This window comes from Pteronotus mesoamericanus, unplaced genomic scaffold (assembly GCF_021234165.1).
Source record: "Pteronotus mesoamericanus isolate MK-2021 breed Mesoamerican mustached bat unplaced genomic scaffold, CSHL_Meso_final scaffold_167, whole genome shotgun sequence".
NCBI classification, from domain to species: Eukaryota; Metazoa; Chordata; class Mammalia; order Chiroptera; family Mormoopidae; genus Pteronotus; species Pteronotus mesoamericanus.
The window spans coordinates 14,748,688-14,875,979 of NW_026555308.1; the positions used below are offsets into that span (position 1 = coordinate 14,748,688).

The window sequence follows — 127,292 nt, forward strand, 5'->3', positions numbered from 1 at the left end:
TGGGAAGGTCTTTATCTGCCTTCTGATTCTAAATGATGTCTTTGCTGGGTTGAGCAATCTTGGCTGTTGGTCCCGGCTTTTCATGACTTTGAATATTTCTTGCCAATCCCTTCTACTCTACAAAGTTTCTTTTGAGAAATCAGCTGACAGTCTTATGGGAACTCCCCTATAGGTAACTAAATGCTTTTATCTTGCCGTTTTAAGCTTCTCTCTTTAATCTTTGGCATTTCAATTATGATGTGTCACTGCCTCCATCTTGTTTGAGACTCTCAGTGCTTCTTGGACTTGCTTGTCTATTTCCTTCATCAAATTAGAGATTTTTTCATTATTTTTTCAAATATATTTCCAAATTCTTGCTCTTTCTCTTCTCCTTCTGACACCCCTGTGATGCAAATGTTGTACCCCTTGAAGTTGTCCCAGAGGCTGATTACACTATCCTTGTTTTCTTGGATTCTTTTTTCTTCTTGTTGTTCTGATGGGTTTTTTGCTTCCTTATCTTCCAAATCATTTATTTGATTCTCAGCCTCATTCACCCTACTGTTGTTTCCCTGTAAATTGTTCTTTATTTCAGTTAGTGTAACCTTTGTTTCTGACTGGATCTTTTTTATGCTGTTGAGGTCCTCATTAAATTCCTTGAGCATCCTAATAACCAGTGTTTTGAACTCTGCATCTGATAGATTGATCATCTCTATTTTGTTTAGTTATTTTTCTGAAATTTTGATCTGTTCTTTCGTTTGGGCCACGTTTCTTTGTTTCCTCATTTTGGCAGCCTCCCTGTGTTTTTTTCTATGTATTAGAGCTTCTATGACTCCCTGTCTTGGTAGCGTGGCCTAATATAGTACGTATTCTTTAGGGTCCAGTGGGCACAGACTCCCCTATCACACAAGCTGGGTACCCTCGGGTACCCTTCTATGCCCTTCTATGCCCTTCATGTGGGCTAAGTGCATCCTCCTCTTGTAGTTGAGCCTTGATTGCTGTTGGCAGGCCAATGGGAGGGATTTATCCAGGCCAGTCAGCTGCAAAACATGTTGTAACCACTGACCACCTATCGCCGCCCTTTGTTGAGGATCAGCTGGGCAGTGGCAGTGTGGCGGTGCTCCAACGTAGTCTGTAGTTGTCCGCTAGGTGTGCAGGCTCTGGGGTTTCTTGTGTGGTTCAGGCCAAGATCAACATGCACCTCTGTTTTGGCCGGGGCCACCTTGTCTGAGCTATAAAGCAATCTGAGATGGCTGCTACTTGTGTTTGGCTAGGAGATCCCCAGGTGAAGCCACACTGTGAACCTAGACTGGCTGCTGCTAGTGCCAGCCCTGGGGCTCACTGTGGCCACCTGTTGCTTGTTTGATAGGATTTAAGAAGCTGTGAAGCATAAGCCAAGACCAGCCATTCATATGGAAAAGCAGCTTGGGTGGGCCTATAAGCTGGGTGGGGTGGCGTCTCTGGATATCTCTGGGTGGGGGGCAAATAGTGTTAGCCAGGTTGATGGAGTCTCAGATGTGGCACCAGCCTGCCAGCTTTGTGGTCCTGTGGGGAGAGAGATCACAAAAGGGACAATGGCCCACCTCTCTGTCTGGGAGAAGGCTGTCTCCCAGCTCTTGCCTTGATGCCAGTCACTTCACTTTCTCCCTGCGTGCCACTGGTGCCTTTCAGCTGCTATCCCAGTGCTAGAGCTCAGAAGGAGTGAGTCTGATTAAGTCTGTGCATGGGTGCTTTAAAAGGAACTTCTTGGGACTCCAGGAGTTTCTTCTGCTGACTCAATATCTGGTGATTTTTGCAGCTAGAAGTTATGGGGAGTTATCTTCCTGGCACTGGAACCCTGGACTGGGGGACCTGGTGTGGGGCTGGGACTCTTTGCTCCTGAGATATTCCTCCTGAGTATTTACCCACCACATGTGGTTGTGGGACCAGCCCATTTCGTGTCTCTGCCCTCCTACCAGTCTGGATGGATATGGTTTCTTTATCTAATTCTGTAGTTGTCAGATTTCCATTCATCTTGATTTTTGATGGTTCTGAGTGATGGTTGTTCTATATTTTAGTTGTAATTTTTATGTGCTTGTGCAAGGAGGTGAGCTGTGCTAACCTGTGCCACCATCTTGACTAGAAGTCCACAGGTTATTTTATACATTAGACTCAAGGGAGGAGGAGTAAGTGGGGTTGCCTGAAATCCATTTGTGGTAGGTTGAGGGGGTGAAAGAAAACTAAGCCAGAAAATCTCTGGGATTGGTAAAAAGTAAAGCAGAGGACATGCTTCTTTTATATTGGTGGGTATAAGATAATTAATAATTAACATTTGCAGAATGTAGAGACGGTTTTTGGGGAACAAGATAACAATGAGGGTGTGCCTTGTGGGGTCTAGAAAAGGAGATTACTCCGGCATTTCAAAGTTACGTTATCCAAGGTGCAGAAAGACAATAGGTACGCTCAGTTAAGGTAAAGATTGATTGACCTTTGTCAAGGAAGCTTCAGGCCTTGCATATGACTACACACCATGATTCACTTTGAGTTAAAAAGTTTTAATTTCAGATCATCCCATGTGGTTACTTTCAGTCTGTGAGTTTGTAAGGCCATCCATCCAGGTCTCTTCATGCGCTTGTCAGGTTACTACGTGGCCCTTTTTTGCCCACAGTACCTGACTGCTGGGGGAGGGGTCACAAGAATTTGATGAGTTAATTCACCTTTTGAGTGACCTCTGATGTAGTGTGAGAGTTCAGTCAACATCATTATTATCAGTCACTCTGGGAACAGCTATGGGAACAGCAAGCTGAAATAGTCCCTTCTAGAGGCCTTGACCAGAGTAAGTCCCAGCTCCAGGGCAAGCCCTTTCCACCTAGGCTGATGTCAGAATTCTAAATTGGAAGTCCACATCCTGCCATTGTCCCTAACACCACGGCCTCAAGGCAGGGAGATGATGTCATGGGAACTGATGCTTTTGTCCTGAAAGGATGGGCGAGGATGGGTAGGGAGGGGCCTTAAAAGTCCTTTTCTCTGACTCCTGTTTGTACCAGAAGCTCTAGGGTTGTCCTAGAAAATAAACATCTTTATTTCTTTCTCATATGCTTCTGCATGATTTGAACATTTTACAGTGAGCATATATTACTTGTTCAATCACAAATGAACAAGAAAGCTATTTTCATTTTGAAAAACAGAGCCAGGGCCAGCTTGCACACTTCTAGATTCCCAGGGTCAGTTTCTGACCTATCTGGGTCACTTACTCCTTGGCATGGCTCTCTGTGAAAATAATAGAATGGGGAGCCTCTGGTTCCTTCAGCTGCAGGCTACTCTGACTCTAAAGTGAAAATAAGAACACTTGCTACCTCCTAGGCCCAAACGAGCCACAGACTTTTTAGCAGGGTGCCAAGCACATAATGAGCACTCAATACATGGAACCTTTATTGTTATACATGAGGGTTCACTATGTCCTGGGCCAAATACCTTGCATGCTTTATTTTATTTAATTCACACAAGAACTCAAGATTCAGGTTCCCATTTTACAGATGAGGAAACTGAGACCCAGAGAGGAGAAAGGACTTCCCCAAAGCTATGAAGTCAAACCACATTGTATCCTTTGCCTGGCACACCCTTTCCCCAAGTCTGAATTTAGCCTGATGTCACTTCCCTGAGGGGCCCCTCTGTGAGTCAATCCTCTCTGACCTTGCTTTGGGCTCTTTGACCCTGCCTTCACATTTAAATTGTCTGAGAAGCTTTCAAAAATCCTGTTGCCCAGCTGCACCCAAATGAATCATAGTGTCTGGAGGTGGAACACAGGCACAGGTATTTTAAAAATCTTCCCGGGTGACTATAGTGACAGGCAGGGGCTAAAGATGGCTGTGATAGACAATCACCCAATGAAGGTGGACATTTCTTCTCTACATCTTATGTGTCTTTCTGGCATCCCTGGTATCTGACTCACAAGGTTTGGGGAGCATCTCTGTTCTGCCTGCTCTTGATGGCCACTAAGAAAAACCAATACTGAAGCAACCAGTATGTAGTTCAGTAGGTGAATGGATAAATCAACCATAGTACTTCCGGATGATAGAATATTATTCAGCACTAAAAAGAAATGAGCTATCAAGCTATGAAAAGATATGGCGGAAACTTAAATGCATATGACTAAGTGAAAGAAGCCAGTCTGAAAAGGCTACATACTATATGATTCCAACTATATGACATTCCAGAAAAGGTAAAACTATGGAGACACTAAAAGGATCGGGGTTGTGGAGGGGACGAATAGTTGGAACACAGAGGATTCTTGGGGCAGTGACATCACTCTGTATCAGAGCATAATGATGGGTACATGTCATTACACAGTTTTTCAAATCCATAGACTGTACAAGCCAAGAGTGAACCCTAATGTAAGCTATGAACTTTGGGTGATTATGATGTGTCAACGTAGATTTATCAGTTGTAACAAATGTACCACTCTGGTGGGTGATACGGATAATGAGGGGGGCTGTGCAGGTGTGGGGGCGGGGGGCGGGGGTATGGAACATCTCTTTCTCTTCCTCTCAGTTTTGCTGTGAACCTAAAACTGATCTTAAAAGAATAATTGTTTTTAGTTTTTAAATTCACTGTTGGACAAGCACTTCCAATTCCTTCATTCATTCACTGGGCCTGGCCCAGCTGAATCCTGGGAGGCTGGTGTGCACTGCCAGCTCAATGGCTTCTGGTGGGTAACGCTGGGCAATGTACTTAGCTTTTCCGTGCCTTATTGAGTTTCTCCACATCCAACATCAATGAGGTGCCTGGGTTTCCAGCCCTATGGCCATTACAAGTCATGCTGGGGATTCAGGGTCCCGAGCCTATGCGTCTCTCTGTGGTAAAGGAAGATTGCACAATGGTAGGAAGACACCAGGGTTTTCTGGCACCAAGAGAACACCTTGTGCAAAAGGGAGGAGGGAAAGGTCTCCTGAGTCCCTGAAGGAAATTACTGTGGTCAGTGGAGAGGGAGGAAACAGTATATGCGTATGTGTATTCATGTACTCAGATATATGTGATCATGTATGTAAGCCTGGCAGGAGTGTCTCTGAGGGTGTGAATGCCAGGAGTCTATGCGTGTGTGCATAGTGGAGTGTGTATATGTGAATGCTTATGTGCAAATATGAATGCATGTATATGTAAATTGGCATGAGGATTTGGTATTTACATGAGGATATAAACATGTGACTATGTAAGTATATATGTGTATGTAAATCATGGATGTGTATGTGATGGATGGATGTATAATGTGTGACTATGTAAGCGTGTGCATATTTGTGTGTGCATGAGGGCGTGTGTGTTACTAGCTGGATGTTGGTTGGCAAGTTGTTAAACCTTTCTGTGCCTCCATTTCTTTATGTCTAAAATGAAGGTAAGCACTTATCAAAGTAGATTAAAGGAGACCACAAATTCTTTGCCACTCCCACCACTCATTGACAGGTTGCGGGAGCATCCATGTCAGTTCCCCTTGAACCTGGGCTGGACTTGTGACTTGTTCTGACCAGCAGAATCTGGGCCTTGAAAGATCACAGTGCTGCATTAGCACACACAGAACACTGCCTCTCAGAGCCCAGTGCCTGAGCTGCGAGAATCTAGAGCCCAAAGGTGAGGCCATGTGGAGGGACATTTAAGCATGATGGTCGTTAATGCCAGCTGAGCTCACAACCCACAGCAGCCCCAACTGCCCACCATGGGAGCAGGCCCTCTTGGGCAGGATAATTCATCTCAGTTGATCTTCAGAAGACTGTGGTCCAAGCTGACATTAGGAGCAAAACTGTCAGCAGATCTCAGTTAACACATAGAATTATGGGAGGATGGTGATGATTGTTTTTAAGCCATTATGTTTTAGCATGGTTAGTTATGTAGCAAATTGTCAACAAAAGGTCACTGCCACGAATCCAGTGCCAACAAGAGTTCCCAGTCTGGAGTGCAATAAAAGGACAGACTTTCTTCAAGTTAACAGTATGCATCCAGCCAGGTAGCTCAGTTGGCTAAAGCATCATCCTGATATGCCAAGGTTGTGGGTTTGATTTCCGGTCAGGGCACATACAAGAATCAACCAATGAATGCACAAGTAAGTGGAACAACAAACTGATGTTTCTCTCTCTCCCTTCCTCTTTCTCTCTGAAATCAATAAATTTTTTAAAAAGTTTGAAAACTAGGTAAGCAGAAGAAATCAAAAGTGCATTCCTCCAGACAAAGAGGAAGCCTACTTATATAGAGAAAGGGCCAGTTCTGGTCCCTGATTGGTACATTTTTATGCAAATGGAGGCTCTAAATTTGCACAGTTTGATTGGTCCAAACTGCACTGTCTAGATTGGTTGGAACAGTGTGTCCTGACTGGTCAGTCATTATTGCGCCATTCTGGTCAGCAAAGATGCAAATGAGGATGTTGCTGTGCAGCTCCTATTTGATGGGGCTGGTCTCAGTCCATTGGTTGAAATATGATATCAGGAACTCCATTATAAGGGTCTGCATAGCTGGCAGGAATACAGAGCAAGAGGCTTGGCAGCCCAGTCTGTGGCTTTTCCCTGAAATGCAGCTGCATGAGAGGTCCCCTGTAAACAACTGCTGCTAGACTGATTATAAATTTGGGACCAGTTAACCGCAGGAGTCATTTTTGACAGGTATATTCCTCCTCAGAGCCAACAAAATAGATAACTGATACTCTGTAGAGCTTTTAAGCACTTAGAGCAGGAGTAGACAAACTTCCTGAAAAGAGCTGCGTAGTAAATACTTCACATTTTGCCTCTGCTGTTGTAGTGCAGAAGCAGCCACAGATAATGACTAGTGATGTCAGTGGAAATCAGGCTCTTCCACGGGATTGCAAGGAAAGCATTCCAAGGACCCATGCACTGGAGACTGTGATGCAGCAAGATGATTTACTTGTGATGCAAGATCAAAAGAGTGCCCCTGGGTTTCCAATGTCCCATCTCTGTCTGTCCCTCCATGGAAAAAGTCCAACCATGTCTTCAGCAAGGCTAAAACAAAGGTCGATGTCAAGAGTTTCTGTTTCATATTAAAGCTTAGTCCTTTGGAGCCCATGCAGTTTGATGTGGGCCCTGGAAGCTGCTAGATCCACATGGTCGCATGCTCCCAAGCAAAAGAGAATGTGCAAACACATGGGATGAGTGCTGGTCTCTGAGAGAGAGAGAGAGAGAGAGAGCGCGCGCGCAAGAGAGAGAGAATACTTCTTTTGTTCCCCTGGGATTATATTAGCCTGGATTTGGGACAAACCACATGCTTTTTCAAAATGACCAATCAACTACCCAAGCTTTCATGAGCTTTTGATAGTTCCACCCCCTAGTTAGACTTAGAGGCCCCTATGGCCAAGCACCTCCTCCAGAACCTCCAACAATCTGGTACTGGAAGGGGGAAGGGAGGAATGTTAATCCCCTTGGTGGAGCAATGCCGTGATGCCCTGGAGTATGAAGCTGTAGCTTCCTGGTGAAGCAAACAGGCTCCTGCTCACCAGTTTATTAAACTCAATGTCTAATTCCCTTTGCTCCCTTTATTAATAATTAGCTAACTACTTACAGTAACACTGTTATTGGGGAGACCCAAGTTAGGGATCTCCCCCTCCTTGGTTCTTGCCTTGCTCACAAGAGAAGAATTCAAGTGAGAGACAACACATATAGTGGAAATAAGATAGCAAGTTTACCTATGAAATACACTTGAGCTGTAAGTAGGCACTCAGGTCATCTGAGTGCCTCATATAGACTGGAAAATAAAGCTGCAAGTTTGTGTATACACTTGAGCAAAAGGCTGCAAGTGGGCACCCAGCTAATATTGGTGTCCAGACTATTGGGACTCTGGGAGTTATATACTTTAGCCAGCTTCTAGGTACCCCTCTGTCTCCCCCTTCTAGATCTTGGGATGAATGTATAGTTACAAAATCTTTCTTTCTCAGCTAGTAAAGGCTCTCATTCTTAGCTAGTGAAATTGCCTCAGAGGCCTCCTTTCCCAGCACACTTTAAGGACTGCCCTCCTCCTGTGCTATCATAGTTTTGCTCATGATGTTCGCAATGCCCCTCAATCTTATCGGACCAGGCAAGATTGCTGAATCAACAGTGAGACATGTTTCCCTCCCCTTCCTGTCTTGGTTTACTGTCTTTCCTGCCTAACCACAATAGGATTGTTGCCATGATCAACTGAGGATGGTTTGTGTCAACAAATATGCACGGCTATGCTCCAATAAAACTTTGTTTACACAAACAGGTGGCAGGCTAGATTTGGCCCAAGGGCAGTTGCTTGCCTAGACCTAGAAAACTGCCTGAAATACATTAAGTGCTATAACAGTGTTAGCTATTAGTGTATATGTGCGAGTTCATGGCTGTCTATACATGCATATATGTACACATGTCTGCATGGGAAGCATATGTCTGAATGAGTTTAAATGTGTCAATGTGCCTGATCTGTTTAGTCCTGTGAAAACAAAACAATAAGCTTGAACCAGTCAATATGTCAAGGTAGTTATCTCTGGCCTTCCTGCTTCTGTTCTGGGGAGAAAGGGAAACATCTTATAAAGCCGAGAGAAGAAAGAGCTGGTATGTCCCTGTCCATCTGGATTAAGTTTGGAGGGAAGCCATCGTTGGTGTCCAGACTACTGTAGGGCCAGCATCCCACGCCTTGTCTTCTACGAAAAGGAGAATGATGTCAACACTTTGCAGGGAGAAGGAGGAGACACAGTGAAACTGAAAAAGGAACCCTGGAGCTTTTAAGGAAGGGCTTGGTGGTTGGAAAGAAAGCCATCCCTCCTCTTGGTTGGGTGGCTCCTCCAGACAACTTGTAAACATATGCCTGCTCGTTTCATTTTGATCTCCCACTGTGGGACTCATGAGGGGCTACTTCCTGCATGACTACCCTCTGTGGCTGGGTCTGTGAGGACCAGAAGTGTTGCAAGTGTTCCTTTAGGAAGCAGCCGATGTAGATTCAAATCCCTGTCTGCATTTACTTTGCTAAGTGTCCTTGGGGCATGTGGCCTCATTTTGCTTAGACTCAGCTTCCTCACCTATAAAATGGAGATGAGATTAGTACCATTTCCTAGGATGACTGCAATGATCAACTGAGGACGGTATGTGTTGTGCATCTGGCAGGGAGCTTTGCATGCAGTAAATGCTCTGCAAGGTGACACCCTGAGACAGACCTGCATGGATTAATGCACTGGGCTTTAAGATTTCAGGGAAGCCTATCCTAATCCCTTGGGGCTTCAGTAAGGTCCCTTTTGATTTACAGTGTCATAGAAACCTGTTTTTTTCCTTCAAAGCATTCACCTCTGTTATTCAGCACTAATTGGCGTGCTTATTTGACAAGCATCTGTCTCCTCCAGCAGACTGGCGTCTGTTTTCCTAACCACTCTATCCTGGGTGCCAGCACAGGGTCTGGCACATAGAGGGCACTCTATGATTAGTTACTGAATGAGTAAATGGAGATGGAGCACTTCATCATTTGTAATTCCCTGTACCCTAGAGAAGAGCATTTTCTCCCCATTTTAAATCAGCACATCGATTTGAGGGGTTTCAATTGGGTGTTCCAGAAAGAGGTTATGATATGAACCTTCTTCAGCATCCGGTTGCATTAGTTAGGTCAGGTGGGGCTATGCTGCAGTATCAAAGAACCCCAATGTTTATTTTCAGAGGCATAACATCACAAATATTTCTTTCTCACTCATGTAAAGTTCAGCATGAATCAGGGGATTGTCAAGGGCAGCTGTTTTCTTCACAGTGACTCAGTTCCATCTTGGGATGCTGTCATCTGCATACTTGGCCTTTATTGCCTCTGCAGGATCACACACAAGTCCCTTCTGCTCCCTGCTCATTGGTCAGAACCAGTCACTTGGCCCTCCTAACTGCAGGGGGGCTGGAATGTAGTAGGTTCCTCAAGGATTTTAAGCAAGCAGAAGTGTCTGTGCCACCTGTGGGAAGCACTCACATGTTTTGGCTGGTCTCATGGGGCTGGGCTTAGTAAAATGATACCCAAATACATTTGGAAGACTTGGAAAGTGAAGATTCCTACTAATTCTAATTCAGCTGCTTTTGAAAACCAGGTATTTATCAGAGGAAAAATAATCAATCATCACAAATCCTTTGCTTACTATATGGAGCAGTGTTTTCAGTGCAGTTTCTTGTCATGCAAGACCCTGAGGGTTCCGCATCTCCAAATGCCACACCATTTTTCTACATGGTTGAAATATATTTTAATGGTTTCATCTTGATAATGATTGACAGTTGCCCATCAAAGGCATATCTCCTAATTTGAGGAGACCAATAATTAAATAAACCATGAAGAAAAAAATTTTTGATGAGATTAGGCCCTTAAAAGGTTTTAGTTTGAGTTTGGCACACAGTAGGACACCTTCTGTGTCTTAATGGACTTTAATTTTGTTTTAAGTGCTAGCTCAAAGTCTCTGCACCTAAAGACGGTGGGAGCAGAGGGGAAGGAGACTGAGATAGAGTGTGGGCAAAACCATTGAATATTTATGAAAAGAGCCAGCACTTTGTGAAGACAGGCTGTATCTGATATATATTTTCTCCAGGATAGGCTAAAAGAATGAGGTTACTGTCCCTTCAAATATAGAGACTTCTCTTTGCTGAGAAATATCAGGATGACTCCAATGGCTTTTTTTTTTCAAAATATTTTTCATTGTTTCCATCTCCCTGGGGTTGAAGAAAAGGGGAACTGCCAATAGGCTTAAATCCTGTGTCTACTTAACAATGAGCTTTTGCCTTGTATCTCTCAGCTAGAGTTCCATCCTCGGATTTTTCCACCCCTCCCCTCTTCAGCTGTCTGTCTCTACCACAAACCAACTTCACACCCACCACTTGGTGGTTTCCAAAACACCTGGTGTGTAAATCACAGGTTCTCTACTGAAAAGTTCCAGAAGGGCCATCTTACCTACATTAGTGGTTCACAACCTTGGCTGCATTCTAGAATTATCCATGGAGCTATAAAAAGCACCCATGCCTGGGCTGTAACCCCTGAGTCCCTGACCTCATTTGGCCAGAGTGGAGTCATGAGCATGGATAATCTTACAAATCCCCTTGTATAGTATCATAGGTCCAGGATTGAGAACCACTAGCTTGAACTTTCTTCCAGGACTCAAGCAATGCAAATCAAATTTCATATGAGAAATGAAATGGGGAGAAAACTTATAAGGAGACAAGATTTAAAAGAAAGAAAGAGATATGGGGGTGATCCTCCCTTCTGGGAACATGTACAACAAATATTCACAACTGCAGTCCTGTGGGAAGGGAAGTTTCATGATGGGGAGGCACTGGGCAGACTGCCCAAGGGTAATCCTCTTGAAAAATGGATTCCGGAGCAGGGCTCAGCTGGTTAGAGCGTTGTCTCAATATGCTAAGGTTTTGGGTTCAATCTCCAGTAAGGGCACATGCAGGAAGCAACCAATGAATGCATAAATAATGGAATAAAAAATCTCTTTCTCTCTCTCTCAAATCAATAAAACCTATAAAAGGAAGTACTATCACCCTCATTTTTGCAGATCAGAAAACTGATGTCTAGATAAGTTAACTAACTTGCCCAAAAGATTATGGCCAATGAATGGTTGAGCAGATACTTCAATCCTAACATTTATGGAGAATTTACTATATGGTAGAATTTAGGCAAGTATAAATTATGTAATTATGGTACTATAAATTCTCTAATTACTTCTCACTTCTTTGACATAATCTGCTATTTATTTCTTGCATTTACGTGGCAGAATCTTATTTACCCACAAATACCCACTCTTCCTGCATATTTTGCTCAGGGCCGCTGTATGACAGGTGCCAGGCACTCATTCCCAGCTTCCCTTGCTGCTAAGTGTAACCATGTGACACCATTCTGGCCAATGAGACGTAAGAGGAAGTCTATGGTGTTCCCTAATCCATTTTCTCCTCTCCACGCCTGTAGTAGCCACAGTGGGATTTTTACATGACAAGCATAAGGCTAAAAATGAAAAGAAGGATAAAATGAAAATGGCAGAGCAAAACAATGCCCCGATTCATCCCTACACTGCTGGCTGCCTACCACCAGGCCTCTGGCTGACAAGGAAATATAAGCCTCCGTTTGTCACAATAGGTTAGGTTTTTGTAAGTTGTGGCCAAATGTATTCCTAAGTGATACCACTTCCTAAATGGCCTTCATCACTGTTGTTCTGTTACTTTAAAGGTGAACACACCGACCACCAGCTTAACACCAGCTAGCAGCTTCCTAAAGCTGAAGCTTAGCCACGTTAGGGATACTGAATCAGTGTCTTAATTGTATTACCCTTGAGACCTGTGGCACTTCGTCACCTGAATCAGCACTTTAGTTTTTGCAGCTTCTATTTGCTTTTACAAGATAAGGGCAAATACAGGAACATGGTCCAACAGCTGTGTAAACACACTGCTCAAAGATGGCGATACTGCCACCACCAACCATCAGATGGGAGGCCAACACCCCACTGCGCTTCAGCTGAGAAGGGAAACCTGGGTTCACTGTGGGGAAGGTGGTCCACTGTCAGTCAAGTGCTTGTATCAAAGTCTGGCTGTTTGAAAGTCAAATGCTCAGAAACGAAGGACAGCCTGTATTTACTCCAGTGGCAGCCCTAGCCTGCCAGGTTTTTTTTAAAGCTTCCAAATCAGTTAGCTGTTGCTGAGCAAGAAACTACTACTAACTCAATGGCTTAAAACAATGTCTATTACTGCTATGGTACAGCTGAGTGGTTCTGCTGACCTGGGCCAAGTTTAGCTGGTCTTAGATGGGCTCACACAAGTGTTTCAGTCTGTTGACATGTTCAGCTGTGGGGGAGAAAGGGACAGTGGGGCTGGTCTGGGATGGCCTCACTCACCTGTCTGACAGGTGGCTGGCTATCAGCTCTGGTGAAAGGGCTGGCTGGGTCATGTGGTCTCTCATCTTCACATGGTGATAGCAGGCTTCCAGGAGAACAGTCAGGAACAGGCGAGGTGTCTTGAGGTCTAGGCCAGGAACCAGCACAATGTCTATTGTGGTATTATATTGATTTATATTACCGTATTTTGCTGCATATAATGAGCAGTTTTTTCCCCAAATTTCTGAGTGAAAAATAAGGATGCACATTATACATGGATATAATGATTACACAACATGGGTATAATAATCCCGTGTATGATGTGCACAAAAACATGGGTGTACATTATGCACAGGAATGCATTATACATGGCAAAATATAGTATATTATGCTACAACAGAATGTGTGCCACTGCTTCCATTGATTAAAGAAAGACACAAAGCCATTCCAGTTTCAAGAGGTAGGCAAAGGTCCTCCTCCCATCCCCCCTTTTTGATGGGAGAGACTGCAAAGTCATTTTGCAAAGGGTTGGGGTATAGGAAGGGTTGGAGAACAGGGACTATTTTTGTAATCAGTCCACCATAGTACCCAGACTGAGAGCTTTTCATAGAGGGGAACACCATAGGCATCAAGGAAAGAGATGAACAAATCTGGGTAACAGAGATGGCTGGGTGGACAAACTAGAAATAATCCCACAGTGGAAAATGAATGAGTAGCAAAGGGAACAGAGGAAGAGGCTGCAGACACAGACTAAATGACAATTTCATTCTGATAATTCCTTCTATACTGACTTGTACTGGGTGCTTAATATGAGTATGTGTCAAGCACTTTGTATGCACGAGCTCACTTAATCGCAAATTACTCGTATGAGAAACGTTCTATTATGAACCCCATTTACAGAGGAGGGACTTGAGATTCAGAGAGCATTAGGTAACTTGCAAAGAGGCACACAGATGAGAAGTCTCGACATTAAAGTGCTGGCCCTAACTGTGGCACTGCTCTTTATCTGGGGAACTGGTCCCTCTGTCCCTACTTCAGACCCCCTCACCCGGCCCCACTCGGGCCTGGCTCACTGAAGCATCCGATGACTTCCAGTTTGATTACTTCCAGCCAACCTTTTCTGTAGAGAGCCAGAGAGTCAATATTTTCAGTGCTGTGTCCTAATTACTCAACTCTGCCGACATAAGGTAAGAGCAACCAGAGACGGTATGTAACTGAATGGGCGTGACTGTGTTCCCATAAAACTTTATATACAAAAAATGTAAATAAATAAAATATGTAAAAATAAATCTTTCGCCAATCCTGCTTAATGCCACTCTCCATCTTGCAGCCTGAGTGAGCTAAACTCCAATGTTAACCCCACCATTCCTTGCCCATCTGGTATCTTCTGAATCAGTCCAAACTTGCAGTGTGGTTTACAGCCTTGCAACCTGAGCATGGCCCCTGGACCACCGCCATCGCCATCACCTGGAAGCTTGTTAGAATGCAGAGTCTTTGGACCTGGAGAACAATTATGCTAAGTGAAATAAGCCAGTCAGAGAAAGACAAATACCATGTGACTTCACTCATATGTGGAATCTAATGAACAAACCGAACTAACAAGCAAAACAGAGACAAACTCATAGATGAAGAGCAGATGGCAGCTAGTGCTGGGGGTGGGAAGGTGGAGGGACCGAACAAAAAGGAAAAGGGACGACTCACGGACCTGGACAACAGTGTGGTGATCGCTGGGGGGAGTGGAGTATAAGGGGACTAAATGGTAATGGAAAAATACAATAAGGATTAAATTTAGAAAAAAAAAAGAAAGAAAGAAAGAAACGCAGAGTCTCAGGTCAAGCCCAGAACTGCTGAATCTAAACTTGCATTCTCAACCAATGAATGCATAAGTGGAACAACAAATCAATCTGTTTCTCTTGCTTCCTCTCTCTCTCAAAATCAATCAATCAATAAAAATAAATAATTGAAGAACTTGCATTCTAGCGGGACTCCCAGGAGATTTGCACACTGCAGTTTGAGAAGCTCTAGCTTCAAGACGTCTCGTGTCCTGGTACCTTCTTACCTCTCCCACCTCATCCTTGGCCACTGAAGCCTCCTCCCACCCCATATCCCCTTTCTAGCCAAATTGAAATGTTCCTTGCACTTCTGTGCATGGTACATTTTTCTCCAGCCCAACTCCCTTCACTCAGCAAATCCCTACCTATGTTTGGATCTCGACTTAGACGTCACTTGTTCTAAGCAGCTCTCCCTGAGCTGCAGGAGGTGCCCCTCTTCCACGTTTCCATAGCGCTCCCCCCACCCAACCCCCACCACGCCGTATGAGGACCGCCTCTTTGCCTCTCACAACGGTTTGTGTGCTCCCCAGAGAGAGGCCACATCTGTCTTGGTCATCACTCCGTGTGTCCTCAATGCCCAAGAACAGTAGCCACTGAACAACTACTTGTTAAAAAACAAAAGGCAACACACCCCACCCCGCTTTCCCCTGGGCAAAAGTCCTACACAACTACTGTTTAATCAACCTGTGGGTACAAGTTTCCCTAAACTTCCACCTGGCTCCAAGTCTTTGAAGAGTCCTACATAGCCTCCAATACTCCATTTCTCACTAAGCTTGGTGGTTTTTCATATTAGCAAATGTTTACCATCTGGAGGGGGCCCGAGGGCCTAAGAGATTTCTGGGTGAAATTTTTGAACTATAAACTTGAGCTATAAATTAGCCACAGGCCAAGACTTGAATTGTATTTATGAATGTGTGTGTGTAGGGAGGGTGCAGTGGACAGAAGAAGGGCACGGGTAGAAGATTCTAGGTGAGGAAAAAAAAAGACTTGAAGGCAGGACCCCAGGCTGTGAGCCTGCAGAGCTATGAACTGGCATCCCTTCCCACCTGAGTACGGAGCCAGTTCTGTACAAGCAATGATCCCGGCTTTGCTGTGTGGGAAAAGACTCCCATATATCCAGACACTGAGATCAGGTGAGGCTTCCATAAGGAATAGTAAGTTAGGACAGCCACAGGCTGCCCTCCAAGAAAATGAGATCCCTCCCAAAATCTCACATCCAGTCCAGAGGTTTCTACAGGTTCCTTTATTAACAAAGCAAAGTATAAAAGAACAAGGTCCCCAAATGACCCATATGATTAAAAGTGCAAATTTACTCCAACCTGAAATAGAAAACAAATGGCAGGCCTCAACTATTTGGGCCTTGGAAATTTGGTGTGATTAAAATGCCTTCTAATCACACAACTGTAGCAGCTGAACCATATTTGATTAACTCTTTGGTCTCTGTTATTGGAAAAAAACATATGCTGTAACTGCAGTTGAGATACTACATCATAATACACAGTTTGGGGTCAAAACGCACATTTTAAAAAATCACAATAAAATAAGAGGAATGTTTTAAAGTCAAGTGACTAAATGAAGGCACTTTTTAAAAAGCAAAAGGTGCTAAAATATTCCTGAATATCTGATACTTCAAAAATCAGGTTATATGTAATTTAGCTGCATGTTTTAGTCTATTCTCTCTGTATAGATGATCACATATACCTTCACCCGCTCCCAGTTTATACTTGCTTTATCCCCACCAAATCATGTGCTATGTAGGTATAAAAAAAATAAACAGTAGGTCTAAGTAACAGACATGTGATTTTTAAAAAATTAACAAAAGCCACATGATAACACTGAACTTCTTTCCCTCACAGGGGACACTGGAAATGTTAATGAGATTCATTTTTTCCACTACCAGGGAGGGAAGTAATAGCCTTCCTCTCTTTATGGGTGGGAATAAGTCTTCGGTATCAAGGTCAAAAGCCACATTTTACAGAAAAAGTGATTTACTCCATGAGGATAAAAGAGACACTTTGGAAGCAGGCAGGTTAATTCCTTCAGAAAGCTAGGATGTCAATTTTGGCGGGAGCCACAGAGTCAGAAAGGGATAGACACATCTGATCAGAACAGTGTTCTTGGCAATGGAAACAGTGACAAGCCTACGGAGACTGGCCGGAGGGCCCAGCACTGTTTTTCTGGTGTTCAAGGCCACCAGCTATCATTGCTAAGGCTCAGGCAAGACACTACTAAAAATAATTTTTATTATTAATTTTAAAATAAGAATAAAATGCAGATAAAAAAGAAACAAGTTATTCTGCAATCCTTCCTGATGACTCATCTTCAAACTCCGACATAGCCTAGGAGTTTAGCCTGACTCACCAGGAAGGAAATGCCAAGAACCAGCCCCCAGTGGCTTTTGCTGAAAGATCTGACTGCAAAGAACAACTCCAGGATAGAGGGTCCTTCTGGGAACTGTGAGTTAAGCGTTATCTGTGGCCGTGTTAATTTTTTTTGGTTTGTTTCTACAATAAAGCTTAGCTCTGAGATATAAAAAAAGACCTAAATATCACTCCCCCAACTATGTATAACAACATCATATCCATAACAATAAATATAACCTTATACATACTTGGGGGATTAGCTGTGTAAGGCAAGGGTCAGAAACTGGTGGCCTGCAGGCTCAGCCAAATGTTTTTATTTGGCCCACATGGTGTTTTGGACATTTTTAAAGCATTTTGTTTAAAAATCAGAAAGCTTCACTTTTAAAAAATCCAGATTTCCAGTCCCTCGGTACCCACTTTCCCTGCTTGGAGCCGAGTAATGGCCCTTGAGACAAGCAGTCCCCGCTGCCCACCCCCCTTTCTTGACCTTGTTTCTGCAGGCTACTGAGTTTGCGACCTCTGATTTTGAAATAGCACATACCTAAAAATGTGTTTCCTAACCCAAACCTCTTTACCACCCACATATGATTTCCACCCTGTATCTCCTTCCTTTCATTTCCATCGTAAGTCTTCTTTCCAGAGTCCTTCCTATTTCTCTTGGTTCACTCGCACTCTCCCTTCTTTCACTTCAGTTTCATTTTGCAAAAAAACCAAACAAACGAACAAAAAACCCACCTCCTACTCTCAGCCCACGAGCATTCTAGGACGGCTCCCAGGACTGGTCAGCGGGAGTTACTGAAGGATGTCTCGTGGCAAAATGGCTGAGTCATTTTCCCCAAACATTTTCTCTGGGCACTGGCTATGGATAATTAACCTTTTTTTTTTTTTTTTTTTTTTAAGAGCAATTCTGAGCCTTCCTGTATAAGAATATTTGCAAATATGAATCTCCAGTACCAAGTATACACCAAAAATGTGTACTTTTCTGATCAAGGTCATGATGGAGCCCTAATAAAATACAGAACTGAGCTTAAGTGCCTCAGGCAACCATCACACCTGGCTAATATGCCATATTATTTCATTTGTACACAGTACATGTTTGGGATTACTAAACATTGATCAAAATTGATCGAAAACTCTTAAGTTTTGGTTACCATGTACAGAGAACAATTGCTCAGCATGGCATTTAAATAAAATATTAATATTAAAAAATTCACAAACACAATGCCCCATTAATTTAAAAAAATAATAAAATTTTAAAATCTTGAGGATGGATGAGGCTTTGGGTAATTAACCTGAAGAAAAAAATAACAAAAGCAGTATGTTATCAAATTTAAACTTCAAAACACTATTAAGATAAAAAAGAAACATATCAAGTCAGCTAGAAATATTTGGAAAATTCAGCTTTTAAAGCTTTAAAATCCTGCCCAGAGCCTCGCTGTCCCCGGTTCCAGTAGCCTTAATGACTACAGAGGAAGTTGTGGCTGACTAGGAAACAATATAAGATCTAATTCCTGTCGGCATTTAGAGAGCAATTTTTTTAAAACACTGTGCAGTTTATATCTTTGCAGGAAGTTGGTAGACTGATCCTTTGCTAAATGCAGTACCTTATAACCTAACACTGACCTCAAAAGCTAGAAATAATCTTTGTGGTATCAAGGGGAACTCTCCCCAAAACAACCTCAAAGAGAAAGTACACTTGCAACTCTCACAGTCCAAGGTTGCAAAGTATGTAGGAAGTCTCTGCAGTTGTGATGAGGATTTCCTATAAATTATTTATTCAAAATGATTTTCTTCAGTGGCTGAGCAGATCCCCTAAAGAAAGTTTAAAGAGTTCCCTTAAAATAACTCAGAAGTTAAACAATGGCCCTATTCAGGTGGCTACTTCTGTCTTCCAGGTTTTACCTTTAAGAGTCTAATGGAGCACACGTCTTGGTTTAAAACAAACAAACAAACAAAAAAAAACAGCAGAGTATAACACAGGGACTGGCTGCAGCTTCTATTAGGCGAGTATATAATGGACTATTCTAAACCTGGAATTGTGGGCTGTTAGAAATTTGGGAGGACAAGGAGGGATTTCATAATGGGCTCCTCCAGGCTGCAAAATACAACCAACCTGGTGATATCTGTCCAAAGGCAAAAAGGAGCTGACTGTTGACATGGGCTATTTCCCTCTACCTCCACCCATCTCCTCCTGCTCTCCTCTACTGCATGTCTCCTCTGCTGACTAATCAGGGACTCATTTGTCTTCAAGTACAGAGTCCAAGATACTGAACTATATATACGTAAGTGGAATTCTTTGTAAGACCTGTGCTGAATCAACCATCCCTCCAAGTTGCCTTAGGACCACTTATAGGCAGCTTGGGCAATGGGAGAAAAACTTTCCAACCACTAACCATTACTGAGCACTGAGAGTGCTAACTACATGCTAGGCAATGCAGTGGGCATTTCCTCTTCATTATCTCATTAAACTCAGAAAGAAATCTCATGCAAAGGAGTTTGCTTAAAAGCCTTAAAGCAAAAATGTTTCCAGCTCCAGCCAGCAGCAAGTCCCAGTGAGACTCCTTGATAAGCAAAGACTAAAGTACATCTTTCTCGAGACCCAACAACTTTTTGGCCCTCACCACTGTTGTCTGAAACGTGTACTTTGATGCTACTTTGCATTGTTTCTGGCTTCCAGTATGCACTCCATGAATGGGCGTTGACTGGTACACATTCTGGCATGTGTCTGGAGAGATGTAAAGCAACCTTTTCAAGACTGCACATCTCTTAATAGTAAATGTAGTTAGCCTCCCTTTCAGATGCAACACTTGGCACTAGCAATTACCACAAAAACAAAAGAATTGATAAAAATAAAGTGCTATTTGCTCTGGGAGCTTCCCTAACCAACTCGTGACTGCCTCTCAACCTGTGTGACTGACCTCTTCACAATCCCATCAAACACCCATGATAGTACCATTTAAAAAATACATTACTGTTAACGTGAAGAGTGGAAACAATGTTCCTCAGAACAGTAGCCCCTAGAAAAGACCTTCAATTCCAGTTGTAGATACTCATATTTTAGAAGAAGACAATCAGGAACCCAGCAAGTTGTTATGCCAAAAAACATTAACTTCTTTAAATGTGAGGGTCAGAGAGATCTGCATCTCAAAAACCAACAGAGGGAATTTTCCCTCCTGCTAGTTCTTGCTTCCTTAACTGGACTTCCCTAAAATCTGCGGATCCTTTCACACAAGCATTCCACACAAACCAACATTTAGACCAACTCTTAGCTGTTGCTGTTGGATGTTTTTCCAAAGCCTGACCAGGACACTCTGGTGGATGTGAAAAGATGCCATAACTATACTGGATTGTTGGCCCAAGAGTGGCATTTAAGCCACCAAATGTTATCCTCCAAATTTTCCACCACCTTCTGCAGCTCATCTTCCTGGAGTTGAACTGGTTTCATTGCCATCCCCTACCTCCACCTGGTGGAAGAGGCTTTAGGAGCATTAGGCCCGGTAGGGCTACTGTAAGGATTTATGGTTCATCTTTCGGGAACCCCTGGGTGTGCTGACTCCGCGGTGGGAGGCATCTGGTAATGTAGCGGGGACCCCCATAGGCCCGGAGAAGCTGGGGAAGCCTTCGCCACGTGGACAGCAACCGCGCGGCCGCTAGTTCGCGGGCGTGATCATCGAAAGCAGCCAGGAGGTCTACTGGCGCGGCTTCACGCAGTACCTTGGGCAGTGGGCCCACTTCAGCTGCCGCCCCACCAGGGCCCAGGACGCAGTGGAAGAGTGTCTGGCGTCGCAGCAGGCAGTCCCTAAGAAACCGCACCAACTGTTCCAAGCGCTTGCCCAGGTGCGCCTCATCCCAGCCTTGCTCCGGAGCCCTCTCACGAAGCAGCACTGCAAGCAGCACCGTCTTGAGCACGTATGAGGACAGGATGCGTCCCCACTGGGCGGCGGCCGCCGGGTCCAGCCCGTGGGCGCCCAGGTCTCTCAGAGCTTTGAACAACTGCAGGCACTTGAGGTAGCAGGCACCTGGAGGGGCCCGTTCCTGCAGCCAACCCAGCAGCTTCTGCTCCTGGCGCGCTGTGTTCACGCCCCACAGTGCATCGGCACGCAGTCCTCCGGGGAGCTCAGACAGGGGCCCGAGGGGCGAGGACGGCGGTGGTGGAGCCACAAGGAAGACACCGTCGCCCACATGGACAGCGGGAATGAGACGCACGGCCATGGAAAGGCGGCAGCAGCCATAATCAGTGCGGCAGGGCAGGATGTGCAGGGTGGGAGGCTGCTCCAACCCGCCTGGGGTTAGGCTGACCCGGCAGCGCTCCTCAAGGCTGTAGCGCACGGTGGCCAGGGAGCGCTGCAGATGTGACTGGAACCAGCGCAGCACCAGGGTGGCCGAGAGGTGGCGCCGCCCGCGCACGTCCACACAGAAGCCGTCGGCGAAGGGTTTGCAGTCCCGGAGCCAGTGGTTCCCGGAGGCCCCCGGCGGCGCCTTGAGTGCGCACACAAAGCAGCCGTGGAAGGCTGGGGCCAAACCGGGCTGGGTGCCCAAGCTCCGGGGCTCCAGCGCCACCAGTGGCGGCAGGCGCAATGGCACCAGTACGTCGAACGCGTCGGGCCGGCGGATTTTATGCTGCTCGTAGGCGCTGCCCACCTGGATGAAGTCTCCACGGAAGGCCAAGGCCAGTGTTCCTCCGGGAATGGGGCCCGGGGACCCCCGGGCGCGGCCAGCCCGGACCAGCTCGCCCACGATCCGGCTCACGTGTGCCTTACTGTGGCCCAGCACGTGCGGCGAGAGGCGCACATCGTGCTCATAGTAACTCTCCAGCAAGATGCCAAGGCTCGGCTCTCGGAAGTGTCTTGGAGAGAAGGCGGAGTGACCTCCCAGGCGGGGAGTTGCGGGCAGGAAGCGCTGCCGGACAGCGTGGCGACAGCGTAAGAGGATGTAGCCGAGAAGGAGCAAGACAGACACCTTAAGAAGAGGGAAGCCTCCGTCCGCATCGTCCGCGCCGTCCGGGGGATCGGCCCGGGCGCCCCCACTCCCTCGTAGGACATGGTAGAGGCACACGATGGCAGTGATCAGGCCGGTCACCAGGGGCCAGAAGACGCGCAGGTTGAGGGTGTAGTGCACCGACATGCCGGGCGCCTGGGCAGACCAGGGCGCGAGCCCCGGCGGCGCCCCCGGCCCAGCATGCGCGCAACGCCCCAGCAGACCCGCTGTCCCGGTCTCCTTCGTCTCCGCGGCGGCTCCCCCCTCGCAGGGACGGGGGAAGCCGCCCTCCGGCTCGGCCTCCTCTCCCAGCTCAAGTTCTCTTTCCAGCTGCGGCCCGCCCTGGACTCCCAGGCCCTGGGCCGCGCCCTATGCCGGTTGTGAGCTGCCTCCGGCCCGGCGGACCTCCCCACCCGGCGCTCCGGGGTGCTGTCCTCGGCCAGCTTCTGGCCCTGCCCGGCCCACCTCCTACCCTGGGCGGCCCTCCTGACGCCGGGCCCCCAGCCGCTCTCCTCCGCGCTCGTTCCCGTTACTTGGGTTGCGGGAGTTTCCTCTTCCGAGGGGAGGTGAGGCCGCGCCAGCTGGCGGGGAGGAAATGCCGAAGTCTGGAGCCGCGCTCCGAGCCGGCGGGCGGGGTCGGCCCCCTCCCAGGCCTCCGCCTTAAAGCGACGCGGGACGGCGGGAGGGACTTCAGGGCGCGCTTGGAACTGGTCTCCTGCGGGCCACCCCCATTCTCCCTCCCCTAAGGCATAACTGGAAAGGCCCTGATTCCGGGGCGGTGGCCTTGTCCAGGGAGCTTCTGGAGTTGTGCTCACAAGAAGTTAGTTACACTGGGAAGTTAGAAGGAGGAGAAAAGAGTTCACAACGAGACTGTCCCTTCTCCATCCCGAGCAAGTCGTGGTGGCTTGGTATTGGTGGTGTGGCAGGCCCCCAACGAAAGAGGCCCTGCCAGAACACCGCTGTCCTTCTTTATACAAACCAATATTTACTGAGCACCTACTATGTGCTAAGTAGGAGGCTAGGTGCTGTGGAAATAGCAGTTAACAAAATAGACAAGTTTTCTGACCTTCATAAAGCTTGCAGCTTTTTTGAAAAAGGAAACCAAAAGAGAAGGGATCCCACAGCAGCAAATGCTTTGAATGAAACAAATTTGTATGAGGGAGTGAAAAGTTGGGGTTGCCCCATGGGAGCTGGCGATGGGTCACAGAGGTGAGTTGACATTTGCTCTGAGATCTCAATGAGGAGGTGCCCACCTTAGGAATAATAGCCTTTAATGTGTATCAGTGCTGGGCTAATCACTTTACACACCTTCATTCTTCACATTAATCCTATGAAGTGGGTGGGTGCTACCCCATTTTTCAGATGAGGAAGCAAGGGTACAGGCAGATTCAGCTGCTTGTCCAAGGCCTCCCAGCTTTAGCAGAGCTGTGCCTTAGCCACAGGTACCTGGGCTCCAGAGAACAGCCCAGGTCAGGGCTGTTCCAGAGAACAGGGGTCAGGACTCAGGGAGGGGACTAGAAATTACCCCTCCTCAGCTCCTGGGAATTTATCTGTGTTCTTCGTCAGGACCTACATTGGGACCTCAGTCCAAGGAAGCTTTGTCTTGTTGCATAACTATGGACTACTCCTCGAAATAATCTGCATTTAAATAATTATCTTATTTACACTCATTGCACACCTTGCTCCCACCATCAATTAAAGAGCAAGGTTAAAGGCAAAAAAACAAACAAACAAAAAAATTGTTCAGAACCCAGCTGCTACCTGGAAATCAGGACCAAGGATGGTTTCTGGGTTAAGCACTGAGATTACTCCCAGGAAATCGTGGGCTGAGCCTCTTAGAGCTAAGTAAACCTACTTTCAGATCCCATCTCCACTGTATTAGCTATGAGACAGTACTCTCTATCTGCAGTAGGGGATCCTACTTCAGTAATGCTGGATCTAGTTACTCTCCATAGGCTTCCTAGCTCTGCTTTCTTTCAAGTTGGCTCTGTCCTCTGCCACATCCTCTCCATATGCCCCTTGCTGCTCTAGCTTCACATTACCCTCAGTGCAACATGAGCTTTTCTCGCCTGAAAAGTTGCAGCAAATGCCATGCCTAAGGACAACCTTGGGTCATGCGCTCAAAGTGACCAAGTTAGAGAATGCACTGATTAGCCTGGCCTGTGATAGTGCTATAGGCTAAATTGTCTCCCCTCAAAAATTCATAGGTTAAAGTCCAAATCCCCAGTGTAGCGGTATTTGGAAACAGGGCCTTTAGGGGGTAGTTCAGGAAAAATGAGGTCATCAAAATGAGCCCTAATCCAACAGGACCAGTATCCTTATAAGAAGAGTTAGAGAGAGAGATCATTCCTTGTGCACACTCCCAAAGAAAGGCCTTGTAAGGACACATGGAGAAGGTGACTGTCTGCAGGCCAGGAGGAGAGCCTTCACCAGAAGCCTGACTTTGCTGGACTTCCAGCCTCTAGAACTGTGAGAAAATAAATTTCTGTTTTATAAACCACCTAGTCTGTGGTATCTGTTATATATCCAGCCCCAGCTGACTAAGACAGTGGATACCCAACCCTGGAACCAGGAGGTGAGGTGTGCCCTGTCCAAACCATGGGGACCGTGGGTGAGGTGTCCCCCAAGGAAAGGGTGTTGTGCTGGAGAAGGGGGAGGGGATGTTTCAGCAGGGGAAAGCAACAGGTGGCCACCATATTTGGATTAATCCCTTAATCTCACTTTATTTTAGTTTTCCCATCCATAAAATGGGGGTAATACTAACAGGGTGACTTATTTTTTCACTAGCAGATATGGCAGTGTACTATCATCAACTATACAAAAAAAGCAATGTTTAATCAGAGGTCAGCAAACATGTTGTGTAAATATTTTAGGCTTGTGGGCCACACGATCTCTGTTATAACCACCAGTGCTGGCTGTTGTAGTTCCAAAGGAGCTACATTCCTTTTCTGGGGCTGCTGTAACAAAGTACGACATACCAAGTGGCTTAGAACACAGCTCTTGATGGCGAGAGGGCTGTACTTCCTCTGAAGCCTTTGGGGGAGAATCCTTCCTTGCCTCGTCTAGCGTCTAGTGACTCCTGGTGTTCCTTGGCTTGTGGCTGCATCACCTTAACCTCTGCCTTCAAGTTCACATGCCTTCTCTGTGTCTATCTTTTTCTTTTCTTTCTCTTATAAGGACACTTGTCATTGGACTTAGGGCCCACCTGGGGAATCCCAATGATCTCATCTAGAGATCCTAAGTTAATTATGTTTCTAAAGACCCTTTTTCCAACTAAGGTCACATTAACAGGTTTCAAGGTTTAGGGTGCGAACATATCTTTTGGGGGGATATACTGGGAAAAAGCTCAGTTTTCCTTCCTGTGTCCCCTTTACCGCCTACACAGAACACTTCACTTCTGACCCTTTAATCATCAGATGTTTTTTTCCCTCCCACAACAAGCAATTCTCTGTAATACCAGCTCAGTGTCCTGTAATTTAACTCGATTCTGACATAAGTCACAAGACTGCTCCCACCTCACTTAATACCAATCGCCGAGTAGTAGGCCCCCAGGTTACCCATGACTTCTGTCTGACTGGGCTACAAATCAGAGGCTCCCATACCCCCTTTCTCAGGTTTGATTAATTTTCTAGAGCGGCACTCACAGAACTTAGGGAAACACTTAATGTTTACCAGTGTATTAAAGGACACGATAAAGGATACAGATCAACAGGCAGTAGGAGAGGTACAGAGGGTGACGTCTGGGAAGGTCCCGAGCACAGGAGTCTCTGTCTCTGCGGAGTTGGGGTGTGCCACCCTTTTGGCATGTGGTTGTGTTCACCCACCTGGGAGCTCCCTGAACCCCTACTGCTGGGATTTGGTGCAGGCTTCCTCACAGAGGCACGCTCGCTTATGAACTCCATTTCTCCCTTGAGAAGTGTGAGGAGGTGGAGCTAGAAATCCCAAGCTTCTATCATTGCTTGGTCTTTCTGGTGAGTTGCCACCCAGGAGCCCAACCAGAGTCACCTCCTTAGAACAAAGGATGCTCCTAGTGCTCTTATCATTTAGGAAGTTACAAAGATTTTAGGAGGTCTGGGCCAGGAATTGGGGGGTAGAGACCAATCTATATTTTTTTATCTCACACGGGCCACTGTTCACCCCACTGCACTGAGTAAATGACGTGTTACTGTTACTGTTTTTCCTGTTTGTAATTGGTTTCCTTAGCTCACTTCTTCCAAAGAGTTCAAGGTACAGGCCTCATAACTTTGCACCTGGAAAATCTGTATGTGTCAGAGCAAATACAAATGTACTTATTCATTAGTTTACTACCCTCCTTTTGTGGGGTTTTTTTTCAAGTGTATTTTATTGATTCTGCTATTACAGTTGTTCCTGTTTTTTCCCCCTTTATCCCTCTCCACCCTGTCTGTACCTCCCCTCCCATCAGCATTCCCCACCCCTGAGTTCATGTTCATGGATCATACATATTAGTTCCTTGGCTTCTCCATTTCCTATACTATTCTTAACCTCCTCCTGTCTATTTTGTATCTGCTATTGATGTTTCTTATTCCCTGGACCTTTTCCCTCATTCTTCCCCCACCCCCTCCCTGCTGATAACCCTCTGTGTGATCTCCATCTCTGTGATTCTGTTCCTGTTCTAGTTGTTTGTTTACTTTGATTTGTTTTTCAGGTTCAGTTGTTGATAGTTATGAGCTTCTTATCATTTTATTGTTCAAAGTTTTGATCTTCATCATTTTCTTAAATAAATACCTTTATCATTCCATATAATAAGGGCTTGGTGATGATGAACTCCTTTAACTTGACCTTATCTGGGAAGCACTTTATCTGCCCTTCCATTATAAATGGTAGCTTTGCTGCATAGAGTAATCTTGGATGTAGGTCCTTGCTTTTCATGACTTTGAATACTTCTTTCCAGCCCCTTCTTGCCTGCAAAGTTTCTTTGGAGAAATCAGCTGATAGTCTTATGGGCCACTCCTTTGTAGGTAACTGTCTCCTTTTCTCTTGCTGCTTTTAAGATTCTCTCCTGATCTTTAATCTTGGGTAATGTAATTATGATGTGCCTTGGTGTGTTCCTCCTTGGGTCCAATTTCTTTGGGACTCTCTGGGCTTTGTGGACTTCCTGGAAATCTATTTCCTTGGCCAGATTGGTGAAGTTCTCCTTCATTATTTTTTCAAATAAGTTTTCAATTTTTTGGTCTTCCTCTTCTTCTGGTACCCCTATGATTCAAACATTAGAATGTTTAATATTACACTGGAGGTTCCTAATCCTCTCATTTTTTAAAATTGTTTCTTCATTCTGTTCTGGTTGAATGTTTATTTCTTCCTTCTGTTATAAATCATTGATGCGAGTCCCGGTTTCCTTCACTTCACTCTTTGTTCCCTGTATATTTTGCTTTATTTCACTTTTCATAGCCTTCACTTTTTCCTCTATTTTGCGCCCCTACTCCACCATTTCTGTGAGCATCCTGATTACCCATGTTCTGAACTGTGTATCTGATAGGTTGGCTGTCTCCTTGTGGCTTAGTTCTATTTTTGGAGTTTTGATCTGTACTTTCATTTGGGCCATATTTCTTTGTCTTGGAGCACCTTTTACATTGTAAGAGGCAGAGCCTTAGGTATTTGCGAGGGTGGGACAACCCCCTCCACTGCATTGTGGTGCTGTATGTGGGGGAGGGGTTAGAGAGGAAACAATGCCACTTGCTCAGCTGTCACCCCACTTTTAGTCACTTCCCCTAGTACCCACAAGCAAATTGGGCCCTTTTGGTGCTGATTCCTGGGTGCGTGGGTTGTGTACATTCAAGGACCCTGTGGGACCCTCTAACAAACTCTCATGTGAGGTTGGGAGTTTCTCCTGCTGCCGCATCCCCCACAGATTTTTACAGCCAGAAGTTTTGAGGCTTTAGTTTCCTGTTCTGGAACCCTGGGTTGCCCTGTCTGCCTCGCTCCCCAGGTGTTCCTTCCGGCTTATCCGCACGCGAATGTGAGACTGCCCGGACACCAGCTCCTGCCTCACCTGCCCAGTCTTCCCCTTTGCTGCATCTTCTCTGCCCCACTGCCCATCTCCACCCCTCCTCCTGGTCTGGATGAATGTTTCTTCTTTAACTCCTTGGTTGTCGACTTCCATACCGTTAGATTTCCTGGCATTTCTGGTTGTTTTTTGTTTTTAAATTTGTTGCTGTCCATCTTCGGTTGTGTGAGGAAGCAAAGCGTATCTACCTAAGCCTCCATCTTGTATTTCTATTTCCTTTTGTGGGTTCTTAATGTGATGCATTCAGAAAACTTCCACTGTTTCATAGGCTTTTTTAAAAATCCTCACCTGCGGATATGTTTATTAATTTGAGAGAGAGAGAAAGGGCGGGAGGGAGAGAGAGAGAAACAAAAACATCAGTGTGAGAGAGAACCTACCTGGGATCGAACCTGCAACCAAGGTATGTGCCCTGACTGGAAATCAAACCTGCAAACTTTTTGGTGTGTGGATTAATGTTCCAACCAACTGAGCCACCCCCGCCAGGGTGTTTTGTAGACTTTTGATAATTATTTCATTAAAAATTTCCTTTAATGTTTAATACCTGACAAAGGCCACTCCTATTTTTGTTTAACAGCTTAGCAAATACATACACCCAGCCCTCCCAACATTTCTGATATCCCAGAGGTGCGTCCCACAGAGGGAGAATGGCAATGCAACGCTGATGAGAGGAAAAGAGAAAGAGGAGGTGACTCATTTCCCACGGAGGCCTGGGGAAGGCTCACAGGAGGGGCCATATGCCTAGGCATTGAAGGGTGGGAAAAGACAATATTGTATATCATATATATCATGTGCTTTCTGGGCACAGCCCTTCCCACGCAGTATCTCCTGAAATGCTCAGAACAAGCCCAGTGAGACAGGTGCTATTATCAATGCTCTTTCAAATAGGGGAAAGGTGAGGCTGAGAGAGGATGAGTAACATAGTCAAAGTCACATGGCTAGCAAGGCTACTGGAGAGCTGAGCTCTTATCCCTGGTGTTTCTTTCCCTTTCACATTGTAAGACGTTTTATTGCACAGAAAGAGAGCATTGCGGGAAGCAGATTAGTTTACGTTTGTATCTGTCTCCCTAAGCAGCTGATGAGGTTCTTGGAAGCAGGGACTTTGCCACAGTCATCTTGGTATCAGAGGCATTGAACACCTTGCCTGGAACTTTATAGGGGTTTGTTGAATGAATGAATGAATACTATTTTTACCAGCAGAAACTCAGGGAGGCCATTCGAGGTAATGGAAACAAAATATGCAAATGCACAGAGGTCCAGGAGCATGTGACAGCTGTGAGCGAAGGTGGGATTGTTGCAGAAGTCTGTAGTTTATGAGCGGATACTGTGGCATTCCCTGGTCATCCATTCCAGCCCTCTTCCAGCAACTCTTTTTCTGCAGCTGGGGCTAGACAGCAAGCACGTTCCCACATTCCCTAGCACAGGGACGGGAGCTGCCCAAGACACCTCCTTTGCTAGCGCAGCTGGCAGCAGAGGCAGGTGGTTTTGAAACCCACAGCTGGGCCCTGATTCCACAGGCAGTTCCCTGGCAGGGCAGAGGCAGCAGCTCCCTTGGTGGCCCAGTCTGCTGTATAACTTAGGAATCCTTTCCTGCAGCTTCTCAAAGTACCTGTAATAAAGAATCTGTTGCTGTTTCTTAAAAATTTCCTGTTGGTTCTACTCTGCATGACATTACACACCACATGTCACATGCTACTCAGAACACCCACATGGTGTGTCCTCAATTCAGACAGATGATCTCATCAATCACACTTCTGTGGATGTCACAACAATGTTAAGTTGATGCAGATGTCTCTAAACACTTACTGTAAAATGACTGGAGCAGAGTAGCCAGTAACACAGGGGTCTGACACACAACTCTGCCAACATTGCCACCCAATACCGGGTGGTGACCAAGTGACCCAAGCCCATCTAAGCAAGAGCGAGAGCAGAGGGGAAGTGAGGCAGGGAAGGAGGAGGGTGCATACACTGCGGTGCCTTATGAAGCTGGCCACAGCTCTGCAGCAGACATAGCTGGCTCCCCTGTCTGAATGGGACACAGAAGCTGTGAGGAAGCAGAACTCAAAATTAAGTCAAAGGCAAGGCATGGGCAAAGGCTCTGAGAAAAGAGAAACCATAGCAGGTTAGGAGAGGGTAGGAAGAAGCAAGAGCAAGCTGCTAATCCAACAATGGTGAGTATCAGAGTTGAGGTCGGGGTGCAAGGGCTGCTGTGTGCCTGGGTGACAGCCTAGATTTCTTTCCCTTCCAAGTGAGCAACTGCTGCCTCAGTTCCCTGAGGATCCTTATAATAATCCCTGAGAAATTTAGGAGTGGCGGTGGCATGAGATGGGGGGCATTTTAGCCTGGTTTCCCAGAAAACAGAACCTAAGGGGGTGGCTTGCATACGGATGTGTTCTGGGGTGTACAAAGCCAATAAAGCCAGAGTGCGGACAGAGGGGAAGTGAGGCAGGAAGGAAGGAGGATGCACACAATGTGGTGCATTACTAAGCTGGCCACAGCCCGGCAGCAAACATAACTGGCTCCCAGTCACCAAAAAATCTCCAAAGTTGCTACACAGAGACCCTTTATCTCTAAACAGCCATGGAAAAAAAAGGACAGCCAATGCAATGAGTGATTCCTTCCCAGCTCCTGTCCCTTACTTGTCAAAGTGTGCTCACTGCACATTAAATGTCTGAACTCCCTGGCTGTGTCTTCAGGGTGATGGAAAAGCCAGAGTCTCTGCAGGCCTAGCTTGGTCTGGGCACATGCAGGCAGTCTCTTCTTCCTAGGTGGCTCCATATAAAGGAAGTCCTTGGTTGGTGCCAGTGATGTCAGCTGGCTCTTTCCAACTGTGAACATGGAGTGAGTTATCCCTACACTCAGAGGGCTGCTCTGAGAAAGAAGCAAGGAGAGTAGAAAAGGCCAAGTTGTTTGGGGCGGCCCATAAACTGGGTCTGGTCGAGAATGCTCCCTCAGGGGAAGGTGTCTGCTGAATTGATTCTGTCAAATGAATGGACCATTGCCAGACAAAGGGGCTAGAGAAGGGCAAACATGCAGAAGTCCCCTCATGTATGGAATCCTGGACAAATAAAAGAGCATGGTTTGGATTTCAGTAGGTCTTAAGTTTGAATCTGAAGGGAGACACGTTGAAATGAGACTAGAGGTCTGGTGACAACTTGCATACCATGCTCTTTGATTAGAAGGTTCTTGGTTACTAGGAACACGAGACCCCACAAAATGGAAGTCCGGAGGTAAAGTGGCTCCAGGCTTGCTTAATTCAATGGCTCACCACATCATAAGGTTCCTTCTGTTTTTCTGCTCTATCATCTACAGACTAGCTCGCTTCCTGGTCACAAAATAGCTGCCACGGTTCTAAGCATCACATCCAGACACACAAACATCCAACAGAAGATGGACCCAGCACCATGCTGGTACTTTGTAGAGGTGGCTGTCTCCCGTAGTTCTGTGTTTTAAAGCAAGGAAATATTTCACAAAAATTCCCCAGCAAAACTTTCTACATGGTTCATGACCTAGATTCATATCATATCCAGACCCAAACCAGTCACTGGCAAGAGGAATGGAGTTGCCCTGATTGGCTTATGTTAATGAGGATTTACTTCTCAGCTAGGGCTATAGTCACTTTTGTTAAGAGTTGACGCCTGGCACTTCCAGCCAAGGTGAAGGCATAGGTAGATACATTTTGCCTCCTTGCACAATCAAAAGAACGACAACAACAAATTTAAAAACAAACAAAAAAAATAACCAGACTGCAAGGAAATCAAACTGTATGGAAACCTGACAACCAAGGAGCTAAAGAAGAAACATTCACCCAGATGGGTAGGAGGGGCAGAGTCGGGCAGCCAGGGCAGAGAGGACATGTGGCAAGGCGGTGGCTGGAGGACCAGGCTGGCAAGGCAGTGGCTGGGAGTCCAGGCAGTCCCACATTTGAGTGTGGATAAACCAAGAGGAAGAGCTGGGGAGTGAGACATACAGTGTAATCCAGGGTTCCAGTATGTGGAAAGAAAGCCTCAAAACCTCTGGTTATAAAAACCTGTGTGGGTTGCGGCAGAGGGATAAACTCCCAGCCTCACAGGAGAGTTTGTTGGAGAGGCCCACAGGGTCCTAGAATGTACACAACCCACCCACCCAGGAATCAGCACCAGAAGGGCCCAATTTGCTTGTGGGTAGCAGGGGAAGGGACTGAAAGCTGGCAGGAGCCAAGCAAGAGGTATCACAATGCAGCAAAGTGGATTGCCTCACCCTGGTGAATACCTAAGGCTCTGCCCCTTACAACGTAACAGGCATGCTGAGACAAAGAAATATGACCAAAATGAAAGAACAGATCAAAGCTCCAAAAACAGAACTAAGAAATGAAGAGATAGCCAACCTATCAGATGCACAGTTCAGAACACTGGTCATCAGGATGCTCACAGAATTGGCTGAGTAGGGTCACAAGATGGAGGAAAAAGTGGAGGCTATGCAAAGTGAAATAAAGCAAAATTAACAGGAAACCAACAGTGAAGGGGAGGAAACCAGGACTCAAATCAACGATTGGGAACAGAAGGAAGAGATAAACATTCAACCAGAACAGAATGAAGAAACAAGAATTCAAAAAAATGAGAAGAGGCTTAGGAATCTCCAGGGCAACTTTAAACATGCCAACATCCAAATCATAGGGGTGCCAGAAGGAGAAGAGGAAGACCAAGAAATTGAAAACTTATTTGAAAAAATAATGAAGGAGGACTTCACCAGTCTGGCCAAGGAAATAGACTTCCAGGAGATCCAGGAAGCTCAGAGAGTCCAAAGAAATTGGACCCAAGGAGGAACACACCAAGGCACATCATAATTATATTACCCAAGATTAAAGATCAGGAGAGAATCTTAAAAGTAGCAAGAGAAAAGAAGAGAGCTACCTACAAAGGAGTTCTCGTAAGACTATCAGCTATTTCTCCAAAGAAACTTTGCAGGCAGGAAGGGGTTGGAAAGAAGTATTCAAAGTCATGAAAAGCAAGGATCTACATCCAAGATTACTCTATCCAGCAAAGCTACCATTTATAATGGAAGGGCAGATAAAGTGCTTCCCAGATAAGGTCAAGTTAAAGGAGTTCATCATCACCAAGCCCTTATTATATGGAATGATAAAGGGACTTATCTAAGAAAAAGATGAGGATCAAAAACTATGAACAGTAAAATGATAACAAACTCACAACTATAAAGAACTGAACCTAAAAACAAAAGCAAAAACAAAGTAAACAAACAACTAGAACAGGAATAGAATCACAGAAATGAAGATCAGAGGGGAGGAGGAGGGGGAAAATAAGGGTAAAAGTTCAGGGAATAAGAAGCATCAATAGCAGGCACAAAATAGACAGGGGGAGATTAAGAATAGTATAGGAAATGGAGAAGCCAAAGAACTTATATGTATGACCCATGGACATGAACTAAGGGTGGGGGATGCTGATGGGATGGGGGGTACAAGGAGGAGGGGAATAAAAGGGAGAAAAAAATGGGACAATTGTAATAGCATAATCAATAAGATATATATTTTAAGAAAAGAGATGATACCTGACCCTATCTGGGTAGCTCAACTGATTAGAGCATTGTTCCAATATGCCAAGGTCGTAGGTTCAGTCCCCAGTCAGGGTATATACAAGAATCAACCAATGAATGTATAAATAAGTGGAACAAATCAATGTTTCTCTCTCTCTCCCCCCGCTCTCTCTTCTTCCCTCCCTCGCCCTTCTTCTCTCTAAAATCAATAAATAAAAATAAAATAAAGAGTTGACACCTGAATAAATCCAGGGTTCTCTTAATAAGGAAGGAGTAATAGATCAATGGATGTATTAATTAAAGTATAAATGCTGCTGTTGTTACGGAAACACTTTCTCTCTCATGAACAGTCAGTGTCAGGAACTCAGCCTCCTTCCATCTCCTTGTTCCGCCATGCCTAGGTGCTGCCCTGACACCCATAGTGCAAGATGGCATTCCAGCCCATGCGAGGGAGTAAAAGGACAAAGAGGGGCAGGCCATGGAAGAGCACGTTCCACATCTGCCCATTACATTGGCCGGAACTTAGTCACATGGTGTGACCTTTAATAAGAAACATAGATCTGATCTTTGTCCCCATTTCTGGCACAGAAGTCCTAAAACCCTTGGGATTTCAGGAGAGTATCAAGGTGTCTTCCGTTATGTTAATAAGGGGACCTTTTCCACCAGCACCTGAGGATGGGTGCTAGTTGCCAGGAGAACTAAGCATGTGATTAGAAGATTGAAACTTTCAGTCTTTCCCATACCCCCAAACTCCAATCTCCAGGGGAGAGAAAAGAGATGGAGATTGAGCTCAAATGCAAATGGCCAATCATTTAATCAATCAATAATTAAGTTACCATAAAACCCCAAAAGGATGGGTCTGGAGAACTTCTGGGTTGGTGAACACATGAAGACGTGGGAAGAATGGTTTGCCTGGAGATGGCATGGAAGCTCCATGCCCCTTCCCCTATGCATTCCCCCTTCTATCTGCTGTTCCTGAGTTATATGCTTTCATAATAAACTGGTGATCTAGTAAGTAAAATGGTTCTGAGTTCTGTGAGTCACTCTAGCAAATCCAAGGGGAAGGTATTGGGGGTTTGGGGGGCATTTCTTGTCAGAAGCATAGGGGACAACTTGGACTTGCAATTGGCATCTGAAATGGTATCAAGGTACAGTCTTGTGGGGCTGAGACCTTAATCTATTGGATCTGACACTATATCTAGGTACATAGTGTCAAAATTGAGTTGAGTTGTAGGGCACCTAGCTGGTGTCCAAGAATTGCTTGGTGGCATGGGAAATTGCCCTTCCACACATTGGAATTGGTCTCAGAAATGTACATGGCCACATGTAGTGCAAAGGAGGCTGAGAAATGTAGTTATTATCCTGCAGCATGTATCCTGCTAAAAATGAGTTTAATTACTATGGAAAAGAAAGAGAATAAATATTATGGGACAATCACCAGCCTTTGCCATAGTAGGCAACCTACAGTATCTACTCCATGGGCTGTGTTGGATCAGTTCTATCCTAATTGTGATTCATTATTTGTATGATTACTAATTAAATGTTTGTATTTCAAAATATACTGTAAGCTTTCCTTGTGAACAAGGACCATTATCTGTCCTGTACACAGTTACTGATTGCTGAATGACTGACTGACTGAAAGAACAAATGAACGATTCTTATTTCAAAAGTTCAGCAAAGCAGCCCTATGTTGATAAAGAACTTTTCACTAGAGAATGTTCTTGCCTGGTCTGCATTTCCAAAGCCACTGTTTATATGAAAGTCATGAATAATGAAACCAACATCAGTCAAAGGGAAGCTTTGGTCTGGCAGAGATGAGGAGCCAAGAGAGAGCTAATGAGTCTATAATGCAATTTCTTTGCAATAAAATGGTACAATATTAAACTCACAGCCATGAGATTTACACTATAAATCCGAGACAATTAGAGAGTAAGAACCTAATTCCCCACCTGCTCCAGTTCTTCTAGTTTGAGTCATTTTATGGACATAGACTTCCCACTGGCATTGTCTGGTGATGTCATGATGAGAATTTTGACAGTCATTTAATTTCTAGTTGGAGGGCCAATGGGGCTAAAAGAGAGTCAGCACTGAGTGGAACATAAAACCACTGAGTTCAGAAAGCCACTGTCTGCAAAATTGATGAGTCAGATATGAGGTCCCTTCTTCCCTGCCTCCTTCTGTGAGTGTGGAGGTAAGAGTCGGCATATCCTGAATGTTTACTGTTCTACAGGCCATGTTCTAATTAAATACTTTACATGGTTTTCACTCATTCAGCCCTCACCACACAAAACAACCTTACAAGGTGGGTTCTGTTTTTATCTGCCTTTTGTAGATGGGGAAACTGAGGCATAGGCAGGCCACATACTTTGCCCCAGGTCAAATAGCCAGTAAGTGGCAGAGCTGAGATGCAGACCCACGCCTCTCTTGCTGATACCTTTAACAACCCTACACAATGCCTTCAGTCAGTTGTTTCCAATTAGGTATCAGATAATTTTCCAGGGCCTGGGGAGGGGGGGAGATCAAAGTAAGACATATGAAGGGAATTTTTCATAAAGCCCAATTTACAGTGGAGTCTCCTCTTATAGGGTAGGGACATTTCAAAGTCAGCATGTAGCAAAATAAAATTGTTTTTAGTTCAAACTGCTCTTGACAGATTGGCACAGGGGTGTGGATTACACATTTGTCAAAACATCGAATGGTCCTCTTCTTACACATTTCACTGTATCTAAATTTTATCTCAAAAAAATCATAAACACATATTGGATTCTAGTGGGTAAAATGCATGCTGAAGTGTTTATGGGTGAAGTGAGCTAGCCTCAGCAATTGCCTTTGAAATATATCAGAAAATCAGAGGGATTGATGGGTGGAGAGAGGGATGGGTAAGTGGAGAGACATATCATACAGCCAGTGAAATTTCATGTTAATGGTAGAACCTCAATTGTTGATATATGAGTGTTCTCTGTACAATTCTTTTGCTTTCTCTGTTTGCTTCAAAAAAAATGTTAATATAATGCTGAGAGGAAAAAAAAAAACATTTGAAAAGCTGTTAAGAAGTTGCTAGTTTGGAGACTGGTATTTTGTCTCTCATTGGCTATGACAGATTTTTCTCCAGCACTAAAATCAAAGTTTCATCAGCTGAGTACCCCATGAAAGACTTGGTTTGAGTTTACAGACAAGTTATATGAATAATACATATCTTTAAGCACTCAACATGGTGAGTGAGCCTTTGTAAGACTTGGACAATGGGAGACAACGAGATCAGCTCTTTAAGAACAGTCTTTTAAGTAAACCAACATTGTCCACATGATTTAAAGTGCTCTCTCCCACACCCCAAAGCATTTTTGCTTATGTAGCCAAATCCCAACGATTTAAATTTGCATATGATTTGGTTCTAACACAGTCATTTAAAAAACCCTTTAAGAGTATGCCCTTCTACTCTGTTGAATGTTAAAATAACCATTCTCTTCTAAGGAGAAATCAATAGTAATGATAATCACGGGAAGTTGGTTTCTCTCCTTCAGTACTCTCTTAGCAAAATGAAAAGTCGGCGATCCTGGGTCAGTCTCCCAAATCACTTCATCTGCCACTCGCAGGTGGGCAGGGTTTTGTCTGCCTGCTTTGTGACCCGTTACCTCCTCAGTGCCTGGCACAAGTGTCACTCGATAAATAAATATTTGTTGAATTCATGTTACCGGCCTGTGAAGTCTAAAGGGCTGGGGAGGAGAAAAAAGCCTGCACCTGGATGCAAGAAGTCATTACTAAGCCCACAGACTGATAGACAGATGGGCCTGCTCTAGGGCCTGGCCCGCACAGACGTCCCGTGATCCTCTGTCTAAGGACACAGGCAGCAAGACGTTCCAACCAGCAAGAACAGCACCGCAGCCTGGCCAGGATCCCCAGTGTAACTCATACTCCACACATTTCACTTGGGAAAACTTCCACCGAGGAGGGGAAGCAACCCTCTTTCCTGTGCCTAAAAAGCCAAGAAGACTCTTGTGTTTTGACACCAAGAAAGAATCACTTGGGATTTGCATCCTTGAGAGGGAACAGAGCAGAAAGGAGCCCCAGAACCCCCACTGGGGAGCATATTTCCTTGCATTCTGGGTGGGCACAGTGGGAAATTCTGCCACTTACTCATGAAGACCTGGCTTCTTGACACCTGGATGCATCTACAAACTCACAACTGTTCACGTTCCTGAGCCCCTGAAATGTGCCAAGCACTGTGCTTTCCATATGTGTTACCATTAATGCTCATAGCCAACTTTTATATAACAGGTAGGTATTAATATCATCTCCCACTTTACAGATGAGAAAACTAAAATTCAGAGGGATTACAAAACATGTGCAAGGTCATCCAGCCAAGAGCAGATAAAACCCATACTTAAAACTCAACTCCATCCGATTCCTACCCCAATGCTCTTGCCCTTACACCATGACAGCTCTTTGAATGAAATGTCAAAGAGGCAGTGTTATCCTTAGGACTATGCTGCAAATGAGAACTAGGATTGAGGCCATTAATGCAAGCTCCCCTAGATTACCAGTACGGGTTAGAACTCTCTAGTAAGTATCTCTTGTGTCTGCTTCCTTGGCATCCATCTGGTAATAGCACCCTGATTTTTCTTGGGAACTTCCCCTCCCTCAGCTCTTTGATTGATTTTGGTGGCAGTTGCCACAACCCTCAGTTCCCAGAGTAGACACATAACCTAGGCCAGTGCATCGAGAGTACAGTATTCCCTTACTCACTATGTGATTCAGGGTGAGAAGATGCCCCAAGTTGATCCGTAAGTATCAGTTAGTTTTTGCTACATAACAAACATCCCAAACCTTAAAGGCTTAAATAACAAACGTTTATTATTTTTCACAATTCTGTGGGTAGGTAGGGTGGTTCTTCTCTTCTAGGCCAGCTTGGTCTAGATCTCAGTGGTCTCTTGGTGGCTTGCCTGGAGCTGCATGGTCTAGGATGGACTACTCAATGCCCAGTGGTTGGTAGGCTGGTTTGCCTAGGGACATGTGGGACAGCATGTTCCTGATCCATGTAATTTCTCATCCTCTGGTAGGCTATTCCAGGCTTGTTGCTGTGGCTGTAGCATTCAAAGAAATCCAGAGCAAAGACTGAAAAGCAGATTAAGACTTAGGCTTGGAACTCATACATTGTCACTTTTACTACATTCTATTGGTCAACGTAAGCTACAAATCCAGCCCAGACTTAGGGAATGGTATAATAAATTTCACCTCTTGGGGGAAGGAGCTGCAAAGAATTTGAGGCCATTTGCAATTTATTCCAGAGTCAACGTGGGACTTTCACTGGAAATTGAGAAAGAGAAGTCCTTTCTCTATCAGAGTTGCTGGTCCATTAGGCTGTAAGTCTGGAGAGGCCAGCAGGCATTTTGCCAACCCAAGGGAAAGTCTTGTTGGAGAGGAAAGGACTACCAAGACTAGGGACAGAAATTACTGATGGTTTCATTTGAGCTCCTGGATCCAGCCATGACTACATTTAGGTTGGTTTGAGTCTCTCCTCTAAGAGATTCGAAGTAGGGGAAAAGAGGGCTTCCTTCCTTCCAAATACCTTCCTCAGACTCTCAAAGCATTCAAAGCCCATCTCTTAAATGGTGTCAACAGCTGTCCTCCATAATTGGAAGCTGCCTTAGTTTGAGCTGCTCTAACAGAATATCACAGACTGGGTGGCTTATAAACATCAAAAATTCATCTTTCACAGTTGTGGAGCCTGGGAAGTGCGAGATCAAGACACCAGCAGATTTGGTGTCTGATAAGAGCCCACTTCCAGGTTCACAGCCAGCCATGTTTTCGCTGTGTGCTCACATAGCAGAGGGGCACGGGAGCTTTCTGGGGTCCCTTCTATAAGAAAACTAATCCATTTGTGAGGGCTCCACCTTCATGATTTTATCACCTCTCAAAGGCTCCATCTCCTAATACCATCACATCGTGGGTCCGATTTCAACATATAAATGTGGGGGTACACAAACATTCATTTCAATATATAAATTTGGGAGTGTACACAGACATTCTGCCTTGAATTCCACTTGAGCTTCTGGCCTATCTTTTGTTATCCTTCTACTGAAATAAATGATTTCCATAGAGATGGGAGCGAGGGACAGGTTGGTAAAGAAGATATGCATGGTAGGTTTTACGTAAGTGTTTGCTTTGATTTCAGCAGGCACAGGTTGAGGCTGCAAGGATTTTTCAGAACAGATGCCAGGAATACATCAACATACTAATTTAATGATGAGCAGGCACCTGACAAGGGTGACTGGTTTTGAAAATTGGTCACTTGTTTGGTCGTATCTGAATCTCTCCATGGCATCCGAATCTCTACTATTTATAGTTTTTCTGTTAGGGTCGAACAGAGAAGCCCCACCCCCTGTAATTTATGTGAATTCGACCATAGCATGTGGCAGCAAGAGGCAGGAAGAAAAACAAAGAGAGAAAGAGAATGTCAACGTTGCAGGGGACCAACCCATCTACCATTGAGTCTATCGAGCACATGCCTTTACTGGGGTGTAAGATGGAAGCTGTGTATATGCTGTTGTCCCCTTACTCCAACTCAGTTCCCACCTGCTGGGGGCAATTAGTATTTAAAAATGGCCATTTCCCTTCAGCATGGTCCTACGAAACAACTGCTAATAGAGCTCAACCAGAGAAAGGCAGTGATGGGTTCCAGATCAGGAAAAAAATCAGCTAGGTGTATGGAGTTTCTGGGAGACAACATAATGCTGTATTTTCTAGGGAGTTTAAGAAATGATTTCATAGGAAGGTATCTTTGACTACTCATGACTTTCACCATCTTACTGACTTTGGAATGTTCCCTATCCCGTCCCCTGGGACTGGGAGAAACGGGGAACAGGAACAAGTAACTCACATTCTCTGAAACTTGCCAACGGCTCTCATCCCTTGTAATGTCTTTGTCAATTGCAGCTTTGAAAATTCTCACTGGAGGATGTGACACCCTTCAGTGGGCCACTTGAGCCCATCATAAATGTAGATGTGATTTCTAAGGCTCCTAAAGCCAGCATCTCCAATAACTCAGACTCCTGGCTCTGAAGCTTCTTAGCAGCCTTCCCAAACTGCCACCCTGGCCCCAGCCTGGAGGTGCTGGAGTGTAACGTGAAAGGATGCTCTTCTACCGACTGCCACACGGCCGGGTTCTCCAGGCCCTATCGGGCTGCCCAGAACCTAAGCAGCACCTTATACAGATAAATGCCTCAGTGCTCTGGCCATCAGCTTGGCAAAATGCTGAGTTGCCTCTGTGTGCCTTTCACTTGGGTATAGAAGCCCTTCACGTTTCCTCCTTTGTTAACGGCACACTGTGAGGAAAGAAGTGAATACAGCTCTTTTTATAGCCCCTGTCAAAGGTCAGGCTTTCTTCTGCTGCTGGAAGTGGCCCATGGCACTCTGTGTGCACACAAGGGACAGATTGTCAACCTTGCCTTTACATCAGGGCTGTGCTGAGCATATAATCCACCTCCCCTTTCTTCAGCAAAGCCACCTGGAGCTCAATTTGATGCATATTATTTCTGACCCTGCGTGAGGGATCTCCCACAGCGCACCCATCCTGTAGGAGGCCTTAACCATAGTCACTTCCTTCACCTGGGATGACCAACGTGGACCATCCTGGTATAAAGCAGGTGCTCGATTTGCGTAAGTTAAAACACAAGACCCACAAACTAGGCACAGCTTGCTGTAACCACAGACAGGGACCAAGAGCCAGGCATCCATGTGTGCTCAGAGTTAATTTAATCCTTATCTCACTGTGTGGCTTTTGTTCACCTGACAGGTACCCATGTGGATTACCAATAACTCATTCAACATTCATTGATTCAACACATACTTATGTGCCATGTTGTTCTAGGTGCTTGGAATATACTCTGAACAAAACAAAGATCTCAGCCCTCACTGAGTTGACACTGAAAGCCTTATTAGTGATAGTAGGTGCCATAGAATTTATTGTCCAGACTCAGACAATCTTGAGAGGGAAACGGACTGCCATGGATAGTAAGTTGGACAACAGGCACAGACCAGAACCATCCTGGGCAAACCACAGTGGAGGTGTGCAGCAGACCAAGAATCCGCCTGGCAGCAGACACAGCTTAGTAATTAGAAAGAGCAAGTGCTTTGGAGGTAAACAGTGCTGGGTTTGTGTCTCAGATCAGTGACTTACTGAGTGGCACCAACTATTTATCCCTTTTTGATTTTCAAGTTTCCTGGCAGTATAGGCTATGTGGAGTAACACACAGAAAGATCCAGTCCACACCTGGCACATACGTCCTGACTTAACAACGCCAATAGATTCTGCAGCTTTTAGTGAAATGACATATAATGAAACAATTTTACCATAGGCTAATTGATATAAACAAGAGTTAAGTTTCTAGAGCATTTTATCAGTTATAACCAAATGATGTTGAACAAAATGACATTATTCAAAGACCTGCTGTAAAGGCTTAACAACCATTGGTTTCTCATCCCACAACTCAATGCCAACATCCCCCCCGCCCCCCCCCACACACACATTTACTAGGTTTGGAAGCTACTCTTTAGTATCTAAAGCAATCTACCTGGATTTGCAAGAAACTTAAATTGGTCAGATTGCTACAGGAAAATTTCTACTAGAGGATAAGCAGAATAAAACCACTGAGAAAATCATAATCACTATTGCATTTATTGAGTTTACTATAAATGCTAGTTTTTTCTGTTGTTTCTTAATCCTTACAATCTCTATGAAGCAAGTTGTGTTTTTTAACCCATTTTAAAAGATTTTATTTATTTACTTATAGAAAGAGGGGAAGAGAGGGAGAAAGAGAAGGAGAGAAACATCAATGTGGGAGGGAAACATGAATCGGGTTGCCTCTTGCAGGCACCCCGACTGGGGACCAAACCCGCAACCCAGGCATGTGTCCTGACCAGAAATCGAACAGGTGACCTTTTGCTTTGCAGGACAATGCACAACCCACTGAGCCATGCCAGTCAGAGCTCAACCCACTTTAAGAATAATGAGAGTAATGCCTACATCAGGGAGTCCAGCAAATGTTTTCTGTAAGGGCCAGTAGTAAATATTTTAAGTTTTGCAGGCCATAGACATTCTGTCCCAACTATTCAAGTCTGCCAATGTAGCATGTAGCAGGAAAGAAGCCACAGATATGTAAAATAAAGGTGTATTCCAATAAAACTTTATTTATAACAACAATTAGATTTGGCTCCAGAACCAGTCTGCTGACTCCTGACCTAGAAATTTAAGAGTTCAAGCTCATCAGGCTACTGAAGTGGTTTAGCTGGGGTTTGTGCTATACCTATACACATTGTTCTGTGTCTTGGTTCACTGCCACTAGTCAGTGTTGGAGATTTTTCCATATCTCAACAGAGATACTTCATTTTTCTTCATCACTACAGAGTAATCTCTGTTATGGCTGAATCATAATTTGTTTAACTGGTCCCCTTCTGGCAGGTACTGAGATCAGTTACAATCATTTGCTATTACAAATAATGCTGCAGCAAATACCTCGGACAGAAGTCATTTTGCACATGTTGAACTGTATTGTACCTTCAGAATGGATTTAGGAGTTCCAGCCATGATATCCATATCCCAGGCTGGATGCAACATTTGGGGAAAGGACAAGAAGAGCAGGTCACAGCTGTCTGTCCCATTCCTGAGAAGCTTTCCTGAAAATCCCACCTAAGAACGTACATTTATGTATCACTGACCCAAACACAGTCCCACGGGCATGCTCAGTTGCTGTGTGGAGGGAGGCAGCGTGAGGGCTTCCCCTGGCTTCTCGTGGACATGGGCAGATAAGTACCATGTGCCACATTACTCCAAGGAGGTGGGAGTGGTCCAAGCTGTCATTTTTTGCTGTGGCTTTCTTAAGATTCCCTTCCCTCAGATGCGGATAAAGTATGAAGTATGGAGTGACCCGCAGGAGGCCAGACTCAGCCTTAGCCGTCACCCAGAATGGGTGTCCTTTTCTCCCGACCTGGAGGTGCCCTCTCTCCCCCTCCCCTCTTTCTTTACTCTAGTCCATTTTGACTAATGGCATTTCATAGAATACTGCAGATTTTTACGTGGACACTCTCTCTCCCCCCAATAAACACTTAACATTGTTAGCAACACCCTTTTTTATCACCTTAATATAGAAATGGGAAATATACTTTATGACCATATACTTTGATCAATACCAGTGACTTTCCATTTACTGATTTCACATACAAAACTCTTCACCTGAAACACCTCAAATAGGTCCATGCTTCTCGCGAACCCTAAGTGAAATCATTACAAAACATCTAAAAGGATAGAAGATGGTGATTCCAATGAAAGCCTTCTCTATCTGCCAATGAAATGGATTTGAGAGCAATTCAAGGAGCAAAACTGCAGATCTTAAAATTAATTTAATTTGGTAGGTGAGGCTGAAGGATCAGAAGGCTGGATGTTGGCCTCTAGTTTACACAGCCAGGTAGGTCTTTCTTTCTTTTAAAAAAGATTTTATTTACTTATTTTTAGAGAGGGGAAGGGAGAGAGAATAAGAGGGAAACTTCAATATATGGTTGCCTTTTGAGCGTCCCCTACTGGGGACCTGGTCCGCAACCCAGGCATGTGCCCTGACTGGGAATCAAACCAGCTACCCTTTGGTTCACAGGTCAGTGCTCAGTCCACTGAGCCACACCAGCCAGGGCCTACATCTTTCAATCCCCGGTGGCTGGCACTTTATCTGGCACAGGGCAGATGCTTAATTAATGCTTTGTGAGTGGGGGGAAAAACCCCAAAAAACCCTCTTCTTCCAAAACCAGTCAGTTCCGTTGGTATGACTTCCTTATTTTTAGCCTCTATTTTGATCATTTTCCTAATTATTCAGCCTTAAGCTCACCATTGACTCATCTCTCCTTTAGGTCCAGTATTAGGGTTCCTGAGAAAAACAGAACCAACAGGGTGTATACACATATAGGGAGAAAGGAGACTTGTAAGGAATTGGCTCACGTGATTACAGAAGCTGACAAGTCTCAAGATCTGCAAGTAGGCAAGCTGGAGACTCAGGAGAGCCGACAGTGGAGTTCCAGTCTGAAAGCTGGCAACTCCAGACCCAAGAAGAGCCAATGTTTCAGTTCAAGTCTGAAGGCAGAAAAAGACCCATGTCTCAGCTCAGCAGTCAGGCCGGAGGAATTCCTTTACTTTTGGGAGGGTCAGCTTTTTTGTTCTGTTCAGGCCCTTGACTGATTGGCTGAGGCCCATCCACATTAGGGAGGGCAATCTCCTTTACTCGGTTTACTAAGTGTTAATCTCAACCAAAAACACCCTCACAGAAAAACCCAGAATAATGTTTGAGTAAATGGGCACCCATAATCCATTCAAGTGGACACATAACATTGACCATTACTAGTCAATGTTAAGTGTCCACCTGACTGATTAGCCGAGTCCTGCTTTTCTTCTGGAGAGGTGCTTTCTAAGCAGTCAGGGTCCAGGAAGAAAAGAGAGGCACTCAAATAGGGGTAACTGAGTGGAGTTTAATGAGGAGACTGCTCAGAAAGGTGAGGGCAGGATGAAGTAAACTTAAGCTTGAGGGATGGTGAAGCCTCCAAGGTCCTACGACAGCTGGCAGCTGCTGTGACCTCCAGGTCTGATGGGGCAGGGAGGATGTGGCAGGCACCGTTCAAAGCACTTGACACACATGACCTTTTTAAAAAATTTTTACTGAGATGTAATTCACCTATCACACAACTCGCTGATTTAAGGCGTATAATTCAATGGTTTTCAGTATATTCACAGAACTGTGCAACCATTACCTCTGTCAATTTTAGAACATTATCCTGAAAAGAAACCCCGAACTCCTTAGCTATCAGCCTCCAACACCCCCATTCCCCCGGCCCTAGCCGACCCCAAATCTACTTCCTGTCTGTACGGGTTTACCTAGCCTGGACATTCATGTAAATGGAATCATAACATGTGGTCCTTTGTGATTGGCTTCTTCCACTTAGCATAATGTTTTCAGGGTCATTCATGACAACCCTCGTGCAATCATTTTACGCAAGGGAAAATTAAGGCTCAGAGAGGTTAGGTAATACCCGGTAAATGGCAGAACAAGAATTCACACCCAGGTGTTCAAGGCCATGAAGCTACGCTGCTTCTCTTCACCATAAAGACACTCACCCAGGTCCTCATCCACTGTTGAGGTGAGCACTATAGTAACGTGTGTGTGTCCCCCCACCGCCCGCCTTCTCATCTTCCCTGACCCAGTCCATGAACCCACTGCCCCATTTATATCCACTCAAGTTCTGTCTCCATCACGACCTCCTGGGCTCAGGGGACGTCAGGCCTTTTCACTTGCCCACCATCTGTTCTCTCTTCTCCTGGTGAGGGAACTCAGGCTTCCTTTGTGGAACCACCCCTGTCCCACTCTGGGCCCCTGTGGCTTGCGTGGAGTGTTTCCCCTCCACCAGTTTCAAAGCGACTATGTGACCAGGCCTGGCCAATGAGAGCCGTACAATTCCCCAGGCCACAGTTATTGGTCAGGAGCCAGGAATGTGACCTGATTAGAGAAAAAATGAGACAAGAGGTAGGAGAGGAGCATGTGCTGTGGATTCTGGGATATCAAGTTTTCTCTATCTTCTGCAGAATCTAGAGGAAGAGGCCCTCACCCTTTTTGCAGATGGAGGGGTATTAGGAGGTGATAGATGGAAGTGCTGCGGCAATTCTGCCACCACATGAGGAGGGCCACTGGGAGCCCAGTTTCAACACTGTGAAAAGCAGAGATGAGAGAGAGAAAAAGCAGCCAGGTATTTGGTTTGAGCTCCTGGATCAAACCATGCCTGAAAAAAATGACCTCCGTGTTTTTCATTTGGCAGAGCTAATACTTATGAGAAACAAAGGTGAGATATTTTGTGTCTCTTCTAAATAATATAAGGGAGAATTTCATGTTCTAAAATTCTTCTATTGCACAGCACTTAACATAATATGCTCCCTTAAAGCAGCCAAATAAGTAACTGAGATAATTAATCTTTTAATGCCCATGTTGACTTACACACACACACATACACAGAGCATCAGCAAGTGAGTGCAACAGGTGGCATCTCCGTGTAATTCTTGTTTCAATAAAGCCACGTGGAAGTTAGGCGTGGAAAACACCACACAAAGGCCGCCCCCACCCGCCCTCGCTCCGTCGCCTCATTAGAGCAGGGAGCGCTGCTGTCACCATTGTTTCCACCTGATGAAGACAACCTGGTCTGGGACATGTTTCCAGCTGTCTTGGCACCAAGTGGGCTGGAGAAAATCGGAACATGAAGCCACAACTTAGGAGAAAACAAGGCAAGGAAAGTGGGACATAATGAAAATCCTGAATCAGCCCAGAAAGCAAGACATAAAGCAGGGAAAAGCATCAATTTGGGGGTAGATTTAAAAGAAAACCCTTGTGGAATTAAACCACTAATTCTCATCAAGCCCTTGTGTGAGTTTTTAAATTATATCCATCCGTTAGACCAGCCCTATATTGCCTGCTTAAGTGGAACTGGAGGAAGCAGGAGGACCAGTAAATTTTTTTTTAATCTCAAAAGTTTAGTTTGATGTTCACGCCTAAGCAAGAATTCCAAAATTAAACATTACAAAATTCTGTATAACTGGAAATATAATTTGGATTTTTTAAAAAGAAAAGAAATATCATAAAGAGAAATTCTAAAGAAAACCCCACAACACAGCAGCTATAAATAAAAAACATTTTGAAGGAGAAGAGTTGAGACATGGTTACCGGTGAAATGTTTGTCAGATTTATGCTGGGGAGGACCGGACACTCACAACTTTGACCCTCCTTCTCCACTTCGAAATACGAAATTTCATCCAGAAGTTTCTAGGTGTATTCATATTGAGAGCAGGTAGGTGACTGTCATTATGTTTCAATTCATTTTGTTCCATTCTATGAGCCTGCATGATTTGTTTTTAGCTTTGATTTACTTATCAAATGTTGACCAAGGAACTGCTACACTCCACGCACTGGGGACAGCCCTTGACTCTGAGCTCACTGCCAGGTTGGAGAAATGGTAGGAAAGCAGGTAACAACCATGTAACACCAACGCAGGAGGCCAGAATATGCAGGGATAGGACAGAGGGTGTGTAATGATTTCGCCTAAGAGACACAGGGTTGAAAGGGCAAACAAGCTTCAGCAGAAGGGCAGAGCATATGGATCAGAAGGAGGCAGTGAGCAAGGTGAGTGCAGGAAGCAGTGCCAGCTAATGAATATGCAGTCAGCGCAGCAAGAAAATGCCTCCTCCCTCATAAGGACGCTCAAGTCAGTGGCCCAGAGTAGAACAGCCAGTTGAGCAAGCCCTCCACATCTTGCAATGTGCAAATGTAACATTCCACTCTCATCTAACAGCAAAGATCAGGGGGTGGGATTATTATGACCAGATTATCACAACGCATAGCAATTGCCTGTCCACACTCCCCAGGGCTGTCCCTACGACATTCTGGAAACGACTAGCAGCAGGGTTGGCAGTATTTTCGACTCAGGACTCTTAGGTGAGGGCGCCCTCTGGTGGCCACAGATGTCGGGAAGCCCTAGATTTAGACCTTCCTTGCCCTTGGCGTGCCCAGTAGCAATTTTTTCGTGAACCGCGATCAAAGGACCTGTCGTGTTCAGTCACAGCTCAGCAGGGCTGCCATTTCGGGAAGAAGAGGGAGGAAGCACGTCCCCCAAGGCAAGAGGGGCCCTTTAAACCTTTGAAAACATATTCAATAGGAAAGTGCTTTGTGCTCTGGCAGGGCCAGAAAGAGGTGGTTTTGAGGAAAGGTTTTTTTTGTTCCTCTCAGCTGGGAAAGGTCATGTTTTCTTCTTGGCAAATCACCTGAAACCAGGGGTCTTAAGGAGGATTTTTAGGAGTTTACGGGGTAAAAGTCCAATTTTTATCTTACTCTCCAGGAGGTATGGGATCTCCAAAAGGGTGAAGAACACCAAGGGGGTCCCTCCTCCTAAAATTCTATAGAAACTATGTTCAAATGTGGTCCCCAAAGTCTGTTATTAATAACCCAAATGTTCACTGAGAGGCGAAGAGAGGAATAAGAGGCTGGATGGCCTAGTGATAAAGTTCAAGCCTCTCCAGGACCTAGAATACTGCAAATGGCGGGGGGGGGGGGGGGACACGGGGACTGAGAGAGTTCATGTTTTACAAGGTGGTCCTGAGAGTTCAGGGGGTAAAGCAGTTAAAACAGTACTTCTTCAGTGAGGGGAAGGAGCTGGCACGGTACAGTGGCTCAGCTGTACACAGAACTGCAGCCAATTAAATGAGTGAGGCGGATCTACAGGCATCAGCTTGGACGGATGGCCAAGTAGGTCACTGAAAGAAAAAGGCAAACTGCAGGTCAAGATGCACAGTATCATTCCATTTGGGGAACAATACAAACCCAAATGCGTACATATACGGATAAAAAGTTTTTTTTAAAGTCTAGAAATGTACAAAATGAATTCTTATAATGGTTTTACTTCTAGGAAATAAGTTTGGAAGGGGTGCTTTCTTTTCTATTTTACTTATGTGCAGTTCGTATTGTTTTGATTTTGTGGCAAACATTACTTTTGGAAGGGATAAGAAGAAAAAAAAACATACTGTCTTACGTGGCAGATTGCTAATAGGTAATCACAAAGTAAGGCAGCTGGTCAGTTTCCTGTTCATCAACAAGCGGTCTGCAGGGAGATTCACTGGTCACTGCTAATACACTTTAGCATGTTGGAGTATTTTACAAATGTGCATACATGATTACAAAGAAAAATTTTATTTTTTGAAACAGGGCAACTTAATTTTGCATTTAATCTAAGAAAAATTTGCAGAGCATCAGACACTGTATTAAGCTCTGAAGATACACAAAAAAACTAAGTTGGTCTCTGCCTTCCAGTTCATGGCCTAGTTCAGTGCTTCTCAAATTTTACTGTGCCCCAAATCATGTGCAAGTGTTGTATATTGGTTATCTATTGCTTTATAGCATATCAGTCCAAAACTTGGCAGCTGAAAATAAACATTTATTATCTAGCATAGTTGCTGAGAGTGAGGAATTCAGGACTGACTTAGCTGGGTGATTCTGGCTCTGGGTCTCTCATGAGGTCACCTGAAGGCTTGACTGGGGCTGATGGAGTCACTTCCAAGATGTTGCAGAGACACAGCTATAGGCAGGAGGCCTCAGTTCTTGGCCATGTGACCCTCTCCACAGAGTAAGTGCCTAAGTGTCCTCATCACATGGCGGCTGGCTCCCCCCAGAGTGAGTGATCCTGGAGAGAAGGGTAAAAACGGCCATGTCTTTTATGACCTACCAGCCTTGAAGTATACTCCATCATTTCCACTATATTGTCTGTTAGAAACAAGTCATTAAGGACAGCCCACACTCGAAACAAGGAGAATCAGGTTCCACTAAACAGAGGAGTATTGAGGAATTTGTGGACATACTTTTAAACCACGACATCTTGTTAAAATGCACATTCTGAATTAGTAGGTCTGGGGAGGAGCCAAAAGTTCTGCATTTCCCACATGCTCACAATTGATGCCTCTGTTGGTCCATGGACCACACTTTGAGTAGAGGGGGAATCATACATGCAAAGAACGACAGCTCAGATCATTTGGAACCATACTGCCTGTAAGAATAATATCCTTTGTCATGCTGGCATCATCTTTGGATCGTGTCCAATTTTTAAATCACATTTCCCCTGAAAGGTCAGAGCAGTAAAGTAAGGAAAAGGAAAGATTACCTTGTTAATACGCTAGGACAAGCTGTAATGAAATCAAATACAATCAAAAGGGGATTCAAAAAATCTGTTCTTGTTTTGGAAGCTCTCAGAAGCATAAAACACCAGCCATCAATTCTGAAGGGGACAAGCAGCAACAAACCTGGCCTTTTAATAAGGATTGTACAAAGTGCCTTTATTTGCCTCAGATTCCTGACTGCAGTACAATTCGCTTTGATTCCAGAGGGCAACAGATACCACCAGCATCTCATAGATCGAGGCTTCTATATGCACCACAGGCTTGAAGGATGGTACATTAAAGAAAGTTTCCCCATTTAAAAGCCTGGATCAAAACTGCTTTCAGATACCACGTAAAACTATAAATCCTGTATTGTTTTATTGCTGTGATTCACATGCCATAAAATTCACTTTAAAGTGTATGATTCAGTGGTTTTTAGTGGTCACAAGGTTGTACAACTATCACCACCATCTAATTCTAGAACATTCGTGACCCCCCCAAGAAACTCTGTATCCATTAGCAGTTACTCCCCAAATCCTTGCAGCCCTAGCCAACCATGTCTATTTTTGTTCTCTTTGGATTTGCCTATTCTGGACATTTCATATAAACGGGATCATACAATATGTGGCCTTTTTGTGTCTGGCTTCTTTCACTTAGTGTAATTTTTAAATTATTATTTGTGGTAAAATATACATTATAAAATTTACCATTTTAACCATTATGTGTAGAGTTCAATGGCATTAAGGACAATAATGGCATTATTGTGTCCTTATCCATATCCAGAACTATTTTTATCTTTCCATAGTGAAACTTTGTATTCAAGCATCATATTTTTAAGGTCCATCAATGTTATAGCATGTATCAGTACTTCATTCCTTTTTATGACTAAATAACATTCCATTGTACTCCACATTTTGGCTATCCATTCATCAGATGATAGATGTTTGGGTTGTTTCCACTTTTTGGCTATTATGAATAATGTTGCTATGAATATTGATGTACAAATATTTGTTTGAACATGTTTTCATTCCTTTTGGGTTTAGGGAGAGGGGTTACTGTATCATACAGTTAATTCCATGTTTAACTGAGGAACTGTAAGGCTGTCTTCCAAAGAGGCTGCAACATTTTATATTCTTTGTACCAACAGTGTACAAAGATTCTAATTTCTCACAGCCTCAGCAATGCTTATTTTCATTTTGATTTATTGTCCTTTTGATTATAGCTATTATAGTGGTGCAGTTTTCTCTGATGACTAATGATGTTGAGCATCTTTTTAACTGTTTATTGACCATTTGTACATCTTCTCTGGAGACCTGTCTATTCAAACCCTTTGCCTGTTTTTAATTGGGCTATTTGTCTTACTGTTGAATTGTAAGAATTCTTTTTTTAAAAAAAGATTTTATTTATTTTGAGAGAGAAGGGAGGGGAAAAAAGGGAGAGAAACATCATTCAGTTGCTCCTCACGGGCACTCCAACAAGGAACTGCCCCGCAACCCAGGCATGTTCCCTGACTGGGAATCGAGCCAGGAGCCTTTCTCTTTGCAGGATGACATCCAGCCAACTCAGCCACACCAGTCAGGGCTAAATTGTAAGAATTCTTCACATAGTTTAGATACAAATCCCTTATAAGACATATGACTTGCAAATATTCTCTCCTACTGTGGGTATCTTTCCACTTTCTTGACGGTGTTCTTCAAAGCACAAAAGTTTTTATTTTGATGAAGGTCAATTTACCTATTTTTACAATTTTGCTGCATGTGCTTTTGGAGTCATATCTAAGAAACTGCTGCATAATCCTAGGTCACGTAGAGATTTACTCCTATGTTTTCTCCTAAGAGCTAAACTTTTAGCATTAATATTTAGATTTTTGGTTTGAGTTAATTTTTGTATATGTTATGACATAAGGAGTCTAAACTCATTCTTTTATATGTGGATATCCAGCCTGTTAATTTTTGTTTTGTTTTTAATCATCAGCAAGAAGCATACAGAATGGCCTTCCTTTGGTTTTCTGGTAGCATCTCTTCCCTTTTTTTCTTCCCTTCATCCATACCCCCTCCACTTCTGCCAAGCTGAAAGATTTTGAGTTTTACAGCAAAAGAATTTATACAGACCAGGGGCCCAGGGGCCCAGGGGCTCAGCCCAGACAGGTAGCATCCTTTCAATTAAATTTCCACGGAAGACTACCAGGGGTAGTCTTCAACTATGTGAAAATGACTTCTAATATGGGAGTGTGATTTCTTTATTCATTCCCATCAAGAACTATTTATTGAGTACCTATTACGGCTCAGTGATTAAAACAAGGATTCTTGCCCTCAAGAGCTTACGTTCTTGCAAGAAAAAACAGACAAGAAACATAACAAGTACATTATGTAATATGCTAGATGGTGTAAGTGCCATGGCAGGCGAAGGGCGCGGAGCAGGGCAGCAGTGCATGCCGTGGGGTAAAGTTCGAAATTTTGAAAAAGGTGGTCCTTTTAAAAGGTAACATTTAAGCCAAACCTTAGGAGTTGATGAGAAATTTGACCATATGGATATCTAGGAAAGAGCATTCCAGGCAGAGGGACAGCGATTGCAAAGACCACATGGCAGGAGCATGTCTGGCATTTCTGAGGAACTGCAAGGAGGCCCGTGTGGCTGGAGCAGAGAGCAGAAGGGGGAAGAGATCACAGAGGGCCAGACCATGTAGGGTCTTGTAAACCACTTTAGGGACTTTGACTTTTATCCTGAGGGAATGAGGGAATGCCAAGGGCGGGCGGTGTGGAGAGGGGGGCGGTTCTGAGCTTAGCAGTACCGTGGTCTGGCTGATGGTTCAAAGGATCACTTACCTGCAGGTTGAGAATGATTTCTGGGAGGACAAGGGTAAGGTGGGAGAAATCATTAGGAGGCTTCTACAACAACCTGGGTGAGAGATGAGGGTTGCGGGGCTCTGAGTAGAAGTACTAAAGGCAACGAAAAGGACTTGGCAGAGCCCACAGGATGGCCTGATCAATTAGATGGGACTATAATAAAGGTGAGTGTCAAAGGTGACTCCAGAAGGTTTTGGCCTGAGAACCAGAAAGATTGAGTTGCCATCAACTGTGATGGGGAAGCAGGACTCGGGGGAGGAGGGGCCGAGTTCAGCTTGGGACAGGTGGAGCCTAAGATTCTCTTCAACTTCCAAGTGGAGGGGTCAGGTAGGAAGCGGGCTATTTGAAAATGAGAAATCTGGGGTAGAGATACATATGTGAAGGAAGCAGCCACAAGGTGGGATGAGATACCAAAAGGTGATAAGCAGGCAGGGCCAAAAACCTCGGCCTGGGACCCCTGGCATCAAGAGCGCCTGAGGAGCAGCCTACGAGGCCGCTTTCATAGCAGTTTTGCAGCTGCTTAAGAACGTCTTGATCATTTCCTCACTTTCTCTTTTCCTTTTTCCTTCTTTCATTCCTTCTTGTTTCCCTCTAAATGGGCACCTACAACGTATCAAGGACTGGAAAAGACTGTCCTCAAGAAACTCATGGTCTTATATAGGAAAGACATAAAATGAACATTTATAAAATAATGTAGACATGAGGCAGTCACTGTAGGAACTAGGCTTTCCAGTTGTTAACCAACTGCACTAAATAAACTACACTACAGGTGTCTGACTGTCACCTAGCACTAAAGAGCTGGGGATCTCAAATTGTCTTTGACCCTTCTCTCCCATGTTTAATTTATTGCAAATGATTATCAGAGGATTAATCTACTTAATTACATAAAACTAAACTCACTCTTGGGTTAGGAAAAGAGCAGCTGACTAATCCACAGTATGCAGGTGTCCACTGTCCTTCGAAACCGGACCCCGGGAGACACGTCATGCCCGTCATGCAGTGCTGAATGAACCCAGGATGCCGGTGGAAGGCAATGTTTTAGTAATTCTGGTGATGTAATTCTTCATCACAAAAGTTTAGAGTCTAGGCCAGGGGTCCCCAGTCTGGACTCACACTAGAATTACCTGGAAGCTTTGGAAACTATTCACATCCTGGGCCCCACTCTAATTTAGAATTTTTGGTTTACCATCGAAAATTTTAAAAAGCCCCTCAGGACATTCTAAGGTGCAACCAGAGAGGAGAATCACTAAGCTAGGTTTTTTATAAATTACTTAAAAACTTGCAAATCATAAAAGATCTCAACACAGTATGAAAAGTTCAATCTTTTGGTAAGAGACCTAAAGAAAATTATTATAATGAAACTTCACAAACAATCCACAACTTAGTATATTCTCTAATGGAGGGAGCCCACCTTCAATCCACAATTCAAAATAGAAACAACTCACAGTCTTTCTCTCACCTGATGAACTTGAGTCTTTCTTTGTCAAACTCAAACACCCTTGTATTTTCAATTTCCTTTTTTTACCAGTAACCTCAAATTTTTTCTTTAGATTTCTGTCACTTTTGTAATGATTTATTTTTGCTGTTGAAGGAAAAAAATAGCTATAGACCAAACAATGACCACCTTTGCTGTAATCTGAATGCACCTGGTGAACTGTCAGCCTTACAGCAGACACAGGAAAAAAAGAAAACAACACTGGAGAGTTTTATTAATTTAAAACAAAAAACAAAAAAACTCTTACAGTTATTAATGAAATTCATGTAACAATAATGTAACTGTGAAACTAGCATAAACTGGCCTGTTCTGTTCCTAATGAGATACTAAGTTGTTTTTCATGGACAGCAGAATAATGCTGCACAATGTACTCAGACAGTGGGATAAGTGCACTAGAGAAAGAATTTACCCCTGAATAATCTTTCAAAGCCACTAGGTCAAAGTCCACTGTGGACAACATATAAACTCCCAACACCAAATTCAGACATTCGATGTATGAAAAGCTGTGATTCCCAAGCACCTGCGCACAAGGCTCTCATTATGTTGAATCAATGTTAACTATAAATATATACAACTTCCCCCACTTCTTCTTTTAAATGTAGCCCAAAATCCCTCAGTAGGGAGAGATTTGAGCCTTGCCTCCTGTCTCACTGCTAGTGGACCTTGCAATTAAAGCCTTGTCTTTTTCAAAAGACAATGTCATAGTATTACCTTCCATGCGTGTGGGGCAGTAAGCTCTTGCACAGTAATAACTGCTACATTCCCTTTTCTGCCCATATCACTTGTTAAATTACTATCATCTTTATACACAAGGTAGAGTAGACATACCTTAAAATCTTTCTGATAAATATATTGCCACACTGCATCCAGCCTGGATAACCCTCTTCAAAACAGCATATGCTGGAGCCTGTTAAAGACAACGATAAACAAGCAAAAGAAATATGTTCTATGTTCACTTTTAGTGGTGAGATACAGGCATGGCAGGTTTGAGATATCTTTGGATAAGAAATAAGACCTAAGAAACAAGTCATTTTAATTTGAAAAATAAAAATCCCTATTCAAAGAATAGAATGCTTCTGCTATTGCCAAAGCGTGGAGTCATCTGGTTTCTCACTGGAAAGGGAAAAGGAGCTGATAGGGAAAAAGGTTAAGGGCGGAAAGCAAGGACCAAGACTCCCAGTTGGAAGCTTGCTCTTTGTCAAGGCGGTGTGCTGGTTTTCTTTCTTTGGCGGTGACTGTGAAATCTATTTTCTGGGAACAGAAACCTTCCCACCCCTCAGCCTTTACACAGGTGCCCAAAGCACCACATGCAGACAGTAAAGGTAAGGTCCTCACCAGTTCTGCGTCATGTTCAAGGCCGATGTCATGGTGCTCAAGCTCTTCATCCCTAAATTTCTTTATCACCTGGTTAAAAAAAAGAAGAAATTGAAACAAGTCAGCATTCTAACTCTCCCGGTGTTCTGTCTTATTCCAAAGGGTAAAGACCCGTATTATTACCTAAGACAAGGGTAGGTAAACTTGTCCTATGAAGAGAAAGAGTCAATACTTTAAGCGTTGTACAGTCCCTATCACAGCTACTCAACTCTGACCTCGTAGAGGGGACAGCAGCCAAACACATGTAAACAAATGGGTATAGCTGAATTCCAATAAAACTTTATTTACAGAAGCAGGTGATTGGTCACAGGCCATAGTTTATCAAACTGATTTAGGCTTTTAAAAAAGCCTGGCCTGTATCTGTTCCCTTATCTGCTATAGAAAATTACCTGAGGGCATCTTTCAGTTCATTTACCTGAAAGGTTCCCGCTAGCTGCATTTGCTCAGGATCTACCACAAATCTGGAAAGGGAGAGAATACAGGCCCTGGCTCAGAAGACAAATGTTTCTGACCTCTGCCTAGTCACGTGACCAGGGCACGCAGCTTCAGCTCTGTGCCTTAGTTTCCATGCCTTTGAACTGAGGCGCTGACCTAGATTTCTAAGGTCCCATCATTCCCTAACATTCTTTTTTTGGTCTTCTCACCAAACTGCATGTCCGCCCCTTTCCCCCTTATCAGCCCCTTTTCAGAGTACAGTCAAATACCTGCAGCAGCTCATTGTATTTTTCAGGATCCTCCTCCATCAATGTCCTGATCTGGTTGTTGTAGTGATGCGCTATGGACTCTTCCACAGCCACAGTGCAGGCCATCGCCCCCTCCTTCCCAAGCAGGGCAGTTCCCGCACCTGGAATTGTCAAATGCAGAGCAGTCTCAGGTTTAAAACCTTTGTCAGGAGATATTATCTGGCAGCAACTGAAGTAGCCTAGCTGTGTTTGTTGTATCTATTTTTACTGTGTCTTTTATTTATAAAACTACTGATTTTAAGAGTCTGTCTTAAATAAGTTTAAGCAAAGAAAAGTCAGCCAATTTAACTTTAGAAAAATACTAAGTGAATAAAAAAAAGGATGCAGGAGGACACAGCAAAACTTGTGAAGCGGTACTTAAGGGATATGACCATCCTAGACCTCTCAGCTCCCATAAGCCCTCCGGACAGACACACACCCAGTGCAAACCCCACCACATTCCAAAAGGGCATCAGAATCGTCGGCCGGACCCTGAATGCAACCATCAATTCATTGAACTTTTTCAAGTGGTCCTTTTCTTGATCCCACATTTTCTGCAAGAAATGTAACAATAAAGACATGTAAGCATTCTATACACGCCACTGCCCACTGAATCCCAAAGAAGCTACATGCCCTGTCTGTGAGCCATGATTCTGACAGAAGCACCTCAGACCTACAAAATGCCTATTAAAGGAAGAGGGTCCACACTCATGAGAAATATGATATTTAGCTCATTTCAAAATTAGGAGGGCAGAATATTAGCTATCATGTACTTTCCTTCCAGGTTGCTAGCATGTAAGTATCATTTACATCAAAGGAGAAGGGGGGAATCACAATAACAGCTAACACCAGCACTTCCCAAGTGCCGGGCGCTGTCAAATAGTTTTACACAGGCAACTCTCTTAAGCTGCACAACTGCTTTGTGAAGGACAAACCGTGTTCCCCATGATACAGATAAAGTGAGGCACAGAGAGGCTAAGTAACTTGCCTGAGCACTCAGAAAAGGCAACTTAACTTGTGCTGAGTGTCTGTTACAGGCCAGGCATGGTCTCAGCTGCTGTGTACCAGCCCCCTTATTCCTCCCCAAAACCCAGTGAGATAGCTGTTATCAGCCCATTTTGCAGATGTGGAAATGAAGACCCAGAGATTATGTCCCTTCTCCAAGGTCACAGAAGTAGGAGGTGGGAGAGTTGGAATGTGAAACTGGGTCTGTGTGATTATAAAGCCCAGGTCTGTTCCTTTGCTTCTCAGCATAAAATATCTCCACTGGACTCCACTGAGGGCAGGAGGCAAGCTCTCGGCAACTGACACTTTTACCCAATGTAATTCCCAACCCCATTTTCACTATCAACCACCCTCACATGAAAAGTTAATACTATAGATATACCATATATCTGCCCGTCTGTATTCTACACATAAAAAGAATAGTATACTTTTCACTCATCCCTCCCCAGTATCCAACTTCACTTGTTTGGGGACAAAGCGTACATCCCCTGAGAATGCATGAATTAATGTGATTTATTACTTGAAGGTCTTTGGGTCCCCACCCCTGTAAGCCCTGTTCAGTAGACCAGGCTGAAAGAGATAAAGCTGCACCCACCTGAATGACTGGCCCGACACTTGTGCGACCCAGGACGGCCATCTGTCCTGCATAGATGCGGTTTGCTCCATATTCACCTGCGTGATCCACCCGGATAATTCGATCCACTGTTGCCCGATTGATACTGTCTAAAGTCATCCCTGAGCTGCAAAATCTGACACTGATTCTTCTTCCATAAGCTGCAATGCAAGTGTTTAGTCTTCATTACTCTTAAGGAAAACTGAGATGTTTCCTTTTACAGACAAAAAAAAGGGGCACCTTAGAACAAATGAGTTCCCCGCAGGCTGACATGCCCTTAAGTATATTGTTTATCCTGTAGTGTTTTGGTTTTTTTTTTTAAATTAGTTACCTACACTTGAAACAGAAGATTTTAGCTAAATACTGTATCTGGATTTCTGTGTTAAGGGTATGAAGATCTGGAAATTCTGGGCCCTTCTTCTCCCTAGGTAGTTCACGCAGCAGCTGGCTCTAGATCTAGGCACGGTTCTCCCACTCACCGTCCCTCCTGGCCTGCTTCGTTCCCAATCCCGGCTACACAGAACCTTCTAGGGAGCTTTCAAAACCATAAATTCTCCTCCCCAGTCGATTTCTGGGAGAGGGGCATGGATATTTTTTAAACGCTCTGTGCACGAATAATCTCTGCAGCCAAGGTTGAGAACCATAGATTTAAGTTCTCTTAAAACACCCGCATGCATGGGTATCTTATTTTGAAAAGTAAGCCTTAGAACTTATCTTTCATCGCATTATGGTACATAACCAATTCAACTGAATTATTCTTGTCTTCAAAATGCAATTTCTTCAGGACAGATTAGATTTTGTTTTTCTCCTAATTAGCAAAATTTGCGAGTGGTAACACCTGGATTGTATTCTCTGAGCCTTGTTTGAAGGCATGCAAAAAGTTTTTTTCATTAAGAAAAGGGTTTTGTAATGTGTTTAGGTGTGTACACTGTTTTACACCATTTTGCAGATATGGAAATAGAGACCTGCAGAGACTATTTCGTTTGTAACATGAACTTTGATATTATCATGAGATGTGTTCCAAGGATTACGTATGACAATCATGTCTTTAATAGACACTTTTCACTTAGGCTAACCTCAACACCAGAAAATGTGTGGAAATTTTCATTTTGGGTACATCTGTAGTTTTTCATTAAAAAGGCTTGAGTGCTGCTAAATGAAGTCAGTCAGTAGATGAAAGAAAAATATCCTATGATCTCACTTATAAGAGGTATCTAATGAACAAAATTTACTAATGAGCAAAACAGAACCAGAGGCACGGAATCATGGAACAGACTGACAGCTGTAAGGGGGGAGGGGAGAGGCGGGGACTGACTGAAAGAAGGTGAAGGAATTAGTCAAAGGACATACATGAAGGACCCATGGACATGGACAAAGGTGTGGGGATTGACTACGGAAGCAGGGGGCGGGCTGTGCAGAGGGGGAAAAGGGGAAAAAATAGGACATCTCTAATAGCACAACCAATAAAACATCAAAAATGGAAAAAAAAAAAAAAAGCCTTGCATGCTTTGGACACAAGGTGATGGGGGTAGGCCTACTGGCATTTGGGGTTGTTCTACATTGGAACTTATCGGTCAAGTGGAGTTTAAAATGCCTCACTCTGCACAAAGGACTGTGGACACGGAGGTGTGAAGTGTGGTGATCCAGCTTTGATCGTACAACACGCTCCATCTCACTCAGCATATCTGACTCACGAAACTGGATTCCAGTTCCTGGACTCCAAATTCTACCAAGTATAATGTACCATTCAGTTCTGTGCCTTCAGACAATGGGTCACTGTCATCCATGGCCATGTTTTTACGTGGAGAACAATCTGAGACATTGACAAAGTCAAGGTAGCCTCTTGCAAGTTTTGCCTCCTAGTTCAAGGACTAGCGCTTCCATCAATCTCACGTCCTTACAGAAAGGTGGGGCCCAAGAATTGAAAGGGAAAATGATGAGCTGGCACTATTTCTTTAAATAATCTTGTTTGCTTGTTCTTTTGTTTGTTACTCTCAACCCAAAACATGTCAATGGGAAAGAATGTTAAAGACAACATAGCACTCATTAAAAAAAAAACACAAACCTTTAGTGAAAAATACAAGGGGCTGAGTACACAGGATGAGTTCAAACACACACGACTTTTGATGGGCAGGATTATATTTATAGTAAAAACATACGAGACTGTTCTCTAGCACTATACCACCTTTCCAGATTCGGGCACCTAATAAATGATTTGGGGTGCGGGGTAATGTAGAGTTTTGAGTATCACATTTGCCACTTCTATTTTTTCACAATTTCTTATGGAGGGACCACAGAAAAGGCACAGAGTGGGAGTCAGAAAATGTGCCTTATCTCAAAAGCTAACTTTGGACAAATCAGAATTGCCATTCCTTACATAAAAAATTGGTAGTAACCAGGCTATTTCCTTTTTAAAGGAAAACATAGAATAATAAAACCTTTCTTACTGAGTTATCACAAAGATAAATGATATAGAGAGCAAAGTAACTTTATAAATGAAAAAGAAATGATTCTTATTCTGTTATACTCACTGACTTAACAAAGCATTAAAATTCACGTTCAACAATCCTGTGAGTTTTGCCTATACTGTGACATACTTTAACAAATAAACTTGAGGGCCAATGCTAGCAGCTCTCAAATGTCTCATTGTATATTTGTATTTTCCAAAGTGTGAAACATATAACAATGATGTCACCTACAAGATTTTAAGTGGTATACAAGGATATCTTAAGTGGTTTATGAACATACATTGAATAACACCCATGTAGTAAGAGTTATTCTCTTTCATTCCTTTTGATTTAATCAATGAGGCTGACTGGTATGTTTAGAGCTGACAGATTTTGAACACCTTCCTAACACTTGTTAATTTCTTTTTTTTTTTCTTCTTACCAGAAAAAGAAAAGATGGTCTTGGCTCAAGCCTTGATAGGCAACAATATCTTACAATTTAATAACTTTTTGTTTTCAGTGTATTGATTTTTGATGATTACTCTATTTAGGGTAGGCAATGCTGGTCTTCTGTTTACCGTAAAGATTTAGTTTCCCTTAAGTTGTTTAACTTAAAAATGGAACACGGTTAGGGGAAAAACATTTAATAATCAAAAGCATATACAAGTGGTATTGCTGTAAGGCAAAATCCTGAAAGTGGTACATAAACGAATTGAGAAAATGACGTCACAATTTCCTGAGGCACCTCAGATGAACCGAGCAAAGGAGCAGCAGCCAGGACCCAAACCCAAGTTTCCCTACTCAAAACGCGATGTTCCCTCCACTACCGTGGTGTTTTTCAAAATTTCTAATGTATACAACTCATTCCAAGGGCTTGTTAAAATACTAAAGGCAGACACAGAGACCCAGTAGATCAGTGGAGGACCTGACAACCTGCATTTCTAACAAGCTCGGGGGTGGAGATTGGGGAACGCAGATACTGTTCGCGTGACTACCGTGCCTGCCAAGACCCTCAGCGAAGGCAACGATGACACCCCCGAGGCACTCAACTTTCAAAGGCGTCAACTGTCCTCAGCCGGGAACTCCGACCATATATGCAGTGACGTGAAGGCATGAGTGTGCAACTCCCAACGCATCAACCCCGAGTGGCTACCCCAGAGAATCTTGCATAAAACCATCCCAGCCTCGCCCCGCAATCCCGCGGCGTTCAGCTGGGCCAACCTAGCCGCGAGTGCCCCAGCGTTTCAAGTCTCGCAGTCGCACGCGGTCGCAGCCCTGTGACGTACGTAAACGCCTTCCCCGTGACCTCTCCGTCCCAAACCCCAGGGGAAAATACCCTGGCTTGCCCGGCCAGCGCAGTACCACGGCCGCGCTCCCCTTTTACCTGGGAGGTGCCGCGGGGCGCCCGTGCGTAGCCGCCCCAGGAAGCAAGACGCCATCAACCCGGCACAGCTCATTGCCGCGACAACAAAGTACTCCTTTGGGCGACGTTGAGCCAAACCTGCCCTTGGCTCATACTGATGACGCAAGGCAGACGTAAGGACGACACAGCCCGTATTCGTAGTTGTGGAAATGCCCCTGTTTCCATTCTATTGGTTGAAAATCGCAAATGAAAAGATTCTATTGGATGCGGTCACTATTAATCACTTAGGATTTCCACAGCGGAGAGCCTTGGGTTGCTTTCGAAGTGAGGCTACTAAATTGCTCTTTCAAAATTCCCGACAGTGTAAAGTTTTTTAAAAAAATTGCAGTTTTTATTTTAAATTATAGTCGACATAATATATTAGTTTCAGGGGTACAACCCCGTAATTAGACATTTATGTAACTTATGAAGTGATCACCCAGATAAATCTAGGACCCACGTGACATCGTATGGATTTATTACAATATTATTATTAACCGTATTCCTCATGCTATACTTTACATCCCCCACGGCTATTCTGTAACTACCAACTTGTACTTCTAAATCCCTTCACCTTTTACACCCGCCCTCCAACTCCTCTCCCATCTCCCAACAGGATAAAGATCCGTGGGAAACAGGATCATGAATGAATGCATTTATTGGTATAACGATCGTACTTTCTGCTTTACCAACATGGAAAAAGATTTTTCTCCTTCTATCCTACAACCACTTCAAAACAGGAGAAATTACATACTGAAATTAAATTCAACACATGGCCAGTAGTGTTATCTCTAGGTATTGGGACTGACAGACTACTTAAAACTTCTTCCTAGTCCTTTTCTCAATTTTAGATGTTCTGCAGAGAACATGTATTTTTTGTGTCCACTTTACTGTTGGTTGCACTTATATCGGTGCACTTTGGTTTCTTGGGGGTTGGGGTAGGGAGAGGAGATTTAGTTATCATATATCATACTTTCAAAAGTGAGTATCCAAGGTGTCAATGTAGATTCATCAGTTGTAACAAATATACCACTCTGGTAGGAGATGTTGATAAATGGGGAGCTATGCATGTGAGGGGTAGGGGGTATACGGGAAAATCTTTATACCTTCCTCTCACAGTTTTGCTGTGAATCTAAAACTGCTCTAAGAAATGAAGTCATTAGAAAAAAATTGTTGAAAATGTTTTTAAAATCTTTAAAAAAAATAAAAATAAGGCAACATGTAATTAACCAAACAGTTTATATATAAGAAATAGCTAAGGCTCCCTTCAGGGAGACAGAGCTTCCAATGTGAATCTCCTGTCTCCTTTACTCGCTGCAAGTAAAACTACCTTGTGATAACCACACCTTGTTCTTTAAAAAAAAAAAATTCATTGATTTTAGAGAGAGAGGAAAGTAGAAAGAGAAATACTGATTTGTTATTCCATTTATCTATGCATTTGTTGGTTGTTTCTTTTATGTGCCCGGACTGGGGGTCGAACCCAGAGCCTTGGAGTATTAGGCTGACACTCTAACCAACTAGCTACTCATCCAAGGCCACATCCTGTTCTTGAATAAAACACCCCAAGCAGTGACCTCCTTGAGTTTTGTAACACATTGATATAATGGAATGGTATGAAGCTATTAAAAAGAATGTGATGACTATTTACATGGAAGGATTTTCAAGATGTTATGAGAAAAAAGGGAGAAGCTCAGAAATATATATTTTATACATTCACATAAATATATCTCTTTGAATATGGGTTATAATTCGGGGGGAGCAAAAACATCATCAGCAGTGGTTCCGTCTGTGGGTGTGGGATGGGGGAGTGCTTGAAATAATTCTACGTCTTTTAAGTTTAAAACACACACGCACTGGCTCGGCTTCAGCAGAGCCAAGGAGCCTTAAAAACACTCATCTGATGATTTCCTATAATTACACACTTCTCTCTGATTCTAGGAAAAGGCAAAGAACAACTTTACAAACAAAATTTTCCATGATTGTAACACGGGGACCCCTTCGGTTGGGAAGCACAGAGGGCTGTGCATGAGCTGCAGCCTCCGCCTCAGTGCGGCTGTGGGAATCAGTGCGTATTGTACCGACAACTGGGGCAACATGGCCTGACTCAGCAGAAGGAAGCTGTAGGGCGTGTGTGTTGGACTAGGGGCGGGGTGGTGATTGGATGGAGGGACATACACACCTATCTACTGTCATACAGGTGATTCTGCAGGTCATCTTTAAAAAGTGGAAAGCATGGAGATGCTGCACTCTTTGCTTTCCCCTCCCCTCCCTGATCCAGTCAGTTGCCAGAGTCTTGAGTTCCTGGGCTGGTGGGCCTTGAAGGCTGCGTGGCCAGGCAGTAACCCTGCACCCCTGGGTTGCATGGGAACCCACAGCTGTGCTGGCGATTCAAGTGAATACTGTGCGGGCCTGCCTGACCAGGAGCATAGCTGCATTGGCAAGACAATGCTGAAGAGACAGGGAGCAAGTGCTGGACTGGCGGGCAGAAGCCAAGGAAGGAGCAGCATGCCACAACTGGGACTTCAGCCAGTGTGCACAGACTCCAAAAGATGCCTGGAACAGACCATGACCAGAAGCATGCTGCAGCACCTGCGTTTTCCCAAGGACGATGTTTTTAAATGGGAAAAGGAATTCCAGGTGCAGCCTAGGACTGATCTGGCCTGGCAGAGGGTGGCAGTGTTATTTTTCTTTGGATATTTTAGAAGGAATGGGCTTTGAGGCAGAAACCTGCCTTTATTTCAAATTGTGTGGTTACTAAATAAAAGATTCCTTTTGCTTTCCAGTGAACTCTATCTCCAGAGTTTTGTTTGTGAGCAAGTGATAGGACCTCCACTGGGTGGTTTGGTAACATAATCAGTTGATTATTGACAAGAAACCTTCATGAATTCAAATATATGCAACCACACTGAAAAACCTTCAAAACTACTTAATCAGTTTTTCATGCACATTTGTTATTGAGAGCTGCACTTGAGCAATTACATAGACATCACCTAAAGTTATTAAACTTATCAAAATAGATATAAACACTCAAGAGGTATGCAAATTAGCAGCATTTAACTAAAAACGAATATATTAGTATATTTCAGCATCATTTTTATAATAAGAAAACAGCTTCCATCTCTCTCTCTCTCACACACACACACACACACACACACACACACACAGACATACAAATAGAAAACTTGACTATCCTCCGAAGCATGATGAAGGCAAGAACACAATATACATAAATACACTAGGCAGAAATGCCCCAAATTGGAATTTTTTAAAAGTGTGGGAGGAATGAACTTTTGTTTACTCAAAATTCCATGAGCCTAGTCATTAGACTTAGGGAGACATAAAACTTAAGAGAGAAAAAGCTTGAAAAGCTCATTTGTCTCACAGGTACAAAAAATCCCATGTTAATGCTAACTTTGTGGAAGGAAAGTAAATGGCTTGGCAAAGGGACAAATATACAGCAATGTATAAGCTGTAGTAAGCATGGTTTGCTTCTCAGAGCAGAGTCATTTTTTTCTAATGAAGGGTGGAAGGGGTGAAAAATATTCCTAACAGCAGCAGCGTTCAAAACCTGCACCAAACGCTAAATTCCAGGCTACCCCTAGGAAAGATTCAGAGTCTGAAAGGAAGGCAGCCAAAATGGTCCATTATAAAGCTAAAGTACTTTGAAAATGATCTGAAGATATAAAAATCAAACATTATTACATTAAACAATAACTTAGGCTTGTGTTTAAAAGTTCAGGCCTATCAATTTCAGAAAGCTCATGATGAGGTATTTATTGCATACAGTTTTTATTGTAATGGAAATCTTAAGAGGTACTCTGCATGTTTTGTGACATAAAGGCACTTGTGTTTAAAATTTTAACCCCTAACAGTTTGGGTATGTGTTTCTAAGAAACCAATATTCAGTCTAATTTGGTACAATTGCACAGATTGGTGTGATTAATGGGCAGAGCTGCAACTCACATTCCCAAACCACTTATGCATGTAAACAGACAACTCAAATAGATACTCAACAGCCTGTTCCAGACTGGCTCTGAAATGTGTAGTGTCCTTAAAAAATAGAGACCTCAGCACAGGAAGGGAAATGGTATTTGGAAGACAAACTGTCTGCCTTTTGATTTCATGTCACTGGTCCTCTGCCAAGTCCCTGAACTCAGGACTGGAAGGGTACTGAAGGCTTGTGGTTATTTAGCTCCTTAAAGGCAGCCTTCCCCTTTGTAATAAGGATGCAGCTAAGAAATCAACACTGCCATCCTGCAGCAATATGCCTCAGAAAGTGTAATCTAGGACATTCAGAGGTTATCTAACTCACACAGCAGGAATGGCTTTTCTCTTATTACTACCATGTTGCTGAAATTACATAGCCATCCTCTCCATGTTTCCACCATCTGGTCCAAAAACCATGATTCAAGGTACTTTCTTAATTTACAACAACAGGGTTCATTTAAGTCTACAGAACCATATAAAAGGGTCACCACTTCCTAAGGAACACTTCTCAGCCTGAACTTAAAAGAACTACCCCAGCCTCACGCACAGACAACCGCTACAGTTAACTTTAAAAGACAAAACAAATAAGCTCTTAAAAGTATATAAGGTCTGGTCTCTCCTGCTCCATTTTTTGGTGTAAAAGCTTAAATGGCTTTATAAGTCAGTTTTTTGGTTTCTAATCACTGAGTAGCTGGTCAACAGGCAAAGACTCGGGTTTGAACCTGCTTTTCTAAATCACTACAGCCCTAGGTAGGAGCTGGGTCAAGTAAACATGGCCACTGCAGCTGCACATATGGAGTCATCCTCAGGAAAGGCCTAAATTCCAAAACAATATATTTTTTTAAATTTCACTCAAAATCCAGGTGGACTTTGTAGGCTCGGCAGGTCACTAAGTCAGCTTATAAGCAACATGTAGCAACATCTTCACCATTAGTCTAGTTAGTTCCTCATATCCTTCTGGGCTTCTGTTAGTTTCTGGATGAGATAACGCTTGTCACGACTTTCCTAAAACAAAAGAAATAGGTTCAAGAGTACATTCAATATAGTTGGAAACAAATATCATTATTTCAATCTAATAAATTACTCATGAGACATGAGGCTGAGGATACTAAACATTGGGCGATTGTAATAGTCTCCAGACTCATCTGTCTCTTTCACTCTTGACCCCTCCACAGCCCCTTCTTCACAGAGTGGCCAATAACCTTTTCAAAATGTACATCAGATTTCTACTTCACACGCTCCAATGGCTTCCTGTCACTCTCAGAATGACACCCAAACTTCTGACCAGAGCCATCTGGCTATGTCGGGACCCTGGCTGCAATTCCAGCATCATCTTGCCCCTCCAGCCACACCACCCTCCCTCGCAGCCCCCAGGAGTGCGTGGCTCCTTCCCTCACTGTACTTTGCCTATTATTCTCATCCCCAAGCCTCCCATAATCAGCTCCTTCTCATCATTCAAGTCTTAACCGCAATGTCAGCCACCTCCTCAACAGATCTTCAGTGGCCACCACCTATCAGCAGCAAATGGCCCACTTGTGTCTCTACCTTGTTTGTATTATCTTCACAGTAGTTATTGTTATCAGAATTTATCTTTTTTTTTAACTTATCTATCCTGTCTCCCTTTTTCACCACTGTATCCCCACACAATATGACACACAGATAGTGCTTATTTTGGGTTAGCCAAAAAGTTCATTTAATTTTTTCCACATGATGGCTCTACTAGTGTTTACTTGTCTTTAACTTCATTCAAAACAATTTTTTTGATTGTATTGTGACAGCTGTCACATCAGTATGCATTTAAAAAAACACCAGAATTGGTGAATTCTTATGTAGCCATTTTAATATTGAAGATAGAAGAATATATGTAACATTTTTTAATGCAACACGCTTTACTATTTCAAGAAAGGTAAAAATGCAACTGGAACACAAACAAAACATTTGTTCAGTGTATGGAGAAGGTGTTGTGACTGATCAAATGTGTCAAAAGTGGTTTCCGAAGTTTATTGACATTTTGGCCAAATAATTCTTTGCTGTGGGTCTGTCTTATGCATTGGAGGATGTTTAGTAGCACCCCTGGCCTCTATCCACAAGAAGCCAATAGCAGAAGATATCCGACATACTCAAAATATCCAAATCAATAAAATTATTGGTGAAAGTGAAAAATGTGTCTTTTATTTTATGGGAAAACCTAGTGGACTTTTTGGCCAACCCAATATATGTTGAAGGAATTAATTAGTCACTGAATGAATGAAGTTGGAGGAGGCCTGGCCTGAAAGCATAGGTGGCGGAGGGGCCATAGCATCCCTGGGGAAAGTGTCATTTACCGTTAGGTGTCCTGGGTAAACGTCCCCAGCCACAACCCTCTAGACCTGCATACTTCCTTACCAGGGATAGCTGCTCTCGGAGCTGGGCGACCACTCGCTTGTGCGCTCCGGCCAGGGCAATGAAATAAAACATGACGAGGCTGCAACACAAGGTGCAGTGGTCACTAGGGAGTTTGTACCACTTGAAGGCCACAAGAACAACAACCCAACAGCTTTCACCTGTAGCAGTTCTACTGGTTAGAAAAAGAAAACCCACACCTCTCTCAAGCAGAGGGCATCAGGAAGAGATAAAGCGATGAATGATCACTGTGGAATCTCTCTGGCCTCATTTTTTCATCTGTAAAATGGGGGAAATACAGTAAAACCCAGTGGTATCAAGCCTGGGATAATACAATTTTTAATAAAAAGCAATTGGTCATTGGCTCCTGTTTTCTGTGCAGCCCTAAATCTCAAATGGAGAGTGACTGAAGATATTATTTTTGATGAGGGGAGCAAGTGGAGTGGAGGAGAACAGCAGGCAAGCTCATTGCATGAAGGAGAGGTGGTTCCTGTGCAGCCTCCCCAGACAGGGCTGGGGAAAAGAGGACCACTGGAATCACTGATATCAACGCTATTCTTCTGGAAGTCCTCATGGCCAAGGACAAGAATGGTCCCCAAGGATGATGAAGCCAGATCAGGTAACCAGCACCAGATGGTGCCAGCCAAACTACAGCTGGGGTGAATTCAGCTGGAGTAGCTGAATTCCAGGGTCCTTGGAATTCCAGGTTGGTTGACTGCACAGTTCTCCGAGGTCATTTTATCTCATCAAAGGGATCCTGCCCTTAACAAATGTATTTTTTTACCCACTTCTTGCATTATGGTGGTGTTTCACTGTAACATTGTCTATCTACATCATAGGGTAATTGTGGTGATTTCATGAGTTAATACATGTAAGCTACAGTCAACTCCAGTTATTTGTGGCAGTTATATTCTATAGAGTCTCCAGGGACACTGAATTCGTGGATTTTGAACCAATGTCCTTAGGGGAAATACAGGCTTAGTTTCCTATAAGCGGTCACAACATGTTTGTCAACTGATCAATAAGTTGTCTTATGTTTCTTGTTTTTTGAGAAAAGTTATCAACACATAATCTTGTTTCTGTTTAAAGACACCTTATTTAATATTCATTAACATTGAACTTAACATCCAACAGCACTGTAACTCATGACTGAATGAAGCTCATCTAATGTGCATATCTTCTCTGTAAATACATCACAGCCTTCTTGCACTTAGGAACACCAGACAGTATTTCAGCACTACATCTGGGGCCATTTCAAACAGTTAAGTCACCAACTAAAAGCATAAAATACAAGAACCATGACACCAAATAGACTGCAAAAAAAGGACTCTTGCTTATGGCATGAGAACTGAAACAAGACAGCGGTATAGTCACGGCCTTGTTCAACCTCAGTCTGAATACTTGTGGCCCCTCTAAATTCACATGTTCGAATGCTAATACCCTATGTGACAGTGTTAGAAGGAGGGGTCTTTGGGAGGTGATTATGTCATGAGGGTGGAGCCTTGGTATCTGGATTAGTGCCCTGATAAAAGGGACTCTAGAGGGCTCCTGGTCCCCTTCTGTCTTGCGAGGACACAATAAGAAGTTTGTAAGCTGCAGGAGGGGCATGCAGTCATCTGGCACCCTGATCTTGGACTTCCAGGCTCCAGAACTGTGAGAAATAAGTTTCTGTTGTTTATAAACCACCTAGTCCATGACATTGGAGAGAGAGGAAAGGAAAGAGAGAGAGAAACATCGATAGGTTAACTCTCGCATGCACCCTGACCTGGATCAAACCTGCAACCTAGGTATGTGCCCTGACCAGGAATTGAACCCACAGCCTTTCGGTGAACAGGATGACACTCCAACCAACTGAACCACTGGGCCAGGGGCAATCAGTTTATTTTTCAAAAAGCAAGTGATTTTTTGAATAATCAGTAATAATAATAGGTAACATTTTTGGGGTTTTTATAAGTCAGGCATTGAGCTAAGTGCCTTGTATGTGGGATCTTACTGAATTGGCTCAATGATCCTCTGAAAGAATTGCTATTATTATGGCCATTTTAGAGATGAAAAATGAGGCTCGGAGAGGCTCAGTAACACCTAAAGTGTAGCAGGTAAGCTCCCATTTCCCAGTGGAGAGAAGCCCACGGGCTTCAGTAGGGAATACTCACAGAGGTCCAGGTGGTTCTCACTCACCAGATGATGATGAAGAAAGGTACTGCAAAGGCCTCCGACGTGATGCCGTGGACCAGGGACTGCAGAGAGCTGGGGAAGGTGCCCACTGTCTTGGGAACCACCTCCCAGCTGGTGTTGAAGTTGGTGAATGGCCCACAAGCTTTTGAGGAAGGGATGCTGCCAGGATACACAGGACAAGGAGCTCAGGTGAGATGTGCTTCAAGACTGAGCATTCCTCCTCTACATGCCCAGAAGGCTTTGTTAACAGTAACCTGTGAGAAACTGCCTGACCTCGTGGCCTTCTGGAATATTATGGTCATAAACACTTACCCTGAAATTTCATCAAATCTCTAGACGTGACTTCCAATTTACAGGAATTTCAGACTGAACAAAGTTAAATGACACCATGAGAAAATAACTGGACAAATCCAGAATGGGGGGATTCTATTTTCCAGTCTCTTATTTAGAAATGAGGAAACTGGCCTGGACTCTTCAAAACATCAAAGATTAAAAGAGACTAAAAACACATAACCAAGAGCAATGGGTAAAACTTGAAAGATTTTCATTTTAAAATAAAGCTATGAAAGACTATTTGGGGACAATTGAAGAAATTTGAAAATGGCAGGAATATGATGTTAGCATTAATTTTCTTAGGTATGACAGTGTTACTGTGTCCTTACTTTTAGGAGCTGCATGCTCAGATATTTAGGGATGAATGTCATGATGCCTACAACTCAGTTTCAAAGGGTTAATCAAATGTAGCAAAATGGGACAGTTGAAGGGTATTTGAGTTTTCACTGTGGCTATTTCTCCAACTCTTCCATAGATTTGAAATTTTTCAAAGTACAAAGTAGAGAAAAAATAAAATTATGATGGAAAAAATTAACTTGAGCCCTACAAAGAATTGCCTACATTCATATTACAAAGATCTATGTAGAAGGTTTCCCACTGAAACCCTATTTTTACAGATAAAAATAAATTCCTGAAAACAATCTAAGTGTTGTTTAAAGAAATGGGTGAACAATTTATGATTCGTTCATACAACAGAATACTAAAGATCCACTGAGACAGAGACACACATAGAAATGGCTGTCTCCTCGAGAGAAACTAAGTACATAGTTGGGAAATAGGATTGGAAAATGAATTTCCACAATATATTCTTTTATACTTTATGGATTTTGTGTCATGTGAATATATTTATTATATTTTAAAAATCAAAGCTAAAAGATATTTCAAAAGAATAAGAGTTTTACATGCATTAGCATGGATAATGGCACAATATAAAATAAAGAAAAAAAATAAGCCCAAACAGGATTATATAGTTATTCAATATGTATTTTTAAAAATAAGTACATTGTTCATAATGAATTTCCAGCAGTATTCATAAAATGCTAACAGTGGTTACCTTTGCAGAGAGTGGGACTAAGAAGTGAAGATAAAGAGTATTTTTTTCTCTTTAATTTACACTCTTCTGTACTATTTGAATTTTTATATATAATATATAGTACTATAAAAATATATAGTCAAGTTAGTTAAAAAATAAAATGTGAGAAACAGATTCAAAATTTAAGGATTTTAATTTAAAGATAAAGAAGAGAAATTCCATGGCAGTGTAAGTCATCAGACTACAGTCCACGAGCCAAATCTGGCCCACCTCCTGTTTTTTATAAATAAAGTTTTATTGGAACACAGACATGTTCACTAGTTTATATATTGTCTACAGCTGCTTATAGACACCATACGGCCCACAAAGCCTAAATTATTTCTCTCTTTCCCTTTACAGAAAAGGTTTGCTGGCCTCTGGTATAAGTGATAATACGCCTAGGGAGTGGCACCACTGGGGATTGAAACCCCAACTTCGGACCCTTAGCCCTGAGCACTTCTGCTCTTTCCGAATTCCACACCAGACCCTACATTTCTATGCCGTATATTAAGTGTCTTTATATCCCTAGCTAGCGCACTGCTTGGCTCAGAGAAGGTGCTAAATAAATGTTCACTAAGGGCAAACCCTTAATGAAAGTTGTCAGGAACATGGGTGACTTCCTGCTTCTTTATTTTTTTCCCTATACTCCCAAGTTTTCTACAATGACTGTGTATTATCTTCATAATCAGAAACAATCCATAATGGGACTAGAAGAGAAGTCTCAGGAAAAGGGAGCTGGATGGGACAGACCCAACTGGCACTCTTAAAAATAATGGCCACCCAGCAAGCCCAAGCTCTGAAAGTTGACCGTGACATTCCAGCAACCAGAGGGAGCTTCCCAAACAGGGTGGGCCTGGCTAACTTAGGGGCAACTTACTGACCGGACAACCAAGGGTAGTGCACTGTGAGGAAAACCCGTAGAAAATGCACTGGACCCTTTAACATAAAAGAGGCCCATGTCAGGAAGCACTGAAATGTTCTAGAAAACAAAGTGGTACTTACTGTGCCACGCTGATTGTCAATGGTATTATTGCCAAACACAGGCCAATTAACAACACCAACAAGAAGAAGAAATTAGAATTGGATGCTCTGAACTGCCTTGGGGAGGGTCTGCAGGTATAAAGAAGACTGATCTAAGGGGAGAGAAAGAAAGGAAAAGTTAAGAGTACAGCTTCCTTGAGGATAAATGAGCACAGCACATTGAAGCATTATAGTAGGAATGTAAATTGGTCTAAGCTTTCTAGAGGCAGTTAGCAAATAGATCAAAGTGAAAAATATTTAATCCAGACCCCAACATTGGGCCAAAATACATGTATGCAGATGTTGACTGCTACTGGTGTCAATAACAGGGAATAACTGAACTGGAGGCAACAAAAATAGCTATGGAGAAGCAGATCTTAAAGGTTAAATCACACCACCCATACAATAGAAAACCATGTAGCCCCTAGAAAAGACAAGAAAGCAAGATTTACATCTTATGTAGCGCTGTGAAATGAAAGACATCAGCATTCTGTCCTGTATGATCTCATTTAAGTTTTTTTAAAAAGTATTCTTTAGAGTACATACAGGTGGCACAGAGACATTAGAAAAAAATGCTCAACATCACTCATCATCAGAGAGATGCAAATTAAAACCACAATGATATATCACCTCACACCTACCGGAATGGCTACCATCAATAAATCAACAAACAATAAGTGCCGGTGAGGATGTGGAGAAAAGGGAACCCTGGTGCACTGTTGGTGGGAATGCAGACTGGTGCAGCCACTGTGGAAAACAGTTTGGAATTTCCTCAAAAAGCTAAAAATGGAACTGCCTTTTGACCCAGAGATTCCACTTCTGGGAATATATTCTAAGAATCCCAAAACACCAATTCAAAAGAATATATATATCCCTATGTTCATAGCAGTGTTATTTACAGTAGCTAAGTTCTGGAAACAGTCTAAGTGCCCATCAGTAGAGGAATGGATAAAACAGCTGTGGTAGAATTACACAATGGAATACTATGCAGCAGTAAAAAAGGGGAACTTTTACCTTTTGGGACAGCATGGATGGACCTGGAGATTATTATGCTAAATGAAATAAGCCAGTCAGAAAAAGACAAATAAATACCATATGATCTCACTTATATGTGGAATCTAATGAACAAAATAAACTAAAGAACAAAAGAGAAACAGAGGCATAGAATCATGGAACAGACTGACAGCTGTCGAAAGGGAGGAGTGAGGGGGAACTGTATGAAAGGTGAAGGGATTAGCCAAAGAACATGCATGCATGACCCAGGGACTCGGACAACGGTGTGGGGATGGCCTGGGGATGGGGGCTGGGTAGAGGCGGGCAAAGATGGGAAAAGTGGAGACAAGTGTAATATTATAACAATAAAATATAATATTTAAAAAGTATTCTTTATAGGGGTTTAAATATATGTTAAATGAATCCACAATAATCTATAAGAGTAAGAGATATTTTACTTGAAGTTTTATAAGCATATTTATTTTTCCTATATTTAAGAATAAATATTTCCATTGAGGGAAAAGCGACTTGAAGGAAATTTCAAGTGGGGAGGGGGAGAGAGGTATAGTAATAGGCATAATATTTCTCCTTAATATTTTTAAATGCTATATTACTGGGAGTAGACATCAAGCTCTTCTGACTTTAGTAGTAGCCAGAACATCTTGTGAGCAGAGGGCACTGAGGACTAAGGACATTTGGTGTCCTGTCTGGGGCAGCCGGTCAGTCAGGACTGGAATGGGTGTCAGAACTTGGCCCGGGGCCCAGCACCCAGCCCATTATTCCCACACTATTTTTACTGTGCTGCACACTGGGAAACCACTGGCCAACCAATATTTTCTGGAAAGGGAAAAAGTTCCCACGAGCTTTTTCTTCTCCATTTCTCCTTTGGTGCCTTCAGCCAATTGACGTTTCCAAATAAAGCATCAGGACATTCTTCAAAGGCCAAAACATCCAGGATGAAAGTTTGGTCCAATGCAAGGCCCTGCTTATCAGGTTAAGTGGCTCTTGAACGAGATAAACCTGGATTCAAATCCCAGGAGTCACGTATAAGCTATGTGACCTTGGACCCATTATTTAACCTCTCTGAACTTCACATTCCTCAGCGTTCAGCAGAGTGGGGGCACATGGTATTATTATCATTTGCTATTATTATTGTCATTATTATTAATACTATTATTATTTCCATTTCTGAATCCTCGGGCCTTAGCATAAGAGATAATCAATAAAGTTGGGCTTGTTAGCAGAGGGTACCTCTGGAAGAAGGAATGAGAGTTATTGTATACACATCTGTATTGTTTAAATGTTTAATATTAAGGATATACTGCCTCTTATAATAAAGAAAAAAGAAATTTGGTTAATAAGCCCAGATGCATTAGTCATCTGCAGGGCCACTTCACCCACTGAGCCCTTAGTTCAGACACAATGCCTGGGGCCTGGGAGCTGTTCAAGGACCTACACAGACAATTGAAACTTGGAAATAAATGCACTGGCTCCAAAATCCAAACAAAAAATTACAAAATTTAAATTAATAAACATTTGTTAAACATTACCAAAATGTACCACTGTCAACTGATCGATCAACTGCAACTCGACTCAACAGTTACATATAAAAACGACATTTAAATCACGGGAGCAAAACAATGCTTACCAAAACTCAAAATTATAAAGATGAGAAAATCTTTTTTCCAGAATAAAACTATATATCAGATAAGGGGTGTAATTTTGATATACCTGACAGAATGCGGGTGAGCTCCAAACATGCACGCTGAACACCGTACAAGGTCAAGAGTGGTGCAGGGCATCAGCCCACCATCCCCGCCTCTCCTTACCTCTTTCACATAAAAGATGATGATGAATTTCAAGGTTGCAATGGCAGGGAGAAGGGGTGAGAAAAAGGCTCCGATCCAGCAAATGGTTTGCCCATAAACGATTCCCAGAACATTATCAGGAATGGCAAATTCCTGCTGCCCCCAGCACTGTATCAGCTTCCAAGAGGAACAGTAGGTCACCAGGAGCCTGGAAACAAATGGGACAATTTCTCACTTGGACCACCAGTGTCTGCCAAGGCCACAGAACCATGTCCACAAAATCAAGGCTCTTACCACACAGATCTCTCATGGAAACTGGTTAGTCACAAGTCTGGAAGATTCAAAAGATAGTGAATTCTGAAATCCTTAAGACTAGGGTCTGAGTCTCAGATCTACAACTGACCAGCCAAATAAATTTAGATGGGGTTTATTTTTCTCACCTGGAATATGGGGGGATTATAACACAATTTAGTTCACCGGGTTGAGGTGACAATAAACAACATGCACTTTATGTGTGCTCTGGCTTGCCACTCAGGCCCATGAAGTCATGTACATCCACACAGGAAATGGTTTAGGAGGACCCACCACCCAGCATGCTGGAATCCCACAAGCTTCCTACAGACTCCCTAGGACCAAGGGCCTGAGATAAACACACACTATTCTTCACTATAGCATCTTCATGTATTAGCAAAAATACTGGAAGCAACCTAAACGCTCATAAATAGGGGCTGGCTCAACAAATTATAAGCCACGGATACAGTGGAATATTATACAGTCCTTAAATGAGGAAATTCAAGTGTCCTCCCATCGAAAGTTCATGATATTTTGTTTGTATGGGAGATAAAAAGCAAGCTGCAGACCAATATAGATGCACCGTGATCCCATTTAAGGAGCAGAAATGCACACTGCTAGTAAGATTGTCTGTCTATCTACATATGTATTCATGCAAATGAGTGCTTCTGTTTTTAAGGACTGGGGGATCTTTCCAAAGTACCAATCATGGCCATCTCTGGGGCCTGGGGTGGGATTGAGGAGTAAAGGGGAAAGGTAACAAACAAGAACTCTCACTATTCACTAGACGTCTGTATTTATTTACATTCTAAATATTTTAAAATTTTCACTATGCATTTATTCATGTCATATTTATATAATTTTTAAAGGGAAGTTTCTTTTTTAATGTTTATTTTTAAGGGCACACTGGACTTCTGACATGCTTACAGAACGTGTACATCTGGGTAAAAAAGTCATTAAGTGAACAGTGTTTCACTTAAGGCTCAAGGAAATGCTGAGAATAATTTTTAAAATGACAGCATAGTAATAATAATGATAAGAGTGACAGTTAATGTTTTGCTGAGTTTTGAAGCATGGAGTGTTCTTTGTACTTTGTTCTTTGTACTTTGTTCTTTGTATTTGCGTTTTCTCATTTAATCCTCACAATGGTGCTGTGATGTGGGTACTGTTACTGTCCCCATTTCACAGGTGGAAAAGTAAACACAGACCTTAAATTAGCTGTCCAAGATCACGTGACTATCAAGCGGTAGTGCTGCAGCTTGACCCCAGATCAGGAAATGTGGTATCCACTGAGGCCTGTGCTAATGGCAGGAAGTCATCTCCATGGAAACCTCATGGAAAGCAGTACCATTTCCACTCCTCACACTTCCTTTTGGGGGCACCTATGGGGTTGATGGCCTGGAGCTGTTTGAAGGTCACCAGATGGTTGTCAGTGGTTCCCAGGACTGTGGAATCAGCCAGAGCTTTTTGGAGAGCAGCTGTGAGAGGATCCTCCAGTTGGGGCAGGGGTGGGAGGAGTAGGGGAGGAAAGGGGGGGTACCCCTCGAACTTACTTTCTAGGAAAATCCACAAAGAGTGTCACAGCCAAGATAATGATGAGGTCAAATATCATCAGCTTGTACATTTCCTGCCCAACTTGGGTCTCCCAGCACTGAAACCAAAGACACGGAGAGGCAATGAGACCCAACTCAGGGCAGAGAAAGCCGGGTTCTCAGGCTCCCCGCAGTGTCCATCCAGTGTCCTGATCCTGCTGCCTCCGGAGGCCATCAGCCAATGCTCCTCTGAGCTCCAGCACAAATTTTCGTTTTCAAGCTTTTACAAGTGTCTGGCATGCCAGACTCTGCTACACAGTAAGAAAGCAGATCAACTGAGATATAAACTCATGGCTTCAAGGCTGTTCTCTCCACCTTGAGCCCATTACTCCAAAATGACCCGCTCAACAGGATGCTCCCATTCCCCCAGCCTCACCGGGTAGAGTTTCTGGTTGTAGCCACAGAGGTCACACGAGTAGTTATCACAGGATGTAATCTTGGAACCGAGGGTGAACACCAGCACACAGATGGTGGCCAGCCGCATGAAGACACACCTGCAGGAAGACAGGGAGGAGCGAGGAAGAGGAGAGGAGGCCCTGCGGCAGGCTGGGCCCTTGGAACTAAGGCTGGGGGCAGAGAAGCTGCCTTTCTTAAAAGCGAACTCACAAATGGGTAGAGTTTCTGTTTGGGATGATGAGCACGTTCTGGAAATGGGCGGTGGTGATGGTGGCTCAACATTGGGAACATACTTAATGCCACTGAGTTAGTTGTACAGTTAAAAACAGCAAATTTTTGCCTTTATGGTACCTCATTCTCTTAAATGGCAGGAAAGAAAAAAAGATAAGAAAGCTGGGAATTCCAGGATCTATATTATAACTACTTTACAGAACATTACAGAACATTACATTTTACAGAACATTACATTTCTGAAAAGAATTGAATCTTATAAGTATCAGTTTTGAGAGATGTCCGATATATTGAGAAGTGAACAAAGCACACTGCAGAGTCTCATACAGACAGGAATCTATTTTTAAAAGAAAACGTGTGGGTGTTGGCATGAGCCGCATGAACCGTGCAGATAAGTGCTGCCTGGGGAAGTTGGATCCAAGACAGGAGGGCCGAGAGTGCTATTTTTTTTAAAGAGATGCTTTTGCCCTGGCTGGTGTAGCTCAGTGGATTGAGTCCCCCCCGCCTGCAAACCACAGGGTTGCCAGTTCAATTCCCAGTCAGGGTACATGCGGGGGGTGGGGGGGTGGGGGGGTGGGGGGGGTGGGGGGTGGGGGGTGGGGGGGGTGGGGGGGTGGGGGGTGGGGGGGTGGCAGGTGCCCAGTAGGGGGCATGTGAGAGGTAACCACATATTACATTGATGTTTCTTTCCCTCTTTTTCTCCCTCCCTTCCTCTCTCTCTAAAAATAAATAAAATCTTTTTTAAAAAAATAAAATAAAAAATGATGTAATCTCAGGCACTTGAGAAGCAGCAAAAATGCTCATTTCACACAGTCCCTGCCTGGTGTTCTTTAACTCATTTGTGTTAACTCCCTGCATCCTGCTTTATACCTGTCATTTTTTGAAATGGAACTGAATATTTATATAAAATGAGAAACGATATTACAACTTATAAACGTCTATTGTAGCACACACTGTGGGTGACCTGGCCACATTTTCTCAGCGCTCACTGTTCCAACAAGTGACTCAGGTTCCTCCTGCAAGGACTTGTCACTCTCCACCCAAGGCCCACGCATGCAGGTAGTGAGGGGTGGAAGTGTGGGGAATTAATGTCTCTGGGAGCCACTCGCCCTTAGGCAGTAGAGGCAAAATATGTGATCTCATGGGAAAGAGCTAAGGCATCTGTCCCACAAACTCCCAGAGTTACCCAGTACCACTGAGCCCGAGTTGTCAGCAGAAGCAGCTTGCCCAATAACGTACCCCTTATCAGCTGCCTTTCCTTCTCTCTTGCTTCCTCACTTCCCTTGTCATTTTTAACATCTTCAAAGGAACACCTCCTCCTAAGTCCCTACCCTTCACCCTCAGATGTCGATGTGCTAATACATGAACCAAAAATATAATACTAATGATTACGCTCTTAAATCAAAGAGATTACACGGCCTGTGCAAACTCTGATTCATTCATGTTGAATGTTGATTCTTTCTGAATGTTGAAGAAGATTCTTGGCTTAGCAGGGAAATGCGTCACAAGTGATTAGCAATGTCTACAATAGGCAAGACAGTGTGCAAGCAGTGATCTGCTTGGCATGTCTAGACATTACCTAAGGATTGTCAGCCGGATCTCAAAGCCTGGGGAATAATCCTCATAGTGGATAATTTTGGCAAAGATCACTGGGGTGATAAAATTGGCCAGTGTGATCACAATAGAAGGCAGGTACAATATCAAGAGGTTCTCTCCAAAAACCATCTTGTCAATTTCCTATGAAGACAACAAAACTGGTCAGAAGTATAATAAGGAAAATTGCATCACAAGTAAGTTCATCTTAAAAGAACTCAACTACACATATTAGGCTGTATACTTTCAACTTACACAGTGCTATATGTTAATTATATTTCAATAAAACTGGAAAAAACCCTCAACTATACATGTTTATTAGCAAACAAACAAAACAGAACATACATGTCATTTCCAAGGACCTTAAACATAAACCGGCTCTTTCCCTGGGTGTTCAAATGGAGGAAACATGATCTAGCACCATACTAGAAGAAAAATGAGCTCTACTGGATTTACTTAGGTGAGGTATAAAAAAAATCCATGTTTCTGTGTCACTGGGCAATGTATTTTTCAAGGCTGTAATAATGACTTAGAATAGCCATTCTCTCTTTCTTTAATAACAGACATGCATATGGCTATCCAGGATAAAGCTAAATTTCCCAGCCTCCTTTGTAACTAGGTACAGCCATCTGACTAAAGTCTCGCCAAACAGATGTAAGTAGAACTTTTAAGTGCAACTTCCAGGTGGTGACCTTGAAGGGAAGGGGTGTGTGCTCCCCCTCTCCTTTGCATTGGCTATATGGTGAGCTTTCAAGTACCATAGAGAAGAGGGCCACACCCTAAGCATGGCAGAGCCACAGAATGGAAGAAATCTGGGCCCCTGATGATTGACTTCATGAAGCAGAGCCACTAGACCAACTTGAGTTTTTAAAACCACTGCTATTTTAGGTAAATTGAGGCCCCTAGTAGTAAGTAGAGGAGCTGGGGGTTAAATCAGGTCATCCAGCTACATTTCAATATTGTGAATTCCGGGGACAGTGGGCACCCCAAATAGCATCTATCTTGGATGCTTTTTATTTCTATCAAAAGTGGAAATTGATTGCCTCTGATTTCTGGTTCTGTCATGTCAGCCAAATTTATATCCCCATATGTAAAACAGAAATGATGCTGGTATCTGCCTCAGAGGTTTAGAAGGCCATTAGCATAATGCCCAACCAGGGTAAGAGTTAAAATGACTTGGACGGAACCCTTACTTTTTTCATGTGTTCTTGTGAGAATATAGTTGCTCTATAGATTGCATAAAAGCATGCTGCTAAAACGGCCAGAACAATACAGTTCAAAAACAGCCTCAAAGAGTAAATCCTTATTGTTTCTTCAGAGGTCCTTTCTGCTATTTTCTGTCGTATTCTTTCTTCTTCCAGATCTGCCTGAGGAACAAAGAAAATTCATTTGTGAGCAAGGGGGTGAAGGGAAGCCCAACTAGTTTTCATGTCTACTAAAGGCCAAAGTCAGGGCAGAACCTCCTATTTAAGATTGCAATTAGACTTTGCGATAAATGTGAAAACAGAATTATTTACCTATTTGTGGTAAATAAATTTGTGACATTACCGTATTTTACCATGTATAATGCACACTTTTTCACCCAAATTTTTGAGGGGAAAATAAGAGTGAGCATTATACATGGGTAGTACTAATTCTGCATCTATATAAGTGTTTTTAATTATTTTATTTATGCTTATGCATTAAAAGTGTAACTCTAGAAAGCAATAACGATATTCATATGCAAAATAATACCCTGGAATAGATAACTGGTTTTGTTTCTAGATATAAATAAATAATCGAATTAAAAAATTTAAAAAAAATTAAAACGAAAGATTTTTTTTCCTGAAATTTTGGGCTAAAAACATAGGTGTGCATTATATATGGCAAAATACGGTATATGTTACATGTGTTATTTCTTGAAACAGTATATAAAGTGGGTGGTCTTTTTTTTAACTCAATCTCATCTCTGCTTTTAATAGGAGGATTCAATCTGTTCATATTAAGTGTAACAAATAATACATTTTATTTGACTTCTTCCATCTTATTTTATTAATCTTTGATGTAATTGTCCTCTCTTCCTTTTTGGGGGGTAGGTTTGATCATGACACTATTTATTCCTCCTTCTCTCCTTAGTAATTTATAAATTCTCTTCTATTTTTTCATAGTCACACCACACCACTTTATCATCATAGCTTCCCACCCTTAGTCCTATTTCTCCACGTGTAAACGATGTTTATGACGGGTTCTCACAAAGTGGAGGAATAAAGGTGGCAGGGGCGAGGGGTAGACACTATCTCCTCCCACTCACTGTTATATCCCCTTTTGACTTCCCAGCCCAAGTTCACCAGATCCATGCTTGGGTTTAAGGCAATCAACCCCAGGAAGCTGTTCTCTGAGAAAAGATCTTGAAAACTACAAAAGGTAACCTTGCTAAGCACTGGACACAGCCTGGCCCCCCACCCCTAGCTTCTCTGCAAGCTGCACACCCGCCTCCCTTGGGACAACCTTGCTGGCAAGGAAGCCACCAAGAGAAAACCCAGCAGCACTCACTCGGAGCTCATACCGCAGGCTGCTGTGCTTCAGGTTCGCCATGCTGCTGTTGGTGATGCAGAAGTCCCAGCCAGCAAAGATCTTGTTGCAGTAACTCTGGAAGTGCTCTTCACTTTGGATCAGGTTGATTTTGAACCCTTCCACCGATCTGACCCCCCAAAATAATTATGCTTCTTATAAGAACAACAAAATACAGGCCCCCTGGCTTTGTCTGGAATAAAACAAGTTACACATGGCTGCCTTTCCCACCCATTTTGACATGGTCAAGTTTTGGACAATTCCAAATATATGTGGCAGCTAATCAGGATCTCACAGTTGAAAATTATTTCCTTTCATCCATCTAATGGCTCTCCTCACAACTGGAATAAAACCCAAACTCTTTAACACAGCCTAGAGGTTCTACATGATCCTACATAACACCAGCTTTCTTCCCATACGGCCACTCTGCTGATACTACACTGGCTTTTTTTTCCTTTTCAGAAACACACAAACTTCTGCTCCTGCCTCAGGGCCTTTGTACTTGCAGTTCCTGATACTGTCTCCTGGGACAGTTCTTCCCCTGCCCCTTGCTATGGCTGCCTCATTCCCATCTTTCTGGTTTCAGCTCATATAACCCCTTCATGGGTTCCCTAACGCCCCCTCTAAAGTTGTAACCCTCACTTCAAGTTTGTCTTTTTCATTTCCTTCACAGCAGTGAACTTAATCTGCAATTATTTTACTTATCTGTTTACTGCTTATAGCCCCTGACCCTGGCTAAAATTTAAATTCCTTAAGGGCAGTACACTGGCAGCCTTTATATCCAGAATCTGTGGACCATAACATGGCCACTATCCAATCGATGGATAAATGAATGAATAAATGACTTTTTAACCCTATATTTAGTATGCACCTTTCAGATGCAATTCTTGCACACTTTGTAATTGTTATTCATTCAATTACTTCTATGGGGGGAAAAAAAGCATTCTGGTACTTGACGATATGAATACGTCAAATGCCACACAGTGTAGATGAAATGGGGTGTCTTTTGGATTTGCCAGTGAGTTGTGCAGACAAAAAAAGTGGGAGGTATTATAGAGATGAGTCACTCTGCCAAAAGTTCCCAGCAAAGAATTTATGTCAGAGCCATCTGGGTACTTTTTCAAAATGCCGACTCACTGGGATTTACAATCAGTAGGTCTCATGTGGGGTCCAGGAATGTGTTATTTTATAGCTCCCATATGGTCCTGCCCCACGTGAAAACTTATGATTTAGACCAAACCTACATTTAACAGGTGAGAAAGCTAAGGTCCAGAAAAGAGAAAATTATTTCCCTAGAATTAGAGAGTTAGTAGCAGAATTGGGGCCAATTTGATGATGATGATTTAAGATTGCTTTCCAGGTGTCAGGCCCAGTGCCTAGTTCCTTACCTGTCTTGTTTCAGCGAATCCTTTCAACAACCAAGTATGTACATTTCATAGGTGAAAAAAATGAGTTTAAAGAGGTGAAGTGACTCTCAAACCTCGGTCCCGGGTCCTCAAAGTCCATGCTCTTTGCCACTCTAGCACCTCCTCCTCCAGGGCGGACCTTTCCCCATCACACCACACCCAGTCCTCCCTCCAGCCTTCTCCAGGGAGCAATCAAGGCCCAGAAGTGAGGAGCTTGAGCAAGATCTGGAGATGAAGTTACTGCTTGGCTAAGAAAGCTTCTTTCTTCTCCAGGACCCCTTCCAAGGCGCTGGGAGCATGTCTAGCAATGTGTTCATCTGGTCCTGCTGTTTTTATATTTTATAATTTAAAAAAGATATTTCATATTTTTTGTCTTAAAGAGTGCTCCTGCAAATTGTCTGTCATTACAGAGCAGCAAAGCCAGAACCCCCAATCAACCAACTTTTCTTTACCAAGCATCTCTCTGCCCCTCAGAATGAGTTACCGCTCCTTCCTGTCTATACACTGCCCATGTGGGTGGGGAATGGACACACACCAGGTAACTTTCATGTCATAGCTTCTGACTCAGAATATGAGTGCTCAGCTGGGCTCTGGGGCTTTCCCCGTGGTGGTGAACCCTGGTCCCATGGAGGGCCAATTCAGGCCCCAACATCTTGGTCTCTTCTATTCCTGTGATAGGGAGCATCACAGCCCCCTGGCTTATAGCACTGTTCATGCTCTCACATGACAATGAAGTGGGTAAGAGCGGTGCCCATCATGACCCTATCTGCCAAGCAACTTCCTTGAAGCAGAGACAGAAAGCTGTTCATCAAGTATTTATGGTTCCCCTTCCATAGCAGAGTGTTAGTGCTGGGAAGTGGCTGCCAGCCAGGGATAACATTTCCCAGCCTCCCTTGCAGTTGGCTGTGGTCATGTGACTAAGCTGTAGACAATGGAATGTGAGTGATGTGTATCACTTCAGGCCTAGCTGGGAAACACCATCCATGGGATACTCCTCCATGGTCGCTCTCCCAGCTCTCAAGAGGAACTTCAAAGCTCATAGTGAAGATGACAGAATTCAGCCCACTTGAGTCCCACAATGACTGAGAAGGTGTCTACCACACTAATCTGTGCCCCACTTGGAACTTTATGTAAGAAAGATATACAACTTTTCTTGTATTTGGGTCATTGTACCTTTGGGGGAAGTTGTTTGTTAGTAATTAAAATAATTAATATCCTTCGCTTTTCTTGGGAATTGACACTCCTACTAAACCATTTGGCTACTGGGGAAATGCCGTGTTCTCATGTGACCCTAAACAACTGGCCACGGCTGAAGGGTCAGAGTTGGGTACCTAAATGAAATAGAGCCAACCAATCTCTTCAAAGGATTTCTGAACACATGACCCAGAAAGTTCACATGAGGAAGCCGCCACCAGGAGAATCAGAGATGAAGGAGCTCTTGTTTTTGGATATTACAAAGCCATACCTTTATCCTTATACTTCCTATAATTAGAGGTTCCTCCCTTGCTTCTCTGAGACACTCAATTCCCCTTTGCCCCATTGAGTCAGAGCTGGGTTTCTGCCATTCAAAATCCAAGAGAGGTTTGGTTAATATACAGACCAAATCAAAGGTAAGTTTGGGGGAATGGCATTGGCAAATGTGCACAATAATGGTTGAGTAAAGATCTCTGGATTGCTCCTGCAGCTCCAAAATCCTGCCTCCACTGCCTCCAGGTTTCCACAGTCTCCAAAACACTCACAAGTCTTTCCCTCACAAAGCCCACCCCTGGACTCTGCTCATCCTTTGGGCATTGGCTCAAAGAGTTCATGGCCTCCAATAAACTCCAGCCAGCAAAATAATTAAAAGAGAACACAATGATAAGAAAATTTACCTTTTCACTATCCAAAGAAGGCTCAGGGTCAGGTAGGCAATTGTGCCTAACAAATAAGCCAGAGGCAGATCATAGGTGAAATTCTGAAACTTCACCCCATCAATGGTGTAATGTCCATAAAAGAGGCTGGTATCCTCTAAGAAACCCTGAAAAAAAGTCACAGGCATGAGGTCAGACTGGTAAGTTCACTGCAAGGAACCAGGAGACCAGTCTCTGCCTCAAGAACTCACATTCCACTGTCATTATTGTTTACCCCTGAATCCCCAGATACTAGAACAATCCCAGAGATATAATGGGTGCTTAGTGTTTAGGAAATAATGAAAGCAAGGATAAAACCTGAGCATTAAAAATACACAGGTCTATTATCCAAAAATAAAATTAAGAAAACAATTCCATGTGCAATAACAGCAAAAAATAACATACTTAAGAATAGATTTAGCAACTGAAATGTAAATATTATATCCTTTTTTTAATTTACTGATTTTAGAGAGAAAGGAAGTGGGCAGGGAGGGAGAGAGAGAAACATCATTTTGTTGTCCCACCTATTTATGCATTCACTGACTGCTTCCTGTACGTGCCCTGACCAGGGATCAAACCTACAACCCTTGGTGTCTATATAGGGACGACGCTCCAACCAACCGAGTTACCTGGCCAGATCTAAATCTTGTATTCTTAAAGCTATAAATATTCCTTAAATAATTAAAGAAGATATAAATTAATGGCAAAACATCCCATGTTAATGGAGCAGGAAATCCATGGCAATACTCCCCAAATTGCTCTACAGTTTCAACATCTGTATCAGAATCCTATTTGGCTTCTTTGCAGAAAGTGACAAGCTAATCCTAAAGTTCATATGGAATTGAAAGGGACCCAGAATAGCCAAAGAAATATTGAAAAAAAAAAAAGAAAAGAACAAAGTTGGTCCTGGTTGGTGTGGCTCAGTGGATTAAGTGTCGGCCTGCAAACTGAAAGGCTGCTGGTTTGATTCCCAGTTAGGGCATATGCCTGGGTTGCGGTCTGGGTCCCCAGTTGAGAGTGTGTGAGAGGCAACTAGAGGCAACTGATCAATGTATCTCTCACACATTGATATTTCTCTCCATGTCTTTCTCCCTCCCATCCTCTCTCTCTAAAGATAAATAAATAAAATAATATTTTTTTCAAAAAAGAACAAAGTTGGAGGACTCACACATCTCAGTTCCAAAATTTGCTGGAAAACAATAGTAATCAAGACAGTGAGGTAGTAACATAAGAATAGACATATATAGATCAATGGAAAATAGCTGAGTTTTAAGAAAACCCATACATTTACAATTAATTGGTTTTTGATAAGGGAAAAGAATATAATTTTTCCAGAAATGGTGCTCAGACAACTGGATAGCCACATGCAGAAAAAAAAAGAACTTGAACCCCTATCTTACACCATATATAAAAGCTGACTTAAAATGGATAAAAGACCAAACATAAGAGCCAAAACTATAAAACTCTTAGCAAAAAAACAGAAATACAAATCTCCATGACCTTAGATTTGGCAATGGATCCTGAGATATGATCCCAAAAGAAATAACAATAATAAGAAAAATAAACTGGACTCTATCAGAATTTAAACTTTTGTGCTTCCAAGAACACTATCAAGAAAGTGAAAAGACAATCCAGAGAATAGGGAAAAATAGTTGTAAATCTTATATCAGATAAGATATCTGTATCTAGAATACAAAAAGAACTCATAACTCAATAAAAAAAGACATATAATCCAATTAAAAATGAAAAGAGGATCCAAAGAGACATTTATTCAAAGAAGATATACAAATGGCCAATAAACACATGAAAAGATGCTCAATTCATTAGTCATTAGGGAAATGCAGATAAAAACCACAGAGACATTCCACTTCATACAAACCAGAGTGGCTATAATAAAAAAATCAGGTAAAATTGCAAGTGTTGATTGTAGGGGGCCGCTTTGAGTGGTATCAAGGACTATAGTCCCACGCAAACTGGGGTCTGGGAGAGGAACCGTAAGACTTGGCTGGAACACTAGTAATGCAGTTGATAGGCAGGACACAATAATAACTCCAAGGGCCCCAGGGGGAAATCAGGCCTAGAAGTAAATCAGACTCCTTGAAGCAGGCTTTGTTTTTCCCTCAAGCTCCGTTAATCTTATACCAGATAACCAGGTCAAGGCTGGGAAAGAAATTTACAAAATTCCTGGACCTTGACCCAAATCCCATCTGGCGCCATAATGTTTGCTCATCTCAGACCCAAGCAATTCAGTGTGTTCCTGCCATTGTCTTCTTTAAACATCACCTCTTCTCTGTAAACTTAAATTACTGATGTAATTAGATTACCTATACATTCCTGCTACCTATCCCCTACTTGTGACCCTCTCAATAAAAGCCACTGAGCACAGGGGCTCAGGACATCCCCTGCTATAAGGAATTGCCTTCCCCTTTCCTTGACAAGCAAACAGTGTCTGGAACAACTCTTCCATCCACAGTGAATCGGGGGACTTCATGGGCCCACGACCCCCATAGCTGACAAGATGTGGAGACATCAGAACCCTCGTACAAGTGCTGGTGAGAATATAAAATTGTGTAGCCACTTCAGAAAAGTCTGGGATTTCCTCAAAATTAAAGAGAAGGTTACCATTTGGCCCAATGATTCCACTCCTAGGTATATACCCCCAAAGGAGGGAAAATGTACCTCCACACAAAATCTCACACACGAATGTTCATTGCAGCATTATTCACAATAGCCAAAAGGTGGGAACAACCCAAGTGTCCATCATGAACGAATGAACAAAATGTGGCATTCCGTACAGTGGAGTCTTATTTGTCCATAACAAGGAATGAAAGACTGATAGATGCTACCACATAGATGACCCTTAAAAACATGTCCAGTGAAAGAAGTCAGAGACAACAGACCACATATCATATGATTCCATTGATATGAAATGTCCGGAACAAGTATTTCATAGAGACATAAAATAGATTAATGGTTGCTCAGGGCTAATAATGTGGATTGGGAAGGGACAGCTAAAGGGTATGACATTCCTTTTTGAGGTGATGAAATATTCTAAAATTGATTGTGGTAAAGATTGCACAACTCAGTGAATATACTAAAAATCTCTGAATTGAACTCTTTAAATGGGTGAATTATATGATAGGTAAATTATATCTTAATAAAGCTGTTCGCAAAACAATAGAGAAAAAAGTGACCTATGTGAATATAGAGCACAGAATAGTCCCTGACTTATTATGGAAAGAATAACTGATCATCTCAAATTCCTCCTTGGAGGGCAGGACAACTCCAGGACAGTGAGAAGAGAACACACAGGAAAGCAGCAGTACAGGTCGCACAGAGATGTTCACCACAGCGTTGCTGCAGGCAACCTGAACGTCCAGCAACAGGGGCTTGGCTACATCGTGAAAAATCCATATTCTAAAATATTAAGCAAGGCTTTGTAAGTGCATGAGAAAAGTTGAGAAGCCTATGAATCAATGTTCCAGGTTTTGTGACTTCTGGAGAGGGGCACGTCCACATTTTGCTCTCTAAATTCTAAATTTTTTATGACAACTTAATTTTATATCAATTAAGTAAAATTTTTAACAGGAAAAAAAATGTAGAAACAGAAAGACTCCATATTCTTTTTAACTCTCCCGAAGGCAGGGCACACAGGCCATAAAAACCTGCCCAATGACATGAAACCTGTTTATATTTACCTGGGGTTCGATGTCAGGGTTGCCATTAATCTCTCCCTCAAAATTATGTACATTTCAGGGTGAAGAGACACTGGGCCAGGGAAGTCATTTTTCTGATTTTATAATGAGGCTGGCTCAATTGTTTTCAACACAGACAAACCACTGTTAGATCGCTTTGGCTATCTCTCTCTTTAAGGCCAATTTAAATTTAATTTTAATTTGTTTTTTTTACTGATTGATTTGAGATAAAGAGAGAGAAATAATGATTTGTTGTTCCATTTATTTATGCATTCATTGGTTGATTCTTGTATGTGCCCTGACTGCGGATCGAACCCACAACCTTGATGTATCAGGATGATGTTGTATCAAACTGAGCTACCCAGTCAGGGCTTAGACTGAAAGTTTTAATAAAATTAAAATTCAGTCTCTTGGTCACACTAGCCACATTTCAAGTGCTCCAGAGTTACTGGCTATTGCATTTTACAGCACAGTTCCAGAACATTTTCATCGCTGTAGAAAATTCTTTTGAACAGGGCTGTTCTTTGTGAGGTATGCTTTACTGAACAGTGATGATCAGGTTTGTCTAAGTCTACAATAGAATATTTCCTATTAGGGAGAAAGTTATGATGTGTGGAACTTTACAGATTTCTTTTCTGGGATGTTAAAAGAAATGGGGCAGTACTGGGATTTGATCCCACTTTGATTTCACTAGCTGTGTGATCTAGGGCGAGTCACTGAATTTCTTTTCTCTTTGCATAGTGGACATTTTCACCTGACAATTCCTCTCAGTTATTTTGAGAAAAACATCAGAAGTGTAAAAAACACTTTTTCAGAATTAAACACAGTGGACAAATTCAATACTTTCTATTTAGCTAGTCAGAAAAGTGGAGGTTCAATCAATGACATAGCATTTAATACCAATAATTTTCAGAAAGATATTTCTATACATATTGAGCAGAGTAATTCTCAGCTAGGAGCAGTTTTGTCCCCCAGGACACACTTGGCAGTTTCTGGAGACACTTGTGGTTGTCACAACTGTGGAGCTGCTACTGGCATCTAGTGGGTGGAGACCAGGGATGCTGCCAACATCTTACAGTGCAGAGGACAGGCCCCCACGGCAAAGAATTATTGGGCCTGAACTATCGATGCTGAGGTTGAGAAACCTTGATCTAAAAGGAAGACAAGGCAGGAAAAGTCTTTTTTCATAACTCTGCTCTTATTTGCTGAAAAAAAGTAGAATCAAAAAATGAAAGCTCACAAAGAATCATTTTTTAGAAGGTAAAAAAAATCCTCTTGGAACTACTATAAGGATGAGATTAATTCCATTTCAGAGAAGGGGGCGTTAACCTGGGATAAGTAGACTCTGAAGGGATTTGAGGAAACATGCATGTATGTGTACAAATGTGTGCACACGCATGAATGGGCATATGTGCATATGCATGCATCAGGCATGTCTGTGTGTGTAATTTTGCACAGAAGAGCCACAGCTTTTATCCAGGTGGCCTAGAACCCCCAATTGTTAGGTTTTCACTGAAACTTTCCTGTGGGGGGACTCAGTATTTTGTTGCAGGTCAATAAGAAAGGTGGCAGGGGCTAGGAAAAGGACAAAGGCTGAAGGTGGCAAAGCAAATTTCCTGTATATTCTAGCATGGGGTGGATGGACATTATCCGTGTGGATAAGGTCACTGCAAATCTGGTTCCTTTCACTGGTACTTGTGTCAACACTGTGTTTGGCTCTCACTGAAGACATTCAGGAAACTGATGTTTAAATTAACCTATTTTCAGGACCTTCAGGACCCAAATACAAAATTATGTTAAATACTTACAGTGCCAGAGAGCAAGTCGATGATATAACTGTAAAAGTAGATGAGTCCAGAACTACTTATTGGATATACTGTGCATTGAACATCTGTTTAAAAAAAAAATGAAAACAAGATCAGTGGAAACAGTTCAGTCTCTATAACTTGCTTAGCACCCTTTGTGTAGATGTGCACATACGTATTTGTATACACATTTAGATGTCATATATATATGGGTGTATTTGTATAAGGGTGTGTTTGTGTGTTTGTATATTTGTGATTTTCTATTTGCAGACTAAGCTCCAATGCACCAAGTACAGTAGCATTTCCCTTTTCACTATTCTCCCTAAATCTCTGAAGGTGTATGTTTTTTCTGTACATTTTGCATGTGGGTCCATTTACAGTAGTATTTTCTGCTTGTATTGGTATTTTGTGTTTTGGGGTTTATGTTTGTACAGATTTTAGAATATGTGATTGATATAATCATTATTTCGTTTTAAGCACACCCAATTTTAAAAGATCTCTACATGTGTGTAAATAAACATGCAGTTTCATTTGAAATATACATCTATGTACATATATAATTAACCAAGAAATTATTTGACTGACAATTTTATTGACACTACCTTATCCTTGAATTAACTCACTTCCTCTGCATCAGTCAGCTATTGCTGTGTAACAAATAACTTCCAAGTCTCAGTGACTTCACATACCAGCCATTTATTTTCTCATTCATGGATCTGCAGTTGGGGTTAATTCAGCTGATTTAGGCTGAGCCAGGGTGGAATCCAGGCTTCCACTCGGGCTCAGATCCACTCCCCACAACTCCATTCTGGGGCCCAGGCTGGAGAGAAAATGACTCATGTGGGGGATGCTGTCCTCATGGTTTGTCTCGTAAAGCAAGTCACACAAAGTCATTTCAAGCTAACACTTCGCTAGACAAAACAAGCCACGTGGCCAAGTGCAGTATCAATGGAGCAGGAAGTATTCTTTGCCCACAGTGAGAGTCCCTGCAAAGTCACAATTACAGGGGAGCAACAAATTGGGGGAAATAATCCATCACCCTTTTCTGGGTCTCAGTTTCCCCTTTGTTAAAATAAGAGAGTTGAACTAGTCTCTTTAAGGCCAAATCCAGCTCTGCCATTTTATAATTCTAACATGCATGTACTCATTTATTCATTCAACAAATATTTCTTAATCACTTAGATGCTGAAGATGAAATGATGAGTAAGAATCAGTTCCTGCCCTTGAAAGGCTCACCATCAAGGGGTGAAAAAATGACTGGTAGAAGTTGGGTTTACAGAAGGTACTCAAATGGTTGCATGAACACGGTATGATATGGAAAGGAAGGAGACAGTCATTCTATTTGTGGAGAGGAATCAGGAAGATGAAATTGAGATGCCTGCCACTGTGCTCCTCACTCACTGTCTTCCAGCCTAGAGGTCAGCACACTATGGCCCATGGGCTAAATGTGGCCAGCTGCTTGTTTTTGTTAATACAAAAGCAAGTTATTTGGAGTTATAGAAACACATCCATGCCTATTCATGACATTTGTCTGTTATTTTGCACTACAATGGCAACATTGAAGAGTGACAAGAGAGACTGTATGGCCTGTAAAGCCCAAAATATATATTAGCTTGTCCTTCATAGAAAAGGGTTTCTGTAATACACTGAGTTATTTCCTAGCTCTGGACCTTCGCAGGTGCGATCCTTCGGCCTGCTGACGCTTCCCCGAGTTCGTCAACAGCTGCCCTCCCCTCGCCCGCCTGGTATCACAGAGGCCTTTGGGGAACCCTCAGGCTCCAGTGTCCTGGCAATTTCTCAGGACTTTATCCCTTCATTTTCCCCATGGCCCAATTCATGCCTTTTATACTTCATGTGGTTAATTCCTTAAAGCCCACCTTCTGCTGGAATGTATTAACATTGTGGATAGAGTCGTGGTGTTCCCTGTTGCAGCCTCAGTGCCAGAGGCAGGGCCCAGCACACAGCAGGTGTTCAATAAACACTCATTGAAGAGATGAAGAAGGGAAGGAAGGTGAGAAAAAGAAGAGAAAGCTTTCTGATCCTTTTCTTAAGGGACAGTGTTTACTAGGTAAGTTTTTTAAAAAAGCGTATGTGTGCAGGGGGAGGATATAGTCAGAGGAAATAATGATAAGAAAGAAGGGATGCACACTAACCACACTTAGTTCAACTGCATTTTCTACAGGTGGGTGGCTCTCTTGTGACCACGGCCCTACCTATGGCTGAAGGGAGAAATCACCAGGCAGTCGGGTCTAGTGGTTAAGTGCTCAGGCTCCAGATTCACATGAGAGGCAGAATGGCATTCGGTGCTTTTAGAAAGAAATAACACTTACAAAAATAGCAACTGCCACTTATTGAATGCTTTCCGTGTGCTGAGCATTGTATTATTTAATACTCATTTTAAAATGATGAGAGTATTGCATACTTATTTAAACATTTTTATTTTCTATGTTAAATAATACAGAATTCATATTGTTTTCAATTATTTATACTTAAATATTATTTTTAATGAGCTAAGTATTAAATAATGAGGTATTGTTTGAATAATGAAATTAATCATCTCATTATTTAAATTATCACCTCCATTCTATGCACAAGGAAACTGAGGCTCAGAAAGTCTAATCAGCTAGCAGAGCTAGGCCTTCACATTGAACCCAGGGTTTTCACATAGCAGCAGGTAATATGTATCTGTAAAATAGACTTAGAAAATGAGAATGTAGCATCTGGCATACAGTAGGCACTCAATAGGAATGTGAAAGTCCCGAACTAAGTCAGGGTTTCCACATCCCTCTTATTTTATTTTGAAGTATAGTAGAATTAAGACAGAAACAAATGTGATAAGGAGGAATGTTTATGGCCTCAGAAGTGATTCCAGAAGAGGGTTCTTCTAGGGGAAGGAATTATGTGATAAGAGAAGCATGAGGCTGCCACTTCTAGCCCCAGCACAGAACCTAGTACTAAAGAGTAATCAAATGGCTGTAGAATGACTGGGAACTCTTCCCAGTTGAACAAACAAAATGCCCAAAAGATCTGAGTTATGTAGAGAAGTCAATAAGAAAACAACAGTTCCAACACTTGCTGTTGGCACATGATTAGTATTTAATAAATGGTAGCTCTGAGCATCACCATTATTGGATCTGAAAGTCTTGAAATGAAAACACTGAAGTAGATTGTATTATGTTTGCTAAATATTCCACTTTCTGGCCCTGCAGTTCTCCTCCCAAATGCCTCGCTGAACTCAGGAGTGGCCAAGTGACTTCCTTTAGTTAATGAGATGTGGCAGAAATGACATGTGTCAGCTTCAGGCAGAGGTTTAGGAGCCAGCACTTTTGTCATGGTTCTTTTCCCTTTGGGCATAGTGACTGTCAATGGTCCAGAAAGAGGTTGCTCCATCAGTTTGAGCTCCAGTGTGAAGACAACATGAAAAAAAGCCACACCAAACAGTGACGGGCATGTATGATGAGCAAGAAAGAAACCTTTGTGGTCATTAGGTGCTGAGAGTTAGAGGGTCATTTGTTTCTGCAGCATAACTAGCCCATCTTGACTAATACAGTAACCCAAGGCAAAGAATATAAAGATTCGTAAAGAAGGAAGCATTGTAGCCAGGTAATATTCTTCATGGAAAACCAGGCCTTGAGACTCACCCACATCTTTGGATGGAATAAGCACAAAACTGCTGTTGGTGATCTTGTATTTGGTGAGCAAGATTGGGAGCAAAACTAGCATAAAGACGATCAGAAATATCACCAAATTCAGCAACACCAGAAATCGCAAGAAGGAGAAATAGGACTGAATCCCAGTGCCAAATTTCCCTGGAGAGAAAGAAATCCAGACATCACTGACCAGTAATTTTGACCCACTACTCACTGTAGATTTATTCAACTACCTGGGGCTGAAGTTGGAGGAATCCTGGTGGAAGAGAAGGAGAAAGAAACATTTTATTTTTTGTAACTGTTGGTTTTAAGGTTCCACTTCTAATGGTTTAAACTTTGACTTGTCACTGTACATTCAATCTTGAATTAACCACTTGAGGATGGTATGCGCAAGGACTCAACATGTTGTTATCTTTTCTCATATGAAAACCTAATTTTAGTGCCATTTATTGAAAGACTATCCTTTCCCCAATGAATTGCAATAGTGCTTAGGTAGTTGACCATAATGTATGAAGCTGCTTCTGAATTCTCTATTCTGTTCTGTTGTTCTATATGCTTATCCTTGAACCAATACCAGACTGTCTAAATATTGTAGACATAATAATGCTTGACATATAGTGCTATAAGTCTTTCAGATTTGATCTTCCTCAGTTATGCTTAGTCCTCTGCATTTCTATATAAACTTTAGAATCAGTGTATTAATTTTCACACACATACACGTACAAAATCTGCTGAGATTCTGATTGGGATTACATGGAATATATATGAATCAATCTGAGGACAAGTGACATCTTTATACTGAATCTTCTGACCCATGAACATGATATTTTTAGATTCTTTAATTTCAATATTGTATACTTTATGTGCAGAATGATTCATATCTTTATATATATTCTATATTCTTAGGTATTACATTTTTCTTCTGATGCTATTGTAAGTTGTATAATTTTAAAATATTCATTTTCTAAGTGTTTGTTGCTGGTATATAGAAATACAACTGGTTTTATATAGATGTTGTATCTAGTAACTTTACTTTTAAAAAGAAGACATTTTAGGGTAAAAGACAAATACCACATGATCTCACCTATAAGTGAAACCTAATCAAAAAAACAAATGAGCAAAATAGAATCAGAGACATGGAAATAAAGAACAAATTAACAGTGATCAGAGGGGAGAGGGGAGGGGGATAATGGGGGAAAGAAAGGGAAGGGGCAAGTCAAGGAACATGAGTAGAGGACTCACAGGCACTACAATAGGGTGGGGACTGACTGTGGGACCGGGGTCGGGGGCAGGTCGGGGGGAGCAACAGGGAACAGGGGAAAAGGTGGGACAACTGTAACTTTTTAAAAAGACATTTTTTAAAAAGACATTTTATTTTTTCCTTTCCACTCAGTATGCCTCCCCCCCGCCCCATTATTGTACATCGGCTATAACTTTCAGGATGACGTAGATTGGAATCAATGATAACTAGCACCCTTTTTCTCATTCTCAATCTTGGGGAAATCTTTCAATATTTCATCATTAAATATGATGCTTGCTGCAGAATTTTCATGGATATATTCACCAGATTAAGAAAGTTCCCATCTATTTCTTATTTGCTAAGAATGGGAATTGAATTTTATCAAATATATGCATTTGTTAGGACAATCATATACTTTTTCTCTTTATTCTGTTAAGGATTACATTCATTGAGTTTTCAAGAAGAAAACAAGCTTTCCACCATATAATCATTAAATTATTAAGGACAGTCAGAAAGCACTTTAAGTGAGAGTGTCTGCTCAGAACATCTTCTGAGACTAAAGATATAAGAGACCCACAATCTTTGCTTCTCTCTAATCCCAGTAACCTTGCCAGAGCAAGGATCTTTACTATCACACCTTCATTTCCTTCCAGATGAGCACCTGCCAGCTAAGAAATCACAGGAGTGGACTCACTGAAGAGAAAATCAAGGTTCCAGTTCCCCAGGAAGAAACTACCCTCCAACACACAAGCCACTTTCTGAGTGAAAATATTCAGAAAGCCCACCACTCAACACGAGGCGCATGGTGGGTAACACCTTCGCCTCTGGAGCTTGGCTGCCTGGGTTAAAATTCTGGGTCTGCTCTGTCCTAGCCAGTGAATTTGTGCAAGTGTTTTAACTTCTCTGAGCCAAGCAAGTGATAAATACTTGTATGAAAGGATCTTGTGAGGACTAATGGAGGTAATATGAGTAAAATGTTTAACACAAGGCCTGGTTCATAGTGAAGGCTCAATAAAGGTTAGCTTTTATTATTAAATTTTACTCCAAACATGATGTTCACTTGACTTTTAAAAGTGTATGGTTGAAGTTCTAAATTTCTAATGAAACTTCTTAGAAATTGTTTACACTCTTTCAATAAAACAACAACAAAAAAGGTAGTCCACTGAATGGATTACCAATGGTATTTTATAGGTCTTTTAATAGTAAGAATGAAGACAATAATTTCTTCCATTTATCCTGCAACATTTCTTACAAATTTTACAAAATTTTCATTCTGGCAGTTTTGAGGAGAATCTTGTAAATCATTTTGCTTTATGGTAGAAACTATGTAATCCTAAAAGGGATTTTCCCCTCTCGCTCTGGTAAGTCACCCAAATGTTGAAATGGGTTTTTTTTCTAATTTTATACTTTGGCACAACTTCCAATTTTCGTATACTTGCTATAGAATGAATTGTGTTTCCCCCAAATTTGTATGTTGGAGTCCTAACTCCAATGTGATTGTATTTGGAGATAGGGCCTTTGTGGGGTGATGAGGTTTAGATGAAGTCATGTGTGTGGGGCCCTCATGATGGGATTAGCGCCCTTGTAAGAAGAGGCGCCAGTAGAAACCTCTTTCTCTCTCCATCTCTCCTAGAACGTGCACAAAAAAGAGACCACATAAGGATATAGTGAGAAGGTGCCCTGATTTGAACTTGAAGTCTCCAGAGCTAAGAAAATGGACATCTGTAGTCTAAGCCCCACAGTCTATGGTAGTTTGTCATGGCAACTTGAGCTGCCTAATGCAATACTGCATCCCACTGTCACCATTATGGGAAAGTAGGGATTCTCAGTATCTTCAGAGCCATGGGCACCTGTGGCAGTGTGAACCACATCTTAGAATAATTTTTTAAATGCACAAAAATACAAACAAAACCAAATCTGTGACAGAATAACAAATGAATGTTTTCATTAGCACATTAAATAACAAGATCTAGTGACAGATCTAACAACTGCTGTGACTTCAAAGTGGTGATGAGCATAAACGGTTTCCCAAGATAACTACAACCAGAAGGAATAGAAATATATCTGTGATTTTCCTGGTGACAAAGACACAGTTAGGTTCTGCTAATCCTAACTATGGTGTTGCTTATATTCATGGAAGGAAATGCTAGATTTCAGCTAAAAGTTAGTGTGAACAAAGCTGTACTTGTCCCTCAGGCAGTGCCATGGAGGAGCACGTGCAGAGAATGGGGCGTGGTACCTTCTATACTGCGAAGGTCCTCCCGCCACAGCTCCAGCTGGGCTGCCATCTCACGAGCTTTCTCTAGGAACCTCTTCCAAGACTTGCTGCTATACCGTTTCCATTGGTCCCACTCAGATAAATACTTCATTTGGGTTTCCTGAATGTCCCTGCATTGAAAAAACACAAGCATGACTGTGACTATGGCACCATTGCCAAGTCCTAGCATCAAATAAAACCCCAGCAGAGAGGCTGTGGAAGCCCTGGAGGACTCATGCGCTGCTGGTGGGAATGTAAAATGTTGTGGCTACTATGGAAAGCAGAGAGGCCATTCCTCAAAAACTTAAACCTGAAATTAACATATGACCCAATAATTCCACTCCTAGGTGGATACCCCAAAAGAAAGGAAAGCAGAGTCTCAAACACAGACTTGCACCAGAATGTTCATAGCAACACTGTAATAGTCAAAAGGTGAAAACAAACCAAATGTCTATCAACAGATGAAGAGATGAACAAAATAAGCTATATTCATACAATGGGATATTACTCAGCCATAAAAAAAATGAAGTGTTGAGGCATGCTACAACATGGATAAATCCCCAAAACATTATATTCTAGACTAGCCTTGTGATGTGCTTAGACCACAGAAAGCAGCTGAAGCGATGCTGTGCCCGTGCTAAGCCCAGGCTTCAAGAAGACTTGCAGAATTCTGCTCCTCGGACACCAGCTGCTGCCATGCATATGAGCCTGAGCTAACCAGCTGGAGGATGAGGCCATCCCAGATCAGCCTACAACCAGCTGACCCCAACCCTAGATGAGCAGAACCACCTCTCTGCCCACAGCTGGCAATATATAGAGAGCCCAACTGCAACAAGAATTGCTCAGCGCTGACTTGTAGACTTGTGAAATTGTGGTTTTAAACTACTAAGTTGTGGGGTAACTTATTACACAGCACAGCCAACTGGTGCATTCATATTCCATACTCTTTCCCTTTCCATTGGCTAGAGGCAGACAGCAGCAAAGCTTTGGAAGGGTTGCAGAGGCCTAAGATGGAAAGAACCTGGTTCTTAAATGAGTTCAAAGTCCTCCACTGACATGACCCAGGACTTCTTTGTGAGCAAGAAATAAACTTCTAATAGATTGAGCTTTTACATGTTTGGGTATCTTTGTCAGAGCAGATTAGCTTACCCTAAGTAATAAAGTTTTGATTATGTGAGCTCTTCAGAAAATACATTCCATGCATAAAACGCATCCCCAAAACCTACATTAGATGCCACGAGGTGGACACCCAACAAACCTTAGTCTCCGCTTCTCAGAGATGTTCAGTGCATACTTTCGAATGGATTGGCTATCAAGGTTTTCAGTGATTCCTTCCTCCAGCTGGGAGGTGCAAGAGCCTGTCGGCTTCAGCAAAGTGCCACTTTGCTTGTCTCGAGAAATGATGTTCGTCCTCTTGCGTGCAATGGACCGGTAGCTTGGCAATTCTTGGAGGAAATTCACAGGCAGGGAAGAAAAGTAACTAGAGTCCAAAGAGAGGCTCTCTGGGTAGGAAAGAAGAAAAGCATCATTAACCCCAGTGAGCCAACAGATTTTCTGGGGAGCCAACAAACAAAAGTGGTATAGGAGACTTGGACCTCAAAGATCACAACTAAACCTTGCAAACAGCCACTAGCCCGGGCCACTGACAAAAGCATTTGTATCTTAATTATCTTATTTACCAGGATGGTGCTCAGGACAATGAAATCATCAACAAATAGGCTCCCTTTCAACAGATATGTTTGCAAATATGCTTTAAGTTACATGACATCTGAGTGCTGGTGTTCAGCTGCAGCCACTAGCTAAATGTGTGACCTTAGACAGTTATCTAAACTCTGTTCTTCATTTGTCAAATGGGACTAGTACCGCTCCCTGGTGGTCTAGTGGTTAGGATTCAGCGCTCTCTCAGATGGGGCTAGTAATGTTTGCCCCAACTATTCTCACACAGTGCAGGGTAAAATGACGTATGGAATAAAGCATCAAAAAGCATAAAGTGCTATGCACAGTAATAACAGTAATAACATTTACGGAACAATTCCTAGGAACCAGGCACTGTGGTGAGAGCTTTGTGTGCACTCAATGGGGTCTGGACTGGTCCTGTGACCTGCTTGGACCAACAGAGTATGGTGGGAATGATGCTATGCCAGCTCTAAGCTTGTGGGTTTCTGCTGCTTTCAGGACCCCAGCTGCTGCCATGTGAACCAGCTGAGCTAACCTGCTAGAGGATGAGACCATGTAGAACATGGATGATGACCTCGCTGACACCATCCCAGACCAGTCTACAGCCAGCCGATGCCCAGCTAACCACAGACACTGGGAAAGGGTCTATTGTTATCCCCTTTTTCAGATGGGAAAATAAAGTCATTGAGGGGTTCCTCAGCCCTTGCGCCGACCCTCAAAAGTCCCGCATGATCTGGCTGCTGCCTGCCTCTCCAGCTCCTCAGGTTCTTTGCCTTGCACACATTTTTTAGGATGTTTCCAATACTAAAATGTGTTCCCTCCTCAGAGCCTTGGCACATGCTATTCCCTCATCCTCAAATGAACTTGCCCATGTCTTTACCCTCTTAGCCTCTATTCAAACGTCACTTCCTCAGGAAATTGTCCCTACCTCACTACACTATTACAGTTGTCTTGTGACACATTTTCCCACACCATGAGTCCTTTACAGCACTTATCACATTCTGTAAGTACATATTTTTTATTTGGGTGGCTCTGTGAGTACCCCAATAAATAGGTATGTCTACCCCAGTGGCACAGGACCTAGCACAATTCATGGCTCAGAGCAGGAGTCTGTAAATACCTATTGGGAGGATGGATGAATGGATGGCATTCCTAATCTGCCCATGTTTAAAGAGCCTGTGAGCTGGGGTACTGGGAACAAAACCAGGTCTACCTGGCTCAAAAATCTCTATTCGCTCTACTACACCAGACCACAGCTGCAGGCCAGGCTTTGCTGTGCCTTGTGTTGTGGTCTAAGGGAGGTTTTTCTGTTCAAGGTGAGGGACACCACCTTCAGGATGGGTTTTATGCCTGATCCAATTTTAGTTGTGGGAAGATCACTCTGAGTGAAGACTGATTTGACATAAGGAGAGAAAATAGGAAGCAGCCATAATTAACTAAGCAATTAACCTTACAGGCTACAAAGCTTCTATGGCTCAATATTAGATGCTAAATTGCTTGGGTTTGAATCCTGGCTCTGTTAATTATAGCTATGTGTCTTTGGGAAACTTACTTAACCTCTCTGAGCTTCAGTTTCTTCTAGTCTAATATTTATCTAACAAATACATCTACCATGTATCAGATTTGGAGCTAGAGCTACCACAGAGAACAAAATAAATGCCCTACTCACGTGGCACTTATATTCTGAGGTGAGGGCAGGGGAAATCAGACAATAAATAGGTAATAAATATTATGCCAGCAGGCAATAAGTGATTTAAAAAAACACAACAGAGTGGACAGAGGTAAAGGGCAAGATGTGCTATTTTTGATAAGCTGGTGTCAGGTATGGTCTCTCTATTAAGGTGGTATTTAGGCTGAAGCTGAATGGAGGGAGGGTGTGAGCTCTGTGGATATTTGGGGAAGAGCATCCTAGAAGATGGAAAGAGCAAGTGCAAAGGCCCTGGGGCAGGGATGTGCATGGCATGTTTGAAGAGGAGCATGGAGGCCTGGTTCTGGAGAAAAGTAAATGAACAGAAGCCTGTTTCATTGGTGGTCCCCGATGAGCCACACCAGCCCTTCACTTTAGAATCTTTAACCAAAGGACACATCAGAAGTGACGCTCTGCCAGCTGTAGACCCAAGCCTCACAAGAGCTTGAAGCTTCCAGTGCTGCCCTCTTGTGAGTCAAGTGCTGCCGTGTAAGAAGTCAGGCTAAGCTGCCAGGGCAACCACTTGGAGAGGAAAGAGGCCACAACCTCCAAGGAGAGCTCAGGCTCAAGGTCTCAGGCTTAGGACCTCGGTGAGCCGTTACTGCCAGTCCCCAGTTCCCCAGGGCATCCTTGCCAGGCCCTGCCATGGGTGTGAAGAAGCCATCTGGACACTCCAGCCCCAACAGACATGACATGCCACAGAGCAAACTGTCTCCTCCACGCTCCGCTGATTTCCTAATGCACAGAACCAGCAGAAACAATAAAATGGCTTTAGCCATCACATTTGGAGTACTCTGTTAAGCAACAATAGCTAACTGGGTCAGGGACACTAGAAAAAGGGAGGTCAGAGAGGTGGCCGGGCCAGACCCAGTCAGACTTTGTGGGCACTGCTGCCGCCCTTGGATGTGGCGGATGGGAAGGCAGGGAGGACTCTGGGCCGAAGCACGTCATAATCTGACTATGTTTTAAAGGGTCGCTCTGGAAGCTGCGAGGCTAAGAAGAGGATCCACCATGGGGGCTCACTTATGAACATTGGCCGTGATCACATTCCAGGGGGAACTGCCCAAACAACAGAATTTATTTATAAAAAAAATTGTGTATTTATTCTTACGTGTTTAAACTTCGGCCATCTTCAAAGTACTCTCCATTTGACACAATACACCTATCAAGATGTTTTTTCCGCTGCTCAAAACAGTTTTTGAACGTGTTGATTTTGATATCTTTTAGTGTTTCTGACTTGTTTTTTTGTTTGTTTGTTTCACCTATTCCACATCAGCAAACGTTTCCTTTTGAGGACTTTTTCATCCGGGGAAACCAAAAATAAGTCACTCCGGGTGAGACTGGGTGAACAGGGAGGGTGGGGCAAGGGGTTCATGCTATTTTTGGTCAAAAATTGCTGAACACTCAGTGCAGTGAGGGCAGGTGCACTTGTAAATCACCCATCATGAAACAGGCAAATGTGTAAAAAGAGTCTTCAAAAACAAATTCACTGAAGCTGAACTCAGCCTCTCACAACACCACCAGCTGGAACACTGGTACAGATGGGTTCCTAGAACACTCACCTAGTGGGGGAAGCCTATACTACAAGGGGCCTGCCCTCTAGGAGAAAATTCTGGTTTTAGGGGGTCCCCCTCATAGCCAGAAACATTCAGTCCAATGCCTGGCACATAGTAGACTCCATAAATGTACGTATAGCTAACAGGACAAAGAGGGGCTCCTGAGCAGGACAGAGCGGGTGCTGGGGAAGAGGGAACCAGCCAAGGCCTCGCTCTGAGTTGGAGTCTGACGGTGCACAGCTGTAATTTTCTCCTCTTCCCCTCTGATGGGCTTGTGCAGACACAATGGAACAGCTGTCCCTTGCAAATGACACACAGCCACGCGACCGGAGCCTGGCCAGTAGCCAAGAGCAAGCCTACCAGTCTCCGTCAGCCTTCCATTGCCCTGCCCTGAGGCTATGACACACTTCAAATTAGTAATGGTGGCTCCTTAAAGCAAACCAGGGGAGCAGTGCACAGGGGCCTGGGGGCTAGAGAGTCCAAGTCCAGACCGGAAGCCACTCCTCCCTCTGGACATCAACAAAGAGCTGTTATTAGCCCTGAACAAAGGCCTTTAAATATGGAGCAGCACTGACTTATTGAATATTCAGGAGCTGTGGGGTCAGGGACAGAGCTGGAGCCTGGCTGGCTTGTCACCCGGTGGCCAGGCCACCCCAGGCAAAACAATGACCGTCTCTGAGTTGTATGTTTCTTATCTCTGGAATTGTGGATGCGACACCATGGACGTCATCAGCATGCTCATGAGGACAGAGTTACTGGCTAGGATCTATTGAGCACTCACCTGCAGTAGGCTATTCAAGGTACTCAATCTTTATCACCACACTTAATATTCTAACTATCCTTTGAATAGAACTGCAGATGAAGAAACTGAGGTTCGGAGAGGTTAAGTGCCTTTCCCACTCACACAGCCATGAAGTGTTGGGACCTGGACCCTACCACAGGTGTGTCAGAGGCCAAAGCTGAGGTCTTCACCATGAAACAATTCAATGGGACATGGATTTGAAAGTGTTTCAGAAACACTAAGATGCCATGCCAATTAAAGTACCGATTTGATTTTTCTTGCAGACATTCCACAGGAAAGATACATCCTATTCACATTGCATAACAACAGTCCCTGATGGAAAACTATATTTTCAAAATGGCCATCATTGAAGCAGGAATGACTTTTCCTTTCAGATACCTTGGGAAGTTCTACATCTTCAAATTAAAAAAAAGAAAATCACAGCCATATATTTGAACACAGGCATCATTATTTTTTTTTAAATTATTTTTTCAAATACATTTGTCTCTGCCTACCCCCCACCACTTCCCCTTGCCCCCTCCCTCTTTCCCTCCCTCAGCTCTTCCCCTTTGGTTTTGTCCATGAGTCCTTGTTATATGTTCCTTGACTTTCCCCTTCCCTTCCCTTTCCCTGCCCCCCTTCCCTCTTGTCTCTGTTGATTTCTTTTCCTTTCAGTGTTGCTGGTCATATTTTCCTTGCATCTTTGTATTGTTGGTTAGGTTCCGCTTATAGGTGAGATCATATGGTATTTGTCTTTCGCCCCCTGGCTTATTTCGCTTAGCATAATGCTCTCCAGTTCCACCCATGCTGTCGCGAAGTTTAGTAGTTCTTTTTTTCTTTCTGCTGCGTAGTATTCCATTGTGTATATGTACCATTATTTTTTGATCCAATCATCTACTGATGGGCATTTAGGTTGCTTCCAACACTTGGCTATTGTAAATTGTGCTCCTATGAACAATGGGGTGCATAGGTTCTTTTGTATTGGCGTTTTGGTGTTCTTACGGTATAGTCCCAGCAGGGGAATCACTGGATCAAAAGGCAGTTCCATTTTCAGCTTTTTGAGGAAATTCCACACTGCTTTCCACAGTGGCTGCACCAGTATGCATTCCCACCAACAGTGGACTAGGGTTCCCTTTTCTCCACAGCCTCGCCAGCACCTGTTTTTTGTGGATCTGTTTATGATGGCCATTCTGACCGGTGTGAGGTGGTACCTCATGGTGGTTTTGATCTGCATTTCTCTGATGGCTAGTGATGCTGAGCATCCTTTCAAATGCCTCTGGGACCTCTGTATCTCCTCCTTGGAAAAGCGTCTGCCCAGGTCCTTTGCCCATTTTTTGATTGGGTCGTTTGTCTTCTTGGAGTGGAGTCGAGTGAGTTCTTTATATATCTTGGAGATCAAACCTCTATCTGATGTATCATTAGCGAATATATTTTCCCATATGGTTGGCTCCCTTTTCATTTTGCTGATGTTTTCTTTAGCTGTGCAGAAGCTTCTTATTTTGATGAGGTCCCACTTGTTTATTCTTTCCTTTATATCCCTTGCTTTAGGAGAGGTATCAGTGAAAAAATTGCTGCGTGGGATATTTGAGAGTTTCCTGCCAATATTCTCCTCTAGGACTTTTATGATGTTGTGACTTATATTTAGGTCTTTTATCCATCTTGAGTTTATTTTTGTGTATGGTGTCAGCTGATAATCCAATTTCAATTTTTTGCACATAGCCATCCAGCTCTCCCAACACCATTTGTTGAAGAGGTTATTATTGCTCCATTTTACGCTTCTGCCCCCTTTATCAAATATTAGATGCCCATAGAGACCTGGGGTTATTTCTGGGCTTTCTATTCTGTTCCACTGGTCTATGGATCTGCTCTTGTGCCAGTACCAGATTGTTTTGAGTATAGTGGCTTTGTAGTAGAGTTTGATGTCCAGTATTATGATCCCTCCTACTTTGTTTTTCTTTCTCAAAATTGATGAGGCTATTCAGGGTCGTTTATGGTTCCATACAAATTTTTGAAATGTCTGTTCTATTTCTGTGAAATATGTCATTGGTATCTTAATAGGGATTGCGTTGAATCTATAAATTTCTTTGGGTAGTATGGACATTTTGATGATATTAATTCTTCCAATCCATGAGCACAGTATATGCTTCCATTTATTTGTGTCTTCCTTAATTTCTTTCTTCAGTGTTGTATAGTTTTCTGTATACAGGTCTTTTACGTCTTTGGTTAAATTTATCCCTAGGTACTTTATTTTTCTTCTTGCTATATCAAATGGTTTTTTTTTTTCTGATTTCTTCTTCTTCTATTTCATTGTTGGTGTACAAAAATGCCTTTGATTTCTGAATATTGACTTTGTATCCTGCTGTTTTGCCAAATTCACTTATTAGGTTGAGGAGTTTTTTGGTAGAGCCTACAGGGTTCTCTATGTACACTATCATGTCATCTGCAAACAATGATAGCTTTACTTCCTCCTTTCCTATTTGGATGCCTTTAATCTCTTTCTCTTGTCTGACCGCTGTGGCTAGGACTTCCAATACAATGTTGAAAAGAAGTGGTGAGAGCGGACATCCTTGGCATGTTCCCGATCTTAGTGGGAAAGCTTTCAGTTTTTGCCCGTTGAGTACGATATTGGCTGTAGGCTTTTCATATATGGCCTTTATTAGGTTGAGGAATGCCCCATTGATTCCCATTTTGCTGAGTGTTTTGATCATAAATGGGTGCTGTACCTTATCGAATGCTTTTTCTGCGTCTATCGAGATGATCATGTGGTTTTTGTCTTGTCTTTTACTTATGTGATGTATCACATTTACTGATTTGCATATATTGAACCATCCCTGAATGCCTGGGATGAATCCTACTTGATCGTGATGGATAATCTTGTTAATGTATTGCTGGATGCGGTTTGCCAATATTTTGTTGAGAATTTTAGCATCTATGTTCATCAGCAAAATTGGCCTGTAGTTTTCTTTCTTTGTAGGGTCTTTTTCTGGTTTTGGGATCAGGGTGATGCTGGCCTCATAGAAAGAGTCTGGGAGTCTTCCCTCCTCTTGGATTTTTTGGAATAGTCTGAGAAGGACAGGGGTTAGCTCTTCCTTAAATGTTTTGTAAAATTCTCCTGTGAAACCATCCGGCCCTGGGCTTTTGTGTGCTGGGAGTTTCTTGATTACTGCTTCAATTTCCCCAGCTGTTATCGGTCTGTTCAAGCTTTCTGTTTCTTCCTCATTCAGTGTTGGAAGATTATACTTTTTCAAAAATTTGTCCATTTCATCGAGATTTTCAAATTTCTTGGCATATAATTGTTCATAGTAGTTTCTGACAATTCTTTGTATTTCTGTGGTATCAGTTGTTATTTTTCCTCTTTCATTTCTGATATTATTAATTTGGGTCCTCTCCCTTTTATTCTTGGTGAGTCTGCTTAATGGCTTGTCAATTTTATGTATCTTTTCAAAGAACCAGCTTCTGGATTGGTTGATCCTCTGAATTGTTCTTTTCGTCTCTATGTCATTCAGTTCTGCTCTAATCTTGACTATTTCCTTCCTTCTACTTGCTCTGGGATTTATTTGTTGTTGTTTCTCTAGTTCTTGAAGTTGTAGTGTTAGGTCTTTTATTTGAAATGTTTCTATCTTTTTTTAGGTAAGCTTCCTAGTATTGCTATGAACTTCCCTCTCAGGACGGCCTTTGCTGTGTCCCATAGGTTTTGGACTGTTGTCTGTTCATTTTCATTTGTTTTCAGAAATTTTTTTATTTCTTCTCTTATCTCATTATTGACCCATTCATTGTTTAATAGTCTACTCTTCAGTCTCCATGAGTTTGCAAGTTTTTGAAGTTTCTCTTTGAGGTTGATTTCCAGTTTCAAGCCCTTGTGGTCCGAGAAAAAGTTGGTATTATTTCAATTTTCCTGAATTTGCTGAGGTTTGCTTTGTGTCCTATCATGTGGTCTATCTTTGAAAAACTGCCATGAGCATTTGAAAAGAATGTGTATTTTTCTTCTTTGGGATGTAAAGTTCTATATATGTCAGTTAAGTCTCTTTGATTCAGTGTGTCATTCAGCGCCACAATATGTTTATTAATGTTTTGTTTGGAAGATCTGTCCATTTTTGACAGTGGGGTATTGAAATCCCCTACTATCAGTGTGTTGCTGTCTATATCTTTTTTGAAGTCATCCAACAATTTCTTTATAAACTTGGGGGCTCCTATACTGGGAGCATATAAGTTTACAATGTTGATATCTTCTTGATAGATTCTTCTTTTAAGTATTATAAAGTGCCCCTCTGGGATTTTGATTTTGAAATCTACTTTGTCTGATACAAGTATGGCAACCCCGGAATTTTTCTCATGCCCATTTGCTTGGAATATTTTTTTCCATCCCTTTACTTTCAATCTGTGTAGGTCTCTTGCTCTGAGGTGAGTCTCTTGTAGGCAGCATACGTGTGGGTCATGTTTTCTTATCCATTCAGCTACCCTGTGTCTTTTGATTGGGGCATTTAGTCCATTCACATTGAGAGATATTACTGATAGAAACTTACTCATCTTTTCTCTTTGTATCTGTGTTCCTCTCTCAGGCATCATTATTTTTATAACTATGATCCACTTCCTGTTGTTTTCATATAGGACAACACACTTTTCAAAGCATGACAGCATCTGGTTTCTCATGCCAGCATGCACAGGCAGGCAGCCAAGTGCCCTGGCTTTGCAGCAGGGAGACTGAGGCCCAGAGAGATGGCAGCTTGCCCAAGGCTTTGATGTCAAGCAGAGTCCTGGTTCCACTGCTTCTTACAGAAGCAGGTCACATCACCTCTCCTCTTCAAGCCTTGGTTTCTCATCACCAGAGATAATAAGAATGTTTCATTATACTTATTGTCAGGTGTTCTCCTGAGCTGGTCCAGCTAAAAGGGTCATCTGCCTAGCCACTCAAGTCCTGTGTTCAGTGTATGGGCTGCATGTTGACCATTTGCGTGGGAGGGAGGAACATAGTTCAGACATTGAGGTACCTCCATCTAGGAATACCTAGAATATGTTTGCCATGGGAGCCAGATTTCAGCAATTAGATTATCTTGTTGGTGGGCAGGTGACTGGGTAATTGCAGGAGAGGTGGGGACAGGGGCGGGCATAAGCACTTTTCCTGGTGTCTTGTATGCTTCCAGGTTAAGGACAAAGTCTCTCTGACGCTTAGAGCAGAGTCTTGCTCAGAGAAGGGCCTCTATCTGAAGAAGAAATGAATAGACAGATGCAGGCACATCTGGAGAGGATCTTTAGGTCCAAACTTTCTCATCAGCTCTTTCTTCAGGACACCAAATCCTACCAATGGGCAAGAAGACTAACAGGACGTGGGCACAGGCCAACTGTGATCTGAATGGTACTAAATCCACCACCAGCCTCCCTCAAGTGTTTGCCAAGAACCGAGTCCAACCATATTTGGTGATGGGTTCACTCCAGGGTTTTTCTGCCCACTTGCAGAATCATGGGAACTCTGGATAAAATGGACCTCCTGGGTCATTCAGTCCTGGCCTCTCGCCAGCTGCTGTGGGAATTAGTTTGGTTGCATGAAGCCCCTCTCTGCATGGGAGTCTGGGCCGGGTGCTGGCACTCTGGAGAGGATGAAGGTTTGCAGACTCATTTCCTACCTTGATGAGCTGTCACACACTCCTTCGACCAGCATGCATCTGCTAAGTGCCCACCCCTTTGCACACATCGCTGTCATTACGCCACCCTCCTCCCTAATGGTTTACTTGTGTGTTGTCTCTGACCCTCTCCCTCCCCCATTATTCTGTAACCTCCACAAGGGCAGGGACCCCATCTCTCTACCACTGAATGAATTTGGTGCTGGGAATACAGGCAACATTGGATCACCCACCAGACAGACCAAAGTATGTGTTTAGCACACCTGAAAAGCAGGGGCACCAAAAAATGAGAAAAATATTTATGGAATTTAAGCATTTAATATTATTCTTTTCTATATGGATGATATATTTTTTTACAATTAAAAAATTTTAAAGGAGGAATAAAAGCTGGCACAAAATGAGATATTGATTGTATGTTACATTCTTCCTATTTCAGGTACTTTACACAAACCATATTTTTGCTATTATTGCTCAAGAAATAATCAGATAGCACGTGCACATCCAGTTTCACATTACTACTAAGGGAATGTGGACATCAATTTCAGAACTTTTGGAGCTTCTTTTTACTCATATTCTATGGTTTGACATTGTTTTTATTTTGGATGCTAACCAGAGTGGGGGGTTACCTGAGTAATTTGTACTCACAGCTACCAAAGGGTCTTAACCAGGGGTTCACAGTCCAGGGAATCTAGTTAAAGCCACTGACATCTCCACCAAGTGCTTAGAAACCTCTGAGGCCAGAGACTCATCACTGCCCTTCCCCTGGAAAGGCCACCCATCCATTCATTCATTCACTCACATACTCGAAAGCATTTGCTGAGCGACTGCTGTGTACCAAGCTCTGTCTTAGGACTGGAACAGAGCCCTGAATATGACTCACACACTCCCCTGCCTTTTATGGGACTTACATTCTAGCTAGAGGAGAGAGACAGTAAGCAAGTAAGAACAATATATTTCAGGTAGAGATAAGTATATGGAGAAAAATAAGGCAAGAATGCATTTAAACTATTAAAGAATGCATTGAAGGGAGAGAAAGAACCACATAGCTAGCTAGGAGAAGAACACACGCAAAGGCCCTTAGACCAAAACATGCCCAGCCAGTTTGAGGAAAGGAAGGAGGCCACTGTGGCTGGAGAAGAGTTGGCAGGGAGGGGAGTATTGGGACAGGAGGTCAAGGCCCCCAGGGCCTATGGGCCAAGGTGAGGTCATGGCTTTTACTGGGTAAGTGGAAGCCATGAGGGGTTTTAAGCAGAGGAATGACAGGATCTAATTCAGATTTAACAGGATCTCTCTGGCCAGCCCTGTGGCTATTTCTGTCCCTGAGTCGTGTGGTTCGGCATGGCTATATCCCATGCCAGGGCATCATGTGTCAGGCTGCGCTGCCCTTCTGCAAATGTTCTATATGTGCACTGTCCAATATGGTAACTACTAGACACACGTGGCTACTGAGCAATTGAAACGTGGCTGGTTAGACTGAGTAAATGAATTTTAATTTTATCAGACTTCATTAAATTTATATCTCCATAGTCACATGTGTGTTGAACAATGGAGAGGGGCCTTATTCACAAGAGCCCAGAGCCTAGCCTGAGAGGGGAGGAGCCAGGAGCCTTGGGAGCCTCCTCTTCCTGCCAGACTTCAGCACTTCAGGGCTGGGAGGACCTGCGTGAATCAGCGCACCTTGTACCTGGGTGGGGCCTGGGGGCTGGCTGGGTCCAAGGCCGTGTACAGGTGAGCAAACAGCCTACAGGACCAGTGACTAACTGGGTAATCAGAGCCATGCGGGGCACGGGGTGCAGGCCTCCTGGTTTTCAAGCCAGTGGAGTGTCCGGTGGGCTGTCAGGGGAGCAGTTACTTTGATTCTGTCTGAGGAGATAATATCACACAGTGGTTAAGAGCATAGCCTCTGAAGCCCACTACCTGGATTCAGGTCCCAGCTCCACTTGCTACCTGTGTGACCTGGAACGTTTCTTAACCATTCTGTGCCTCAGTTTTCCCACATGTTAGATAGGGATAGTAGTTCCCACCTCGCACAGCCATCCTGAGGATTAAACAGCTATGCTATATAAAGTGCTTAGAAGACAGGTCAGCAAATCTTTTCTGTAAAGGGCCAGATAATAAATATTATTTATCATACAGTCTTTGTCCCAACTACTCAATTCTGACATTGTAGCCGGAAAACAACCATAATCCATAAATAAATAGGCATGACTGTGTTCTAATAAAACTTCATTGATACATATAGGTAGAGGCCTGGATTTGGCCTGTGAGTTGTACTTTGCAAACCTGTGGCTTAGAGCAGTGCCTGGAACACTGTGCTGTACACATGTAGTTACTTTCTGATGAACTGACTTAGTTATTGTGAGCCCTGAGAAAGATGACACCTACTGAGAAGAACTCCTGGTGGCTAACTGGGCTCAAATTACAAAAAAAAAAAAAAAAAAAGAGGCCAGGAGCCGCTTCTACACATGAGCCTCTCTTGCAAACTGCACTTCAGGGAGAAGCCTGCACTAAACTGCTTGCATCTGCACTGACCTGCCTGCCAGCACTGTCTCTGTCATTCAAGCCGGCCCTTTCAAAGGAGCTCCTGGAATCCTATTTCAACCAGTAAGACTGAGGATTCCCCCACCCAATAGGAGCTGTGCATCTCCAACCAACCAGAGAGGCTCTATTCTGACCAGTTAGGATAGTGCCTTTTGGATCAAACTGCAAGGATTTGGTGCCCTCATTCGCAAGAGGACAGACCAATCAGGGGCCAGGGGTGAGCACTTCTGTCCACATAAACCAGCTTGCCTCTGCCTCTGACAGTGAAGTTTTCCTTTTCACTAAAGACTGAAGAGCGTGTTTCCCTGGCTGAGCTAAAACACTGAAGATGTCTCACTGGAACAGAGTGGAGCGGAGCAGACCCACGCAGGCCAGAGCAGACCAAAGCACAATGGGCAGACCAGTGCAGTGCAAAGCAGACCAGAAAGCAGCAGAGCAGAACAGAGCTGTTTAGCTGGAGAGGGGCCTGGCCCCAGAGTCACCTGGCCCTAAGACTGCCTCAGAGCCGATCTGTTTTCACAGCCAAGCTGTCCTATATCAGTTAACGCTGTTTGCCCTACATAGTTTCCTTCTTCACCGCATCCCAAACTGAGGACTCCTGTTGGTGTTGAATTGGCATCAACAACCATCGGTTGACATTATTTACTGAGGAACTTAATGTACATGAAGATTTATATTTGCATTGAGGGATCCTCTAGCTATGGATCAAGCTACCCCTTAACGTGGAGTGTTTATCCTCCTTGGCCAGGACCTCTCCACAAGAGATTTACAAAGTTCTTGCAAGTGACATTTATGACAGCTAGTGTTTACCGTGTGCCATGATTATGCCAAGCTCTTTCCACACTTACCTCCTGTGGTTCTCATAATGACTTCATGTATCACCTTGATTTTGCAACATGGAAAGTTCAGAGAAGACAAGAACTTTGCCCAGGATGAGCTAAGGTCTGAACCCTGGGGGCAAAGACTTACTTTGACCCCCCTGGCGATTAGCATAGGGCCTGACACAGAACAGGTGCTCAAGTAAACATTTGTCAAATGAATACAAGGACATGCTAGTTCTAGATTCACAACATAACGTCCTCCTGTTTCAGGAGCTTGCCAAGCAACTTCTCAGAGCCTCAGTTTCCACAGGGATAAAATGGGCAAATAGTACCTACTTCATCGAGTTGCTGTGAGGAATTCAATAAAGTTACACATTTGAAACTGGAATCAAACAGCTGACTCAGGCCTCCCAGATCCTAGGGAACTGGTTCCTGCTTGTTGACCTCACCTCACCTCCTCCTCTGAGCTCCAGCTGGGGTCCTGCTCAAATACCAAAAGGTCATTCCCACCTCCAGCCTTTTGCTCTTCCAGGACCTCCCTCTGAACGCTGTTTCCACCTGCACTTCATAGAGTCACCCACACTGACTCCTTTATATCCTCAGAAATCCCCTCCTCAGAGAGGTCTTCCCAGCCACTCGCCTAAGCAGTTCCCCGCTGCCCCCTCCTGCCTCTCTATTCTACCACCTGTTTCTTTCCCTCTCAGGGGTCCGGTTAGCTGTAACTACCATATTTTCGTCTTTTCCTCTTCATTTAGTGTCTTCCCTGCCTGACTAGAATCTTCATGAAAGCATGTCCTGGGCCTGCCTCTTTTACCACCAGACCCCATGCCTCGTGCATGGCTAAGGCTTAGGGTCAGTTTCCTTCCTCCTTCTCCTGGTGGGTGGAGGGGAAGCCCCACAGAAAGTCTGGGTGGGTCCCACTCCCAGACAATGCTCCTTTTAAAAGACCAGATTGCAATAAAGGTTGCAATACTGAAAAGTCATTTCCCCCTTTTATCCCTCTAAATTCTTCGCTTCCTAAAAGAAACAAAAGCAAAAAAAAAAAAAAAAAAGCCACCGAGGGTCGCTGGGCCTGATCCAAGCCTGAGTTGCTGGGCAGAATTCAGCCTCTTCCAGAGAGAGGAGAAAAAGCAAGCCAGATGGCTGGCTCACCAGAGAAAGACTGCAGCCTGACAATGGGCCTGGGCTGATGATCCCTCCTGCCGGCAGCAGTTTAAGGGTGATGAATGACCCGGATGAATGGCCTTAGCAGATAAGGGAAAAAAAAATAAACACTGCAGGTTGAATGGTTACTTCAAGTTTAATACACTCTGTTGGACCAAAACAGCCCAAAATATAGCTGTTTAACTATATAAATATCTAATAGCGTATTTCCAGAAAGTGTAGGCACATAGCACATGCAGTCACCAAATCCTCTAACAGTAGGGCTAGAGAAACCCCAAATAATATTCATACTAACAGCTATCATTCAAGTGCACAGCACCTGCCTGGTGTGGTGCTAGATTCTTGACGTGTTTATCTCCTCAAATCCTCTTAGTGGCACTAGCAGAGTATGATTATCCCAATTTTACAGACAAGAAAACTGAGGCTCAGAGAGGTAACAGGACTTGCTCAAGGTACATACAATGGAAAACTGGCCAAGTTAGGATTCACACTTAGGCCAGGCGGCTCCATTAAAACTACCACCAGAGGTCCTCTTCATTTATCTTTAAAAAACAAAACTAAACTGAAGAAGTTCCAACTTCCCTCACAGGAGGAGTCTAACGGGGCTGTTCAGTTTTACCCCTTCACGCTTCCAGGTATTCCCTGCTTCAAAGGCCCAGACCAACTCTCACCCTCTAGCAAGGGGGGTTAATCCAAATACAGTCACATCAAGGCCCTCCGGATCCCCTCCTAAAAGCAGTGCCCCTTGAAGAGGAGAGAGAAGAGGTCAGTGGCTCTAGCCAGCACACTGTTTTTGATTCTGCGCAGCCACCACATCATGGCGATCGGATCATCTTGGGTGAGTCACTTCGGTTCTCCCACTGAACAATGAGAATGGTCACAGTCACTCCCCACAGAAGGGTCAGAAGTCTCTGAGTTTGGCCCTCCCTCAAAAAGTGAAACACACCATATCATCAAGCAATTCCACTCCTGGGCATATGCCCCAAATGACTGAGAGTAGATGTTAAAACAAAAACTTGCACATAAATGTTCACAGTAGCATTTTTCCTAATAGCCAAAGGTGGAAACAATCCAAATGTGCATCAATGGATAAATGGATAAACCATGATATATCCACATAATGGGACAGTATTTGGCCATAAAAAGGAATGAAGTTCTGACACATACTACAACGTGGATGACCCTCAAAAACATTATTTATTTTAAGAGGAAGAAAAACAGCCATAAAAGGTCATGTATTGTATGATTCCATTTACATGAAATGTCCAGAACAGGTAAATCCATAGGGACAGGGAGCAGATGGGTGGTAGCCAGGGGCTGGGGAGGAGAAAACAGGGAGTGGCTGCTTACTGGGCACAGGGTTTTCTCTGGGGGCGATGAAAATATTTTGAGACCAGATAGAGGAGATGGCTGTGCAACACTGTAAGTGTACTAAATGCTGCTGAATTACACACTTTCAAATGGTTGATTCTGTTATGTGAATTATTATACCTCAATTAGAAAAATAGTCGCTGCATGCATGCTAGTTGAAGATAACATGGTATGAAGTACTTAGTAACTAGAATATCAACAACATTTGGCAAAGAGAAAAAGCCAAGAAGAGTCATTCTATTCCACAAACAAAGAACACACCAGACACCATGGGGCTGAGGGGCCCACGAGTGGGCAGAATGTCTCCTGAGGGCTACTTGAGATACAGTGGGATATTTGCCTCTTGGAGAAGGCAACATTCAAGTTGAGATCAGAAGTGTGAGGAGCTGGCCACAGGAAGAGCGGCGTGAAGGGTGTGGCAGGCAGAGAGAACGGCAACTGCAAAGACAGGAGAAAGGAAACATGAGGAGGGACTAGCAGGTGGCTGGAGCTCGGGGGAGAAGCGGGAGCAGCAGGCGTAAATGCTCAGATGGCGGTCCTCTGTTAGGGCCCTGGGTCAAGGTGGTCCTCCACCTTCTACTCCTACGAGAACCTCTGCTTTATAGATGGAGGCTCAGAAAAAGAAGTAACTTGCTCAAGGCCACAAGGCTAAATCAGTATCTGAACCCCATCCCTACCCTTAAAAACAAAACATCTCAAGAGACTTGAGAATACAGTTCAATGGATATTTTGACAGGGCAAGGCCAGCGTCTGTGTGGGCACAGAGCAGGGACACATAGTCCAGCCTGTGGGAGGAGAGGTACTCAGGGAAGGCTTCTAAGGGGAAGTGACACCAGATTGAAGAAGAGAAGAGCAGTACGCCTTATAATGAAGTAAGGCAATGGCCCCAGGAGAGGGAACAGAAGGAGCTTCCCAGGCTCAAGAAGCAAACCGTAAGGCAGATGGTGGGGGCGGGGAGTAGATATAGAAGCTGGGACAGGGCAAAAACCACAAAGAACATCCCTCAACCAATATTTACTAAATGTCTACTAGGTACCAAACACCGTGCTAAGCAGGGGATGCAATGGTGAGTCTAAAAGTCCCCGCCCCTGCCCTCCTGGAGCTTATCATCTCGTAGGGGAGGCAGAGACATTAATTAACAACAACAGTTAGCACTCCCATGGTCCCATGGCAGCGGTCTTCGGGATGGTCCCCACCAATCCATCCTCTCCCCCGAGTATGCTGGCATTCACACCTTTATCTAGGCTCCTTCCACACTGAACGGGGTTGATCCATGTGACCAATACAATATTGCAGAAATGCCACAGTGTGATTTTCAACACCAGATCATAAAGGACAGCACCGGTTCACTTTGCTCCCTCTTAGATCAGCTGCTCTGGGTGAAGTCAGCCGCCATGTCATAACAACACTCAGTGGCCCCTGGGAGGTGCATGTAGGAAGGGACAGAGGCCTCCTGCCAACAGCTGGTGTCAATTCGCCATCTGTGTCAGCAAGTCATCCTGGAAGGGATCTTCCAGACACAGGCAAGCCCCTAGCTGACACCATGGCGGCAACTTCATGAAAGACCATGAGCCAGAACCACCTAGACAGATCACTCCCAAGGTCCTGACTGTTAGAATCGTAAGATAATGAGTATTACTCTTCCAAGCCATTAAGTTTGAGGGTGATTTGTAACAGCATAGATAACAAATATAAACATTAAGTTCTTTATATAAATCTACTCTCTTAGTCCTTATAATAACCCCCTGAAGTAGGTACTATCATTATCTCCATTTAATACATATGGACCCTGAAGCACCAAGCAGTTAAGCCCCTTGCCCAAAGACAAATCCAGTAAATGGGAAAAGGAGGATTTGCATCTGGGAAGTAGAGTTTAGACGTACAACCACTACCATATAGCTGCCTCCCTTCCCTTTGTCTATTCATCACTATTTAGTATCTACTATGTACCAAACATGGTTGGTTCTAGGTCCTAAGGGAACAAGACACAGTCCCTGTTTTTCATGGCACCCACATTCTAGGAGAGGCAGCTACAATCAAATCAAACTATATGACTTCAGATGGTGATAAGTGCTTTGAAGGAATAAGCAAGGTGATGGGTCAGGGAAAGCGAGACTGGGCTACTTCTTCAGACAAGATGACTCCAGAGGCCTGCCTCTGTGAAGTTACATTTGAACAGAGACCTGACAGGAGGAAGAGGATGCAAAGAGCAAGGCTAAATCAGTATCTGAACCCCATCCCTACCCTTAAAAACAAAACATCTCATACAAAGAGCAAAGAGAAATGTAGTCCAGGCAAAGAGAACAGCAGATGCAAAGGCCCTGAGGCAGAAACAAACTTGACAGGTTGGAGGAATGGGAAGACACCCAGTGTAGTTGGAGTAGGACTGGTTAAGAGTGCTGAGGGCCTGGAGAGGAGGCTGGCCAAATCCCCAGGCCTTGGGGGCCACCGTAGAAAAGGCTGGAGTTCATTCTCAGAGCAAGGGGAAGCCACGGGGAAGTTTTAATTACGAAAGGGAGAGGTGTGATCTGTTTTCTCATTTAAAGGAGGCATATGGCCTATTCTGTAAACCAGATCTCCTTTGTCTCCTGCCTACTTCCAATTGTACTCCCATGATACCCATATAATAGGTAACAGTTAACAAAGTTTTACAAAGTTATAAACATGTCCCTTCTGAGCCTTCCACCCATGCTGATGGATACAAGTTCAAAAATACCATCTGTCCAAGGAATAGGTTAGACTTTAGAAAGGTAATAATATTCCTAAAAGATGCTTAGGGTCCCCTTAAACATGCAGTAAATGTCCAAAATAGATTAATCTCATGCCTTCTGTATAGGAAACCATGATTAGCAACTTGAATGTGATGGATTGTGCTAAAATAAGAGGAAGATAAAAACAACACTAACTAAAAAATAGTCCTTGAATGACCATTATTGAAAGGATAAAACTGAGTTGATGCCAGCAGTATTAATGATGAGCTAAAAAAAGAATTATCATGAAACCCAGCCTGAGTCCTGATTCCTGAGCAAGTTCCCAGGATTTGGGTTCCTTCTGGATGTCTTTTCTTTTTCTTCTTCTAGACATTGAGAACAATCCAAACAGGCCTAGTGCCCAAATCTGCGCTCATGTTTTACTGTAAATCCTTGTAACAAAACCACTATTTTCAAAATGAATTAGAGAAAATGCTGCAGATAAAATTTACAATATGGTCTTCTGTTTTGTTAAACACAAAAATGCTACAAGGAAGTCTGTCTTGGGTACTGGCAGTTTTTCTGTCTTGACTGAATGGTGGTTGTACATAATTTTGTAAAAATTCACATAGCAGGGCACAACTTTTACCCAAGAAAAAAGAAAAAAAAGAGAGAGGTTATAATGCTTGCTCAGTTACCATTTGTTCCGCTTTCTCTGTACCAGAGAAAGTGCTAGGCACTTCACACATTTTCTCTCAGCTAATGCCCGCAACTTCTATTCTCACTTTACCACTTAAGAATATGAGGCTCAGAGAAGGCATGCCGTTTACCAAAGATCACACAGCAATAAACAGTCGAGGGAGAATTCGGTTCCAAGCCCATCTAATTGTAAACCCTGAAATGTTTGGGGGCTGGCACCTCCTACCAGGATGTTAGAACTGGCGGGGGTCTCAAAATCTTCTCATTTAACAGGTAAGGCTAGAGACTAGCTTGGGATCCCTCGCCCAGCAACTCAAGGAAAAGCCACCACGGTCCAGACTCCACTATAGTGCTCCTTCGGTAGGGCATGCGCCCTCTCACCTGGATGAGGATGGGTTAGAGGAGGAACAGCAGGAGTAAGAAAGTAAGTCCTTTCCCCAAGGACTGGTAGGTAGGGAGGAGGCTGGGCCCTCGTCACGTTTCGGGCACCTCGCGCCCGCCCTGTGCCCTCTGACCGCTAGGAGCACCGTCCCGCCGCCTTACCTGGATGGATGAAGGGCTGCCTGCTGGGCCTGCCCGGCGGGAGCGCACTGGCACTGGACTCGCTCATGGCTGTGCTCTGCGCACCGGAGGCAGCCGGAGACTCGCTCCGACGGCCGCCGCCGCCGCCGCCGCCGCCTCCTGCCCTTCCCTCTCGGAGCCGGGATTCCAGGTTCCGGCGTGGACGTCACAGAGGCTGGGGCGGGGCGCGGAGACAGCTCTTCACACGCCCGCCGCGCTCTGGACCCTTCGAGGGGCAGCGCGCGCGGCCGGGACGTGTCATCAGCCTGTGGTGTGATGTAAGGCCCGCCGCGTCCCGGCTCAGGGATGGGGGCCGTAGCTGGCGATCCCGGACGGCTCCATCCAGCGGCCTGACAAGGAGCGGCCTGACAAGAGGCGAACTCCCAGACAGTTTACTAAAATTTTTAAAAAGTATAATAAAAATAACCAAATGGCAAACAAGTGTTTCTAATAAGTTACCATTTGGGTACAGAACGGGGGTGGGGGGGTGGGGAGTGGGGAGAATAAACATGTTTGTAGATGCATAAGATACCTCTAGAGTGCAGAGCTGGATGGCTGGGTGAGAAAGGTGCCAGAGAAGTTTTCCCTCTATGCTGTTTGTCTTTTAAATTTTACGACATGTCTGTGTTTCATCTCTGCCGGTGTACATCTATCCATGTACATTTTATAACATGGAATTAAAGGTAAACACCAAATAAATAAATGTAATTGTATATACATTTGTATATAATACCAGTAATTGCCAAATTAAATTAAAAAATGGGGAAGCGTCCTATGCAGAAGAAGTCCAGATAATATATATGGCTCAAGGAGGGGGCACATAACTCCTCATCCTTTAAGTGTGAGTTGCACACAGTGACTTCCTTCCAAAGAGAAGAGTATGGAAAGGGAGGGCAGGGCAGACAAGTACGGTAACTTTACCTGGATAACACGTGGCAAACACTCTCAGGCAGACAATCAACATCAACATCAACAGTTACAAGTCATGTGGATGGCATGCTCCCTTGATTTGAGGTCATGAAAATGACACTTTTCCTATGGGGGGTCTTTCTCCTCCAAACCCATAACTTCAGTTTGATCATAAGCAAAACATCAGACAAACCCTAATCAAGGGACATTCTACAAAATATCTGATCAGCTCCACAAAGCTGTCAAAGTCATCAAAAAAAGGAAAAGTCTGAGAACTATCACAGCCAAGTGGAGCCTATGGAGACATGACCCCATACTACATAAGTGTAATGTGGTAGCCAGGGTGGGAATGTGGAACGGGAAAAAGTAACTAAGCAAACCCAAATAAAGTGTGGACTTCAAATAATAACAACGTATCAATATTGGTTCATCTGTTATGAGAAATGTACCGTACTGATGTAAGATAGTAATAATCAGAGACACTGAATCTGAGGTGTATGGAAACCCTCTGTACTATTTTGAAATTTTTTCTGTAACTCTAAAACTATTCCAAAATACACAGTTTATTATTTTTTAAAAAATAATTGCCTGGCTCAAAATAAAGACTTTTTATCGTATTAAAGGTAAGGTCACTGGGTTTCCAACAGGGATCTAAGTTTCCAGTTGTTTCCTGAGTGAGCTGGACCACATGCCTCAGCCTCTCCGAGCCTGTTTCCTCATCTGTAAAATGGGCATATACTGCCAGATTCCGCGCTGTGGTAACAATAATCACCTGAAGTGCCTGAGCAGAGTGTCTGGGGGAAAAAAACCTAACCTGGATACCAACATCGCACTTATATGAAATAAAATCTGAAGATATAAATGTAAATAGTAACACCATGAAGGTACTAAAATAGTAATAATAAGGGTTTTCATTTAAGTATCTGAGAGGTGAAGTCCTTACTAAGCGGACCCAAGCCCAGAAACCGAAAAAGCATGATAAATTCAACTGCATAAAAACTTTAAATTCTGCAACACAATGACATTTGTATAAGCATATTCCCTGCAATGTTGTTTATAAGAGCAAAAGAATGGAAGCAACCTAAATCTCCATAGAAAGGAGGCTGGTTAAATCAATTTTGACACATATGTTCAGCTATTATATAGCTCTATATGTAGATATATAGAAAGTTCTATGTATAGAAGTATGTAAGTTAAAAAGAGCAAGGTGCAGAAGTGTGGTAGGTAAGCTACCATTTGAGTAAAGAAAAAACAAGAATATGTATGTGTTTGTAAATGGACAGTACATCTCAGGACAATGGCGGGGGTTATTTACTGATTATCTTTTTTTTGTACTGTATAGATATTACCTATACATGTTTGAGTTTTTAAAAATTACCTTTAAAGTCTGTAGCACAGTGGACTATCATAAATGATGGCTGTTTCTGTTTTTTTTTTAACCTTATCAGAAGATATGTTTATTGATTTTAGAGAGAGAGGAATGCCCACACATGGAACCCGCACATGGTATGTGCCCTGACCAGGAATTGAAACCACAGGCTTTTGGTGTGCCAACAGCACTCCAGCCAACTGAGCCACCTGGGCAGGACCAATGATGGCTATTTCTATTGTAAGATAATGCTTCCCTCTTCCGTTCTTCACCAGAGGCCACCTCCCAACCCCATATCCCAGCCCACAGCTCTGGAAGGGGGTGGGTAGAAACCATTTTCTTTACAAATAGAAGATAGAATGGGGTTGAGATGGCAGTGGCTGAGCAGCGACCCTAGAGAGGAAGCTTAGAACTCCTGGCGTTCCTCTGCTTCTGCTGATGTCACCTGGCACCTGGCCCAGGCCGGGGTCTGCATGCTGGTCAGATGAGGCCTCAGGTTCTCTCCTGGGGCAGGAGGACCAGCCCAGGCTCCTGTAAGAGCCTCCTCCCTCCCAACAGAAGACGATTTTACAGGAATAGAAATGGGGTTGTTCTTAGGGAAAAGGTCACAAAAGTTTCCTGTTGGAAGGAAGTAGAAGAGGAAGAAGGCTGGACACCAGATAAGCAGAAATTCAGAGGGAAGGCCGGTGAGTAGGAACCAAAAAAGGAATCCTTGATTCTATTCATTGCTTTATATCAAGGGGAAGAGCAAGTTTCACCAGAGCGCCCTCTATGGGCTTTCTTACTTCTAGCACTTTTTTGCGCTTTAGTCTACACTATTTTCCACACTAAAGTGTAAGCAGTGAGAGCTCTCTTTTTATTAGAGGGATGACGATGATGATGATGATAGCAGCAACTTATTGATAACTTACTCTGTACCAAATCCATATGATTGCAATGCCTTGTTTAATTTTCATCATCCCTAAGAAAACAGGAGGAATCTTCAATCCCCATTTTATAGAGATAAGAACCATGCTTTCTTCTAAAAGAGGGACAGAGTGAAACCCTTCTTCCCTGCTTCCCCCTCAATGAACATCTAACCCAAGCACTACTGCCCAAGCCAAGGCAAGGACTGCCTCCTGTCTCCCTGCCTTGTTCAAGCCTTACCCATCCAGCAGTCAGAGCATTCATAACTGAGAAATGAAAGTTATTATTTTGAAACACATTATAAGGCATCTGTTCTTTATTAGTGTGTTTCCTCTTGGGTCAAACTCAATAGAAAAGCACAAAGATGCTGATCAAATAATTATTATCATTGTATATAACTGTTCATAATAACTAGCCCTAGTAGTTTGGTTGTGTGATCACAGACAAACCACTTCACCCATGGAGTGCTCTGATTTCACATTTGCAAAATAAATGGTTTAGAGCAATGGTTCTCAACTGGGATAATACTGACTCCTGGGGGGTATTTTGGAAATGTGAGGATACCCTTTAGTAGTCACCATGAATAGGGTACGCTACTGGCTTTTAATTCAAGGGTGAAAACCAGGTTATTCTCTGGCAATGAGCTGATAGGTCCTATCTCACACAATAAACACCCCGTTTTCCAGGACACCCACCACTCGAGGTCCAAGCAGACGTGCAAACATGTGAGGATCTGTTCTAATGATCTGAGCTAAGAACCAAACTCCATTTGACAAGTAAGCACTTCGTATTACTGTATGATTTGAACATGTACTGAATTTTCCAGGAATGCAGCTACTGTGTAAGGTGTGAGGCGAATATATATCATTTAGTCCCTAGTCTGCCAAGAGTTATTTACTATTTCAGAAAATCAAAGCCTCTTGGGATGTTTGGATCATGACTATCACACTCCTATGTTGCTCTACTTTTGTAGCTGAAGCCTTTGCAATGTTTCTTCTAGAAGCTGTCCACTATTTCATTACACTTATCTGATTATAAAGTACTTTTATTTTATCCCTTCTCTGTCATCCCGTTGGGTCAATATACAGTTTGGTTTACCGCATTAGTTGTGCGAGAAAGTTTACACCACGTGCAGGGGACACTCTTGCCTCAGAGAACCACGTGACTCACTCCTTCAGCACCTCCTTCATTCGCTCATACTCAAATGTCACTTGTTCACTGACCTCCTTCCCTTAATGTGACCTGCCTTCATTTCCCCACCCTCCTAAGCCCCCTAAACCTACTCTGTATATTTCTTTTTTCCTGGCAGTTTATCACATAACAAAATATACGACTGACTGTTTTATGTTTACTGTGGGTCTCTCCCACTAAAGTAAAAGTTCCAGAAGAGGAGGGGTCCTGGTCTTTCTGAGGTCACTGACATACAAATGCCCCTTGACTTATGATGGGGTTATGTCCGATAAATCTATTTTGTAAGTTAAAAATATAGTAAGTCAAAAATGCACTTAATACCCCTAACCTACTGAACATCTAAGCTTAACCTAGCCTACCTTAAATGTGCTCAGAACACCTAACAGTAGCCTACAGTTAGGCAAAATCATCTAACACAAAGCCTATTTTATAATAAAGTGTTGAATAGTCCATGTAATTTATTGAATACTGTACTGAAAGTGAAAAGTAGCATGGTTGTATGGGTTCTCACCATTAACTACACAGCTGAAAGCACAGCGTTATTAAGTTGAAAAATCATTAAGTTGAAACTTCAGAAATCCGGGACCATTTGTATTCCACATGCTTTGGTTGTCTGGCACAGAGGTGCTTGGTCAGATGATGCTGGTTGAGTGCACAAATGAATCTGTGAAGTTTACTTTAGGATTGTGAAGAATGCTTCAAACTCTGGGTCAGCTCCTGATGGCATTTTCTCTGGACCCTGTTGATATGTGAAACATAATGGGGCAAGGGAGGGGAATCTCTCTTTCTTCCTGGTATGAGTCACTACTTAATGTTTGGGGTTTTATTTTTCATTTTTTAAAAAATGCAATACTTCTTTATTTGGAATCATGAAAGGCTATCTTAAGGCAAATTACAAAGTAATACAAAAAAGGTGACGCACCTCTGAGGTCAAGAGAGACCCAATCCACTTTTAGTTTTAGTCTTAGTTTTAGTTCTCCAGGTTCCTGGCTGCCAGCAAAGGACCCTTTCGCAGAGAGAGGTTCTCCCTGCTGGAGGGAGCTCAGTTACCATTTTAAGACCTAAGTGTTTATGGTCTGACCCCCACACAAGCATGTCCCTTCCCAAGGGGCTCAGAGGTGGACTATAGGTCCACCTGGAAAGCACTTCCTTCCCGCCTCCCTGTCCCTGCATTAGCTGCAGCCCTAAGCCACACCCTTTTCTTACCGAGCACAGACCATCCCCCCTCTTCCAGGGACAACCCAGTTTTAATCCCCTTCCCTCCAAGAGCTGAATCCTAATGATGGGGGGACTCAAAATTGGAAAATTTTAGTTTTAGGTAATAGTTAATAACCTGAGTAAGGAATGCATGTAAAAAACTATTGTTCCAGGAACTGGGGTTATAACACACCCAGTCTCCAGAACACCACAAGCGATCAAGGTGATATCTGAGCCATTGTGTTCCAGGGAGAGACATCCTCCTGCCCATGACACAGATAAAGAGAATCGCTGAGAACACAGGACACAGGACACACATACAGAATCACAGGTGAAAGGATGCTGGGAAATTGCCGGAATGCAGCTTTTATCTGATTTACCTTTTTCCTGAGTTCCAAATCTCTTACCTACACTTTTTTTTCCCCTCAATTCCCACCCCCTTACCTACACTTTTTCCTCCTCATAAAAAAGGCTGGCTTGAAATGTAATGTAAGACGATCTGTCAGATTGCAGTTCATCTGAATAAAGCGCCCATACAGATTCAATCCCTCTCTCTACTTGTTGGTTCTGATGGTGACAGGCAACATAAACACCAACTTTTCTCGTATCACTAACAAAACCGAGATTGGTATTCCCCTGGGGTTGCTCACAAGCCTAAACCCAAGGCCCAGTGACCCTCCTCTGTGACCAGGCAGGGAAATTCTCCCCATCAGCTCTTTTTTACACTTACCACCAAGGACATTGCGACATTAAATTTTATTTCAAGCCCCTGCAGGTACGTTTATCTGTGAGTATGAGTGTGCCAAGTAGTAAAGCCCTCTTTCTTGAGAAGGACTGTTATATTCTGCTCTGTAATCCTTTTTTTTTTTAAGTGTTTTTTTTTTTTAAGACTTTATCCATTTATTTTCATAGAGGGGAAGGGATGGAGAAGAGAGGGAGAGAAACATCAATGTGTAGCTGCCTCTTGCCTGCCCCCCACCAGGGACCTGGTCTGTAACCCAGGCACACACCCAAGACAGGGAATTGAACAGGTGACCCCTTGGTTCTCAGGCCAGCACTCAATCCACTGAGCCACACCAGCCAAGGCTGTAATCTTTCTTTTTTACATTAAAATGTTCTATTTGCAGAGTGAGGTGGTTAAGAGCATGGGTTCTGCGGCCAGACAGCCTGGGTTCCACAGCTGACTCTGCCACTAACTAACTGTGAACTGGGGCAAGTTGCTAAACTTCTCTGTACTCCTGTTTTTTCATCTATCAAATGATTCGAATAACAGTGCCTGCTGTCAACATAGGGCTGGAACTAGAGTAATTCCGGCAGAGCACAACACTTAAGGAGACACTCAGATTTTTGCAAGTGCAATGTTGGTACCTGAGAGCTAATGCCTCTGGCCCTCCTCACCTCCCCTGACCTCAGTCCTGCCAGTCCCAGCCTAGCTCTTAAAATTGTTAGAAGATGACATAATGAGGCCATCTTTGTAAAGCACTTAGAACAGTGCTTTAGCCCATAGTAAGAGGTATATAAATGTTTACTAAGTGCACTAAATTTTTTCATTAAATGTTAGTGTGAGCGGTTATAATTTTTTCTTCTTTTTATGTAACTTTACCTGGTGTTGGCCATGTAAAAAAAATCATGACCCTGAATTAGTTCCCAAAGATTTTGGGAAAATTTTATTGTTTTGTATATTTTATATTCCATCACCAGGAGGCATATTATGTCAGCTTGTCCACTAATGCCGATGTTAAGTTTGTTTGCCTTGATGAGGTGGTGAATTTGGGAAGTTTAAAGTATCAAATATATGGAATAATTTTACTGGCTAACATTCCAGTTATATCTGTAAATTATATTCCTTTTTGTTAACATTTATGATTCTTCTTTAGGAGCCTTTCTCAAGGTCAAGATTTGGGTCTGTTGAGTCTTTGTAATTTCAAAAATAAGTCAGATATCAGAGTGATTCCTGATCATCACATGAAACAGATGGTATCTGCACATTAGAGAAACTTGTGGGCAAAGAAGAGATCCAGTTCAACAATACTAATGGGATAAAACTTCTAATGTGACACAATGTCC

At 43.2% G+C, this 127,292-nt stretch overlaps 3 protein-coding genes across 8 annotated transcripts; all 3 read right to left on the reverse strand.

Moving 5' to 3' along the window:
* Positions 1 to 12,934: 12,934 nt before the first annotated feature.
* COQ7 (coenzyme Q7, hydroxylase) lies at positions 12,935 to 62,246 on the reverse strand. Of its 6 annotated transcripts, none has more exons than XM_054589642.1 (7): positions 62,105 to 62,246; positions 58,256 to 58,434; positions 57,095 to 57,209; positions 56,638 to 56,777; positions 55,895 to 55,963; positions 55,388 to 55,466; positions 12,935 to 12,953 (listed from the first exon to the last, which is right to left on the reverse strand). In XM_054589642.1, the coding sequence occupies exons 1-6, from the start codon at positions 62,175 to 62,177 to the stop codon at positions 55,389 to 55,391; spliced, it is 654 nt and encodes a 217-aa protein (XP_054445617.1). In that variant the 5' UTR covers positions 62,178 to 62,246; the 3' UTR covers positions 12,935 to 12,953; position 55,388. The 6 variants fall into 6 exon arrangements, with proteins under 6 accessions (XP_054445617.1, XP_054445615.1, XP_054445612.1 ...); XM_054589640.1 differs by lacking the exon at positions 12,935 to 12,953 and adding an exon at positions 27,997 to 28,266; XM_054589637.1 differs by lacking the exon at positions 12,935 to 12,953 and adding an exon at positions 38,352 to 38,585.
* On the reverse strand, positions 15,856 to 22,547 carry ITPRIPL2 (ITPRIP like 2). Its single transcript, XM_054589635.1, has one exon. The coding sequence runs from the start codon at positions 22,098 to 22,100 to the stop codon at positions 20,493 to 20,495; it is 1,608 nt and encodes a 535-aa protein (XP_054445610.1). The 5' UTR covers positions 22,101 to 22,547; the 3' UTR covers positions 15,856 to 20,492.
* A 4,802-nt stretch (positions 62,247 to 67,048) lies between the features above and the next one.
* On the reverse strand, positions 67,049 to 119,762 carry TMC7 (transmembrane channel like 7). Its single transcript, XM_054589245.1, has 16 exons — positions 119,636 to 119,762; positions 99,746 to 99,989; positions 98,470 to 98,618; positions 94,982 to 95,149; positions 91,344 to 91,426; positions 85,823 to 85,968; positions 82,528 to 82,675; positions 81,189 to 81,362; positions 79,982 to 80,139; positions 78,152 to 78,269; positions 77,737 to 77,834; positions 75,914 to 76,100; positions 73,074 to 73,204; positions 70,670 to 70,825; positions 68,495 to 68,573; positions 67,049 to 67,114 (listed from the first exon to the last, which is right to left on the reverse strand). Exons 1-16 carry the CDS (start codon positions 119,700 to 119,702, stop codon positions 67,049 to 67,051), a joined length of 2,172 nt encoding a protein of 723 aa, XP_054445220.1. The 5' UTR covers positions 119,703 to 119,762.
* Positions 119,763 to 127,292: the final 7,530 nt, after the last annotated feature.

Bases quoted from the DNA above. Each gene is read 5' to 3' on its own strand.
- ITPRIPL2 (XM_054589635.1), bottom strand. From the start codon at position 22,100: ATGTCGGTGCACTACACCCTCAACCTGCGCGTCTTCTGGCCCCTGGTG.
- COQ7 (XM_054589642.1), bottom strand. From the start codon at position 62,177: ATGAGCTGTGCCGGGTTGATGGCGTCTTGCTTCCTGGGGCGGCTACGC. The intron at 57,210-58,255 runs GTGGGTGCAGCT...CATTTCTTGCAG, and splicing joins GTGTCGGGCCAGTCATTCAG to AAAATGTGGGATCAAGAAAA. The intron at 56,778-57,094 runs GTGTGTGTCTGT...TGACAATTCCAG, and splicing joins TGTGGTGGGGTTTGCACTGG to GTGCGGGAACTGCCCTGCTT.
- TMC7 (XM_054589245.1), bottom strand. From the start codon at position 119,702: ATGAGCGAGTCCAGTGCCAGTGCGCTCCCGCCGGGCAGGCCCAGCAGG. The intron at 81,363-82,527 runs GTGAGTGCTGCT...TTTGTTCCTCAG, and splicing joins GCCTGCGGTATGAGCTCCGA to GCAGATCTGGAAGAAGAAAG. The intron at 70,826-73,073 runs GTAAGTACCACT...GTATCCTGGCAG, and splicing joins TTGACAATCAGCGTGGCACA to CATCCCTTCCTCAAAAGCTT.